This window comes from Hemiscyllium ocellatum, chromosome 18 (assembly GCF_020745735.1).
Source record: "Hemiscyllium ocellatum isolate sHemOce1 chromosome 18, sHemOce1.pat.X.cur, whole genome shotgun sequence".
In the NCBI taxonomy this organism is placed as follows: domain Eukaryota; kingdom Metazoa; phylum Chordata; class Chondrichthyes; order Orectolobiformes; family Hemiscylliidae; genus Hemiscyllium; species Hemiscyllium ocellatum.
In genome coordinates, this window is record NC_083418.1 from 25,029,608 (window position 1) to 25,173,786 (window position 144,179).

Consider the following 144,179-nt stretch of genomic DNA (forward strand, 5'->3'; position numbering starts at 1 on the left):
TAGGTTTATAGAAGTCGACACATGACTGTGATTGAGTATCTGTCAGGGATATTGTTGAGAAGCAGGTTGATTGTTAAAATCTTTCTAAACGGACATGTATTTTGTGTGTAATAAACGCGTTTTTTAAAAAAAGAAATTGATAGGCTTGTGAATATGTTAAGTAACTAACCACCATGATATCGAACTACTAAAATTAAACTCATGATCTATCAAGCTACGTTTCACTCTGGGATCTGACTTGTCCCATCAATTGTGATCAAAACAGTGCATATAGTAAAATGAATAATGAGGGTCAGAGTAAAAATATATAGCAGACAGCAAGAATTACGTAGGAGAATGTGAGGATTGCAGATGCTGGAGCTCAGAATCAAGGGTGTAGCATTGGAAAAGCACAGCAGCATCTGAGGAGCAGGAGAATCGACGTTTCGTGCATTAGCCCTTCATCCGGATTCCTGATGAAGGGTTTATGCCCGAAACGTCGATTCTCCTGCTCCTCGGATGCTGCCTGACCTGCTGTGCTTTTCCAGCACTACACTCTCAAGAAAGAATTGTGTGTAGTGTTATGGAAATGTTACATTAACAACCCATCTGATCTATCATGAATGTAGGATTAAAGGTAATTTACCTTCCCCTCAAGCAACAAGCGCTCTACCCAACATGGTGATATAAATGAGATAGGATTTATCGAAGAAACACTGGCAACGTGCACGAGGATTTTGCAGTACAGCCAATATGAACTCCTGCACAAAGTTATTTCACAAACCCAGCTTTGACATGCATACATTGTAGCCAATTCTAACCCACAAATACATAGGGCTGCAAATCAAACAACAGATTTGGAACACATCTGGAAGAAATAGTTTTTATAAAAACTATTCATTTCATTAGCTGGAATGGAAGCAATATCAAGCTTGTGTTTTCCAGTTTATTGAGAACATATTGCCACAATCAATTCCTCAGAAACATGCCTGGTCAAGATGAGCATCACTATGCAAAAATAAATCATAAAACTATCCACATTACAAAAGATTCTATTAGGTCATAATGATGTTACAGATTGTATAAACAATGAGAATAAAGCAAGGGCTAGGATTCTTTGTTTGCACCTCAAAATCCTTTAAAAGTTTTTTTTACTGATTTGTATTGAACTATGTATTATATTGTGAAGTTTAGTGAATGGGTGAGATGTAGTCATATTCCATTAGTAGAATTGAAAGTGTGTTTTAACTACCAATAAGAGGGGGCTAGCGGCTAACTTTAGGCACTTTGTCCAGCCCCTGGCAATGACTGAATCCCTTGGCATGCACATTATGTTCAGTATTGCTTCAGTCACTAATATGGGCTCGGTACAGCAGGTTGTTAAACCTTTTGATAATAGCACTGTACATAAATGTACATAATTGCATACATCTGTTGATTACTGGAGACAGAAATGTTCTCGAGGCTTGTAATAAAGCGTGCAAGCCTTACACGGGCATTTTATCCACGTCATACCCATAATTTCAGTAAACTGTGCTGAAGCAAGTATCTGATGACAACCAGTGATTTCAAGACACTGGCCCCTTATAACTCAAGAACTCATTCTAAATGCATTCCCAGTATTGTTTAACATAACAGGAAATCAAAGTGTTCTAACTGTGAACACTAATCTGAACATTTCTCTTCTGGAATGAATTTTTATCCTCAATAACAAGAACACTTCAAAACTACAGATGTTTAGTCCCAAATAATTAAGTTAAGCCTATTTCACGCTTTACAAACCCTCAATTTCAACCATCATTATATGTCTGAAAGAATGGTCCCAACTATTTCGAATCACACTCCACTCCCAATGAAAATGATTTCTCTAAATTCCCATGCTCCAGAAATACACCAGCTCTTTGAATAACACAAAGATCACTTTGTATTAGATGTATTTAGTGCAATGGAATTAAATTTGCAAATTTCTCAGACCTAGTTTCATAATGGACACTTATAATTCATCCAAATCCAACAGACTTTCCAATTAGAAATGTTCAGTGCTCAGAGTTAATGTAAACATAACTCAACTTAAACTACAATCTAAAGTTTCTTGCACATTATAAATCCAAGCACACTCAAAATTCAACCAATATGTAAATACAATCACCAAAAGTTTAGAAAAAAAAAGTGGATTTCCTGAGAATTGGGAACTGATGCTGGTTACATTCAGAGTCTACTAGCACATTCCAATTAATATAAAAGCAAAATAGCCTCACAGCAGAGTGAGGAGTGCAGTATCCCAGGAACAGGTTAACTTTACAGCAGTGAGGTGATCAGTACCTCAGATACAGGCTAAATATACAGCGGGCCAAGGTTATAAGACCTCAATGACAGGCTAATTTTACAGCAAGGCGAGATATGTAATACCTCACGGACAGGCTAACTTTACAGCAGGGTGAAATGTGCAACATATTAGGGGAAGGCTAACTTTACAGCGTAGTGAGGCGAATGGTACCTCGAAGACAAGCTAACTTAGATAGCATAGTGAGGTGAACAATACCTGAATGGTAGACTAACCTCACAGCAAGGTCGAGTGGGAAATATTTCACAGGCAAAGCCTACAGTAGTATTTCTATCCACAGCACAGTGCTGTTTATTAGGACTTCTAGTGGACAGTTCTAGCTGAGACTGAGGTGGAGGGAAGAATTGCATAACCAGACGGAGTTTACCTTACATCAAGGCAGAGTACAGCAATTAAGGAGCGAGTCTATTTTACATTATGAAGGTGTGGACTATACTTCAGGAAAAGAATACTTTTCAGCCATGGCACAGGCAAAGATGATTTCATACATTACCTCAAGCACAAGCTCATTTTGAAGAAGAGAGACTGAAGGAAGATAGATACTTTCCAAAAGGTAAGTATAGTGCTCTACCTTAGGATCATATTTATTTTGAGGAAAAAAAGCTCAAAATAAAATTTAGCAAACTAACACTCTGATATTACTTTTACACAAAGTACTCACATGTGGCAAAGTGATCTGGATGTTGTGGTTTAAACAGGATTCAGAATTTCATGAAAATACATGAATTCCTATTGCTCTTTGGAGTGATTATCCTTGGTATCTCTTCTGAAATTTGGGTACCTATTTGATTTTCAGATAAATCAACTGGACCATCATGGTTATAACATAGAACACCAGCAGCCTTTGAGTAATAGGGGGAGGGTCACAATCTTGTGCACAACAGCACAGCTCAAAAGTGAACATACCCCAGGCTTCTTCACGACAGTTTTCTACTCTTACAAGGCATCTTCGCTTATAATACCAAATATGATTTACATTGACAAAAAACGGCAATATTTTGAACACAGGATAGCATCCTAGCTATAATATTATTATTTAAATCTCAACATTTAGTACTGTACATTTTTTTTGCTTTGTTCAAAGAACTAAACTCACCCTATCTTGTACCCATTAGACAAAGTCAAAATTATGAGCTTAAAAACTGGCATAATTAAGCATACAAGAAAACAAATTCAAGTAATACTACCTGTTTTATAAATTAGCCCCAAGTATAAAAACAATGATTTCCTATTCCTGGGTGAAAAGTGACAGTTAGTTATGGCTTTAAGAGTTCAAAACCAAGATCACTATTGCTGAAGGATTCAAATATCGTAATTTCATGAAGCAAAAACTTTTCCAAATTTAAAAAAAAATTGCCAAAATTCTCAATGTATTTTTCATTATAATGAAGAACTTTTCTAACAAAACACTGGCCAGCAGTGCTAATACAGCCAGGTATCCAAATGACAATTATGGATCCAAGGCTGGATGCCTGTACCAAAAATAATTAAAGGTCGGTGTTTCAGTGTAATTCCACAACTAGATGTAACCAGCAACATTCAATACTACGCAAGTTGCTAAGCACAATAACGTAGTCTTGTTTAGAGTGGCAATTCACTAATTCTTTATGCGCTTTTACATTTCAATATTAGGCATGGAAGCCTGAATGTTCTCCTTGATTCAACATCGTTAGCCACTTCAAAATTTCCTTAAAGAAATAAGATAAATCCTTGGCAGGAGACTACCAAGTTAGTAATTAGTTCACAATCTATGTTAGCATGCTATTTCAGAGCTTATTTAAACCTTTGGGTGTTTAGAACCAATCCATACAATCACAAGTTGGCAAATGGGGTCAGAAACTTTGATCAAATTGCAAGATTACACTGCAAGATTTAATTCATGAAATTATGATAATTTTGTTAGTGCTGCAAAGTCTACATAAACTAACCACCCAATGACTGTTATTAAGATTCCTTTAAAATATATACTTCAGTCAAAACCTGAAGTAGCACCGGTAAGCCCAATGAAGAAACAGGGCTTCTGTAATGCAATTGCTGCTCAAAGCATTAACTGGTTTCTCGGTGCATAGTAGTCAGTCTTTTCACCTTTTAACATTCAACATTTCTTTTGCCTGATGTCATTACTATTATATTTGTTTTTTATAAAGGGACTTGTACTCCCATTGCTCATTTTTCTTTTTTCACTCAAGTTCTCCTGTTTTTGCAGTCTTGTTTCCTTCCATCGCAATGTGATATTCCTGTTAGGGTAAAAAAAACAATGTTAAAACTACAATATAGGCATTGACATTTAAAAACTGTTACATCTTACCAGAGAGTTTCGGCTCTTTCTAGTGAAGAACCTCTGCTACAATGGTCAAGCTCCAACTCATTAGGCCTCTCAAAATCATGTTACAAACCAACTCAGATACTTCAAATTTCTTAAGTTCACACGTCAAAATATTGCCAAAGTATGCAAATTAATTCTTTTCATCACCATGTTGGCCATCGCTCCTTGAATAAAGTTGTATATTTGGCTATTTTAGAGGATGATTAGGAGCAAACCCCATTGTTGTGAAGGACACTAGAAAACAGATTTTTAATGACAAGTATTGTCAATCGTCTCAAAGATAAGTTTATATTATAGATCTACTAATTGAGCTCTAGTTTACATCAGATGCCATGGTGGGATTCAAACTCATGCCCACACAAAGTTAGCCCAGCACTCTGGATTCGGTCACTGAACATTCCACTGACTGACTACATATTTGAATTGCATTGTATCCAGCTTCAGTGTTACAGTACAAATTTGATATTAGCAATAACAAGATAAAGTCAGCAATGTATACAGGGCATCAAAAGAAGGTATGCTACAACATATGTTAAATATTACAATGTCCCATGTTTGTTTCTGAACTAGACAAATTCTTATTTTAAACATAACTGGCTGAAATTTGTCTGTTTAGTCAGTCTGTTACCACATCCAACATAGAAAGAAAATTCTTGCTCTTAGTAAATTCAAAAATTGAGGAGTGACCTTTCTGTGGTTTATAATAGATAAGAAAAGGGCATAGACAAGGTGAATAACAAGGGTCTTTTCCCCAGCGTGGGGGGAGCTCAAAACTAGGGATTACATTTTTAAGGTGAGAGGAGAAAGATTTAAAAAGAACATGAGGAGCAACCTTTTTTTTTAAAAGACAGGCAGTGGTTCATGTGTGGAATGAACTGCCAGAAAAAGTGGTAGATGCAGGTGTAGTTACAATGTTTAAAAGACATTTGGACAAGTTGTTGAATAGGAAAGCTTTGGAGGGATATCAGCCAAGCGCAGGTGGGACTAGTTTAGGTTGAGAATATGATCAGCATAAACTGGTTAGACTGAAGATCTATTTCCATGCTGTATGATTCCTTGACTTTTAACCATTAATTACATTCACCTCGAACCAGAATAGATTGGCACAATTTTTTAAATATTCCCCAAACAGGAAAAGGCCGGGGGGGACGGTGGGGGGGGGAACGGGGGGTGAAATGAAGATAATTGCAAGGAACAGCAACCTCTTGAAGCTACAGTCATAACAAGCAATGCAAGCAGAGTAGTATTAATGGCACTATTTTCCTAAAATTAATTTTTTCATTCACTTTCAACTAGAGTAGTGAGTCTTGTGTGACATTGTGCAATATCATTCAGCCTGCCATAAGCAAAGGGAAGAAGGTCATGTCACATTATATGTAATGTGTTATGTTGCTGCTATAGTAGAACACTTGTCTTAAAGCCATCAAATCCAACTGTCAAATCCACATGGGCTCAGTTCAAGACTTTACCTGTTTGGTTAGGAAACTTTGCAGACTGGAAAGCACTTGTGCAGTTCTGATTCCAAGTAAACAACTAGCTTGTTTTTAAAAAAAATGCAATCATAACAAAGTTTGATTTATGAAGTGTGCCACTGTGAGATATTATTAACCTCAGTCAGCGAGGTACCTTATTTCAACAATGCAATGAATATCCTATTATTGGTAAGCCAAAGAAAAGCACTGAATGTAGATAATACATAAAACACAAGTGTTAGCGCCAGTGCAAAGTCAGTTACCCTTATCATGCACATTCTCCTGAAGATTTTTCTTTTTCAAAGGATCAGTAGGCAACTGGCCAGATAAACATTTGTATATCTGTTTAAAAGTGTCATTAGAATCAAACTGATTTGGCCACCAGAAGACAAAACTCCAAAAATTAATCCTGCATAAAGCAGATGCATAAAGTTCCCTCGAGTGCTATGTAGAGGATGAAAGGTTACACGCGATATAAAGCACATGCTTAGTGCTCTAAAACTGTTGTGGCATATAATTTCATGCAAATATTTTCTACAATACTACACACAAGAAATCTGAATATACTCTCAAGCAATTGCATACACAGAGTTTCTACCAGAATAAACACCACTTCAAACTGTTGAGTGGAATATCACTTCCAAGATGGTTGAGAATCTGTTAACTCTGGAAACAAAAAGTTTAACAACTTTCAGTTATATTTGTAATGCAAACAAGCAGTTTTCACTTAGGCCTCATGATGAAAAGTAAAATGTTCTTACTGCTGTATCAAATAAGTTATGTGAAACATCACTGATTCTGCCTAGGTTTAGATCAAGTTAAAGTAAAATGAAAAATAATTAACTTCGAATCTTAAACTAAACTGTACCGAAAACATACTGACAATATAACAGAAATAGTCCCTCATAGTGAGTTTCGTCTGATTTATTTTTGTTGACTTCTTCAACTCCTGATGCTGCCTGGCTTACTAAGTTTTTCAGCCTCCTATTTTGGATCCCAGCATCTGCTGTTATTTTTTTGTCTCTAGTGAAATCTTGAAAGCAAGAAAAACAAAGCACAACTTGGCATACCATCAGTCAGCTTTTGGTTTACTTTACAGCAGGTGCTATATTTCCAAACTATTACCCGTAAAAGGGCTGAGACATCTAAAGCTGTGGAAAGTTCTTCCTGAAATCCAAGTCTGTCCTTTTCTGATATTACTGAATGTCACATGCTGTTTATGGCGTGAAACTAATAAAGGAGTTGCAGACTGAATTGAATCTGGTGTCATCTATAAAACTGTCACATTGCAAAGTAATGAAAAGTCATGGGAAATATATGAGCAACTACCAACCTCAAATATACATGGAAATTGCACTGATGGATGAGACAAAACAGGGGAAAAAGAATCAATCAAATGGAGCTAAATCCAGATTGCATGCCAATTGAGGTAAAACACCATGGTTTTATGCAAGAGAGCAAACAATCAGCAGAATGGGTTCAGGACTTAAGCGTTCAAATTAGGTTGCAGGCTTCCACCCCTCAAAGAGACTGCAGCACAAGGTGGGACTCCACTTGCACTGCTCAACTCAGAAGATTAAGTTGTTTACAGCACCTTATTTGCTGGGTACAACATTAATCTGTTTGAGGCCCTTCACATATTTTTAGATAACACCAATGCTCAAACTTCAATCAGAAACATTTTGAAGATTGAAATAATACCATAGACTGATCATACCACATTGTCTTGCTGTCTGTGGTGCACTCAGTGACATAACAATGATGTGATGAACAGCAATTACAAAGCAACACTTTAACAGCATGAATAAAAACTGACTGCCTTAATTGGCATTAGCTATAGACTAAATTTGGTTATTAGCCAAAGATCACTGGTCTGCTATTTATTTAGTGACAAATTAACTTTGTGACAATTCTCCTACCATTCCTACCTTATATACTTCTTTCCCGTCAAACCACCCAAACTAATGAAGTTTCAAAAGTCACCTGCACATAGAAAGCTGAATTTTTTTTTAACATGACAAAATGACCATGCCATATTCTTCACTCAACATCATTTGAACATACTATCAATTGGTGACATCCCAAATGAACAAAATTTAGATTGCATCTCAGGCTGACTTAGATGCCAAAGACACCCTTTGACTGAAAATACCTATCTGCATGAATACACCTCAGTAAGGGTAAACCAGAATCTTTGCATTACTCTAACAAGAAAATCATTGTCAATTCAACATCTGACCCACTGACCCAAAGCGTTCACATACTTCTTAGATTACAAGATCAACTCCAAAACTGTTGAGCGCCTAAATGTTTATCATCCAAGAAATGTATACTTTTACAGTTGCTTTTACCCAATTGCAATCTCTAATCTGAATAACAGGCCTGCCCCAGCATTGGAACCAGTAAACAAATCTATTTCAATTTAACAGAGAGCCAGAAGTAAAAAGCAATTAAAAGTCTCTGTGGTCACAAGTCACACAAGAGTAAATTTATGCTACAAGAGATTTAACTCTGTCAGCAAGTGACTGAGTTACGGTTAGGGAGATACTAACAATTCCACTTGGGCCAAGAATGGAAACGGATTCTTCCGATGCCACAAGCTCTTTAAAGAACAATTATATTCATTTACTGTACCATAATCTAAGGACAAAGAACCAAACTCCATTATGTTGGTGTTTGTTTTTCCTTATTTACCTACTGTTTTCCATTCATTGTTTCCATTCATTTGATCAATTCCCTGTTGAAAATTACTGAATCTACTTCCAACATCCTTAGTGGGCATGTGTTCAAGATAATAAACAAATTGCTCTTTAAATGCTTTTTAAATCCCCGCACTAAGGGACCAACATGATTTTTTTCAATAAAAGGGTCATAGAGAGGTACAGCACAGAAACAGACCCTTCGGTTCAATTCATCCATGCCGACCAGATATCCCAACTCAATCTAGTCGCACCTGGCCCATATCCCTCCAAACCATTTGTATTCATATACTCATCCAGATGCCTTTTAAAATGTTGCAAATTGTACCAGCCTCCACCACTTCCTTTGGTAGCTCAATCCATACAGACATCACCCTCTGCATGAAAAATGCCCCATTGGTCTCTCTCATATAGAGTCATAGAGATGTACAATATGGAAACAGACCCTTCGGTTCAACCCATCCACACCAACCAGATATCCCAATCCAATCTAGTCGCACCTACCAGCATCCGCCCCATATCCCTCCAAACCCTTTCTACTTATATACCCATCCAAATGCATCTTAAGAAGGGTGTGGAGGGATATGGGGCAGGTGCTGGTGGGTGCGACTAGATTGGGTTGGGATATCTGGTCGGCATGGACGGGTTGGACCAAAGGGTCTGTTTCCATGCTGTACATCTCTATGACTCTATGTGAGAGAGACCAATGGGGCAGTTTTCACGCAGAGGGTGGTGTCTGTATGGATTGAGCTACCAGAGGAAGTGGTGGAGGCTGGTACAATTGCAACATTTAAGATGCATTTGGATGGGTATATGAAATGTTGCAATTGTACCAGCCTCCACCACATCCTCTGGCACCTCATGCCACACACGTACCACCCTCTGCGTGAAAAGGTTGCCCCTAAGGTCTCTTTTAAACCTTTCCCCTCTCACCCTAAACCTATCCCCTCTAGTTCTGGACTCCCCGACCCCAGGTAAAAGATTTTGTCTATTTACTCTACACATGCCCCTCAATTTTGTAAATCTCTATAAGGTCACCCCTCAGCCTCCGACGCTCCAGGGAAAATAGCCCCAGCCTGTTCATCCTCTCCCTGTAGCTCAGATCCTCCAACCCTGTCAACATCTTTGTAAATCTTTTCTGAACCCTTTCAAGTTTCACAACATCTTTCCGATAGGAAGGAGACCAGAACTGCATGCGATATTCCAATAGTGGCCTAACCAATGTCCTATACAGTCGCAACATGACCTCCCAACTCCTGTACTCAATACTCTGACCAATAAAGGAAAGCATACCAAACGCCTTCTTCACTATCCTATCTACCTGTGACTCCACTTTCAAGGAGCTGTGAATCTGCACTGCAAGGTCTCTTTGTTCAGCAACACTCCCTCAGACCTTACCATTAAGTGTATAAGTCCTGCTCAGATTTGCTTTCCCAAAATGCAGTACCTCACATTTATCTGAATTAAACTCCATCTACCACTTCTCAGCCCATTGGTCCATCTAGTCCAGATCCTGTTGTAATCTGAGGTAACCTTCTTCGTTGTCCACTACACCTGCAATTTTGGTGTCATCTGCAAACTTACTAAGTGTATCTCTTATGCTCGCATCCAAATCATTTATGTAAATGACAAAAAGTAGAGGGCCCAGCACTGATCCTTGTGCACTCCACTGGTCACAGGCCTCCAGTCTGAAAAACAACTCTCCACCACCACCCTCTGTCTTCTACCTTTGAGCCAGTTCTGTATCCAAATGGCTAGCTCTCCCTGTATTCCATGAGATCTAACCTTATTGATCAGTCTCCCATGGGGAATCCTGTTGAACGCCTTACTGAAGTCCATATAGATCACATCTACTGCTCTGCCCTCATCAGTCTTCTTTGTTACTTCTTCAAAGAACTCAGTCAAGTTTGTGAGACATGATTTCCCACGCACAAAGCCATGTTGACTATCCCGAATCAGTCCTTGCCTTTCCAAATACATGTACATCCTGTCCCTCAGAATTCCCTCCAACAACTTGCCCACCACCGAGGTCAGGCTCACCGGTCTATAATTCCCTGACTTGTCTTTACCACCCTTCTTAAACAGTGGCACCACGTTAGCTAACCTCCAGTCTTCCGGCACCTTACCTGACTATCGATGATACAAATATCTCAGCAGGAGGTCCAGCAATCACTTCTCTAGCTTCCCACAGAGTTATCTTTCCCCTCTCACCATAAACCTATGTCTAGTTCTGGAAACCACCCACCACACACATCCACCCCCACCCCTGGGAAAAGACCTTGTCAATTTACCTTATCTATGCCCCTCATGACTTCATAAATCTCTATAAGGTCACCCCCTCAGCCTCCGACTGTCCAGGGAAAACAGCCCTAGTAGGTTCTCTAGTAGGTTCAACCTCTCCTTACAGCTCAAATCTTTCACCCCTGGCAAGATCTTTGTAAATCATTTCCTGAACCCTTTCACATTTCACAACATCTTTCCGATAGGACGGAGACCAGAATTGCACGCAATATTCCAACAGTGGCCTAACCAATGTCCTGTACAGCCACAACATGATCTCCCAACCCCTGTACTCAATCCCTTCCCTTGCTTCCTACAGAGTTCAAGGATATACCTGATCGGGCCCTGGGGAATTTAAAAGCACTTTTATGCATTACGACATCCAGCACTTCCGCCTCTGTAACATCGACAATTTGCAATATGTCACCATCTATTTCCCTACATTCTATATCTTCCATGTCCTTTTCCACAGTAAACACTGATGCAAAATACTCGTTTCGTATCTGCCCCATCTCCAGCAGCTCCACACAAAGGCCAGCTTGCTGATCTTTGAGGGGCCCCATTCTCTCCCTAGTTACCCTTTTGTCCTTAATCTAATCGTAAACACCCTTTGGATTCTCCTTAAACTTTATTTGCCAAAGCTATCTCATGTTCCCTTTTTGCCCTCCTGATTTCTCTCTTAAGTAGACTACTACTGCCGTTATACTCTTCTCAGGATTAACTTGGTCTATCCTGCCTATACCTGACATATGCTTCCTTCTTTTTCTTAACCAAACCCTCAATTTCTTTAGTCATCCAGCATTCCCCATACCTATCAGCCTTTCCTTACACCTTAAAAGGTATATACTGTCTCTGCACTCTCGTTATCTCATTTCTGAAGGCTCCCTATTTTCCAGCCGTCCCTTTACCTGCAAACATCTATCCCCAATCAGCTTCTGGGGAGTTCTTGCCTAATACCGTCAAACTTGGCCTTCCTCCAATTTAGAACTTCAACTTTTAGATCTGATCTATCCTTTTCCATCACTATTTGAAAGCTAATAGAATTATGGTCCAAAGTGCTCCCCCACTGACACCTGCCCTGCCTTATTTCCCAAGAGTAGGTCAGGTTTTGCACCTTCTCTAGTAGGTTCATCCACATACTGAATCAGAAAGTTTTCTCGTACATGCTTAACAAATTCCTCTCCATCTAAACTCTTAACACTATAGCAGTCCCAGTCTAAATTAAAATCCCCTACCAGAATCACCCTATTATTCGTATAGATAACTGAGATCTCCTTACAAATTTGTTTCTCAATTTCCCTAGGAGGTCTATAATACAATCCCAATAAGGTGATCATCCCTTTCTTATTTCTCAGTTCCACCAAATAACTTACCTGGATGTATTTCTGGGAATATCCTCTCTCAGTACAGCTGTAATGCTATCCCTTATCAAAAATGCAACTCCTCCTCCTCCTCCTCTCTTGCCTTCATTTCTGTCCTTCCTGTAGCATTTGTATCCTGAAACATTAAGTTGCCAGTCCTGTCCATCCCTGAGCCATGTTTCTGTAATTGCTATGATATCCCAGTCCCATTTTCCTAACCAATGCCCTGAGCTCATCTGCCTTTCTTGTTATGCCCCTTGCATTGAAATAATGCAGTTTAATTTATCAGTCTTACCTTGTTCTCTGCTTTGTCCCTGCCTACCCTGACTGTTTGGCTTGCTTCTTTTCTCAGCTGCAGCAATCTCAAATTGATGTCTTTCCTCACTATCTCCCTGGGGTCCCCCCCCTCCCCCAAACTTACTAGTTTAAATTCTCCCGAGCAGCTCTAGCAAATCTCTCTGCCAGTATCTTAGTCCCCTTCCAATTTAGGTGCAATGCATCCTTCTTGTACAGGTCACTTCTATGACAGAAGAGATTCCAATGGTCCAAAATGTGAATCTTTCTCCCATACACTAGCTCCTCAGCCAAGAATTCATCTGCTCCATCCTCCATTTCCCACCCTCACTAGCTTGTAGCACCTGGAGTAATCTAGATATTAATACTCTTGAGGACCTCCTTTTTAAATTCCTGCCTAACTCTGTATTCTTCTTTCAGAATCTCAACCTTTTCCCTTTCTATGTCGTTGGTTCCAATGTCTACAGTGACATCCTACTGGGCCCTCTTCCCCTTGAGAACAGTCTGCAACCTCAGATATCATTGTTCCTGGCAGCATGAAAACAGCACACCAGTCTGAAGTTAAGAACTAAGCAAACAAAACAGATGCAGGAGTAGGTGATGTTGTACCTGCATGATGTGGGATCCATTGTGATTCACAGTGACCACAACAGTAGCAAGTGTTGGTTGTTTGAGGAACTCCGGTCCAAAGTTGATGAGCTAGAGTCCGAACTTCGAAAACACTGACATGTTAGATAGGGGGAAGAGTTACTTGGACACAGTGTTTCAGGAGGGAGTCCTACCCCTTTGATTAATTATCACAAATTCAGTCAGTTGTCAGGGACAGAAGGGTGTGTCTACAAGCGAGGCATGTAAAAGGATCCAGGGCGTATTGCTGAAGGAGCCTCAGCCCTTAAGCTTGTCTAACAGGTTTCAAATTCTTGCTCCCTGTACAGATGAGAATGGGGAGAGAGGGAGTACAAGCAAATTGACCACAGCACCGTGGAAAAGGAAGCCACTCAAGGGGATTTTGACTGAGGGAAGCCTAGCACTAAGCTCAGCACTACCTCAGAATGAGGTAATGATACATTTGAGCTAGGATCCATAGCCACTTTCTTGCCACAGTTACAGAGGCAACTTTCTAAAATATTTTGCCCTTCACGTTGAAAAATAATCCACAGCAGTTTACAGAAACAGATGTTCAGTCAAGACAGGAAATATTAGGAATACTGGCCAAAGTAATGAGAAGGGAGACAAGGGATTGGAGAGTTGAAAAAACAACTTAGGTTGGTGATGGCAGAGTATGGAGCGCAATGATTAAAGGCAATTCTGCCAGTAATAGAGAAAAAGTACTGGGAAGGATACGGGAGGATGGAGACTGAGGCACACATAGTTCTGGGAAAAGTGTGACAGAGATAGGGAGGGCTGAACCCATGAAAGATTTCTATATAGAGAAGATTCTTTCATAGTATGGGTGACTGGATGCAAATGTAGCTCACTATGGATTCACACACCATTACACTAGGAGTCCACTGTGACTTTTTTCATCTCTTTATAACATCATCTGGATATATAACGTCAAGTTTCACATGCATAATGATGGTATGTCACTGTCATACTTATTCATCTATTCTCTGATTTGTCATACTGCATGCCCAAAGTTCAGTCTTGGATGAACAGAGAATTCCTCCAACTAGTTATTGGGAAAATCATTGTTTTCATCATACACTTCATTCCTTAAGTCTTTGCTGGCCCAGACCATTCGCAATCTTAGTTTCCTATTTAACTCAGATGTGTTTCTGAACACCCACCTGCTTCAATATGAAAATCACTTCCTGAATAATATCACCATTTCCACCTCATTTGTGGCTGAAACTTTCATCTATACCTTGATTCTCTCTAGACACCGCTATTCGAATGCCCACCTGACAGTTCTCTCATTTTTCACTTTTCATAAATTCAAGCTCATCACAAGCTCTGTTGACAAAACCCTAGATCACGTTCTGATCACTAATCATTCCAGTGCTCAAATCCTGTAATGTCTGCATTTTAAAATACCATTTCTTGTTTTCAAATTTGTTTCGACCAGTTCCCCTCCTTATTTCTGTAATCCCCTCTTGCTTTACAACCCTCCAAGAGCTCAGTGACTCACCATTCTGGCCACTTGCACATCCCGACTTTTAATTGCTCCACTGTTGGAGTTTGGATATGAATTTCCTAAATTTGTCCAACATTCTCAATATGCTCCTTTAAAGGCTATCTGTTTACCCAGCTTTTTCGTCACCATCCTAATACCTCATGATTCAGGGCTACATTTTACATGCTAATGCACTTTGTGAAGCATTTTGAGGTTGAGAGATGGATAAGTTCATAGAGGGTGAATTATGAGTGGTTGGTCAGGAGATCAATACAGAAATTGGGTCTAAGAGTAGGAACTGCATGGATAAAAATTTAAGTGGCAGGCGCATTGATGCAAAGATACTAGAAAGCATTGTTACAATGAGAGATCAAAGGAAATACATTATTCTCAGTACTGGTTCACAAAATGTTTCTATTTTCATGCCTGCCTACAAAGTTATCCTATTTAATTTAATCCTATTTTTGCATTCTAGTATTTCAAAACTGGCACCTACATTTACGAACTCTAGCATTTTATTTAAACTATGTCATCTGCAGAGATCTTAAGAACACAATTTGGATACAATCTTAAGTCTATAGACTCTATTTGCGAGATTTTAAAATGGTTAAGTCAAAGTTTCTTTTAGAGGTGCTCCTTTAAATTTTATTCCAGCTACATATCTTATACAACCAAATAGGTGAAATATCCTTTGAAGAAATTAATGAAACTTTTAAGCACAAATTCAACACTTTGTGTCAAATAAGTTTATGAGCACTACACATTAACACAAATGTATTGGTTACATATCTGCAAGGTACTATGATTTTTGCTTATAATATGCATTAAAAAACACTAAAAGCTCCTCCAATAACTCAGTGTCATGTACTTCACCACAAGATGACAGAGATTCTGGGATAGATTGCTAGCTTGTTTTTATGATATCTTAACTCAGTCAACACCAGCAACTGGAATACTAAACTTTGCCTCACTTCTAGACTTAATAGAAAAATCACATAGGGTTTATTTTGTCTAATTGGCATTCAGACACACATCAGGAGAGAAGAGGACTGGGCTTCGCTACATGGTTTCCCAACTCAAGCAGCCTTCGACACTCATAATCTCGGCTTTCTGATGAATGAATGGTCACTTCATTTCACTGAGGATTCCTGATTAACAAATGGAACTGAGAATCATTCTCTTTCAGACAGAAAATCCTTTAAGAACCAAGTTATGTTAGTAAACAAGACAGGGTTTAATGGTGCACAAAGTTCCATTTAAGGTTTTTATCCTATTGAAGAATGAGGATATACAAGCACAAATTTAGTTATCATGATGGAAGTTTATGAATATGTAAAACTTTAAAATTCCTTTACATTTTCTGAGAAAAATATATTTAGCTAACATCCTAATTTATTTTAGAAATCAGAGCAAAAGACTCAGATTTCATCATTTTGACAGACCTAAATCTCAGCAGCACTGAATACAGAAAATACCACGACATTTTGCACAACTGAAAAACATACCTGGAACCTGAGACCATTGCAATGTAGAGAGTTATAACTAAATTGCAATGGATGCTTAAGTAATATTTGAAGTAAATTATTATTTAAAAACTTAACAGACAAGGAAATTATTGACCACACTATGTACACCATATCATTAAAAATCGAATTAATGAGATAAGACTTACCGTATAAAGAAACGCCATATTGTCCACGTCAGGACCAGTATAAATCCAAGGATCCAACACTGGATGACGTAAAAAGGAATTGGTAGTGTAAGTGTATAAGGGTCATACTTCAGCACAATTAGGAATTCTGTTACTGTGATTGCAGCTACCAACCAAGCCTGCTGGCCAAGTTTTTTATGGAATTTCCTGCAGAGAAAGATATGTCTTTATCAAAACATTCATAAAGATGCCAATCTGATTGAAGTTTACACTTTGGTCTGTTTAGAAACAACGACAATTCATTTCTTCACAAATCAATTACGTAACAGTTAAAAACACATTTACCCACAAAATAAAACCTGCACACACTATTTCACCAGAAACAGTTCAAAGATATGTAAAATAGCACTCCGTTCTCTCCTCAAGTGTACAAAGTATTTCAGTCTTGGTGATGAGACTACCTTGGCCTCCTCCTAATCCACTAACTTATTTTCTATTTGAAGAAATATTTGCTTCATCTATATTTTATCTGAAAAGGATACACTGAATTTCTTTGCTGTGATCCACATTTTGCAGAAAGTTAATAAAAAGCGGCACACTCAGAGCATGTTCACTCATTTTGCAAAATCATTGCGGCTACATTATGTCTAAGCATGCATGCTCAAGGAGAATGGACAGTAAAGTATCACTCGCCTATCCACAACCTGCCCTTGATCTCAACTCCCTCTACATCAAGATAATAAAATTTTGAATGGACAATTAAATATTGAACATCAAGCCCAAAAGTGACCAAGCTCAAAGAGTTCAGGCCTGCGCTCCAACTGTACATATTCCAATGAGTTTCCTTCACACCCTCTATTGTCTGCTCAGATAACTACTCTGTGATGCTGTTCCTCCTAGCCACTGCCTCAGATTTGGGGTGAGTGTTGTTGGTCCAAGCTCAGTCCTGCTGGTGCTCCACAATTTAAGTGAGAAGCCTGCCTTTCCAGTCCTGTGGACCAGGGATGGAGGGGTGCTACCATACTCCAAAGTGTCAGACGCCCTGTACACTGGGACAAGTAGCTCCATCACGTCCAAGGAGGTCTTAGGCCAGTGTCAACCTCGAGTAGAAATGCTACTGGGGGTGTGGACAGGTGGGGGTTCCAGCAGGAGAAGTCTCTGCTGCAGATCTCTATGAATGGTGCAGCACCAGAAGCTGTAAATCACAGAGATGCAATGCCAACATGGCACCAAATAGGTTAGATACTGTAATGTACTGCCAAATATTATTACAAATTTTGCAACACTCAACGTGCTTCTATATCCTGATAGCTTACTGACATTAATGCAAAATAATGCTAAACAGGACGATTTTAAACACAATTAAATCTACAGCGTTAACCAAGCTACAAGCAACTGTTCCATTCACTCATTGTAGTCAGTATACTCAGTTACACTCATTAACTCTCTCTGACTTTTAGGAATAAATATATTTAAAAGTTAATTCCCAAAAGACAATAAGTAACATTCTCTTCATTGGGATGAATCCCTTTTTGATGTATTAATTTGTGCTGAAGGAGTCAGCAAGCAGTGAACACTAATATTCAGAAGTACATAAGATTCCAAGGGTTTGCTACATTTGACTGTCCCAATTTATTGTAAGGTTTTCAAAAGATCACCCAAAACAATTTGGGGCAACCAAAGAACAGTTCTGGGGCATGAGGGGAGAGAGGAGAGGAGAAGACTCCATTTTGGGCAAGAATCCTGCTAGCTGTGCTGTCAAAGACAACTGAACTACTGTTATTTGGGGCCCAAGGAAGTCCTACAGTAATTGAATAGCTTTGTGTAATGACGGCTCATGGAAGACCTAGGAGCTATAACGGGCTTGGAAACAGCTAGTGCACAATCAGTAGTTCAGCAGAGCGGGATTGAAAGCTCACAAGTAGTAATTCTGTGACGCTTGTAAGCCAATTAAGAATTGAGGGAAGGAAAAAATGGGCCACCAGAATGTGAGCAATGATTAGGACAGTCCATGATCAAGTGGCATTTGTTATGGACCAGATCAGGCTCACTCAAAACAAAAGGCAGTCTAAACCCTAACTTTTTCTTATTTTAAAAGGTAAATGTGAGGTGCTATATTCCAGATGCAATTCAACTGGTCAAACTACTTGACGGTTAAACAAAACACAATTTATTCAAACAGCATAGTCAAAATACAACAAAGGAAAGAGGAACTTGGAATAAGTTAACTCCATTGAAAAACTTAACTGAATAGATTATTTTACTAATAAACAGTAACTTTTCCAATATAGTAACATCTCAGTGGTAAAAAAGCAAATGCAGAAAACAGATTGCCTCACATGTAATTCTCCAATCCAGGAGAAAAGATCAAAAGATAATTCTGAGACGAAACTCAGAGACAGAGAGTATAGCAGCTGGGAGAGATTCACTGCATTCCTACCCTGCCGAGACCTCAACAAAACTGCTGAAAGCTAACTAAATATTCTGGATCTGAGAGAGCTTGACCACACCCCTTCAGGCTGCTTCTACTGTTGCAACAATTTAAAAAAAAACCAAGGCCTCACAAGTTGTTTATCTTCTTATCAACTGCTCAGCACCTGTCTCCCATTCTCTCATTCTAAAATAAATCGGGACAAAACACCTCGCCACAGCATCGTCACAATTTGAGGGAGCTTCAAGCCCAGATTGTCAAAAATGAAGAATCAGAGTCATTTGAGAAGTGTTAAAGAAATTTGGTAATCCACAATATTACAAATGTGTATGGAATAACTGCTGAGAAATCTTTGGGATCTGTTTGATCCCACAGATATTTGCAATCAGACCTATTGTGGATTACTGACTGACATGAGCAACATCCTGTTCTCTCCTTAGATACGACAAATAAGGGGGGAAGCTGAGCCTTATATATCACATGAGAAATTGGTAAATCAATAGAGGTGAGAAAGAGATTTCTATCAAATAATTCAATTTACACAAGTTTTTAAAATAAAAAAAAAGCCTGAAAGCAACATCACTACAAGGACTGAACACCAGTGATTACATTTCTACAGAATAGTAAAAGTCTATGGTTTTAATTTGCTACTTGCCTGAATAAAACTAATGAGATTATTGCTCAATGGGCTTTCATTTGCAACAGGTACTTACAAGTCATCCATGAAGTCATAAATCTCACGCATTGCTACACCCCCTACATGCACAAAGAAAACTAGACGTAGTAAGACCAGGTAGTGTTCAGGAGGCATCCAGAGGACAAACTTCAAGTAAAAGGTATTCAATTCCGCAAGCAAAAACTGCAAAACACAGAAATGGCTGCTCAGCTGCTGGGACTGTAAGTGAAGAACTGAGCACGAATATATCTAAATAGTCAATGGTACTTCAAAAGCAGAACAACAAAATTTGAAAGTAAATTATTTCTTTCTTCCACTGCTAAGATGACAAATGCTGCATAATTTTGAATAATTATCCTATGGGGATAATACAATAGATTACAAAGTTTAAGAAAAATATACATCCAAAACACCAAGTTTGACGTTGACTAGCAAAAATTAATCAAAATGAGGCTTCAAACCAGCATTTCTGTATTTGTGAAGTATTTCACATCAGATTTAACAGTTGAAGCTGTTTTGTTGCTTGAGAAGACAATGTTGACCATAACCACATCACTGCAGCAAGGACCATACCTTTTATCTAGTCAATTATCAACCGATTAACTGCGAACTCAGTCAATTGTCCATTTCTCAGTTTCTCATAATCATAGATCATCCATTCTCCACAGGAGAGCGCAAAGAAAATAATGGGGAGGGAAAAAGAAGCATTGTTGTGACCCTTATTCTATAAATGGTGAAATTTGCCGCAGTGAATGCAAAATTAAACCACTCTTATTTTTAACTCCTCAAATAATGGGTTTTAAAATACAAATTGTGAAAGATTGCAAAATTGCATGTTAAATGAAGGGTCATAACTAATTACGACATAACAGGTCATTTTTCTTACCATGAAAATAATTCCACACACTGCCAGCCACCTGCGAAGATTTGAGGCTGGTTTCCATTCAAACTTCACCCAGCTGTATGGTGTGAATTGGAAAGCAATGCGCTTGATTTTTCCTCTGAAGGAGAAGAAGAATCATATCAAATTAAAATCAAGAATTCTGTCACTCTGCACATCTTGACTAAGTTAACAATCACACAACACCAGATTTAGTCCAACAGGTTTATTTGGAAGAAGCAGTGCTCCAAAAGCCAGTGCTTCCAAATAAACCTGGTTGACTATAATTTGGTGCGGCGTGATTTTTAACTTTGACCACCCCAGTCCAACACCGGCTCCTCCAAATCATCTTGACTAATTATCTGCTTATAAATAGGGGACAGTCGCAAAGTGCTAATGTTATTGAATTAGTAAAACAAACTAAAGCCCCAGATAAGAGTTCATATCCTGACATGGCAGCTGTGGAAAGTTAAACTCAATTATTACATTTGGAATAATAATAATAATCATTGAAATACCAGAATATCCAATCATGCTTCTGAAATCCACATTTATAACACAAAAAACATCCATCCAGTTCTCTAATGACCTTCAGACTAAGGAAATCTGGTACAGTACATGTGACTGAAGACCCGTAGCAATGACTGTGACTCTCAATTGCCCTCAGATAGGACTAGCAAAACATTTAGTTTTACCAATCCAAACAGAAAAGCTGAACAAGAATAAAATCCGATACACCATTTGGGACCTGTCACAATAAAGGCACAACTGAATAGTCAATCATTAGATTTGAGCCAAAATTTGGAGGAACATCCCAAAGACTAGACAACCATCAGCCTCACATTATCAAGCTCACCAATTCTTACTTTTAAGCCAATGCTCCAGACTTTTCATCGCCATTTCTGGGTATATCCTACCTACTTTTAACACATAGAATAAGCAGGGCAGCTCTGTAGTAGACAGTCAGGATGGACTGGACCCGCGAGTCTTCAACACCAATTTCAGACTCCAGAGTCACTCATGGCATCAGGTGAAACACAGATGAGGAAAATTTCCACTGACTACTATTTCAATTTTTCCCCTCAGGTAATGAATCAATGCTCCTCTAAGTTGAAAATCACAAAATGTCCATCTTGAAGAGTGGCTTGGTAGAAATGCTATTGTCTAAATCCCAAAAGAAATAACTGCTGAACTAGGCCTGTAGCACTTGGTAAGAGAACTGACTGGAGGAAAAAGGCTACTGACATTGTTCTTAATAATCAACCTGTTGCAATAGCATCTGTCCAAGACAGTATTGATGGCAATGAACAAGTTTTGTGGTCCTGCACCATGCTACATGGGTATATTCAGAAAAGATCTAGAAACTCAAAATTGGCTATGCATGAGCAACTACAGCAGAATTTTATATTATATTAAATTACATTAAAGCAATAATTCAATGCATCACACACCAACATTCAGTGCATGAAAAGGCTAAAATCAGTTAGAAATTATATGGTATTCAACCACAATCTATAACCTCATGACCAGTTTATCCCTCAGTCTACACTAGCCAGCAGACAAACCTATTGCAGCATGGAGTTTAGGAGAGAATGCCAGCAGACTAACAATAGACAATACTTTAATTGTCAGTGGCACTAAAACAAAACCTAAATACTCGGGTCTTCTGATTTGCCAACTGAAACGAAACACAAGACTCAACTTTGTCCCATAGACCAATGGGAATGTAAATTGGTTTGGAGTGGGGAAAAAAACAAAATAAAAAAGGGACACATATTTGTATTACTTCTGTGGTCATTCGTCTTTTTACAGTTGCAAATTGATTCTATCCATACTCTTTCTCCACAAATACCTGAAACTACTTGCATAAAGATGAAAACAATAGGGAAAAGGAGTAGGTAAAAGGTCCCTCAAGTCTGCTCCAGCATATAAGACTAGGGCTAGGTTTTATCTTCTATTTTACTTTTCTGTTCAATCCTAATATTCTTTTGAGTTCTTTACAGTTGAAAGATCTACCAATATCAATTTCTGAATATAGTAAAAGACAGAGCATCCATAGCCTCTGGGCCAACTAATTCCAAAGGTTCACAAATCTGTACAAATTGCTCATAAGTCTGAAATAATCTATTGATTATCCTGAGGCCGAGTCCTAGTTCTAGATTCTCCTGACACAGGAGTCAGCGTCTTAGCTTATAGGCTGTGTGTGTCCTTCAGAATCTCACGTGGTTCAATGAGATCACCCCTCATTCTTCTAAACTCAAGAGTAAAGACCAATTTCATTAAAACCTCTCCACAAAGAATAAATCTCTCTCCATATCTAGTGAATCTTTATTACTTTACTCCAAGCCATCTTAAATTACAGCCACACTGTCTTCCTTTTGTACTCCAATCCCTTTGCAGTAAAGAGCATAATGTAATTTGTTTATGTAATCACTTGCTGTATTTGCATTGACTCCAAACCAAATTTATTTGCAAACCAATACTTAAAATCATTCTTTTAAAAACACCTTTTTCGAAACATTCTTACCAACAACCTTGCATTTTACCATATTAATTTAATCTGTTTATACTCCTTTACAGTATGATGATGTTGTGACTTCAAGGAGGTTATTTTGTCTTTTTTTTGGAAAACTTTTAAGGCAGAGTTGCGAGCTGTCTACCTAAACCACCAAAGTGACCAGCTTGGAAGGCCTTCAGGTTTGTTTTTAAAACATTTCAACAACTGATACATTCTGAATGGTTGGGGTTGAGCTCTCACAGGACCAGGATTTTAGTTTCTTCGGCAGCAGTTATTGAGAGGGTTTCAGCAGGGCTGGAAGGCAGTGAATCTTTCCCAGCTGTTTCACTCAGTTTTCTGGTGGATTTGTTTTTCCTTCTGGGCTGCTGGAGTTGCATGCGAGATAATTCTGTTTTCTGAATTTGCCTTTTGCCAAAGGGATGTTTATGGGATGTTACTTTATGAGAACAGTGTCTATTTAGTTCCAAAATAATCTATTATTCTGTTAAGTTTTCCAATAGAATTAAGATATTCCAAGTTCCTCTACCTTTTGTTGTATTTTAACTATAGTGTTTGGAAATAAAAAACATTCAGCTTAATGTCAAGTAGTTTGTCCAATTGAATTGCATCTGGAACATACATTAAAAGTAAATGAGAGGTGCAATGTTCCAGATGCAATTCAATTGGACAAACTACTTGACATTAAGCAGAACACTTTTTATTTCCAAACACTATAGTTAAAATACAACAAAAGGTAGAGGAACTTGGAATAACTTAATTCTATTGGAAAGCTTAACAGAATAATAGATTATTTTGGAACTAAATAGACACTGTTCTCATAAAGTAACATCCCATAAACATCCCTTTGGCAAAAGGCAAATTCAGAAAACAGAATTATCTCGCATGCAACTCCAGCAGCCCAGAAGGAAAAAAAAATCCACCAGAAAACTGAGTGAAACAGCTGGGAAAGATTCACTGCCTTCCAGTCCTGCTGAAACCCTTTCAATAACTGCTGCCGAAGAAACTAAAACTAAGACTAAGATCTTCACCATATCCGCCTCCTTCATTGTAATTCATTTTCCCTCTACCTTTAAGGGGTCCAATTTCTACATTTGTTACTCTTTTCTCCAACATACTCTTAAACTTCTTCCAATTAGATTTTGTGTTTCTGCCTCAGACTTTTTAAGAATTTTGTTCATTCTTTGCTTGAGATCTTAAGTCCGAGTACTTTTGGCAATATAATCAGTGTTTTTGTTAAATCTAATACTCAGCTTAACTTCTTTTCGTCGCCATTATTGGATCACTTTTCCATTGACTTAATTTCTCTAAGCTCAAAACTCTAGTTTTGGACTTCTATATAACACATTCAAACTTATCATGATTTTCTATTATATCAAAACTATTCTTTCCTAGAGGGTCTATTACTGTAAGATTACTAATTAAAACTGTCTCAATACACAAAACAAGATCTAAAATAGGTTCTTCCCTGATTGATTCCATGATGTGTTGCTCTATGGATAGAATTTCTAACTGATTTTAGCCATTTCATGCGCAGAATATTGGTGCACATATCATTGAATTACTGCTAAATCTGGTACTTTATATTTCAAGTGTATTGTGACCCATCACATGCTAAACATGATCGGAAACTTGCACAATGAAGGCACCTCTGCAGCTATCCACTTTGGGACTAAAGATGAACATTGGACTGGAAACTGCTTTTGTACACATTCTGCTCAATACTCTTGTCAAAATTAAAGCAGGTCATCTGCGTTTTCTTGAATTTTTCTTTGCATTCAAAACTTAGGGAAATGGTTTGGAACTGAGAGATTCTTTTCAATTTCAGACCATGAGCACCAAAGTCAGACATTCTTTAGTCGTAATGGCATTGCCAGAAAAAGAGGCAAGTCCTAAACTTTGCCAACATTTTTCACACTCAATCTTATTGCACTCATAGAACCATGGAACGGTTACATCACAGCTGAAGCTATTCAGCCCAAAATGTCAGTCCTGCCTCTCAGAAACAGCTACTCACTTAAGGGACACCTTTCCTTTCTAGATAATTTACTTTTCTCTCAAACAGCACAGTTGAACCTGCTTCCATCACAATTTCAGAAAAAGGACTAAGGTGAGATTCAAAAAACATGAAGGGCAATTTTTTTTTACATGGAGGGTTCACGTGTGGAACTTACTTTCTGAGGAAGTGGTGGTTGTGGGCACAATTATAACATCTGAAAGACATTTGGATAAATACATGAATAGAAATTGTTCAGAGGGTTATGGGCCAATACTAATTTAGTTTGGGACTATGTTCAGCATGGACTGGTTGGACCAAAGCATCTGCTTCTGTGCTGTATGTCTCTATCAACAATCTATCAACTATTGTAACCATTTGCTGTACCATTGGTTATTGGCAAAGAAACAATCTGTTCTTTGATTCCTGGTCCTTTCACAATAATGTTCCTCCCTATTTCCCCTATCCGTCAATCATAACTCTTCTCAATTTTCTTTCCCCTCAAGAGGAACAATCCTAACTTCTCCAATCTATGTAATAGATTCCTCACTCCTGCAAACTTTTTTTTGAGTATATGTTGCACACTCTCTCCAATTCCTTCACATCATCGAGTATGGTGCCCAAAACTGGATATCCAGGTCCCTCTGCTCCTGCATCTCCTTATTAAATACTTATGTTATGCTGTCTCTCCACATTCTTTCTACAAAATGAATCACCTGCTTTTCTCCAGATTAAATTTCATCTGTCCATTTCATCAACTCCCTTCAATCCCCACCACTGAAGCATCATCTCACTCTCACATCACTCCCACACCCACTGACAATCTCTCCAGCTCCTACACCAGTCACCCTGTGGCTAATGCTAATGCAATAGTTTGCAGGGGGACTATGAACTGCATATGAATCCCAGCCACAAGGTAATCTACTCTTCTATATCATTGAATATTTATAATCAGGTCTTTTATCATGTGTACTGTGGGACCTTGTTGTGCATACATCAGCCCCTACTTTGCCTACATTATAGCAATGATTTAACTTCAACGGTCATGAATTGCCTATTTGACATTGAAGTAATTCCCAAAGTCTTGGAAGGCATTAGATAATTGCAAGTCAAACAAGTTAAAGCAATCTCAGACTCTGGAAAACCAAGCCCACAACACAAGGCCCAAATGTTCAGCAGCATCCATTCCCTGTTCTATGACTTAATCCTATTCAGCACCAAGCACTAGTGTGCGCGTACATTATTACACACTATTTCCAGGTAATACCATTCAAGTCGTCAATTTCCTCGTCAGATAGGCATTCATTTTCAGCATGATGGATGACCTGTACAGATGAGCATGAAATATTCCATCTATTTTCATAGAATCCCTACAGTGTGGAAACAGGTCATTTGGCCCAACAAGTCCACCCACAACCATTTCCCTACCCTATAACTCTACATTTACCCCTGACTAATGCACCTAACCTACATATCCCTGAACACTATGGGCAATTTAGCATGGCCAATTCACTAAACCTGCACATCTTTGGATTATGGGAAGAACATGGAGCACCCAGAGGAAACCCATGCAAACACGGGGAGAATGCACAACTCCACATCATCTGTCGCCTGAGGCAGATCTATTTTGATGCAAATACCAGTAACCTAAGCCACACGAAATGCTTAGTCATCATTCACTGTTTCGTCCAGGCATATCACGAGCAAACACTTGAGACTGACATGCCCTTCAAAATACTTGGTGTTAAGCTAGTGTGGGTCAGAGCACACCCTTCTTCCCATATTCAGTTTCCCTTCTTTGTTATCATAATTTGATCTTCTACAGACACAAGAGGAATAGGTAGCCCCTTTATTGCATCCCTGGGACTAATGAATAGGGAAGGACTGCTGGGACATTACCTGCCTCAAAACACTACTGAAAGCAAGAAACACCACCAGACTTTAACACATTGTAAAGATATACAGCCAGAATTAGGATTCACTCAGCAGTCACCATGACCTCTTGGTAGCAATATGGATCAAATGTCATGATAAATGATCCTTGCATCATCCAATTAATACCTTTTCCAATTTCCCTTAATCCATGAGAAGCCATAATAGGATAATTGGGATTTCCACCAACTCACCATTGCTTTAACACAGAATAGAGCTCAATGCACCTCCAAATGCAACACCACCATACCTGTGAAAACATTACTGCTATTCTTCTAAATTATGCACCCTAAGTGCTTCCCTTATGAAGCTGATATATTGGTGCCTAAGTCACAGAAGCAAATAATATTACTGAACAGTCATGTCGCACTATTTTCTTTTCTAAAGGATAGGCACAATAATCTGACATCACTCAATACATACACATCTTGGATAAAATCCAAGTTAGGGCCACTACTACTCATAGCTTCTGAGATCACAAGAAGCACTTGGTCAAAATTTTTACGAGAAAGGCAATGAAGAAATGGATCAATCTTAAAATATTCAATAACCTCATTTACAATCACAATATTATGGAATAGTGGCTTACGAGAGTGAAATTGAAACTATAGCTGTTGCTCTGCAGGTTTTCAAAGCACTTATTCCACTGTGAATACTGTACCAGGAACTATTATAAAAAACAATTCTAGCAAGGGTCCTAGGAAGATTTTGAGATAATTATGAACTTTCTTCTCATGGATAGGAAACTTCTGTGAAATTATGACATACTAGATGTGTACAACACAAAGACTTACATGGTCTGGATTTTAAGATGCCTAATGTTCCTCAGCAAAAATACAAAATGCAAAGTATAAATACACGATTAAAAATGAGTCTTTAAGTATAAGGAATATTGAACAAATCTGTTTCTAGATTAGTAAAGCTGCTCCATTCCTAAAAAAATTGAATGAGATGGAAAGTTGAATAGAAAGTATAACACTATACAATGGAACAATGTTATTTTACTGCATTGGATTTGTGTCTTTTTAAAAGGAAGGAAATCTTACTGTTAAGTACTTGTAAGCACAAGTCAATCAAACTGATCTTCCACAATTTATTCCAAACAGTTGGCATATCTTACCAATCTTCCCAATGAGGACATGGAATAAGAAGTTAGCAATCAGTATACCTAGATGCCAGAAAGGTCTTTGCAAAATTGTAGTGATCATCAGTTTCAGCTCAGAAGCACTCAGCATGAAATCCTTTATTTTTCCCTTGCCCAAACTGTGCTTTCCCATGACCCAATACTAGATTGTTTCATAAGATCACATTTTGTGCTATTAGCAAAAAGATGAAACACTCGACAATACCACTGTCAAAAGTTGTAGTTAGCAGATATAGTTCATCTTGGAAACAGGTTACTGGCAATATCTTCTAGCATTTGGTTCTAGGCTGCAACATTGCACATAGTCTTTATTAATAATATGGGAAATGGTGTTGTATGCAAGTAAATTAGCAAATGACACCAAAGTCTGAGCGAGGGTTAAAAAAATGTATTGTAATGAAATCAAAAAAGATATAGATGTGCGAGAGGAATGAACCAAGTATTGTCTATATTCAATGTAATTTGCCAATTTTTAGTGAAAATAAAACACAGAAAATACAGAGGTATAGGGTTACTGTGCATAAATCACTAACATCTCATGACCAAAATGGAGAAACTGCTGTGAAAGCGAACAAGGTATGTAATATTATAACTATTTAGAATAAATCTAAGGACACCATTTTGATAATATACAGAGCACACTGGTTATACTGCATCTAGAGTACTCTGTCTGGTTTTAAACCTGCACATTAGGTGATAGTTGCCTTGAAGAAGACCTACAGAAGAACAAAAAAATGCCAATCTTAAAGAACCTCACTTGACTCGGGTAGGGTAATGTTCCTTGGTCTATTTGCTTCAAAGCAGCGTAGATTTACAAGTAGCTAAATCAAGGTCTTTAAAATTTAAGGAATTTAGTAGGTTGCTTTAGTTCAACAGATTCTGGGGGACGAGAGGTCATAATCTCAGAATATGAGTCAGAGGTGAGAAGGAAATTCTTCTGTCAGAAGGTTGTTCATCTGCAGAATTCTTTAACACTGAGGCTGCAGAGCTGAGTCAAGTAAGCATATTCACGACTGAAACAGACCAATATTTTAATCAGTAAGGCAATCAAGGGTTCTGGGGAAAAAGGCAGGAAAGTGGAGTTAAGAATGATCAGATCAGCTATGAACTCATTGAATGATGGAGCAGACTTGATAGGCTGACTGGCATACTTCAGCTCCAAGTTTTATGGTCAATGGACATCACTTAAATTATTTAAGACCTGGAATAGACTGTTTTAGGCAGTTCTGTTCCAAGATCTCTCAGCCTCTGGACTGTACCGCATGCTGTGTGACACATGCTGACTCTTTGCATGTCTTCAAGAGGTGCTGGGGCAGAGATCACATCACATAAGTAACTAACTTTAAAAATATACTAATTGGGCCATGCGATCTCCTGAGGGGACAGGAGAGAAAATTTAAGTACTTGGCCTTTGTGGAGACCGAGATTTTTCTCCTCCTCTCCCATGAGATTAAATGGCTACAAACGTCAGTGAGGAAGGTTTGGGATAGGGGGTCCTGGCTGGAACAGGGGGGTAAGACACGATAAGGACCTATGGTGTGGTGTCAGCCTTTTCCTGCCCTCAGTTTGGTATATTAGTAAATAAAGATTAATTGCAAGTATGATGTCAAATTGTTTGAATTCTATCCCTGTTAAGTCTGGAAACAATCATACATCCTCAGTTCATTTCTAATTATCGGCAGATTTACTAATGCGGTGATACACTTATTTCAAAAACACTTGAATGGATCATTTTTCTCATTTCACTGACAACAAGGCCTGCCTACCTTGTTAAGAGCTACAGAAAACCACAGATAAGTTTGAATGAAGTAAAAATAATTCAACAGCTCAAACTTGGGTGCACATGTAGCAAAGCTCCAACTTTTCAAAAGAAATGGTTCTTACAATTAGGATAAGTTACACTCTCTACCTCCTGCATTGGCTCTTTTTCTCAGATGCAAAGCAATCTTAAAATGCTATGCATTTCAGCTCCTTCTCTTCAACAACATTCTGGTTCCAAATGGTCTCCAACTTGTTAATTGACTTGCCATTCAATCAACCCCAGCGCTCTCATCTGCAACCTGACCTGTAAGTGAATCCATCATTCATTTCAAAAAGGTTACCACATCTTAAAATGTAGCACAGACATGCATACAGCTTTACAACATGGTATTTAATGATCTCACTCCTATAAAACAACATCCTCTAACTCATAGTAAGCAGTAGAATGGGAGACTCAGATGCATGCATATAAGATATACATTGCAAAATATATGTACTTGCATATAAACTCTAAATACTAAAAATGTACTGGTGTTCCAACTAATCAGATTCTACAATAATGGGGTTTCAAACAATAAATCTTTAATGCAATTAATTGGAATAGGTTTTGAAATAAATTTATCTGTGCATACTTTTCATCTGCAAAGTTCTAAATTTTCTTGCGCAATCTTGCAATTCAACTATTAATAAGTCGCACAGTGAAATCAAGCCATAAATCTTCACTATTCAGTACTTCTGCCAATTCATTTTAATTAAATCTGCTGCACATTTTACCAGAAAACAGACGTGAGACTGACTGAAAAAAAAAATCAACAATTAACTGGTAAAATTTTATACTTCTTGTCCTTTCTGTTCCCATTTCAGATTCAAATGCAACTAAAGTATAATGCATCATTAATTCCTGTCCTTGCTCCAGGTGTACATGACACATTAGTTTTATGGACATAATCAACAGTTGATAGTAAAGGGATGAGAATGCAGAAGAAATGGTGATCATTGCATGATAGAATTCAGGATGACAGTGGAAAAGGACAATAGATAATCCAAAGTATGAATAATTAATAGGGGCAGCCAACTTTGCCAGGGCAAGAATTGAATTGGGCTATTTAGACTGAAACCAAAGGTTGACAGGAAAAACTGCAGCTGAACAACAGGCTACCTTTAAAGAAGTGATGGGTCTGACACAGTAAAAGGTATATTCCCTAAAAATTGAAAAGTAGGTCAAGGAAATTCAGAGCTTCATGGATGTGAAAGGAGATAAAGATTAATATAAACAAGAAAATGTTTGCTTAAGACATGTATCAGACAGAAAATACAATTGAGAACGAAGTTGAATACAAAAATGTTCAGAAGGGAGATGATAAAACAAATAAAGAAAACAAGGAAAAAAAGATTTTAAAAATTGCAGGTAAAAAACAGGGGAATCCTGAAGTCTTTTATAGACACATAAACAGTAATAGGGTGGGGGTAAGGAGGAGCAGGGCTGTTTAGGGGCCAAAAAGGAGGTTGACACATGGAGCCAGGCAGCATGGCTGAGGTCTGATATGAATACTTTGTATCTGTTTTCATCACAAATTACCATAGAGAAGGAAATCTAATCACTAGAAGGGTTCAAATTGATAAGGGGGTGACATTGGATAAGCTATTGGTACGTAGAGTTAATAAGGTTGATTAGGAACAGAGGAGAAGCATTTAAGGATTTTGAAAAAAGTGGGAATGAAAATTGCAGAGGTACTGGGATTAATCTTTCCGCCTTACCTGGACATGGGGTGATGCCAGAGGACTGGAAAACTGACAAAAATTATGCCCTTGTTCAAAAACAATTGTAAAGATAAGCCCAACAATTAGAGCCAATCAGTAATTTCAGTAGTGGGGAAACATTTAGAAGCAATAATTTGAGATAGAATTAATGGTCACATGAACAAATGAGGGTAAATTAATGAGGAATTTCTTAAGGGAAAATGCTGTTGAGCGAACTGTTGGAGTACTTTAAAGTGATTGATAAGGATAATGTTGTTGCATGGTGGACATGGATTTCCAAGACACGTGAAACAATGCCACATAAATTTGTAAGCAAGGTTTTAGCTTATGGAATAAAAAGGACAATAACAATGCTAGCTGAAGATAGGAAATAGAGTAATGCTTAGTGAATATTGTCCGGGCGGAAAAAAGGTTTGTAATGGAGCTCCTCAGGTGTTGGATTGGAACTCTTGTTTTTCCTGATTTATATTATGAAGTGAATGGGACAATTTCGAGTTTGGAGATGACACATAAACCTGAAAGCATTGGATACCGGGAGAGAGATAACACAGAACTTCAAAAAGGATATTGACAACTTTATGGAATGGATAGATAGGTGACAGATGATGTTTAATACAGAGAAGTGTTAAATCATACATTTTGACAAAGAATATAGAGAAACAGCATAAAATAAGTGTGTGCGTGTACAAACAGACCTGTATGCATAAGTACACAAGTTATTAAAAATGGCAGGACAGATAGAGAATAGTGGTTAACAAAGCAAACATTATTCTGGGATTCATAAATAGGGGCACAAAGTGGGGTTACACTCAACCTAAACAGGTGCAATTATGAAGATAGAGTGGAAAAGCTTAGGTAGAAGGTGACCAAGAGGACTCTTGATGGAAAGTTTCAAATTCATGGAAGGTCTGGACAGAGTAGACAGGGAGAAGCAGTTCTCACTTGTGAAAGAATCAAGAGTGAGAGGACAGATATTTGAAATTATTTGCATTAGATAAAAATGTGATACCAAACAAAACATTTCACTGAGTGGTTCGGTTCTGGAATGCACCTTCTAGAAGTGTGGAAGTAGCAGCTTTAGTTGAGACATTCAAGAGAGCATTAGATGATTACTTAAATAGAAATAACTTGCAGGGCTACTGGAAAAAAAAGTCCGATGATGCTCATTTGGAAAGCCAGTACAGAACAGCCAGAGGGCTTTCTTCCTCACCATAATTATTCTGTATAAGAACTTCCTTTGAGATGGGAATGAAACTCCTCTTGGAATATTGACTCAATGCCTGACTCTGTAAATTTTAGAGTCTACTGAATCTCTTTTCTACAAGATAAACAAAAAAATGTCACCATACCCACTCCTCAGTCCATTTTTATTATTACAATGTGACAATTCCACATTTACCAAAAATTGCAACCATTGTGTGAACTCAAAGAACAAACCCCTAATGTAAAGAAATACAATTGTAATTGTAATAATTACAGCATGGCTGGGGAAAAAAAAGCCCAAAGTATTCAATAACACATAGGTAAGGCCTAGAAACCTCCTCCTTAGTAAAAGGAAACTTAGATACTGCAATTTATATTGTAGATTTATTCCATTTTTTTTGTGGATAAACAGTAAATAAATATACCGATAACGAATAACCTGACTATATAATTAGTCTTTTTAACGGGCTTGTTGGTGGCTAAGGTCTGGAAAGTGTTTTCAAATGAGCCTTGGTGAACTGCTATGATGCATTTGTTGATGGTACACACTGTTGCTACTCTGTATCAGTGGCAATGAAAGTAAAAGTTGAAGATGGTGGACTGAGTGCTGTTTGTGCTCAAAATGCCTGTTTTCTCTTGAATATCACAGGAACTGTGCTCACCTAGGTAAAGGTACAGTATTTTGCCACACTCCTTACATGCATCTTCTAGGTGCATAATAAGCTTTTAGCAGTCAGGACACAGGTGAGTCTCTGCAGACTATCCAGGCCTCAAACAGCTCTTTGTAGGTAGCGCTTCTCATGGCTGGTTTAACTACATTTTTGCTATTAGTGAGTGGCAGGGGATTGATGCTGGGGATTAATTGATGGTAATGCCACTGAACAACAAGGGTTGTGATTAGACAACTCTGCATTGGTGAATATGTTTTTACTTGGCAGTTGTGTGGCACAGAGTATTACTTGCCACACATCAATCCAAGCCTAAATGATGCTCAGACAGTGATGGACTGCTTCATTCTGAGGTCTTGCAAACAGCATTGAACACCACACAATCATCAGGAAACATTCCTATTCGACAGTCATCGGCAAACATTCCTATTTTAAATTTCATGTTGGAAAGAAGGACTGTGATGAAGCAGATGAAAATGACTAGAGTTCCTCAGAGCAATGCTCTAGGTCCAGTGTCTTGGGACAGATGTGACTAGCCTTCAATAATCACATCTTCCTTTTACGTTAAAACTTCAGCAAGTGGAGGCTGTGATTTGGTCTGAAGTTGAGTGGTGGCCCTGGTGGAACCCAATCAAGCACTGGTGAACATCTTGGTTAGTTCTGGAGCACTATATATTTTTGGTATCCAGCATGCTTAGTCTTGTTCAAACATGTTGAAATTGAATTAGTTGAAGACTGGCATTGGTGATTGCAGAACTCTCAGGAGGAATGACATGCCAGGTTCCACTGTTATTGACTAAGGGGAAATTCATGGAGCTTCCTCCTTCTATTAATAGCTTAATTGTCCATTACCATTTAGCAGGACTGAAGAGCTTTGACCAGATTTGTTGATTATATGTTGACTTAATTCTGTTTGCTGACATATCGCTTTCTCTGTCTGGCATGCACGTAGTCCCATACTGTGGCATCACTAAGTTTACAACAATCAATAGTTTCATGGCCACCATTACTGAAAGCAATTCTTTTCCACATATTTAATTAATTAAACTTAACGTTTATAGCTGTCGTGGTTCTGAACTCCTGTCTCTAGAACATTCGTCCACACCCCTGTATTACTAACTTAGTAGCATAACCACCATGTTACCACTTCTTGTGTTTTCTTATTCTAATAGTCAATACACAAGCAAATACCATTTGATTAGTTACAGTCTCATCTTCCAAATGATTTGAATGCTTAATACAGATGCCTTCCAATTTAGTGGCATACTTTGTTTGTAAACCACTGAAACGGAGATGAATACCAATTACAAAGCTTAAATTGTTAACTGATCGTTTGCATGCACAAAGGATCAGTTTTTAGCATTTACTACCTTCAACATGCTAGAGAATTCTTCAACATACACTTGCCTGGTCCACAATGTTGTCAGTTCCTCAAACTAACTGTGCCTTCTATAATATGGACAGCAACCACAGTATGACACAATAGTCACACACCTGAGGATTAAAGGCATTCGCTGAAGTGTAGTTGATGTTCAAGTATCTGTGTAAGTGTTTTTACTCTGCACAAGTGATAGTTAAAAATTCCTAAAACAATCCTCAGCAAGAAATTTATTCCTTCTCTGATATATTTACAAAGAAATACAATGCATTTAATAATAATTGGATAATGAAAAGATAAATTTGCACAGAACTGACCCCACCTGTCATGCCCTAACAACTAGATTCACTTACTTGTAAGAGTGAATGTTCCAGAGTCCTTGCCAGTGATATGGTTTCATCGAAAGCCACTCTAGTGTCTTCATTGCACAATAGATTCCAAATCCATTACATAGAAAGACATCCATTATCCACTGCAAACATAAGTACAAATTTACAAACTTTCTACAATGGTAGGGAAAAGGAGGAAACATGGCTTATTCTATACAGTCAGCAAGCTTGAACACGAACAAACATTCTTGTCTTGGATTCTGAAGGTTGTAGACTCAAGTCCTAATCCAAACACTGTTTTTGGTCATTCATGGGATTTCGGCATCACTGGCATGGCCAGCATTTATTGACCATCCCTAATTGCCCAGAGGGTAGTTAAAAGTCAAGCATATCATTGAGAGCCTGGAGTTACATGTACCACCAAGCCAAGTAAGGATGACATCTTCCTTCCCTGAAGGACATTAGTGAACCAGATGGGTTTTTCCAACAATTGACTATGGTTTCATGATCAATATGAGGCTCTTAATTCCATTCTTTTAAATTCAAATTCCACTACTTGCTAAGGCAGAATTTGAACCCAGCAACAACACCCCCAGCCACAGGCTCTGGATTAATCATCTAGCAATAATATTACTAGGTCATATATTTCAGGTAACAACTCAGTGAAGTATCAAGGGGGGATTCCTTGGAAGTACCTCCTTCTAAATGACGCATTAAACCCTCCCAGATGGAAGTAAAAGATTCCATAGCACTGTATCAATAGTAGTGGGAATGAGTGACCAGTATTTTTTTTGTATGTGGATAGAAGTAATCTGAAGGTTTGAGTGGCCAGGAGATTTTAAGGATAATGAATATGGTAGCAGGATGTTAGTTATAATTAACCTGCCAACCAATTAGCACAGCTTAACTAGTCATTACTTCATTGCCATTTGGTGAAATTTGTGTGAAAATTGGCTGCCACAACTAGATTTCAAACGTACTTAGTAGATTGCAAATGCTTTGGTAAATCTTATAGTATGGCTTTCTTCCAAAACTCAAAATGAATTTGGTGATCAATTCGCCCATCTCTTTCCTATCAGATCTAACTGCATCATCACAAACAGAACTGTCATTTTCTCTGGACAGAACTGCATTCTACTGCAAGTTCACATGGCCAGCAGAATTTACCACACTTCAAACCATTTTTCACCATTACAAATATCTTCAACCTCCTCAAAGCTCATCCTCCATTTTGAATCTCAAAAGAAACTGAAGAAATGTTACTGTTTATTGACTTTGTTACTTTCCTCTGGCATGTTACTTAAGTACAGCTTCCGTCATCTCATCTCTGCTGTTGCTTCCTGAACTCTCCCTCAGCTCATATATGTATAGGTGGTAGCTTTTCAGGTGTATAAGTGACCAGCTCTTGTCCCCCACCACTTCTATTCCTCTTGCCATTCCTCTATTCCAAACTTTACTTTCTCAACCCCATACTCAATCTAGCCCACTTCAGTAGGATGACATTTATCCAAGTCAAAAAGGACAAAACAACATGGAGCTTGGGGTAGGAATAGGCCATTTGTCTCTTAATTGCTGATCTGGTTTGTAATCTCATCTTCACATTCCTGACTGCCTTGTTACAGCCCTCAACTTTCTGGTCTCTCGAAAATCTATCGAGTGCACCTTTGAATAAACGCAGTGACACAGCCTCCATGGTCTTTGGAGAAAAGAATTCCATAAACTAAGTATCTTGACAGAAAATATTTTTCTTCATTTTAAAAGGGAGGTACTTTTTTTTTTACACTGTATTCCCTAGTTCTGGTCTTTTCCACAAAGCATTATCTGCCTGGTATCCACCCTATCAAGTGCCCCCACGATCTTGTGTTCCAATATGTTCACTTCTCATTCTTCAAAACGCAAATGGGTATTGGCCCAAGCTATTCAACCTTTTTTTTAAAATAAGGTAATCCCTTCAATTTTAGAAATGAGTAAAGTGAACTTTAATTAAACTTCTTCAGATGCAAACATAACCTTTTCAAATAAGACAACTGAAACTGGACACAGTTGTTCAGATGTGATCTTATGGAGATCCTATACAGCTGCAAGAAAACTTCCCTTATTTTATAGTTCATCCCTTGCTATAAACAAAGAATTCTATTTGCCTTCTTAGTCACTTGCTGTGCCAGTTGTTTCTCTGTACTACGGAGTTGTGCAATCTCATTCTATTTAAACAATAACCTTTGTATTTAGATTAGATTCCCTACAGTGTGGAAATAGGTCCTTCGGCACAACAAGCCCACACCGACCCTCCGAAGAGTAATCCACCTAGACCCATTTCCCTCTGACAAATGCACCTAACACTATGGGCAATTTAGCACAGTCAATTCATCTGACCTGCACATCTTTGGACTATGGGAGGAAACTGGAGCACCCAGAGGAAATCCACACAGACACGGGGAGAATGTGCAAACCCCTGCCAAAGTATTCTTCCTGCCAAAGTGGACAAGTTCACATTTTCCCATATTTTACTTAAACTTTTGCTGAATCACCAAAACTATGATTAACCCTTTGTGAGTTGTTTACCTCTTCTTGCTACCTTACTGTTCTACCCATCTTGGGCTTATCAGCAAATTTATTTACAAACATTTGGCTCATTCCTCAAAATCATTGATATAGGTTGTAAATAGTTGAGATCCCAATACAGATTACAGAAGTTATACTCTAATTACAAATTGCCAATTCAAAGAAAAACCTGTTTACTTCTAATCTCTGCTTTCTATTACTTAACCAACCCTTTATTCTAATTCTTTTTCTGCAAGTATGACTAAATGTACTTGCCCTGCCACAACTTTGTCTACTCCCTTAAAGCTGCATTCATTCAACATCCAGTCTCAAAATTGTGATGCTGTCTTCCTGCCTTACCCCAATACTGTCCATTCTCCCCCTTCACCTTCCTACTCAGTGTTCACATTTTCTTTTCTATCTTACTTTTGAGAGACTCAAAGCCTTCCAGCACACAAGCTGCACTGTAGAAACAAAATTATAATGCATATGCAAGTCAAACATTGAGAGTTCTGAAGAAAAATCACTGGAGCCAGTGTTAACTCTGTCTCTCCATAGATGCTGCCAGACTTGCCGAGTTTCTCCAGCTATTTACTTTTTGCTAGCTTATTAAAAGCTTGCCTTCTTCCTAATGCAACAACCTTCCCTTGTTGCAAATGCTTTTTAATCTAATTGTTTATAATAAATGAAATTATTATTTAAGTGAGCACAATTAAAATATTGTTCAGTGCATTGGCACATAATAATCAGCACAGAACAGGTATTTGTACAAATACGTACATGGTCCCACCAACATTCACTGAAATTAGGTAACTGATGCTCCAAACTGTACTCCAGGAACTCAAACATCACACTAATTATCATACACATCCACCAGTCTCGAATCATTAGTGTCTAGACAGAAAGAAAAAAGGATATAATTATCTGGCATTTGATCCTAAAAAACTAATTATGAACATTTGATTTTTCCATTACATTTACATAGTTAAAAGAAGCATATTTCTTTCAGGCCTGAAGAACGAGGCTGCAAGAGATAGTTTGCACAGTCATTCACTAACAATGCAGTTATGACTTTAAGGACCTCAAATCTTCTTAACCAGTTGACAGCAAATACCATAAAGGGTACGTCATTTCAAAATCCAGGTATGTCATCAAAACAAAAATCAGATATTGGCCCAGAAAGAGTGCAGATTTAGCAGCACTACAAGCACTTGTAGAAGATTGAGTTCTGGGATTCTAAAATAAATTGATAAAGGTAGAGAGAGAAATGAAAACCTTTTACTGCAAATGCAGAATTTACGGCAAGGAACGTACTATTAAAGTCAGAGTCAGGCGATGCAGAAGAGAAATTAGGAAACAAATCATGCAAAGTCTGCCTGACAAGTAGAACTCACTTCCACAAACTGGAATATGAGAATAGATAAATTATTAGCTTTAACTCTGTATATGACAGAATCTTAACAAAACACATGCAGAAAAGGTTGGTTTATGAAGTTAGGTCAAAAATTAGCAGGGGTATAAAAGAAAAATCAGGGGCATGGGACTAATCAAATAGCACATTCAAAGAATCCCAGATTCTTTGAGCCAGATTCTCCTACACTTATTTCTTTTTGATTCTAAGATGTATATAGCATGCAATGTTACCCTGTTTAAGACTAAAGAAGAATGATGATATTTAATTAAATATTGGCAGTCAATAAAAAAAAATCAATGCTGCTTGATATTTTCTGATCAACCTGTTCAGGGATTTTATTACATACCTTGGGAACATTTGGGACCTTCTGGCTCAGATAATAACATCACCAATGTGCCACAAGATCCTCCAAACAAAGCTAATCTTCCAGGTTAAAATCAGGAACATCTATAACCTAAAATGGCAGGATTCAAAGCTACATGGGCGACCCCAATGGATTTAAATTCCATCGTCTAAACCAATTAGCCACGATTAAAGGCCAAACCTTTAAAGCAATGCTGTGAAATGATAGCGTAAATTGTCTGGATGACCCACTTGACTTTTTTTGGGAATGTATTTATACTTGCAATGAGTTGAGACATCCCTTTAGCAAGTGTAGTTCTAAAAGACTAAAATCAAGAAACATAATTGTTAGTCTGTCATCTGAATGCTTGTAGATAAGAATTTAATAGCATCTCTGCAATATAAGTGATGATGAGATCACCATGGGGCTTTAATAACTTGCAAGATAGTCATGAAGGAAAGCTGATCCAGTTCTTATCTCACCTTAAGATACCAGCCCAGGAAATGAGCTGGGACAAATCCATCCAATTTATCCTAAAATACAAGAAATAAAATTCAAGTATTGAAGGAAAGCTTTGAATTAAAAACTTCAGATTTCAAAGTTTTAGTTTACAAAATACTTGACCCTTCACCAATTAACTGACTAAAATTCATTTTACCATTGTTTGTAATAGTCTCAATGTGCTCTTTTAAAAAAGCTACTTTACCTCACTGATCGATCTCTGGGGAGAAAAACAAAATGAATAGATTTCATAAATCTCAATAGGTAACTATCTAACTTTACTGCTTATGTTTACAGAAGCAATAGAACACCAAGACTGGACCACAAACATTTAAAGCCAAGTAATGGTGGCTACACAGTACAAATGGACTGAATGAATAATGGTTTTAAACTCCATGCAGAGTGAATTCCTAATCATTGAAAAGTACTCAAAAAGGGCACTTGAATGAGGGCAAAGTGAAGAAATTACAAAGCTACACATGAAGTCCTCAAGATAGCCTATCTAGCTTCTTGTTTAGAAATGGTTAATCACTCTGTGGGAAGGATGAAAAAAAAATAGAAAATACACAAAAATCAAACTACAATCCATTCTGAACTAGACATAGTTTTGCTACCCGCTTGTTACATCTCAAAATATAAAGGGTAAATTATAAACAGCATTTGAATAATAAATGGACATTCAACCTTCACTAACAGATGTTTAAAATTAAACCACGATATTTCCTTCCTAGAGAAGCTTCAAAGCCATTGTTCCTGTTAAATAGAGTGTTGAGAGCTTTGATAATTTGAAACAGCATTAATCAAATAAACCAATGCCCTCCAGCCACACATGCTGAGTAAAAAGCTGGTAAAGGGAGAGGTTCCTGTGGGTGGTAACTTACACCCTTACTAAATATATCAACTGTTCATTGAGGTTTGCTCTGAAGCTTGCTGCTTCTTTACCAAAGTGATCGTACTAATGCTGCAACTCTGGCAATAATTACTGCCTTCAACAGGTTGTATTCTACACTGTAGGGTCTGGAGTAGATTTAGTCAGGGGCCAAATATGTCCTCACCTGAAGTTCCTTTATCCTATTCTCCTAATTAGATTTCTGAATACCAATTAGAAAAGCAACAATTCTGGTCAATTTTCCTTCCTTAACCCAAGGTGACTGGTTTATCTAGATCCTTACAAATGTTTTAACCCAAAGATCAACTTTTTAATTCCATATCCTCAGCAAAATGAAAGCCGCCGACTTACAGTTCTGTAGCAGTTCTCATCTCTGCATGTTTCTTGGTTCATTTGCTACTAAAATACTCTTCCAAGCTTTGAATCATAAAATAGAATCCTCAGTGTGGCAGCAAGCCATTCGGCCAATCGAATCCGCACTGAATCTCTGAAGTGCATCCCCACCAGACCCACTCCCCTGTAAATCTGCATTCCCTATGGCTAATCCACCTAACCTAACCATCCCTGAACACTATGAGCAACTTAGGATGGCCAATCCACCTAACCGCATATCTGTGTGATCATGGTAGGAAACTGGAGCACCCAGAAGAAACTCACGCAGGTATGGAGAGAACATGCAAACTCCACCCAGACAAACAGTTACCCAAAGATGAAATCAAACCTGGGTCCCTGCCACTGAGGCAGCAGTGGTAACTACTGAGCCATCCACTTTGATATTGCTATGCTCAGTCATTTCAATGCAGCTTTAGTTAGCCTCCTAGCTTGCACCCTTTGGAAACTTGAGCTCAGATACATTGTTTCTACCTTCAATCGAAGTAAGTCCCATTTGTCAACAGACCTGCATTTGCTGATCTACATTGTTCCATGACTCAAAACACTTGCTTTAAAATTTTCAACCTTGTTTTCGCATCCCAATATGGATTCTTCTCTCTCTTTGAGATCTCACTGCTTCTCCAAATGTGATATCTAAAACATCCCCAATTTTTTCTGCCTTATCACTGGCAGTTGTATCTTCAATTGGCCAGTTCATTTAGTAGCAATTCTAGGATTTCTTTCTTGAATCTCTCAGGCTCGCTTGCTACTTTTAAAGGTGTCTATTAGAACCTACCTCTTCGATCAAACATTTGACAAATTAACGTAGCTCATGGTATGAAAGCTTTTATAGGAATTGAGTCATGGTAAATTTTAAATATACTTAAGCTGCAGTTGTTACTTGCTGATTTATTTCAGGTGACTTTTCTAAGTCTAAAAGTTTGGAAAGGGTCCCACTGATGGATAAAACTTCAGCATTTGAACATTCAGATTTACATTCACCCTTTGGGCAACATCAGCATCCACGGTGCTTCCCACTATGGAACACCTGCCTGCTTCAGTTCACACAAGCAAAGGCAGTTCACTGAGGTCAACTATCAGAGCATTGCCAGCACTTTTGGAACCTAACTGCTAAACAGTTTAGTTAGTAACTTTCAAAGAATGAAAGATGGGGATTGAAAACTAAGTATTGAAAATATAAGATGGAGCACTCCAAGAGTTGAAGTGTGACTCAATTTCACCACTGTAAATCATTTCCACTAACTTGGAAGGAGAAAGCATACAGCAATTTAGGAATACAAATCAGTCTCACCCATATGTTGTGATATGGGTCAGTCTTATTTCCTGGATCAAAGATAAGGCAGTTCCCACCATAGTCCCTCTCTGGTAAGGGAACACCAAGTTTAGGATCTATAAACTTCATGAATTGGCGACCATCCTGAACAGTCTGGAGAAAGAAAAGTAAGACATCATGTAATGTTTTCAGAAACATGTCAATAAAGATTACCCTTCCTGATACATGATTAAGTGACATTAATACTGGTGTCATTTTATCTGATTGAATGTAGCCTGAAGTAAACTTTTTTTTTATATATATAGAGAGAGAGAGATAGAGAGAGAGAGAGAGTACAAGTATATCAAGCATCCAAACAAGGACTCAAATAAAAGTTTATTTTTATATATAATGCCATCTCCTTTTCTTCTCCCAAACTAACTCATGATTCAATGGCTACTTCAACGTTCCCTTTATCCACTTTGCTCCAAATACACTGGCAGTAAGCACAGGAAAATTAACATAGTACATTTATTGTTGGGGCAATAAAATCCTCCAGGATTTGAATTTTCAATCTCTAGTTCCAGCCTAAACTGCTAGTGGCTGAAAACTAAAATGTACCAACATTTCCCCGTTTTCCCCGAGTTGCGATATGACTGTTTGCAGGCTACATTCAGAAGCCAAAGCGGCATTTTAAGCACAACAAAATCTTAATGCCGATTTTGGTAAAGTTTCAGATGCAAATCTGCACCATCTGTGCATGGATGAAATAATGCACTTGCAATTCAGTGTGTCACTGAGACAATGCTATGGGTGCCATCTTCCAGATGATAGTTCAAATAGATTTTACACATTCCGTAAAGAGATCCTGCTGAAATCTTGTTAGTGCAATATAAATGGGAAAGCTTTAGCATAAACAGAAAATGACGCAATAACTAATCTACTGGTAACTAATGATTACTGCATTAGTAATTCTGAACTTCTTTTGACGAAGCCAGAATTTATTACATATTGTTAGTTGTCCTTGAGAAGCCAGTCATGAGCTGTCTTGTTGAATCAGAGCAGTCCATTGGTGTAGATTATACCAAAATACCATCAGGGAGTTTCAGGATTTTGACCCAGCACATGGAGGAAAAGGCAAATTTTACTATAAGTCAAGATGGTGAGTGACGTTGCATTGTATCTGCCGCCTTTCTCCTTCTACATGGAAGTGATTATGGTTTGGAAGGTGCTGTCGAAGGAGACTTGTTGAATTCCTGCAGTGCATCTTGTAGATGGCACACACCACTGTCGCAGAATGTTGATGCAAGAGGAAATGAATATTTGTGGATGTGGTGCCATTTCAGCAGGCTTTGCCCTGGATGGCATCAAGCTTCTTGAGTGTTACTACCCCTATTCAAGTAAGTGGGGATTATTACATCACATTTATGATCCGTGCTTTATGGACGATTGGCAAGGAGTCAGGAGGTGACTTACTTGATGCAAGACTCCTAGACTTAGTCTTACCCTCTTGCAGACACAATATTGATATGTGTAGTCCGGTTTACTTTCTGGTCAATGGTAATCCTTAGGATGATGATAGTGGGAATTCCCCTATGGTAATGACATTGAACATCAATGGCAATAGTTAAATTCTCTCTTCTTGGAGATAGTCATTGCCTGGCATTTGTGTGAATATGATGCAAATGTTACTTGCCACTTGTAGGTCCAAACCTGGATATTGTCCAGATCTTGCTACATTTGAAAATAGCCTGTTTCAGTATCTTAGGTGTTACAAATGTTGCCCAAAACAGTGCAACCATCAACAAACACCCCTACTTCTGGCCTTATAATGGAGAGAAGGTCATTGATGATGCAGCTAAAAACAGTTGGGCCTAGGACACTGTTCCTGCACAGATATCCTGGAGTTGAAATGACCGTTGTCCAACAACCACAACTAACATTTTTTGTACCAGGAATGAGAAACCAAGAGAGTTTACCCATCCCCCTGTCTATATTAGCTTGGCTAGGGACATGGTAGGTTCTGCAGGCATGTCCTTAGTACTACTGCCAGAATGCTGTCAGGGTTAAGCCTTTGCAGTATCCAGTGCTTCCAGCTGTTTCATATCATATGAAGTGAATCATATTGGCAAAAGACTGATATTTGTGATGCTGGGGACGTGTGGAGAAGTCCGAGACGGATCATAAATTTGGTATTTAGAGCTTTACTTTGTAGGGCGGTTAGGGCTAAATTTGCCATTATTGTTTCTACTGCCTTTAGTCAATGTCAGGTGGCACATCCAGTTTCTATTGAATTATGTGGCACTGCACTGAATTATTTAGAACAATTCAGCAGCTCCAAAACAGACATATAAGAGGTGCCTTAAGCCATTAGCAACAGAATTCTAAGTACCACAGTCTGTAAACTTCATAGTGCAGCACATCCCTCACTTAATCATAAGTATCAAGCCTGGTTTAATGAGGAATGTAGAAGAACATGTCAGGAATAGCAGGAGGCATACCAAAAATAAGCTAACTCCTATAACACAGGCATACATGCCTGTACGCTAAACAGAAGTACATCATAAATAGTTGAACATGTCCATAAAATTGCATGAGATCAAAGCTCTGAGCATTCCGGCAATGTTCCCACAAGTGTTAGGCCATTAAGTAGCCAATGGGTCTGCAGACCCATAAATATCCCCATCCCCATTATTAGGAGCTCAGAAATTGAGAGCAGAAGATTGAAACAGTTAGAATCATTTACTGCCAGTAGTGGCAAGTGAATCGTCCGCTCTGGCCTCCTGCTGAGAAGCATCACAGAAACAGTCCATAAGTTCTATTTGCTCCACGTAACAAGAAATAACTGAACATACATAATTAATGATGCATTATGATGCACTGACAGCTAAGTAGAAAATTGTCCAGGTACATACTGTTCAATTCAAGGAGGGCAAATCTAATTTACTCAATTATCTTAACATCAATCAAAATCAAAATAATAGAACAGCAGAGTCAAGTAGCAATTCCTCACCAATAATTTGCTCACAAATACTCCCTTTAAGTCTGGCTCCAGACCTGACAATACTCTTGGTCCAATACCGGGAAAGATGTTAAATCCCAGAGATAAAGTAAAGGTATTGCTTTCTGCAATGAAGCAGCATTGCACAAAATATGGCACTAAAGAACCTAAGTCAAAGTGAATAAGGGGTATTTGGGGAAAACTTTCATTGGCTGGTGTTATGCCAAACACAAAGAAGATTGTAGTAGTTGTCAGCGATTAATCATCTCAACCCGAGGAAACTGATACAGAAATTTCTCAACGTACTATCTTATGCTCGACTATCTTCAACTGCGTCATCAGTGATCTTTCCTCTATTGTTAAGATATTTTCTAACAATTACAAGTTCAGCTCTATTCACAACTCTAGATGAAGAAACAGTCTATGTCAACATACATCAAGACTTGGACAACATTCAGTTTGAAGTTGAAATGTGGCAAGCAAAATTTGCACACGTTCAGGGAAATAAATACCTTCAACAAGAGGAACTCAAACCATCTTCAAATGCACTATTGTTATCACCACTAGGGACCTGCTACTGACAAGAAACCAAACTAGAAAAGCTGTCTAAATACCATGGCTTCAAATGCAGGTCAGAATCTGGAAAACGTGTGGTGAGGAATTCACCTTCTGACACCCAAACACTTTTGTCTCATCTTCCAGAAACAAGTCAGGAACGTAATGCAAAATGCTCCATTTTTCTGGAACAAAGGAGCTCACTTCAATGTAAGTCTATCCACCAACTTTAAACAGTCACAGCCTACACAATTTGTGTTTGGTGTATCATCTAGAAGATGTACTGGAGCAAAAGTATAACCTTGCTGTAAATCTACAATAATGAGTAGAGCAGATGCTTTCTTAATTATATGTTTTATTGAGATCTGTCTCTTGATTACATTTTAAAAATATAAACCATAAGTATTAAGATTGCCTGGAACAGTATTTTTTAGAGCAATAAGACAGTGCCAGTTTCTGAGTCTGAAGATTGTGAATGAGCAACGATAGCCTTGAGTACAATGAAGTGCTCTTCCTGTCTGATTTGGGAGTTTAGGGACAGTTTAGATATTAGAGGAACCTTGATTATCTCTATGAGATAGGCTGGCACTATTTCATTAGGATAATTGATAATTCGGTTAATTGATTAAATACCTTTCCTCTAGGGCTTGGAGTTTTCTGTTAAGTCTACTCCCAGTTCAGGAGACTATGCAGCAGCAAGCCATGTGCGAGCCACAGCCCCACCCATCCCACAACCTCATCCAACACCAACCCCCAACCCCACACCCCCAGCCAAACCCATCCAACACTGTTCCCCCCCCCCCCCCCCCCCCCCCATTCCACCACTGCCCCCTCTCCGGGGCAGCGAAGACTGTTGCTGCTGCCACTTTTTTTTTTGAGGAGGTGTGGGGGTGAGTCTCTACATAACGCACGCGTGCGCGCGCACACAATTTTTTACTGCAACTTTTTGACAGGTTCCACCTTTGCCCTGTACAGGACAATGTGGGAGAAATTATCTGGCCATGGGGGGGTTTAGGGCCCATCCCTGTGGAGAACTCCAGGGAAAGTGTAGGGGAAAGAGAGGGAGGGCAGGTCATCAGTCATTTGAAGACAGTGCCTGGGCTCCCATTAGTCCAGAACTGTTCTCTAATTCAAATTCACTTTTAATCACTATAAACAAATGCTGGATGACTACAGAAATTGAGGTTTCTATTAAGAAAAAGGAAGAGGCTTATGTCAGGTATAGATAGAGATCAAGTGACTCCTTAGAAGAGTATAAAGGCAGTAGGAGTATACTTAAGAGGGAAATCAGGAGGGCAAAAAGGGAACATGAGATAGCTTTGGCAAATAGGGCTCAGAAGAATCCAAAAGGATTCTATAAATACATTAAGGACAAAAAGGTAACTGGGAGAGAATAGGGCCCTCCAGAGATCAGCAAGGCAGTCTATGTGTGGAACCGCAAGAAATGGCGGAAGACACCAAACAAGGATTTTGCATCAGTGTTTACTGTGGAGAAGGACATGGAAGATATAGAATGTGGTGAAAAAGATGGTGACATCTTGAAAAAAAATGTCCCTATTACAGGTGCTGGATATCTGAAAACGCATAAAGGTGGATAAATCCCCAGAACATGATCATACGTACCCTAGAGGTCTGTGGGAAGCTAGGGAAGTGATTGCTGGGGGCCTTGCCGAGGTATTTGTATATTCGATAGTCACAGGTGAGATGCTTGAAGACTGAAGGTTGGCTAGCATGGTGCTACTATTTAAGAAAGGTGGTAAAGAAAAGCCACAGCCCAGTGAGCCTGACATCGGTGGTGGGCAAGTTGTTGGAGGGAATCCTGAGGGCCAGGATTTACATGTTTTTGGAAAGGCAATATGGATAGTCAACATAGCTTTGAGAGTGGAAAATCATATCTGCATTTTTTTTTTACAAGTAGTAAGAGGATTGATGAGGGCAGAGAGGTGGACGTGATCTATATGGACTTCTGTAAGGCATTCAACAAGGTTCCTCATGGTAGACTGGTTAGCTAGTTTAGAGTTCATGGAATACAGGGAGATCTAGCTATTTGGATCCAGAACTGGCTCAAAAGGTAAAAGACAGAGGGTGGTGGTGGGAGGGTTGCCTTTCTGACTGGAGGCCTGTGACCAGTGGAGTGCCACAAGGATCGGTGCTGGGTCCACTGCTTTTCGTCATTTATATAAATCATTTGGATGTGAACATAGGGTTATAGTCAGTAAGTTTACAATGACAGCAAAATTGGAGGTGTAGTGGACAGCAAAGAAGAGTACAACAGGATCTTGATCAGATGGGCCAATGAGTCAAGGAGTGGCAGAAGTGTAATTTAGATAAATGTGAGGTGCTGCATTTTGGAAAGGCAAATCAGAGCAGGATTTATACATTGGGAGAAAGTGAGGACTGCAGACGCTGGAGACCAGAGTTGAAAACTGTGGTGCTGGAAAAACACAGCAGGGCAGGCAGCATCCAAGAATCAGGAGAATCGACATTTCGGGCATAAGTCCTTCTTCAGGATTTGGGCCACTTTTGGAATATTGTGCACTATTTTGGTCTCCCTCCTATAGGAAAGATGTTGTGAAACTTGAAACAAATCAGCAAAGATTTACAAGGATATTGCCAGGGTTGGAGGATTTGAGCTACAGAGAGAGGATGAATAGGTTGGGGTTGTTTTCTCTGAGCATCGGTGATTGGGGGATATACAGGTTTATAAAATTATGAGGTGCATGGATAGGGTAAATATAAAAGGTATTTGTCCTGGGATGGGTGAGTCCAGAACTACTGAGCATAGGTTTAGGGTGAGGGGAAAAACTTGAAGAGGGGCATATGGGGCAAGGTTTTCACGCAGAGGGTGGTGTGTGTATGGAATGAGCTACCAAAGGAAAGTGGTGGAGGCTGGTACAATAACAATATTTAAAAGGCATCTGGATGGGTATATGAATAGAAGGGTCGAGGGGGTTATGGGCCAAATTCTGGCAAATGGGACTAGATTAGGATGGGATATCTGGTCGGCATGGATGAGTTAAACTGAAGGATCTGTCTCCGTGCTGTACATCTCTAAGTTGACGAAGCTCTTTTCAACACATCATCCAAATCCGTAAACTCTTCCTTCCAGTCAGTATAACTGTGTGGGAACATTACCAGTTCACGTTCCCCTCCAAGTCACACATCTCGACTTGCAAACATGCAATTTTTCTTCATTGTCCTTGAAGCCCTTGCTGAAGTGGTCAAAGAAAACAGCTCACTACTAATTTCTCAATGACAATTAGGGATGAGTAATCAATGCTGCCCTTGCCAAAGATGTTCACATTCCATGAATGAAAAATTCTTTATGAGTAGCTCACTCAACTAAAATTTTAGAGACTCACTTGAAGTCAGTTGTGCCTATATTGTTCTCTTTCAGATGTTGTGGCATGAGCAGAAGTTTTGCTCGAGCTCTACTCTGTAGGCAGGGTTGCACCTGACTGTGGAACATGCTACCACTGCACTCATTCATTATTCAGGCAATGTGCAAATACTAGGACATCAAATAGTCCTGTCAAAATTTGATGTTTCACAGCACAAAGCTTCCAATTCAAATATCAAGATGAGTTACTGATTCAGACCCACCGCTCACTCTATAAACAGCATCTTGATCTTCAACCACAATAGCCAACTACTCCTGACCAAAGTCATATTTTTTTTGAGATAGCAGTTGGCCAGCTGGATAAAAAAGGACAAAATACAGCAACAAATATTGAATTGCCAAATTACTGTCAACTCAAGAGTCAGTTCCAGAAAAATTTCAATCAATGACCCTGGAGATGTTGGTGGCATTAGTTTAAACTCAAAACTGCAAGGCTATTATTTGCATGAGGTAAGGAAATCAAATTATTCCTGAAGAGAAATACTTCACAATTTAACTCACGTTGTTCAATGGATGAGGCAAGGGAGGTGGAAGAGAACTTTACCATTGTAGTATTGATCTAACCGTAATTTCTTTTCTTTTATCATTAATTGTTAATGCAATATCTTGTTTTGTATTCCTAGTTACTCTGCACATTTATTTGGAGATGCAGATTCTGTTCCCTTTAAAAGTTTCCAAAATTAATTTAAAGCTAACAGAGATGAGACTCACCAACCATCAAATTAAACTACGTGAAGTGATTCTTTGAATCCCTACGGTGTGCAAGCAGGCTATTCAGCCCACTGAGTCCACAGTGATTCTCTGAAGAGCATCCTACCCAGACCCACACTCTACCAGCCTATACCCGTAATCCCGCATTCCCAATGGTTAATCAACCTAGCCAGCAGTTCAGAGGACATTTTGGGCAATTTACCACAGCCAAACCACCTAATTTTCACATCTTTGGACTGTGGGAGGAAACTGGAGCACCCACACAGACATGGGGAGAACGGGCAAACTCCACACAGACAGCCATGGTTTCAGAGATGAAAGAAACATTGTAAACAAGTGAGCCCAAACTTACTTTTTCCCAGCAATATACAGACCTGTGGTAATAAAGAAATCAAAGAATCCCTGGTTATCAGTACAAAATGGAAATGACCGTTAGTAGTGATGCCCAGAATTTCATTTGTCCGCCAATTTCATCCAGCACAGATAACAATAAGCCTATTGCCTGCTTTCAACTAATTATTCACCATTTTAAAGCCAAAGACAAGTTTTTAAAAAATTGCAAGGTGCAATGTCAGGCAGTGGCGTTTGGCTCATCTGGAAATAGGTTGAAATTATTTACAATGTGCGTAAATTATTTAGCTTTGAACAGTATTATTCTTCCCCATATGAAAAAGCAACTGATTTTATCATTTGCTTGTAAATCCTCAACTCTAGCTACCCACAGGGGTCAGATATCAGTATACTCTTCATGGGATATATGTTTGCTCCATATGCCAATGCATTGTCTTTCCTCAAAACACCTGGAGTATTGTAGTTTAATCCTCAGCTTGTTGAAATCATATTTCATGCAAGTACACATTAGGAAGCCACAAGTAGCAGCATATGGGTGAATCTGTAAATCCTCATTGAAAATTTAGGTCACCGGGGAATAAGGCTTACGAGAGTACAGAACTGCACAACTAATCTTTTGTAGTCATAAAATAATACAACACAGGGGTGGACACTTCACACATTATGTCAGCACTGTGAAAGCGTTGTCCAATTAGGCTTACTCTTTTCTTTCCTCATAACCCAGAGTTTTCTTTTCACTTATGAAAACCACTACTGAATCTGCTCCCATCCCTTTTTCAAGCATCACAAGACAGATCATCACATAGAAACATAATTAGGGCATGCAAATCTTTGTGTCTGCCCCACCGTTCAACAACAGCCAGTAGGTTTCTGAACCCCATTCTCCTACCTTCTCTTCAAAACCTTTTGCTCTGTTCACTAATCTAGAACCTATCCATTTTAAATACACTCAATTTCTTGGCCTCCAGAACCTTCAAGTTCCACATATTCACCGCTCTCTAACTGAAGAAATTCCTCCTCATTTCATTTCTCAAGGATCAATCCTTCACTCGAAGACTCTGCTCTCCGATTCTAGTCTCTCCTACTAGTGTAAATATCTTCTCCACTCTATCGCAACCTCTCAGTATTCCAATAATAATATAACCCCTCATCCTTCTAAATTGCATGGAGTACAAACCCAGACTCAACCATCACTCCTCATATGACAAGCCCTTCATCCCTGGGATTATTCTTATAAACCTCGTCTGGACCCCTTCCAAGGCCAGCACATTCTTCCTCCAGGGCTCAAAACTGCTCTCAATATTCCAAATGCAATCTGACCAAAGCCTTATATACCCTGAGCAGTACATCCCTGTTCTTGTACACCATATCCTTGAAAGGAGTATTAACATTGCATTTGCCTTCCTAACTACCAAATAAACTCATCTATTAATCTTAAAAGAATGCCGAACTAAGATTCCCCAGGCCCTGTGTGCTTCAGATTTCTGAACCCTTTTCACTATTCACATTGTATTCCATCTACCCACTTCTTTGCCCACACTCTCAGCCTGTCCAAGTCCTTCTGCAGCCTTCCCGCCTCCTCAAAACTGCCTGTTGTTCCAGCTATTTTTGTGTCAACTGCAAACTTAGCAACAATGCCCTCAGTCCAGATCACTAATATCGAACGTGAATAATTGTGGTCCCAACACTGCTCTCTGCAGAACTCCACCAATCACCAGCTCCAGACCTCCCTGTCTGAGGATGAACGATCAGTCCTCAGCAGAGGCCTCACCTTCATCCCCCTATGCTCCCGGATCAATGAGTTCGACACGCGGCTAGATAACAAGCATTTCTTCCACCGCCTTCGCCTCCATACCTATTTCTTCAACAAGGACTCTCGCCCACCCTCTGATGACCCCTTCTCCACCTCCAACACACCCCATCCACCTGGACTTCCCACGCTGGCCTCTTACTCGACCTCGATCTCTTCATATCCAACTGCCGCCGCAACATTGACCACCTCAACCTGTCCACCCCTCTCACCTTCACAACATGCAGCCCTCCACTCCCTCTGCTCCAACCCCAACCTCACCATCAAACCGGCAGACAAGGCTGGTGCAGTGTTAGTTTGGCGCACCGATCTTTACACTGCTGAAGCTAGACACCAATTCGCGGACACCTCCTCCTACTGCCCCTTGACCGTGACCCCCACCTCACACCACCAAACCATCATCTCCTTGACCATCCATAACCTCATCACCTCAGGATATGTCCCATCCACTGCCTCCAACCTCATAGTCCCACAACCCCACACTGCCCGTTTCTACCTCCTACCCAAAATCCACAAACCCAAATGCCCCAGCCGACCCACTGTCTCAGCCTGCTGCTACCCCACCGAACTCATCTCTGCATACCTCGACACTGTCCTGACCCCCTTAGTCCAAGAACTCCCCACCTATGTTCGGGACACCACCCACGCCCCCCCAGTTCCTCCATGATTTTTGCTTCCCTGGCCCCCAACGCCTTATCTTCACGATTGACATCCAGTCCCTATACACTTCCATCCCCCATCACGAAGGCCTCCAAACCTTCAGGTCCTTCCTTTCCCGCCGACCCAACCAGTACCCTTTCACTGACGTCCTCCTTCGACTGATTGAACTGGTTCTCACTCTGAACAACTTGTCCTTCCAATCCTCCCACTTCCTCCAAACCAAAGGAGTAGCCATGGGCACCCGCATGGGCTCCAGCTATGCCTCCTTCTTCATCGGATATGTGGAACAGTCCATCTTCCGCAGCTACACTGGCACCACCCCCCACCTTTTCCTCTGCTACATCGATGATTATATTGGCGCTACCTCGTGCTCCCACGAGGAGGTTGAACAGTTCATTGACTTTACTAACATCTTCCACCCCTACCTCAAATTTACCTGGACCGTCTCAGACTCCTCTCTCCCCTTCCTAGACCTCTCCATTTCTATCTCAGGTGACTGACTCAACACAGATATTTACTACAAACCGACCGACTCCCACAGCTACCAAGATTACACCTCCTCCCACCCCGCCCCCTGTAAAAACGCCATCCCATATTGCCAATTCCTCCGCCTCATCTGCTCCCAGGAGGACCAATTCCACTACCGAACAACTCAAGTGGCCTCCTTCTTCAAAGACCGCAATTTCCCCTTCGACGTGGTCGACAACACTCTCCACTGCATCTCCTCTACTTCCTGCACCTCCACCCTTGAACCCCGCCCCTCCAATCGCCACCAAGACAGAACCCCACTGATCCTCAACTTCCACCCCACTGACATCCTCATCCTCCATCATTTCCGCCACCCCCAGACAGACCCCACCACCAGGGATATATTTCCCTCTCCACCCCTATCAGCATTCAGGAGAGACCATTCCCTCCGCGACTCCCTCGTCAGGTCCACACCCCCCACCAACCCAACCTCCACTCCCGGCAGCATCCCCTGCAACCGCAAGAAGTGCAAAACTTGCGCCCACACCTCCCCCCCACCAAGGCCCCAATGGCTTCTTCTATATCCGGTGCAAATTCACCTGCACCTCCACACACATCATTTACTGTATCCGCTGCACCCGATGTGGTCTCCTCTACATTGGGGAGACAGGCCACCTACTTGCGGAATGTTTCAGGGAACACCTCTAGGACACCCGCACCAACCAACCCAACCGCCCCGTGGCTGAACGCTTTAGCTCCCCCTCCCACTCCGCCAATCACATGCAGGTCCCATCGCCAGACCCTGGCCACACGACGCATGGAGGAAGAGTGCCTCATCTTCTGCCTAGGAACCGTACAACCGCATGGGATGTTTGTAGATGTTTGTAAATTATGAAGCAGAACCCCAAAGATTTGCATCATTCCCTGAGCCACATTCTAACTGGCATTGGGCAAATTAGATTAGAGAGATTAATGCATGGTTCACAGTGGTAGGTCTGGTTTGCGGAGCACTTGCATTTGTACTTGATAAAGTGGGATCTGTACCAATAGAATGGTTGACACATGAATCATGGCGGAGACAGTCTTCTTGCCAATCATAGAATTAAAGCGGCAGAAAGGATTTCAATTAAAGAGTGGGGCAAGGGATCAAATTTGGGAAGATGTGGTAAATCAAAGGTTAGAGTCAAGGACAAAGAGAAAGGTATTAGTACAGAAAGGGGGAAAGAGAATAAATGTAAGAGCCATGCAACACAAGACTAGAATTTTTAGAGCAGAGCAATAAAACTAAAGACTCTGTATGTGAATGCTCATCCAATTCAAAACAAAACTGATGAACTGAACATGAAAATAGAAATAAATAGATACAATCGGATAGCATTTACAGGGGTATGTTTGCAGGGTGACAAGTTGGATTCTGAATCTTGGAAGGGTACAGCAAATTTGACAGTAAACTAGGAGAAGGCAGAGGGGTGGTTCTGTTAGTCAATGGCATTAACACCATAGAATTTTGAATTGAATACCAAAATTATATTTGACTAATCTATTGATGTTCTTTGATGCAGTACCTGCTCTGGATAAACGGGAATCAGTGGATGTATTATACTTAAATTTGTAGAAGTTATTTGAAAAGATCCTGCAAAGGTTACTGCAAAAAATAAGTGCTCCTGACGTGAAGGATGGAAATTCCTCAATTTTGAAATTCTTATCCAAGTTTGCAAATCCTTTCATGGCCTTGACCTTCCCTACTTCTAATTTCTTCTAATTTACAATGCTCAGAGTTCTTGGTTTGTCTAATTCTAGCCTCTTGAACAGTTCTCATTTTCTTTGCTCTAACATGATTGACTTTGTCTTCATTTGCTAGGGCAAAAAGTACATAACATCTTCTCTAAACCTCACTGCCTTGCTCCTCCTTTAAGACACTTCAGAAAATCTATTCCTGGGAGCAAGCTTTTGGCCACCTAGCTAAAGTAGTCAAGCTAACAATGTTAAGTTACATCACCATATCAGTGTGCATATATCTGAGGTTGTAACACTGAGTTATAATATGCTTTGTCGGGAGAACTGCTTAACTTAGTCCTTCCAGACAATGCAGAGAACAGCCAAGAGGCTTCACAGGCTGGGAAAATTCAGGTTATCCAACCTTGGAAGAATTACTGGCCTTTTAAAAGGAAACAAAAACAGAAGTATATGAATTGCAACAGGGAACAGCAAAGATAAATCCAAAGCATTAATTAACTTAAAACATCAACAAACTTTTACAAGGCAACTTGCAAGAGAAATCAGGAAGCACTTCAAGGAGGTTGATTAAACACCTACAATGGCCTTCAGAAAAATGCAGAAAAAGCAACAGCTCTTCAACAAATTTGTATACTCTTAGATGCTAAGGAGATAGAAGAGAACACTAGTGTTTCTATGGATGAATGAACTTGACAGAGTGAATGGACTCATCTTCATTATCATAAGTACCCTATATTTTGAGTGCAGTACTCTCTCAACAGGTTAGTTACAAAAATATTGAGCATAAGCATCAGACGTCATAAAAATCGCAGAATTGGGTAATTTAGGAGATAGAGATGAAGAAAATAGTATTTATCCATTGGCTCATATTCATGCAGATTTCTCAGACACTATACATGCAGCTGTGAAGAACATACTTGTATTTGTGATGTCCCACAAACACAAGAGCTTACGAATGATGAAGTTTGCATACAACTCTAGGCTACTAAACTAGTTTTCTTCTATTCCCCACTGGAGGTACCAAGTAATGCCGATTGTGTTTCTAAGGTAAACCCAGGATTAACTTCACCTGCCTCTCTGAAGCGGATCTCCACAAGCTCAGTATCCACTTAGAAGTATCACTTAGAAGGTATTAGTAGCCAAAAAGATGTAGATTTTGCTTCCCTCTTCAAATCTCAATACTATCAATGAGGTCAAGATATTGTTACATGAATAATTATCATCTGGTCAAAGATCAGCTTTGAGATTGAGTACTATACTAATGGCTAGCTGCTTTCAAGAGCAATTTTTGACTCTATTGATTTACAGACTCTGGTTAATCAGGTTTTGTTAATGTGTTACTTCATAAATAATTAATTATTCAACTTACAATTGAAACAAGAAAATATTTATGGAATTTTATCGTTCTCGCTAGAAAGATTCAGACCATTAACTCCTGGTACAATGATCAATTCAATCACAGGTTTCGGTCTTGTAAATTTCATTGAGGTACTAGGAATCCTGAGGACCATGCTGTAATCAATTAGTCAAATCAACATGAATCATGAATTATGCCTCACTACAATGCACTAGTCATCTAGCTTTAACATTAACAGCTCAACCCTAGAGCCCATTGTGCTTGATAATAAGAAAGTTTTCATAAAAGTCTGCACAAGTTAGAGAGATCAGCAAATTAACAAAAATGCTGACATGAGAATGGTAAAGATGCACCAGCAAAATGGATAAAGCTACACGAAGCATTCTATTTGAATTATACTTACGGTAAAGAACGATGACAGAGGGAACACAACAATCGCCTTCTTTCCAGTGTCCAAAATCAACACTCGGGTCAGATGCAGCACAAATGACCAGATATAAAGTGACAGGGGACTATATTACATTTAAATGCAAATCCCTGTCTCACTAAACCAAGCTAACACAACAGAATCATCTTTAGTCTCTTAATACTGTCTACGTTAAATTATACATTAGTTTTAAATTGGTGGTTTTGTATGCAATTAGTTATAATGAAGTTTTAATTACAAAGAGAAATTTAAAATAATCCAAGTCACATATGAAAACATTGGTGCGTGAACCCACTACTTACAAACTAGTCAAATAACAATTTAGTAATAAATAGCTATGCAAAACATGAAAATGTTTTGGAACATTCCAGCCCTTGAATTCAACTTTGTAGGATCGTCAACCTATTACTTATATTAAGACTGAATCTAAAATGAGAAATATGCTCATCAATGTATAGGTGAAATTAACAATTGCCTTATTAAATCAGAACAGCTATCTTCGAGGTCGTCTCTAATATATGATTAGATTAGATTGTCTACAGTGCAGAAACAGGCCTTCGACCCAACATGTCCACACCGCCCCCTCCGAAGAGAAACCCACCCAAACTCATTCCCCTACCCAATATTTACCCCTGACTTAACACACCTAACACTGTGGGCAATTTTGTATGGCCAATTCACCTGACCTGCACATCTTTGGATTGTGGGAGGAAACCAGAGCACCCAGAGGAAACCCATGCAAACACAAGGAGAATGTGCAAACTTCACACAGACAGGCGGGAACCAAACCCAGGACCCTGGTGCTGTGAGGCAGAAGAAGTGCTAACCACTGAGCCACCATGCTGCCCATAAATGAACATAATGATGCATGTGTATGCAATTATATGCTTGTACAGATAAGGCAGATGGAAATTATGATTTGGATAGAGAAGCAAAAAGCACTCAATCATGTTTTTCACTGAACATATTTATAGCATGTGGAAAAAACTGCAAAGTCACTAACTTGCTTAGGCCCCAACAATTCACAATCTAATGCAATGATTTGGATGTCAGGATCAAATGTAATACTTCCAAGCTTGCTGATGACCATAAACTATGTGGAAATGTGAGTTTTAAGGAGGATACAAAGAGACTTCAAAGGGATTTACACAGGCTTGTAATTATGTTAGAACATGGTAGCTGGAAGCAAATATGTGCTGGCCTTTTCAGTACAGAAATAACGTACATCTAACTGCACCTGTATACAGCTATGCTGAGATAGCACCTGGAGTACTCCGTGCAGTTTTAGTCTCCTAATTTAAGGGAAACGGTCAACCTGTTCCAACATGTTTTGTCACACCTCCAGTACAGGTGGGTCTTGAGGTAGTACAATAAAGGTGCACCAGACTGACTTCCAGTATGGTGGGAGAGAGTAAGGAGACAACGCCAATGTTCGCTGAAGCTTTGAAGAATGAGATTTGATCTCATTGAAGTATGCACAATTCTTAAAGGGGTCAGAGTTTCCTTGGCTGGGAGTTTTGAGAACCAGAAACAGAGTCTCAAGATAAGGAGGAGACTATTTAGTAGGAGATGACGAGGGAATTCTTTTCTTTTGGGGGGAGGGGGTGGGAGGAGGAGGAGGAGGAGGAGGAGCAGGGAGGGAGGTGGATGAATTTTAATACATATGCATCCATCTTGACAACCCCATTATCTTTTCCTTCAATTCAGACTCTGTCCTAGAGCGCTATGGTAGCTCACTCGGAGTATATTCAATACTGAGATTGATAGATTGCCAAATATTAAACGTATCAAGGGATATGGGAAAATTGGCACTAAAGTAGAAATACAGCCATGATGTGCCAGAGCAGGCTCAATGGGGTTAGTAGTCTACATCTACTTCTATTTCCTATTTCTCTAACTTCAGTGCTAATATTTCACCCAAATATTACTGTATTTTTAAAATGTTTCATCAGACAGAGCTCTTACAGAAATCTCAACAGACTTTCAAGCCAGGAATAATTAAATTGAATTGGATGTTGAGACATGAAGGCAAGTGGATAACAAATATTCAAATTTCAGATTTAAATGCCTCAATTCCGTCATTAATTCAAGAGCCAGCCTGCCAGCCAAATTAAGAGACAGTGCCAAACCTTTGTAGAAAATCACTACAAAAGGTGCAATTCAAGAGAAGAACACACGAGATAAAGTTTTTAGCTAAATGTTACCATGCATATTCAACTATGGCCTTGACTATTATACCAGGCTTCTCAGAAGCATTTGGATATTAATAATGAATAAGTAGCGCAGTTGAAATCTTGCGAACAACAGATTTGTGTTTGCAATCATCAACAACCAGATTGGCAATGGTATTCATAAATGGAAGCACAGTTCAAAGCAGTGATTGTATTTCACAGCTCAGCACAAAACAATATGAACAATGAGTCCCTGCAAAAACATCCACTGCTGAGTTTGGAGATATCATCAACACCAGTGTTTATCATAATAGGAAGAACAAAACTTTGCTTAGATAGATCGTTCTATTCAGAAAACATATGGAAGCAGTTTTCTGCAAATAATTAAAGACATTTGAGTGAACAATGACTATTCCCTTACCTGAAAAAGTATGAAGATAAGGAACAGTTCGTACACAACACTGACACATAACCAGAACCTCCAATATGCTGCAAGAGAGAAATTTTCAATTATAGATTATGTTGATACAGACACAATGGGCCAAATGGCCTCCTCCTGCACCTCAACACTACTATGATATCATATTCAGAAATATATTGCCTGAGAACTCACTAGTACTATTTGACAACTGGTTGTCAGAGTAAATCAGATCAGCCACAGCCTTCTACCACATCAATACTTAAGCAAACACCACAACCTTCTCTATCGTTTTGAAGTAGTTTGTTGTAAAAATGATTTTGTAAGTAGTCTGATGATCAGTGCCTGATGTGAGTGAAAAGCTGCACTGTTATTCCAAACACTCAATACATTAATGGAAGTTGGTGAGGTATTGTCTCACAGGGAGGATAATGAATAGCCTTAAAAGAAAGTCAGTGTCTGGGTTATCCAACCAAAAGCCCTAGAATCACACCTACCACCCAGGTTCTGGTAATATGGTGCTTGTAGAATCAGAACTAAACCTACAGTTGGAATAAACATGGGGATGGACATCGTGGATTCATCTGTTAGTTTCTATTAACACCCAGAAATACAAGATCCCTGCATTTCATCCTGCCTCAGTGTCTGAATCGAGAGAAAAGATAATGGGGTTGTCAAGGTGGATGCATACATGTCAAGATAAACTCTTTCATGTTCATATGGAGGAGGACACTGTATAGAAGGAACTGATGACTCCATCTTACAGGTTGTGAAATATTACATAAATAAGGATTATGAGGCAGTTAATATATAAGACATTAAACAGCAAGGATTGGTCTTTTTAAAAATGTAACAAACCACAAAAATAGTCTAGCCATAAAGCTGCAATGGTTTCCTGCCTCACATCAAATTCAAACTCCTCATGTCACATCACTTAGTCCCTTCCCTCTGTCGCTCCACAGCCTCTGCATGCCTATGACACAGACTTCTACACTCCTCCAATTCTGGCCTCTTTAGCTTTCACAAGGCCCTGGGCCCCACCATTGATCACTATGCTTTGAGCTGCCAAGATCATAAATTTAGGAATTCCCTCCATAAGTCTCTTCACAACCCTCTAGAAAAGCTTTGAAAGCTAAGTCTTCAGCAATGGTCTTAGTAATCTGTCCTAATATCACTGCAGCTCAGTGTCACACGTTGTTTGGTATCCCTCCTAAGAGACACATTTATCATGTTTTAGGAGCAACTGGATTACAAATTGTCGTAAAAAGGGAACCCTTCCAAAACAAACAAGAACACATGGATCAACATGGCCAACATTTCTTTACCTTTCCTTACAGGCAGGAAGAACAAAACTAGTTGCCTATAGTCTCCAACTGTACAACACTAACCTGCTTTCTAATATTGCATATTTATCCAGTGGCAGCTGTGCAATATTCCAGAAAATAAACTTTTAAAAATTCCCCTCTCACTAAGTTTCAGAAGCCAGACTGTTGTCTTTGCAAAAGACAAATGGCATTTCAGAAATAAACTTCTCTGAAAAGTAAATTGCAGTATAGATGCATTTACTCAAATCCAGGTATCAAAAAAATTGACAATGATCAAAACCTGGATATTTTTCTCGCAGAACAGAGTAAGCTTGGGACTGAAAAGATCATCCTTCACTTCATTCCAGAACACAGAACCAGTCAGCATTATGAACACACAGTGTCTAAAATGTGTTTAAATAATTACAATGCTTTAAGATTTGCCTCGCCACTGGCGCTCCCTAATTTCTCCACACAAAGCTACCTGCTGTGCTGGTGGAAACATTCTGAATGCACTTTCGGGAAAGGATCAGAAATCAGATTTTCTCTGTTTCTGTTCTTGCAGGCCAAACAAATAAATATGGTTTTTTCCAACATGAATCATTCCACTGTAAGATTAACAGATATTTAAAAATCTGCACAATGTTTAAATCTTTAATGTTTCTGCCTATAATGGCTATGAGCAGTCACTATGCTGTGATCCATATCCTGATTATTTTTATGTCACTCATGATGACTACAGAGTTTGCAGTCAGTTCGAAGCTGATGAGCCAGAAAAATCGAAATCCAACAAGATCTAATCGTGAGGATGCTGGACTTGGGACACTGTACTTGTGGTATTTAAGAACTGTACAAATTATTTTTAAAAATGTAAAATCTATTAAAATAGTTTTAATCAAGAGGAAATTCCCATAGAACAGAAACTCCTATCCAGTCCAAATCCCACCACTAATTTATGTCTCCTACTTGACTTTTTTAAAAACCATGGCTACTTCAGCAAGATAAGATACTATATTGTAGGAATGTGCTTTGACATGAAGTATTTTTATTATATTCAAACTATAAATGCGAGTAGGGTGCTTGAAATTTAATTATATATGAAAATTTGGCAAAGTAATGATGACATTCATCATTGAACGTGGCCTTCTGGGCAACAGAATCAATTCTAGGACTTGGTCATTTGGTTAACTCTGCTTTTGGAGGAGGTATCATATAATAAGAATTATTATACTGTACAAAAGTAGAATGTTATATTAACTATAATATAGATCCATAATTAACAAAATGTTAATATGCACTATCAGGACAGGTCAACAAATAGATGTTCAGGAGTAGGGAAGAGTCAGCGAGGCCTCTTTTAGTGGTTAATGAATCGGTTTGTGTGTCCACACCAGTAATATTCACCTCTCTGTTCTCTCAACAGATGCTGGCTAACCTGCAGCATGTTTGATGCAGGATGTTAGATTTCCAGTGTATTTGTTATATATTTCAAGTATCAGCCAGAGTCTTTTGCAAAGGTCTTAGAGATGGTCAGCATTCTGATCAGGATATGGAGGAACTCTCAGAAATGTTACAAGTTATTTTTAAAAATTGACTAAACAGGAATATGCTTAATGATGGAGTGAGGTGCTCCCATTTATTATTAGTTTTGTATGTTTTTTCAATGTATAGATAAAATATATACATTTTAGGCCTCAACTTATATTGAAAGGAAAAGTGTCCATAGAACATCATGTCAACTCTAAAAAAATGATTACAGGCATGTTTTACCAAATTATTTGAAGTTTCTAGATTCCTCGTTCTGGTTTACAAATGATAGATTGTAGTATTTACCTCCCATCAATAAATGATCATTTGTAAATTATCACCCATGTTTGTACCTTCTAACGTGCCACTCACCAGTCTCAGAACAGAAAAAGTAGCATTAGTGCAATGTGCCAATCAACATACCTTTTAAATTTTTGTAGCATGCAACTTATTTGTCCAAATATACTAATCTCTTTTTGTGTAAGTGCATATATGTGCTAAGTTAAAGCAACTAATTTGTATGCAGTCCGTGCAAGCAATTCCAAACTGCAGCATTAATTGGAGGGAACATTGGTGCCATACCAATACATGTCATAAATAAAAGAGGACATGCATTTGGCAGAACCCTTGCAGGTAAAAACCCAACATAACAGTTTAGATGTATCTTCAACTGCATCTGAATTGCAAAGGCTGTTGTCTGTAATTGATGCATCCTATAGGATGGAAACTGGCTCGAAACGTATCTCAAATTGCTTTAAAAAACACAAAATGTGGCAATGTCAAACATTATCCAGTACTTTTGACACAAAAATTAATCTGAACCTCACTGTAGGACATCTTCATTTTAGCTTACTTTAGATGACTGACAATTATAATTTTAAAGTGAAAAGACTTCAAGGGAAGCATTGATTCCCATAGAATCTTGCTGGCTTCTCTCAACACCAGGTCTCACTGGCCATTACATAGTGGAACTGTGCTCCTTAGTTATTTGTGGCTTTCTGAACCCTCCTTCTGATCAGTGGGGTGTCAGCTGTCGCTAGACTTGCTTCATTTCCTCCCCTCTCTCTTTCTCTCGGTGTGGTGCTGGTCAGTACTGTTGGGTTGAATAATGGCTTGTAACTGCTGGGAAAGAATGGGAAATAGCTGGGTATTGCCTAGTCTTAGGTGTGAAACTGTCCAGATGGAGTTCAGCAACTCTCATGGATGGTTCAACTGACTGAGGGCCGCACTCTGCTGCCTTAGGGGAGAAAGGTGGTGCTATCAAGTTCAACATTGCAGGAAAGAGAGAAAAAAAAAGTGTGATGGAGCTGGGATTGAGGAAAAGGAGAATGGTAGAAAAGAAGAGGGAAGAAAAGGAGGAAAAGTAGGGGTGGGAAGAGAAGTGGTTGAGAGGGCAAGGAATGGTGGGATGGGAGAAGAGAAAAGAATTGGGATGAGAGGGAGAGAAGCAGCGGTGGATGGAGAGGAGGGATGGAACAGTAGAGTTGGAGAACAGTGGAGGATGAAGACAAAGTACAGTAGGCATGGGGAGAAAGAGTGGTGGAGGTGTAGGGAAAGGAAGGAGAGAGAAAAGTGAGGGAGGCAAAGAGAAGGAAAGGTAGTGGGCCTCAGAGGATGAGGAGAGCAAAGAGAGGGAGAGGAAAGGACAGAAGAGGGGGAGGGAAAAGCGAAGGGAGGCAGGTGACTGGGCCTGGCTGCTTACACTGCTGAGTTTATGGCAAAGAAATAGATTAAGGCCACTGGTTTAGGTTGACTTCACAGTAGCATTTCAGGGGAACCAGTTACCTGAATGGTTTTGGTCTGTGAACAACCCAGGGAGTGACAGCATATGGACGTTTTCAAGTTATCTGAACTGAAGAGAGATTTAGGCCATCAGAAGTCATTAAAATGTCTCAGTAATCCAAGGAAAAGAATTGGGATAGGTCAAGAAATTAAACAGTTGAGATGGGAGTGATATTTCTCTTGGATTGATTATCTGAAAAAGGTTAACGTTCAGAAACGCAATGAAACTTTCTTTGCTATTTATGTTAAGATCTTTCTAACTTGCCATTTATATAAAAGCTGAAAGAACTGCAGATACTTTACTAGTTCTGAGGAAGGGTCACTAGAACCAAAATGTTAACTCAGACTTCTCTTCACAGATGCTGCCAGCCCTGCTGAGCCTTTCCAAAACTGTTGTCCCTTTCCTTTGTTTAAAAAAAAATTTGCAGCTTTAGGTGTAGATGCTCAGTGACTAACTGCCACAGTAACCAACTGTAAAATTAAACATATTGTCTACCAAGCCACCAATATCAGCTGGAACCATAGAACATAAAAGAGAGTACAGCACAGTACAGGCCCTTTAGCCTTTGATGTTGTGCCAACTTTTTATCTAAAATCAAACTAACCTACATACCCTTCATTTTACTATCATCCATGTGCCTATTTAAGTCACTTAAATATTCTTAATAGATCGGACTCTACCACCACTGCTGGCAGTGCATTCCACGCACCCACCACCCTCTGTGTAAAGAGCCTACCTCTGACATTTCCCTAAACCTTCCTCCTTCCTAGGAAGAGTCTCTGGCTACCTATTCTATCTATACTTCTCACCATCTTGTACACCTGTATTGAGTCACCTCTCGTCCTTCTTCACTCTAGTGAGAAAAGCCTTAGCTCCCTCAACCTTTCTTCATAAGACATGCCCTCCAATCCAGGCAGCATCTTGGTAAATCTCCTCTCACCCTCTGTAAAACTTCCACATGCCAGTGTTTAATTGAAAGACATTTCTCTTCCAAAATTGCCTACCTTGAATAGGTTTTGTTACGCTCTCTGATGCCATCTTCAATTCAAAGAACAGTTATATTGCACTTGAAATATAAGTCTCTGTCACTTTCCACAGATGTTGTCACTCCTGCTGAGTTTCTCCTACACTGTTTTTATTTCCAACATCCGCAGTATTTTGCTTTTGTATAACAAGTTAGTGACAGTCATTAAATCCTCCAAACTTAGCCCTTCACTTTGCCTGATTTACCTATCACACTCACCGAACTTGATTGGTTAAGCCTGGTGTGGAGACAGAGAAAATCTTTGTAAAGGATAATTAAGAGGTTCAGTTTCTTCCTAACCAAGACCTGTAAAAGCCTGGAGCATGCTCGTACATCTTAGAGAACGAGTAGGACAAGAGATTTGACACAAGATATTCTGCAAATGTCTGCACCTAATCTACTCAATGGAACTTTAGATTGCAGCTGCACCATTGCAATTTTGTCTGAGGTAGTGAAAATACTGTTTTCAGAGTTCCTTGCTTGGTATCAAATCAACTTGATATGGAAGGACAGCGTAATATACTAAACTAGGTCATGATTGACAAAGTACTTTTATAGTCTTTCTACGGAGGCCCTTACAACTGATTTTATTTTGGATTGTAAGATAGAGTGTATTATGCAAGTAAAATACTTTGAAAGCTCATTATACTTGCAGGACTTAGTCAAAGAAAGACGGACAGAGCCATTATGAAATTGCAGTACCGTACCTGGATGAGGTCTGGAAAATGGCCCATCTTTTGCTTGAGTGACTCCAAAACAAAGGAATACAAGGATGCTGGCAACAATCCCTCTGTAAATCAAAAAGTAAACGGTAGAATCATTCAAGATTTCTGAATTAAAAGCATCTTCAAAGTTGCATCCTTTTCATAAAAAGTTTTTGTCAAATTCAAATTTTAGCTTTATAAAATGAATATCAACTTTCCTGTTACAAACTATGATACCTAAGCCAGTTTGGCAATAACTACTATGTTGAATGTCCCCATATATACCAAAACTGGTTCCAGTCAGCAACTGCAGCAAGATAATCAGGCCAGTGGACAACTGCAACCAGATTGAGAAATTTGTGTTCTCGTCTGCAGTGTGGTTTCCCAGGGTTGAAGAGGTTCCAGAATTTTCTACGAATACATTTGAGCCACCTCTACCCCAAGCCCCACCTCAAATATTCTTGGAATCTCCTTGTTAATTGGGGCAGCTCCTCAAATCAGAAACAGTCAATTCATTCATACACACCCAATATTCAATGATTCTTACTACTTCCTTCCCCCAGTTACATGCACTCCTATCATTTGTTTCTTTTGCTAACACAGGAAAAATTAAAAGGAAAGGAAAACTGGCAGAAAGTCTCTAAAGTTTTGCTTTTCTTTAAGTTGAGAGTGAAGCCTCTGCAATTATTTCTCTTTCTCATCAAGGTGAACCCTACAGACTCAGATGTCAATTGGCCACAGTAGTGGAACACATCCAGATATCAAGGAATACATTTTTCTTTCATTACTGTAAAGTTAAGGAGATAGTAAATAATATTAAATGAATGTTAACTTAAAGGCATTTTCGAAGTTGGACAAAAACCTCAAATAAAATTCAGAGTATTATCCACTAACATTCAATTATGTTCACTATTTGCATGTGGATATAAAGAAAGCTTTGAACCAATATGTACAAATGGCCTAAACTGGTTTTGTTCACATGTGGAGCAACAATCTTCAACCTCAAATGTTTGGTACTACTGTGTACATCCAAATATGTGGTAACAGGGTAATACTTCAACACTAGTTTTGGCTCATTAAAGAATGTAGTACACTACAGCACAAAATAAAACGTTAAAAGGATTATACAGATCAGAATCTAATACTTGTGGATAACGTATGAGAAGACAAGTGCATAAGATTTGCTCGCTTGCATGAACATAGGATTTTGACTAAAGATAATTTAACTTTGGTGGAACTAACTGACTGACTGACTCAGTGACTACCTACTACTTAATCAGCTGGATGAAGTACGTATTAGAACTGTCGTTAACTACAGAAACTTACCTTTGTGTGCCTTCTTCCCTTAATGTTAGACTATGTCTCAGGCTGTTTCACTGTAGTTAAAAACTGATGCAGAGCAAAATAAGGATATATTAAAACAGGCAACTAAAACCTTGGGCAAACAGGTAAGTTTTAAAAAGTGATTTAAAGGTGAGACAGGTGCAAGAGACTGAAAGATATAGATACCAATGAAAACTGCCCAGCTCCTAAGAGGAAAGGGTGTCCATTCTTACAGCCTTGGTTCAATTCACTGCAATAATATGATTAAAACTGCATTTGCTGAATAATCCTGCTTTATTGTCCTTACAGTGCTCAGTGAAAATAACCTTCTAGTGTCACCATATTGCTGATGCACATTTTAAAAGACAAGTTGTTTATGTTATTCGCAATCCTTTTTATGCTTAAAATGTCTGAGAGATAAGAGGTGGGGACACAGCTCTCGTCAATTCGGAAATTTTAATAGCATCTAGTTGCTGTACACTCGTGAAAAATGAAGAAATAAATTAATTTCCCTCCAGATTGAGGGGGATCATCATTCAACAAGCAATTGTGTGCCAAAGTGAATTTGTTTTTTTTACAGCAACAGAAGGAAAATTAAATACATTAGCTAATTCAAGGGCTTTGCACTTCCATCAATGCCTGTGCTTTACAAATGTTCTCTTTCTTCTACTGAAACAGTCACAAAAAAAGCGTTTCACCATGAAAATTCAACCACATTGCTATGAACCACAAATCATTCCTTCACACAGTTTAGAGACTCCACTGCTAACACATTAAAATGTTATCTGTGTGTTAAGAGTATCTCGACAATGATTGTACAGACCAAATCAGCAATTATTTATAATATCAGAGCACTGAATTTATTAGTTTATGGACAAATGCAAATCTATGTACTGGTCAAATAAATGCACACTGCAAATGATTTTATGTGGGCTTGCTCAGGTAGAATATTTACAAACACATCAAAAGGAGTAAAAATATAATTCAAGATTATGCAGCTGAATAGTTGCATATAAATAAATGCAAACCACTGCTCGAGTCTCCAATCAAAATGGGTACACGGCATGCAAAGGCAGGAAAGGTAAAAGAAAAGGATATCATGTTAATAAGGCTAAAATGTTTACAGTACAAACAATGAAATGGCAGAACTTTCAATATGACAGCTTTTTTGTTTGAACTAGCCAAAAATATATATGACGACAGATGTGGATGGCACAATTGATGCATGCCTCCTAGTAAAGCCAAAAATTTTCAAGTAATATCAGACTTAGGTTTCACATTCTTCAAACAGAACAGCATTTAAGATTACAAAGAACATAAACTTATTCAGATGAAAATCCAAGCGTGAATAATTGAGTTGCCACAAAGTTGCTTTCCAGATGCAGAAACAGGATTCAAAAGGAAACAAATATTTGTTTCCTCTTTTTTTTAAAACAAAGCACATTAGAGAGATAATTGTGTCAAGACTGGAAATGATTCTTATTTGTTATCCTACTAACTCTTGTTTAACTAAAACGTATATATGTACCATTTTGTTTCACTGTGATCAACTTTCTGACTTACATCCACAAAAGGAAACTACTTCTATGTTCCCTCAGGAAGAGAATGTTATGACCTAGTTAAACCTTCCACACTTAAGATGTAGCCTAATTAGGTTTCATTTAATGGTTCAGTAAAAATCTGAAAACAATTTCAGGAGCTGTGTAAGCTTGTTACTGGTACTACAAGTTAAATGCATTCAATGAAGCACAAAAAAAAATTAAACACTATTACTGCACTAATGTATGTAGCAAAATAAGTTGAGCGGCTGGTGATGGTGGTGGAAGCAGTGAGGCATGTGTGGGATGTGCAGACCAAGCGAAAATTAAAAATGTGAAACCCAGAAAAGAACATCAAGACAGCACTGTTTACTATATATTAAATGTTATCATTCACAAGTCAACTAAGCAGGATCACCTCAATTTGGCAATATTGGTAACCACTCATCCTTCAATATAAATAACATTATATACTATCAACATGAAGTGTATAACCAATTACTCATTATTACATGTATGGCAGTAAATCAAGACAGACAAATCTGACATAAAACTTGCCTCAAAATTTATTTTAAAACGATAGTTGGAAGTGGTCTGTAACCAATACTCTCATTCAGAGATGCACATGACAAATAGATTAGAGTTTGGTTTTGAATTAGATCAGCAATTATCTTGAAGCAAAATGCTTGCCTATGACACGCTCCTTACAGTAGCTTCAAAATATGTATTTACTGCAAATATTTAACTTTATGGGAAAACATAATTAATCATCTGATCAGCTCAAGATACAGTGAGAGACTTCTGTCGCCAAATGCATCTTACGTATGACCATGAGTAGAAGGAATGCAGGTTGTCAAAAGGTCAAGGAGTCAGGGTTATTTACTGAAAAGGAAAACTGCACCATTTCTTTAACAAGGCATAGAATTACCAAACTTCAACTGTTTAAATCCCTAACCTCATTTACTAAACATTGCTGAAAATTCTTCCAGTTCAAACTGCCACTGGACTACAAGAACAAAGATCAATAATGCAGCTGCCAACTGTGTTAATTGGTCAGCAGACCTTGTCAGCATAAAACAGAATTTGTTTGTCAAGCTCATCAGTTTAACTTCCAGAAGTTTGTCAGATAGAAATTAAACACTGATTTGGAAACATGCCACAAATTTACAAGCCTTTAACAAACAGCAATTATAGTCTACTGTCAGCCACATGCAATAATAGAGAATCCACAAGAAGCTTCAATATTAAAGAGAAAGTTAAACAATTCAGGAGTGAAACCAGGGAAGGACTTTTTACACGTAAGCCAGAGAAAGATTTGAATTCTCTCTCCAATAGCCTGTGGTTGGTGAGGGCAGATACGGTAAAGAAATCAAACACCCAGAAATGCTATCAACATTTATATGAAAATTTACATGGAAACATAGCTCCATTGAGACTGGCACTTAACAGCAACTCTGAAGACAGTGTTACAGTGTTACAAGAAATACTGAACTACGGTTCGCAAATATGTTCATCGTGATGGACAAAATTACTATGTAGCTTACAAGGGCTACTTAAATAGACAAATAGAAATAGAGAAAAACAAAACTAGGAGTCAGCCAATCAGCCTTTTGAGTCTGCTCCGCCATTCAATAAAATCATGGCTGACCATCTAATGCAGTTTCCACTACCTGCTTTCTCCCCATATCCGCTGATTCCTTTAGCTCAGGAGAACTACATCAAACTCCTCCTTGAAAATATTCAATGTTTTGGACGCAACCATTTTTTGTGGTAGAGAATTCCACAGGCTCACTACTCTTGTCAGTAAAGAAATTTCCCCATATCTTGTGGAATTGTGTGAAACAGCTAAATTGCCCGATGGGAAAGTTGGCCAAGTCTGGGTTATAACGCAATACAAGTTAAAGACTGTGCGAAAGTCAGTGGCGTTGCTAATCTCAGCAGACACGACAGGCTGAATTTACATAAATTTTCTAACCTTGGCAACCCTCTTCAGAATTTGATTAAAACGGCTCCACACATGTTTTGAAAAACTAATTAAAGCCCAAACAAAGACATTCATATACAAAAACAAGGTTATGGAATGACATATGTAACACAATGTTTTAGAAAATCAATAGGATAACTACAGATCAAAATTCAATGTACTGGCCTAACAAATGACGAATATCTTGTGATAAGACATATCAGTAGCTGTCAGAAATTAAGTATAAAAAATTCTGCCTTTCTCTCTGTAAGCGTGAAAAATTGAGAAGAGAAATTGGGAACAATTAGCATCTCTTTCTCTCTTAAATTTTAGCCAACGGCATGCAGTAATTGTAAATAAAGGCTGATTATTGTCAGTTCAAGCGGTGTTGAATTTTGATTTTCAGCTCTCAAGTCCCAGCTGTTGAAGCTAATTTTTAATCAAATTCTACATGAGGCACTGCGAGCAAAAACCAAACATATTGCAGTGAATTCTTTGAGGGTCTGGCACAAAGTAATCGAGCTGCAAGCCAGAGATTAGAGACCAACAGGTGTGACACGGCAAGCTTTTAAACTTTGGTTTGGCTCTCTCCCTTGGCTGGATGCTGCAACCAGAGAGCAGAGGGCATTAACATCTGATGGTTTCCGAATCTAAATTCTAAATTTTTACAGTGGACTATGATTTGAGCGTACTGGATCAGGGATCCAGTTGTTGGCTAGCCGAAAAACTCTCACACACTTCTTGGCTCGCCAACAACTGGATCCATCTGAACTATAGCAACACTCAGCAAATAACTTGTGTACACGCCATTGTAATACAAAGAACAAAACAGCATGGGAACAAGCACTTTGGCCGTCTAAACCTGCACATTTTGCCCTTCCATACTATAACTGTCTTCACTTACGGGATCCGTAGTTCTGTACTCCCTTCCTATTCATGTATTCATCCAGGTGTTTCTTCAATGCTGCTAGAGTATCTGTTTCCACCGACACCTCTGGTAGTGTGCTCTAGGCACTCACCACCCTGTGTGTGGAGAACCTACCTTGCATAAGTGTTTTAAACTCCATCCTGCCTCACTCTCAGAAACTTACATTTGTATGACACTTTTAGCATAGAAAAATGACACATGGAGACAAAAGAAAAACAGATTTCAAACCAAAGGAGTAGAGGTGAGGAGATGTGATCAATACACTTGATTAAAGAATATAACAAAGATTTGCAGATGCTGAAGGATCTGAAGCAAAATAGAAATTACAGGCAAACCTCAGCAGGTCTGGCAGCATCTGCGGGAAGAAAGCAGAGTTAACATTTCATGTCTGGTGACCTTTCATCAGAATTTTGATTAAAGAGGTGGCTTTTGAAAAGGATCATTAAAATGGATAAGAAGAGAGGAGAATTAGTAGGAATTATTGTATCCTTAGTCAACTAAGGATACAGCTGTTAATGGAGGAAGATCAAGAAATAAGAATGCGGAAGACAGGGTTAATGGTAGGGTTCTTAGTAAGGTGGAGGAGCAGAGGGATGTGGGAGTCTATGTTCATAGCTCTTTGAAAGTTGCCACTCAGGTGGATAGAGCTTGTAAGAAGGGCTATGGTATATTAGCGTTCATTAGCAGAGGGATTGAATGCAAGAGTTGTGAGGTGATGTTGCAGCTGCACAGGACCTTGGTAAGGCCACATTTGGAGTACTGTGTGGAGAATAGGTCATACGAGGATAAGTTGAGAACGCTAGGCCTTTTCTCATTGGAACGGCGAAGGATGAGGGGTGACTTGATAGAGGTTTATAAGATGATCGGGGAATAGATAGAATAGACAGTCAGAGACTTTTCCCCCCCGGTACAACAGAGTGTTACAAGGGGACATAAATTCAAGGTGAAGGGTGGAAGGTATAGGGGGGATGTCAGGGGTAGGCTCTTTACCCAGAGAGTGGTGGGGGCATGGAATGCGCTTCCTGTGGGAGTGGCAGAGTCAGAATCATTGGTGACCTTAAAGCGGCAATTGGATAGGTACATGGATAGGTGCTTAAGCTAGGACAAATGTTCGGCACAACATCGTGGGCCGAAGGGCCTGTTCTGTGCTGTACTGTTCTATGTTCTAAACACAGCAATGCATGGGGGTAAGGGAGGAAGTTCCAGGTTGCGACCTCATGACATAATTCCAAATCAGGATAGTTTGTGATTTGAATCAAAAGTTGTAGATGATAGGATTCTTGTGCATCTGCTATGCTTGTTCCTCTTGGTGGTAGAGGTCACACATTTGGAAATTGCTGCTGTGCTTGTTACAGATGGCATACACTGCTGCTACTATATCATACAGGTGGAGGGAGTGAATATTGAGGGTGATTATGAAGCTTGAGGAATTACACAGTTAAGAGAAAATCTCTTGCTGTATTAAGCAAGAAAGTGAGAACCAAACACAAGGCTGTAGGGCAAGTGAAACTTAATGCAGTAGAATACAGGTAGCGCTGCTTATCAATCCTAAACATGTGAGCGACCAGCAATTTTTCTCATTTCCCAAGCACTGCCCCTCACTGAATTGCAATGACTTTTGAAGATCTTGGGTACAGGTCTAGGCCTTGGTGTTGAAGCAACATCAAATGAGCCTCTATGCTGTGCCACCCTAAGCCTTCAACCTCCCACTGACTAGTACAGTCTAACTCAAAAGCAAAGGCGACAGGCTTTTCATTATCTAAACTGGACCCCAAAAGCCTGCAAGAAACCATGACCATGTTTCATTTGAAATTATTTGATTCAATTTTCCCATCTTCCTATTCTGTGAAGAGCAAAGTATAAAATTCTGCACAAGGTCTTTACCAGATACAATAATCTATGGACTGAATGTACCATCAGCAACTCAGCTTGTGGACTTTGCCATCTGTAACTTCTGTCATTAGACTTGCTGAAGCGGATTAGCATGGCAATGTTCAACATCAACAAGTGATTTGAAAGGCATGAGAAATGAAAAGTAAACTTTGTAACTTAATTGAATTCCAAAAATGGAAGAGGAATATTACACTGGCTGCTTGCAAGAAGCTTTCACTTACCTCTTAATATTATATGCTGTATCCTGTGGAGTTTCTTCCAACAGAGTAACATATACCAGTGCACAAGTGAGGATGAATAACACAGTCAAGGTGTGAGCTCTCCTGTAAATAGAAATAAAATGACTGGTTCTTAATAACTGTTACAAAGCTGGATTAACCCAACAGATGATACTTACACAGATGTATCACTACTGCAAATATTTTCAAACCAATTTTAAAACTTCCCTTTCAAAATGGTGGCTAGATTAATTGTATTTCATGCCCATTACTTTTGATACAAAACCCATTTACCACCAAATTAATTCAAAATGTAGAAAGGGTCATCTATCATATTAAAAAATCCAATCTTTTGTTGTCAACTGACAGTCCTTATAGCTCAGTGACTAGGATCTTGTCAAAGCACTACAGTATCATCGCTAAGATGTAATGCTAATACAAGTGTTTATAGATTGCCACTCCACTGTTAATGAACATGACCCTGGTTAACATTTCAAGAATGGCTCAAATTCACCTTTAGCTATTTCAGCAAATACTGCTTGGTTTTGTTCCATATGCTCATTTCAACTAAATTTCACCAGCACTGAATTTAATCTGTGATAGTTGTAGATGTGAAGAGTACATGTCTCCATGCTTAGCTGCTACACTGCAGTTTAGAATTTTATTACATATAAAAACAGTCAAGGTCCCCAATACTGAACCTTCAGCAATCTAGTCAGGACTATCATTTCTTCTTTGCTCTCACTATCCCCTCTCAATTTATCATGTGTTACCCCCAAACTGCCCAATTTTAAGCCTTCAAATGAACTGACAGCAAAAGATATGTTTGGGCTGTTAAAGAAGCAAACTGACAATATAAAGTTCATCTCCTGAAGATGAGAGTCAAAGTGCTATGCTCAATTTCATGCTGAAGTAGGTAAGGTTAACCAAAAAGAGATTCAAATCTTACAGTCATGCAGTCAAAATTGATCAATCCCTACTCACTACAAATCAAAAGGTTTTGATGAAGAGTCGCAAAAAAAAGTATCAAATTAAACCTTATTCTCAAAAACGTTTTCTAATTAACCAGTAAGATGACGCTGGCTTGACCCAGAGGTCAAAACCAAAGGAAATCGTTCCATTTTGGAAAGGTACAACTAATAAGATATTAAACTACAAAACAGATTAACTTTAAAAATTATTTCCCGGATCCACTGAACATTCCAGTCCCTATGTGGACCTGTGATCAAGAAGACTACAAGCATTACCAATGCACACTATGTGCCCTTATCTACAGCCAGCTGGGTTGATTGTCCTGCTGTGCATTGCCAGCATTTTTCATTTTTATTGCCATCATACAAACAAAGAATAAAAGCCTCAATCGATTTAAATGGAACAACTGAAACACACTGTCCTGACATTGTAAACAGGTACATACCCAGCCAGCTAGCACTTTTAAAGCACACTTCATTTATAACATTAACAAGGTGCTTTTGTCACAACTGAAGCAAACAGTCCTTGTCTTGTAGCAAAGTTGTTATATTCAGTAATACCATTCACTGAGCCAAGTGAAGGGTTACAACAGACTTATTGCATTTTCTTTACAAAAAAGCACTTCATTATAGCAACATAACACAAGAGCATGTGTTTGCTCCACAAGGCAAGACTACTATTACCCTTAATCAACCATTACCAGAGACAGCAAATCCAGGCTAGAATTGGGACGGATTTAACCACAGTATATTTTTGATTTGAAATAGACTGTTGATAAGAATATCACATCAATATGCAAAATGAACTTAAAATAATGGAGCCAGCGGCTCAGTAGTTAGCACTGCCACCTCATAGCACCAGGGTTCAATTACAGCCTCTGGCATGTGTGTGGAGTTTGCATGTTCTCCCCGTTTCTGCAAGGGTTTCCTCCAGGTGCTCTGGTTTCCTCCCACAGTCCGAAGACGTGCAGGTTAGGTGAATTGGCCATGCTAATTTGCCCCATAGTGTTCAGGGATGTGTAGGCTAGATGCATCAGTCAGGGAAAGTGTAGAGGAATAGGATAGGGGAATGTGCCTGGTTGGGATACTGTTTGGAGGGTTGGTGTGGACTTTTTGGGCCAAATGGCCTGTTTCCACACTGTAGAACTAAGGAACTCATTATTGACTTTCGGCAGGATATTACTCATGTCCCTCTACACATTAACAGCATGGAGGTGGAACAAGAATGTCAAGCTCCTGGGAGTGGTCATCCACAATAAGCTTTCTTGGACTCTTCATGTGGATGCATTGGTTACAAAGGCCCAACAACATTTCTTCTTTCTCAGGCAGCTGAGGAAATTTGGCATGATAGCGAATACTCTTGCCAACTTCAATAGGTGCGTCATCAAGAGCATTCTATCTGGATGTATCACAACCTGGTATGGCAACTGTACCATTCAAGATCGGTGACAGTTACAGAGAGTGGTGAACTTGGCCCAGACAATCACAAAGGCCAACCTCCCATCTACAGAATACACGAACCAGGCCCGCTGTCGAGGAAAGGCCGTCAACATTCTCAAAGACCCACCCACCCACCCTGGCAATATTTTTCTCTAACCTCTACCATCGAGGAGAAGGTACAGAAGCCTGAACACATGCACCAGTCAGTTTCAAAACAGTTTCTACCCTACTGTTGTTAGAAAACTGAATGGACTCTCAAACTCTTAACATTTGCCTGTACCTGTGTTTTTGTTTTTGCCACTGTTTACCTATTATTTACTTACCTATGCTACTTAACTCTGTGATCTGCTTGTATTGTTTGCAAGACAAAGCTTTTCACTGTGCCTCGGTACACATGACAATAAATTCAATTCAATTTTAGGCCTCAAACAGTCTAATAGTTCTACAAATACAAAAGCAAATCAGAAATATGAGCAAATCTTAACATAAATCTCTCTTTCCTTATTTCACACAAAACTGCTGACAAAGGTGTTTGAAGGCACCCATCAGAAAGTAGATCTGTCAACTATGAAGAGGGAGCAATAAAGTAAGGGAGCAGGATTAACAGTCAACTTACGTTTAACGACACACACTATTGATTTGCCCTTTATGCATAAGTACAGTGTTAAAAACAAAGCAGAAAAAGGTTTTTGTCTTAATGCCAGCAACATCCATACCAGTTTTATTTGAAAATGTGATTCTGCAGTAACGTTTAATACTTATTGTAGAACATCTCTCGCAATTAATCAGATCCTAAGTGGAAATTCAACTGTAGTCATTTGAATACTAATTTAAACAGATACAGAAAACTACAGCCACAAGCTACAAAATATGTACAAGAGTTATTCTTAGATATGAACCTTCAGATTGTAATTCAAACAGTTTACACATCAGGCCAACTTTTCCATGCTTAGTGAATGTTAACTCAGATCATGTATACATTTAATATACACTGAGATTCATGTACATTATTTAACAAATTAAAATTTAATCAAATTGTCATTGAGATAAAAATTTAGACATGCCTGGTGAGCTTTGATGGACTTCACCAATTCCATTTGAATAGGTTCATAGTACAAAGGCTACCAGAAACTGATATAGTTAGTCAAAGAAATACAAATTCTGGTCACATTCACATATTCAAAAAATATCTCGGATTTTCTTACTGATAAAACAACATAAAAGACAGATTCTGTTATAATTTGCCTCTAAATGTGGCTGAAAGCTTAGTTATGGAGAGGTTGCATAAAACACAACTGTGTTCTCCTAAACATAGGTGATTAAAGGATGATCTAATTAAGTGGTTTTAAAACGTTTAATGGAATTTATAAACTCTCTCATTCACCCTATTTCCTCCAGGTGGCAAAAGCTTAAGTTCAAGTTGGACTAATCGTGACAATAGGAGACATTTCTCCACACAAAGAACTTTAACTGTGATGTGCCAATGGTAGAACAGGAATTGAGCGCCATTTCTGCTCTCTTGTATTTTGTTGGTTCCCACACACGATTACAACACAAAAAATGTGAGAACACATGGCAGGGAAAGCTCACTGGTGAAACCTGTCATCAACTGAACAATGCAGCAGGTTCAGGCAAGCCACAAACTGGGAAGGCTCTGGATCATGGCCACAATTTTCCTGCCCAATTCCATTGCCATTCACTCAAGATTTGTTGGGAGCTCAAAAGTGGCAAGGGTGGTTTTGAAACTGAAATTTCATGAGAATATTTCTCATTGCAATGGTTTCACTCCAGTTGTGCCTATCAACACCCTATTGAGATTAGCTTGTCAGCAACCTTAGAATAAAAGTTCAAGGCAATGTGTGCTGGAATTCTGAAATGCAAAAAAAAACTGGAAAAACTACTTTGATAAAAAGTCACTTTCAACATGAAACTTGAATTCTGTTTCTGTTTTCACATAATGCTGTCAGACATGCTGAGTTTACGCAGCACTTATTATTTACATGCACATAAAAGGTACAATGTAGGCTGACACGGATTGATGGTTCAGGGCATTAGAGAATTTCTTTATGTGAAAAAGAAACAACAATGTGCTTTTGAGTTCACTTTTTATTTTTGAAATATTATTTTAAGTTTCTTATGTTGAACTCAGCACTCTGTGGGACATGGCTAAACCTGTAGGCTCAGGTGGCCCTCCCTTCTATGCATTATAAAGAACATTGTCAGAGATCACTCGCAGCAAACATAATGTAAATGTTGTAGATGAATTCAAATGTGCTGTGAGGACACTGCCAGCGAACACTCTTTCACCCTGACCGACATGGGTCAGTAATGAAGCATCCTTTAAGGCCACCATTTTCTCTCTTCCACTTCTCCATGCTTCCAACCCCTTCTACATGTACACTCCAACCACTGACATGCCCTTACTGGTCCCAAGCTTCTATGCGAGCTGCTGGTCTCCCTCTCCCTTCTCTTGCCCTGTACAATGCAACAAGGAAAACTGATTTCCATCCCAGCTGCAGAAAGATGACTTGGGCGGGCCAACTTTAAACAAATATGAAACAGGTGCCGTGAGAATCACTCTGCTGATTTTATTTTGATGGTGGACATAATTTTTCAAACTGAGTCTGACAGCTTTACTTTTTGACATGTAGGGGTATTAAAGAATTACTGAACTGAAAAATTAAATGAAAGTAAGATGCAAATAATTCACAATCTTATTAAATGATGTTCCAGACTAGAATACCAAATGGCCTACTCTCATTCCAAAACACAAATCATAATTCTGACCAAATTATAAGAATATCTTTACACAGAATACACTCTCTTCCACCTTTGCCTCCATGTTTCACATTTGGACACATCACAATCTACTGGCAAGCTACACAAGATAATGTAAAACAGGACAGTGATGACCATCTGCCCACTCAAATTTAGAAGTTGATCTCCATAAAATGCCAGTGAAACTAAAAGAATAACAGAAAATGCTGAAAACAAATTATCAGCAGAGCAGATGGCCTCTAGGAAGAGACAAGGAAGAGAATTTACCAAAAATGCAATTACCCACATACAGCTCAACCAAAAAGTGGCAGAGAGACTCATTGGTATATCAGCCATGCAACTTAATAACCACTGATTTGTGTAAATCTCAATGTAACCTTCATAAAATGGAATAGAAACTCTACAATGTGGAAGCAGGCCATTCAGCCCATCGAATACACACTGACCCTCCAAAACACATCAAACCCATCCTCCCTACACTACCTTACCTATGTAACTCTGCATTTCCCATGGCTAATTCACTTAGCCTGCACATCCCTGGATGGTATAGACAATTTAGCATGGCCAATTCACCTAACCTGCATATCTTTGGACTGTGAGAGGAAAACAGATCACCCGGAGGAAATTTACACAGACACAGGAAGAACATGCAAACTCCACACAGACAGTCACCCAAGGGTGGAATGGAACCCGGGTCCCTGCTGCTGCGAGACAGAAGCCCTAACCACTGAGCCATCATGCCGTGCTTCACATAACTGTGCCTAAAATTTCTCTGCACTTTTTTTGTTGTATTACCTTTGGAGTACATGGCTTGAGAGGGAGCTGACCTTTCCCCACCGACTGACCCTATACATTGTGCCCCTATTGAAGTCTTAAACATCTCTTTTCTTCAAACCCTTCTTTCTATTAGTTCTTCTCTATACCCTTCCAAACTTGATTTAAAATTTCAGCAACTACACTTCCAAATTCATCCATTCAGGTTCTCAGAATAGTACGATAGACAAAACTGGCTCCAACCTGAGGCACCATGTGCAAATATACGAGCTCTGCTCATGTGATGTGCACAAACGCTGAAGGGCAAAATGCTAAAGTGCGTCTTCATTAAAATTTGGCAATTAGAATTTACATTTGCTAGTTGGCTTATGACCAATATCAAATGCAAAACAAATTAGCAATCTGGCTTCTAAATCCTAGATTCCAATAATGCAGCTGAGGATCTTGAAATCATTGCTGTCCCACATGATTTCAAGATACTCGATAATCAATCAATCACCCTCATAGAAAATATATTTTTTTTAAGATATGCTGTCTATCCTTTTTGAGACGTAGTGTTAGGTAAGGGGTAAATGTAGAGGTATGGGTGGGTTGCGCTTCAGCGGGTCGGTGTGGACTTGTTGGACCGAAGGGCCCGTTTCCACACTATAAGTAATCTAATCTAATCTAAAAGTGGAGAAAATGTACAAATGGGAAAAAAAGATCTCCTCCTTACAGACAATCGCCCATGCAGCCTTACATCACTGGTCATGCTTGCATTCAGCATCAAGCTCACATTCTTGCCTCCCAATGCCATGTCTAAGTTCCAGCCACTGGATCAAGAGATGGTTAGGAATTTAAGAAGAAACCAGTGCAGTTAATCTATCACATTATCAAGGGCATCAATAAAAAGCAGGAGTGCAACCAAACTGTCCTATCAGTGACAAAACAGAAATTTCTTTCTGCTGGAGAAATTCAGCAGGGATGGTATTCATTTCAGTTTCTTGGACATTACAGACCTCTGTTGGCAAAACTGGATGGCACAGAGGTCTACTCAGTTATCTCAAATTACAGGAACCCTGCAATTCATCTTATTACAATTTTACCATATGCATTGAAACTTTTAATATTCTTTATATCACCAGCCAGCCTTCTCGTTATAGCCCACTTTCTCCTTTCTTTTTAAATATCATTTTTTGCTTGCTCTTAAAATCTTTCCATTCTTCTAATCAATCACTAATAATAGAGTCATGGTGATGTACAGCACGGAAACAAATCATTTGGTCCAACTCGCCCATGCTGACCACATATACCAACCTAATTTAGTCCCATTTGCCAGCACTTGGCCCGTATGCCTCTAAAACCTTCCTATTCATTTACCCATCCAGATGCCTTTCAAATGTTGTAATTGTACCAGCCTACAACACTTCCTCTGGCAACACATTCCATACATACCCTACCCTCTGCATAAAAACGTTGCCCCGTAGATCCCTTTTAAATTTTACCCCTCTTACCCTGAACCTATGCCCTCTAGTTCTGGACTCTCCCACCCCAGGGAAAAGACCTCGTCTATTTATCCTATTCATGCCCCTCATGACTTTATAACCTTTATAAGGTCACCTCTCAGCCTCCGATGTACCAGGGAAAACAACCTCCGTGTATTCAGGCTGTCCCTGTAGTTCAAACCCCACAAAGTTGGCAACATCCTTGTAAACCATTGCTGAACTCTTTCAAGTTTCACAACATCCTTCCTATGGGAGGGAGACCACAATTGCACACTGGGTGGCTCAGTGGTTAGCACTGCTGCCTCACAGCACCAGAGTCCCAGGTTCGGTTTTAGCCTCAGGCGACTGTCTGTGGAGTTTGCACATTCTCCCTGTGTCTGCGTGGGTTTTCTCCGGGTGCTCCGGTTTCCTCCCACAGTCCAAATATGTGCAGGTCAGGTGAATTGGCTATGCTTAATTGTCCTAGGTGCATTAGTCAGAGGGAAATGGGTGTGGGTGGGTTACTCTTCGGAGGGTGGGTGTGGACTGGTTGGGCCGAAGGGCCTGTTGTTTCCGCACTATAGGGGGATCTAATCAATATCCCAAAAGTGGCCTAACCAACGACCTGTACAGCCACAACATGACCACCTAATTCTCCTATGCTCAATGATCTGTCCAATAAAGGAAGTTAGTTAAAAAAAAAACATACAACACCAGGTTAGAGTCCAACAGATTTACAGCACATCAAACGTTTTCTTCATCATCTTATCTAGCTGGAAAACTACTTTCAAGGAATCAATGCAATCTCTGCAAATTTATACAGTTTTCTTAATTTTGATACTATCCTTAACTTCTTCATTCATCAATGATAATGCAACCTTCTCAAAGCATCCTTCTTTCTGACTGTGATAAACCAGCTTATAGTTAACAACTATCCCGTTAAAAAAGTGTGTCATTGCATCTCAATTGTCCCACCTTTCAACCTGGTTTCCCAATTCATTTTAGCTAGCAATAACTTCATACCATTACAATTACCTTCTTTCAAATTTAAAATACTAATCTTAGATCCACACTTTTCCACTTCAAAATAAAAGTGAAATTCAAAATGCATGATCTCCATCAGCTAGATGCTTCTTTTAATATGAGGTTATTTGATTAATCCTGTCATATGGCTCATTACTCAGTCTAGAATAGCCTGCTTTCATGATTGAATGAATTCCAACACATTTAATATTATATTGAGGATCACTCAGATAATATATTTCTGCTCATTTAGCAGTGTCATGGTTGGGCAAATATCCTATATTGTCACATGGTACTGGAAAGTTTCATAAGTGCTGTCATACTTAAAGTAATCAAAACTTATTTCTGTAATTTCATATAATCATGGCTTCTTACAAGTCCTAATCACTCAATTAGAAATGTGGAGCTGCTAAACTTTAAGCTGATAAAGTGCATTTAGAAATTGCTGTAAGTATCATCCGTTCAGGTTGACATATTGCATTACAGTTTGGATAAAAATAATGATGTACCCATCAATACTCGTTGTTACTTACATGAAAACAGAAAATAACTTTCAGAAACTACACAAGGTGTATGTAAGATTCCTACCAAATATTCCTTGAACAAAGCATCTGATTAACAGATTCAATGATAAAATTACTGTTCGTGCAGATTATATGCAAGGCATTATCCAATTAAGACTTAGCAAACTGTAGTTGGTCTGAAGTTCTGCCAAACAACTTCAGTGGTGTTGAAAATTAAAAAATGTGGAGTCCATTCCTTCAGAATTTAACTTTTAAAAATCTTCAATGATAGTTAAATGTAATTTTAATTTTTGCTTTTTCCTTATAACACGTAAACTAACTTTCTATCCCTCTCTCTATTTTGTTTTGTGTGTCTGATTTGGCATGGAAGTCAATATCCAAACTAACACTTCATAAATCAGTTTCTGCAATAATTATCAACAATCTTTCAATCTGATTGGTCAAAGATGACTTGGACAGATTCAAAATGCCTTGAATTAGGCACACATGGTTTGACGGTTGGTGAGAAAATACTTCCTTAAGTATACTTCTACAAGTAAAAGCAATTGACAATTTCGTCCAAGTCTAACAAATGGCCTCCACTCAGAGCAAAATACAGACCATTATAATGTCACTAGATTTATCTTACTGGAAAAACTAACACTGACGCCCCCCAGAACATTAACAATGAAAGTACATTATTTTAAACAGCAAATGAACAATATAAATTATCTTCAAATAAATTACTCCAAATTGAAATGTGTGTTTTGTGATTCAAAGTATTGACATGGTCAATTTTTTTTTAAAAAAGGAACATTTCTGGTATACTTTACATATAAGATAAATTACTGAATAATGAATATCTGACGTGGATCTTGAATGTATAATTTAATCAAAGGTTTCAAATGACAACTATGAGAGCTAGTTCAATTGATACCAAAATCAGCAGAGTCCATCAACTAGATTATTACAGACTTATAATCACAGCATGATATTTAAAAAAACAAAAAATTATTATGAGAAGTGCAGTGGTGGGAAAGGGAAATTAAGATGAAAAGGAATCAAGATTAGATTTTGCGATGTGTAAATTCAACCATCTTTGCTGACTCCAGTAGGTAATTTACTTCATGATGTTGATACAGAATGTTCACAAATTAAAGAGTAGTTCCCATACATTTAAGTAAGAATGCAGGTTATTAAAACCTTCTTGTTCAAGAATAGATTATAACCTTATATTGAGACTATAGCTGTTTAGTATTCATTTCCAGGATAATAACTGATTCCAGAAAATATCCAGCAGTGACACCCTTAAATGTCAAGTGACAAAATCACCAATGTGTAGTGAGTAGCTGATTGAAAGAAACATTCTATTAATATTACGAATCTTACTGCCTTTGTATAATTTTAAAATCTTTACATTAAAACACTCCATTAGCCCTATGCCAAGTGCAAGTGAGACACAGACCAAGAGAGTTCTGAAAGTGTTCAGTATTTGAGTTAGCAGACTTTTGTCACAGCACCAACTATTTACAATTTCAGCAGTCCTTATCAACAGGAAAATGAGAGCGAGTAACATTTCCACTTCTGATGGGAATTCTGGCAGTCTTGTTGGAATATAGACATCAAGGAAGGGTCCGCCTGGCTTACTTGTGATGTGACCACAATAAAACAGACTTCCAGCATGCACAATGTCAGCTCAGAAATGAATAATTCCCCACTTGAGCAACATACTAAAGGTATGCCTGTGGAACACAACATAAAACATCTTCAGGACAGGGAGGTATTAATTTCATTCCTTTTTTCATTCGCAGGATATGGGTGCTGATGGCAAATTGCAGAAAAAGTTACAGCATAAACAGAGAAGGTGCAAAACAGATATACAAAAGATCAGAACTAAGAGGTTTTGACCATCTGGAAAGACTGCAGACTGGTCCTTTTCTCTAGAAAATAGAAACAGCAAGATTAACCTACAAAATTCTTCAAAATTATGAATAGAATTTGATAGAATAGACATAGAAAAGATCTGCCCATTTGGGGAGAACCTAAAACTAGAGGGCACCTTAGAAAATTACTGATCAATCTAATAAATTCAGGAGAAACTCTGAAGAGACTTGTTCGAGTGTGGGACATGTCACCATCTAAGAAGGTAGCATGGGCACATCTAAAGAGTAGCTACAGTAATGCAAGAAAAGTATTATGGTGCAGTGGTAATGTCCCCATTTTAATTCCAGAAACTGGGAAGGGTGATGGGGGAGCGGGAGGGGGGCAGGGGGGGGCGGGGAGGGGGGGGGGAGGAGAGGGTGGTTCTGCACCACTCCAGTGCTTGATGGGCAATGAGACTGCATTCACATCACGGTCATTTTGATGTAAAGAATGTTGGAGCCTCTATCGTCACTATCCACTGTTCCAAGCTAAAGAATGCATGTTACCATAGGAACTTGGACTCCCTCAATGAACTGTAATACTCACATGAGGAAGAAAGGAAGAGATGAATATGACACTGTGTAGGAGATTCGTCTAGAGTATAGACATTGGTATAGAACTGTCAAGGCAAACGGCATGTTTCTAATCTGCAACTGCTCCAACCATACTGTTTGAGCAAATCATGACAATGGAGCCAAACTTTTTTTTAAGACTGGTTCTTCTTTTACTTTTATAAAACGGTTTAGTTGGAATGGTCATTTCTACAACTTTAATAGCATCAGAGGGAATATTCTACAAATTTAAGAAAAATCTCATATGAACAGCACTTCATGCAATTTTAAGTTAGCCTGACTAAGAAGCAGCGCTCTGCTTGTACTTCCAAATAAACCTGTTGTCGTTTGATTTTTAACTTTGTCCATCCCAGTTCAACACTGGCACCTCCACATCATAACAATATTAACAGTCCTGCTGATCACGACTGTGGCACAGTAAAGCCACAGCTGCAGAGAACTATTCAGAAGGAATTCAGTAGCACAAAGATATCGAACCTAGATGATAAAAAACACACAACTAAAATAAAACATGTCCAAATTTGCTGAAGAACGATACATTAGATAAATGGAACTCCAAGTTCTTATTTTTATATTAACACTGTCCTTTGAATTGTTCACAAACTCTTCTTATCAAATCTCATTCTTTGCACTCATTCTCCAAGACCATCAATTCTATTTTTCACTCTGCAATAGTCTGTGCATATTTCCACATCTATCTCTTTCCCTCCCACGTCTGCAGGGCAACAATCTGCATGCCTATCCTGTAATTTCTTAGTACTGCTCAGTACATTTTTAATGCCTATTTAAATTCACTTTGCTGTCCTTCCCTTACAATTACCATCCATGATTAATTTTCAAATTGCCAAAATGCATTTTGCAAGGAAGTGACCGGCAAGCGAGCCAAGGGCCGTGCGCAACCACGCAGGAGAAATTTAGATCAGGAGAGCAAAAAGACTGAACAGTTTGTAACCCAGTCATACAGGAGAAAAGCGGAGAATGCTAATAAATAGAAAATAAAGTAGAAATGAAAAATGAGTGAAGAATTTTTATTTATTTTTAAATTGTTGCCTTATGTTATTGAGAATTGGTGGGTTTCACCTTTCCACAATTCATTTTTGAAATTTGAGCACAACTATGGTCCAACCATGACTGCCTTAGAGACAGCAAGCTACTTTTACGAAATTCTGCAGTCTGTACAATGCAAATATTCCCACAGTGCTGTTAAGTGGGGAGTTTCAGGCACTTGACAATTTGTGATATGACTTCAAAGCGATGATACGCCCAGCTATCTGCTGCCTATGCCGATCTTGGTGGGTTATGGGCTTGGGAGGTATTGTCCATCAGCCCATTCACACAGTGCCCACTTGTCAATAAACAACACTGAAGGGACGTTACAACATCACACGTGGACATTAATGAAAATCTTAGCACAAATATAAACAAAACAATAAACTTGCAAATTCTGAATTAAAACGAAAGATTCTGGAAACACAGGTTGCTTCAAACTTGAGAGAAACAGATCAAATTTTATAATAAAGATTGGGCAATTTAGATATTAAGCTTTCTTTTCCAAATTCAGATGCTGAAGGAGTGATATACTGCCAGTAAACTTAATGCAGATGGTTAGATTTTAATGAAGAAATGTTGCTTCACAGACTGACAACAAGAAACCACGATTTTGTTTAACTAATCAATTCTGTTATAATGTTGACACTTCAATAAATTATTCGAGGAGAAAGTGAGGTCTGCAGATGCTGGAGATCAGAGCTGAAAATGTGTTGCTGGAAAAGCACAGCAGGTCAGGCAGTATCCAAGGAACAGGAAATTCGACGTTTTGGGCATAAGCCCTTCATCAGGAATTCATTATGATGAAGGGCTTATGCCCGAAACGTCGCATTTCCTGTTCCTTGGATGCTGCCTGACCTGCTGCGCTTTTCCAGCAACACATTTTCAACTTCAATAAATTACACAAGGCATTTCTTCCTGTTTCCAATCCAGATTCCTCAGCAAACATTATGCCATTTCATTTTTAAGACCTTGATAACTCTTTACTTTCCATTCTATTTCACAATTACTAATCCACCACTACCAATGGAATCAGAAATCTGGGAAACCAGTCTAGAGAATAAATCTGCTTTATCTTTTGATGTTCCGTATGAAGGTCAAACAATGCCTCAACGGCCCCCACATAACAAATCTCACTGCCATTCCAACACCTGGTGACAGTGACTGAACCGTATTCCAATTAACCACTCAAAAAATTGGCACAAGTGCAGGTATTACAAGCTCAGTAAGAGAAATGCTTTGATTTCAGGGGAATGGACAAAGTCCATTCAGCTAATGTGTTCTAAAGATTAAACTACTAGTTCAAATTCATACCATACAAGGATAACAAGGAGCATTTACATATACCCAATGCCCTGCTCTCCACCTGGAATTTGCTGATCTCACAGCAGTGAGCAGTCAATTCAAGTGACGACTACAACATCAAAACTAGTTACGGAACAAATCACAATATATTTTCCCTTGTAGATAAGCGATCCTAATTCAGAAAATTATAACTATCTGCCATTAATGAAATTTCAACATCTAATAACTTAGACATCAAAACCACTTTCAAATAATTCAAGGTGACTTTTATATTGCACTTCCAAGTAGTACAGGAATAATCCACTTCCAACTCATCCAAGATCTAATATTGAATTTATAGGTGTTCGTTCAGTTAATAATATCTCAACCTGCAGCCAATGACTCAAAAAGATATGTATTAACCAGCTGAATAATAATAATCATGCAATGAGGCCACAAATGTACTCTACTACTGGAATCTGATATAGGTTTTAGCACATTGAAAGAGAGAAAAATACAGTATTTCTCAGATGCTGAGAGAATCCTATAGCTCCTTATTTATGTCAAAAACAGAAAGCTGCAATTAATTTGTTGCAGTATTGCTAAATCCCATCTTACTGCAACCTCACCACATCCTTAGCCTCTCAGTATGATTCTTTCCAGCTGTTCACAATCTGCTCAAGGTGCAAAGACCACCAAATCTCAACCAACACAGGGAGGCAGTTAAGCGGATTCAGAAAGTAATCGAACGGGTAAACATAGCTACACACTCCCCGTGGCAAAGCAACAGATTCCCAAAGACAAAAGCAGCCTGAGGGTTAATTCAACTCCACCAAGGTTTGGTTGCCATTCTTCTTAGGGTCATCAGCAGTCCTACATCCTTGCATTTCCATTATCACTGGGTATTTCCTTCCCATGTTACCAGACATTCACAGACACCCAGTGTCACACGCAAACCTCTGAAAAGCCCCACATGCGCGCGCACACACACATTCAATGTAAAATTCAATTTCGACCCAGAGTCACTGCATAATCATTTAAAACCTGATGCCCACAGTGACCCTGTTTCCCTCATTGGTGTTGGGTATTCACTCCTATTCTCCCTTCCACTGGCACAAGGAATTAAGGGTTACGGGGAGAATGCTGGTAAGTTGAGCTGAAATGCTCATCAGCCATGATTGAATAGCGGAGTGGACTCATGGGCCGAGTGGCCTTACTTCCACTCCCATGTCTTATGGTCTTAGGGCACTAGATGATCCTCTCCCCCACAGCCCCGGTGCTGGGCCATCTCTCTTCCAGACATCCCCACCACCTGTCGCTGGGTGATATCGCCCCCCCCTCCCCCAGTGACAGGGTAATTCTCCCCCCTCTTTCCCCAGTGACGGGGTAATCCCCCTTTCCCTCCCCCCTCAGAGACGAGGTGATTCCCCTTCCCCCTCACCCCCCCCCCGCCAGTTGACAGGGTGATCCACCTCCCCCTTCCTCCAGTGACGGGGTGATTCTGCCCCCTCCCCCAAGTGACAGGGTGATTCCCCTTCTCTGCTCCCCCAAGTGACAGGGTGATTCATCACTCCTCCCACTGCCCCACCGACGGGGTGATTTCCTCCCCGCCCCCAGTGATGGGGTGATTCCTCTCCTCTCCTCTCCTCTCCTCCCCCCTCCCCGCCAAGTGAAAGGGTAATTTCCCCCCCACCACCAAGTGACAGGGTGATTCCCCTTCTCTGCCCTCTCCCCCACTGATGGGGTGATTCTCCCCACCCAGTGACGGGGTGATTCCCCTCCGCCCACCAAGCGACGGGGCGATTTCTCTTCTCCCACCCCCCTCCCCAAGTGACAGAATGATTCCCCTCTCCTCCCCCTCTTTCCCATCACTCCAGTGACAGGGTGATTCCCCCTCGCTCGTCCCCCCCCCCCCCCCCCCCCCCCCCCCCAAGCGATGGGGTGATTCCCCTCCTTCCCCCCCCTCCAGCGATGGGGTGATTCCCCTCCTCTCCCCCCCCCCCTCCAGCGATGGGGTGATTCCCCTCCTCTCCCCCCCCCTCCAGCGATGGGGTGATTCCCCTCCTCTCCCCCCCCCCTCCAGCGATGGGGTGATTCCCCTCCTCTTCCCCCCCCCCCCCAGTAATGGGGCGATTCTCCCTCCTCACCCCCCCCCCCCCAGTAATGGGGCGATTCTCCCTCCTCACCCCCCCCCCCCCCCAGTAATGGGGCGATTCTCCCTCCTCACCCCCCCCCCCCAGTAATGGGGCGATTCTCCCTCCTCACCCCCCCCCCCCCCCAGTAATGGGGCGATTCTCCCTCCTCACCCCCCTCCTCCCCTCACAGTGATGGGGCGATCCCCCCTCCTCCCCTCACAGTGATGGGGCGATCCCCCTCCTCCCCTCACAGTGATGGGGCGATCCCCCTCCTCCCCTCACAGTGATGGGGCGATCCCCCTCCTCCCCTCACAGTGATGGGGCGATTCTCCCTCCTCACCCCCCCCCCCCCCCCCCCGTGATGGGGTGATCTCCTCCCCCCCCCCCCCACCCAGTGATGGGGTGATTCCCCTCCTTTCCCCCCCTCCCCCCCACACACAGTGACGGGGCGACTCCCTCCTCTTCCCCCAGACTCACCAGAAGAAGGTGACGGTCCCATCATCAAACACCTCGGACTCGGTGCTCCTCCGCTCGCGCTCCTGCTCCTCCCGCCGCCCGCTGACGCCGCTCTTCCTCGCTGGCTCTCCCCGGAGCTGCTGCTGCTGCCGACCGCCGCCAGGCTCCGGGCCCCCCGGCAGACCGTTGGGCTCTCCCGCGGACCCCTTCCTGACTGCATTGCGGATCATGCTGCACCGAGTCCCTGCAGCTCCTGCTCTCCCGTGTCACCAACCGCCGTTTCACAGCCGGGCTCACAAACCCATCACCACGCATGTGCGGCCATTCGTACGCACCAGCCCCTTCCGGTACTCAACACGAGGCTAAGGGGGCACGGCTGAAAACAACAGCGAGGCTAAGGGGGCACGGATGATCAACAGGGGCAGCTTAAGGGGGAAACAGCACATAACCACAGCGAGGCTAAGGGGGCATTTGTTGTGAGTGTTTTTGTGCCACAAGTCAGACATGCTATCTCCTTCTGATGTCAAAACACTTTCACGCTGTAGTCACAAATGTTTTTAAGTGGAAATAAAAAGCATTGAACATTTTAAAAAATACAAATTAGCTGCATGATATGTGGACCCTTTTCCCAAAATTGAATTACAGTTTTAATACTGTTGGAAATGAAAATCAAGTGATTGTGGTCCAATCATCAAGCAACAAATGAGCCAAAGGCAGAACCCCTCCAGACTGATTACTAAACCTAGTGATCTCCGACTAAGCCCCACTCTCTGTAACTGGATCCTCAGTTTCCTGACCCACAGGCCACAATCAGTGAAGAGTGGGGTACAATATTTCATCATCACTAACACTCAACACTGGAGCCCCCCAAGGGTGTGTACTCAGATCCCTACTGTACTCATTTAAAGTTCGCTGATGACACCACCGTAGCTAGTTGAATCTCAGATGGCGACGAAACAGACTACAGACGGGAGGTGGAAGACCTGGAAAAATGGTGCACTGAGAATATCCTGGCTCTCAATGCCAGGAAAACCAAGGCACACATTATTGACTTTCAGCAGGATGTTACTCATGCTCCCCTACACATTAACAGCACAGAGGTGGAACGAATGGAGACTGTCAAGCTCCACAACAATCTTCCTTGGACTCTTCATGTGGATGCACAGGTTCCAAAGGCCCAACAACATCTCTTCTTGAGGCAGCTGACGAAATTTGGCACGTGGCGAAAATCCTTGCCAATTTTTATAGGTGCGCCATCGACAGCATTCTGTCTGGATGTATCACTGTACCATTCAAGATCGGAGACAGTTACAGAGAGTGGTGAACTCAGCCCAGCCAATCACAAAGGCCAAACTCCCATCTATAGAATCCAGCTACCAAGGCCCGCTATATTAAAGATCCATCCCACCCTGGCAATGTTTTTCTATAATCTCTACCATCAGAAAGAAGGTACAGAAGCCTGAACACATGCACCAGTCAGTTATGTAACAGTTTCTACTATACTATTGTTAGAATACTGAATGGACTCACAAACTCTTAACATTCGCCTGTACCTATGTTTTTGTTTTTGCCGCTGTTTACCCATTATTTACTTATCTACACTACTTAACTATGTGATCTGCCTGTAATGCTCGCAAGACAAAGCTTTCCACTGTGCCTTGGTAGATGTGACAATAAATTCAATTCAATTCAGAACATTGAGGATAATATTGCTCAAGGCATGTTCAAATTGGCATGAAGAACTCAGAAAAGTTAATGTGTTAAAAGGATTGATATGGAAAAAAGGAAGTTATTTTGATTGACACAACTGAAACAGGACAGGATTCTGCTACTAAGTCGGGATTCACCAAAACTGGGTTGGGATTGATGTTGTAGCTAAAAGAATTATTATTATATCTATACCAACCCACTTCAAAACAATTGACTCATCCCAGTTGCCCGGCTTTTCCTCACAGCCTCGCAATCATTTTCTTTTCTTAAGGTGCTTGTCTAATTTTCTTTTGAAAATCATGATTCTACTTCTCTAACACTTTCAAGGCAGTGCATCCCAAATCCTAACAACTTTCTTGTAAAATGTATTTTCGTCATGTGCCTATTGTTTCCTTTGCCAATCATCTCTAGTTCTCGATCTTTCTGCCAAATCTCTCTGCCAAAGCAATCTCTCACCATTATTCTGTTCTGTTTTTCCTCCAAATTTTCACCTCTCCAAGCGGAATAACCCTTGTATCTCCAATTTATCTATGGAACTGATGTTCCTCATCCCTGCACCGTCTCTCGTGCCATTGCATTCTTCCAAAAGCATGGCAGCCAACAGTAGACACAATACTCCAATTGATATGACTTGGAAGCATTGCAAATGATGAAGCAATTAGTGATAAGCTTCATGAATACAGAGACAGGGTGGTGAAGTGGGAAGACAAATCTTGGGTGAAATGTAATGCAGAGAAGTCCAAACTTATTCATTTTGGTAGGAAAAACTTAGAGAAGCAGTACAAGATAAATGACACAATTCTTTGCTGGACGCAGAACTTCAGGGTATCTGTGTAAAATCATTGAGGTGACAGGACATTTTCAGATAATGTTTAATAAAGTCTACTAGATGAATTTTATAAATAGCAGCAGAAGCTACAATAATAAAATATATGAGAAATGTTACATGATGTCTATGATGTAGGAAGATATATCAAGGAGCTTCACAGGAGTGTTATCAAACAAAATGTGGTAAACAGTATGGAGATACAAGGGCAGATGATGAAAAGCTTGGTAGCAGACTTGAGTTTTCAGGGAATTTTTAAAGAGTAATAAGAGGTAAGGAAGGAATTTCAGAGCTTAAGGCTTTGATAGCTGAAGGCATGGCCTCTAATGGTAGCAGTAAAATAGTAGGCACCTGTCTATCTTGGGTGTGGTCATTTGTAGATTGAATATTAATTGTTATGTCTGTAGAGATGGATGTATGAGAATAAATAGGTTTGACCTAGTCTTTTTAATTCTACCAGGCTTTCTTTTCTACTATATGGTTGTTTCTTTTGTCCTCTGCTTTTTCCACACGCTTCTTGACTGCTTATTTTTAAGCACTCTGGTCTACTTTCCAATGCATTAACACTGATATCAGTCAACCTGAATGCTACCATTATCTATTTGGCTCACATGACTCAGCCATCAGAGTTACAGCTGACTTGGGAGGGCAAACAAATTGGGGATAACTGCATGCTAATCTATTAGGGTGTTCAACACTGTCCTGACAGGCAATGCCCAATAATCTGAGGCAACAATGGTGAAGCTGTTCTGCTGCTTTGTTTAGCTTCCATCAGTTATCCGTGCATGGGTACCCTAGAGACAAGTACTGAGAATAAAGCCTGGTTATGTGCAGAGTTTAACATTTTTGAATAGTTTGTTGTTGGTCCACACTCACCTTCTGAACATGAGGCACAGTTGTACAAACAGAAGGAAAGAGTCATGGAAGAAACATTAATATAAGGTCTCAGACCCAAGGAAATTGCAAAGTCAGTAATTAAAGTGATCATTATGTGCAGATTAAAAGCCTGAGCAGACTTGATGTGCAGGTCAGGTGGCTAAGCAGCCAAAGATGTGCAGGTCAGCTGAATTGGCCATGCTAAATTGCCTGTAGTGTTAGGTGTAGAGATATGGGTGGGCTGCGCTTCGGCAGGTCGGTGTGGACTTGTTGGGCCGAAAGGCCTGTTTCCACACTGTAAGTAATCTAAAAAAAAACTTAGTCTAACAGGGACAGAAAGTTTGGGAGACTATTTTCAGGTGACAGAAAATATGGGATATCTTTAATATGAGACATGATAGTGGTGGGAATCAATTACTTAGACCGCAAGCAGTGAGAACTAACAATAACACTATAATTAAAGTGGGAATAATTTATTAAAACTATGAATTCATACTGTGATGTTGAAGAAAAGGGTAGATTATCCACTTTACTCATGCAGACAGGAATCTTCCAGTTTATCCACAAGAAGGTGGGAATTGACCACATTCACTTTAAAACTGGCCATCTTGAAGAAAACAATTTCTGAGGTGCAGAATAGCTTCAAAATTTGTCACTAAATCAGAGGTTAAATAAATAAATACCCTTCTAAGCACAGTTGGGAGTATAACTAAATACATTGGCTCATGAAGAGGTAAATTAAGTAACGGATTCTTTGGAAGAGGTACTGCAAGCCTTTGACAATTATCTCATCCTCAGAACTAATAAAATTCTTGACAGACCAAGATTTAATAAAATAGTTCAGCATCTAGGGAAATCCATAGATTATTTTGAGAATGATCTCTACAGGTTAGTGGCTTATATAATTAGGATAGTGTCAAGTCAGAATTCATAAGAGACAGAACTGTTGTAGGAAGTTCTGATAAGTCTTTGACAGATTTATTACAGGCCAAAGAAGACCTGGCTCTCAAGAAAGCCATTCAGTTGATTAATAAAGCAGAAATCTAGAATAACTCAGACCATTCCTAAGAGTAGAAGATCAGTCATACCACGGGAGATCCCCGATTCCATTCAAGTGTTAAGATACAAGACCACAAACAATACACATGTAAAATCGTACGGTGATCAGAACATGGACAAGATATCATAAATCTTTGTCAGCGTTGTGATGCAAAGAAACAGGCATAGACAGTGCCCAGGTATTAAAAGTGTGCACTTTGACACAAAAGGTCATTTAATTTTGAAAAACATGAAACCAAATAGCGAACAACAAAAAATGAACTTTCTATGAGAGAAGGAAAAACTAAATTGTTCTTTAGGAATATAGATAGCATATGTGGCAGCATGCATACACAGCCACTCCAAGATTCCGAGCATGCTGATCTCTGCATTGATTTTGATTCCAGAAATTACTGCCACAGACAGACCTCAGAGACCCACACAACTGGAAAGAAAATCAAAGGGAATGCTGGATATAAGTGATCTGTCAAATGAATATTTATGTCAATGATTCTTCTCACAGATTTCCTGTTAGACATCAGACAGATTGGTATGACATAACAACCATGGTTAACAAAGCACTATTTTATTCTAAGGTGGCTTGACAGGACAGGTGTTGAGAAGATGAGCGGAAGGGCCTGTTTCCACATTGTAGGGATTCTAATTCCAATTCTAATTCTTAAGATGTTTCCACCAGTTGGGGAATCTTGAACTGGGGCCATAGTTACAGAATAAGGGGATAGTCACTTAAAAGTGAGATGTAAAGTAATTTCTTCTCTCAGAGGGTATCGGATATTCTTTACCCCAGAGAGTGTGACACTTAGATTGCTGGAAGGATCTATAGAGGAGATACAGAAATTCTTGACATTTCAAGGACTTGAGGGCTATGAGGAGCTAGCACAAAAGAGGAGTTGATGCCTGGTGCAAATTAACCATGATCTTACATGATGGCAGGGCAGAGCTGAGGGGTCGACTCTCTTTTCTGTTTCTTGTGTTCATTATCAACAACAATGCAACTTAATCATCCATGAGGCAAAGCACTTGAAATGAAAGGTATGCCATAAGCAACTCTCCAACTTAGGGGATATCAAATAGTAGAAAATCTATGCATATTTGACAATCAAGAGTTCAATCAAGAGTGACAATCAAGCATGTCTTGATCACAATAATATTCAGAGAGTGGAAGAGGTTAAACAGTAGAGGAGTTGTGGAGCTCCTTTGAATTGGAATGTTCTAAATTATTGGACAATCCTGTTCCCTGGCCAATATCTCTGTCTCAGGCTTGCTCCAATGCTCAGTGTGAGCTGGAAGAACAACATGTCATTTTCCGCTTGGGGACCTACAGCCTTCTGGACTTAATACTGATTTCAATAACTTTAGGGCTTGAATTCTCCTAAGACCTAGCCCCATTCCCAGCCTTGTAATCACATAGTCTGCTATTACACACAACCCATTCTAAGCCATTAACAGTCCCCATTAAACAGCATTCAACCTCCCAGTCAGATTGTTATTCACTCCTTTGTTTGTCCAACTGTGTTTTTCTCTCTCTTTGGGCTCTATCCCTATCTATTGTGTACTCCTTACACCCTCCCCTTTCCCTATCCTCTGCATTAAAAACCCCACATTTTCCTAGCTACCATCAGGTCTGAGGAAGGGTCACCAGACCCAAAACGTTAACTCTGATTTCTCTTCACAGATGCTGCCACCTTTTCCAGCAATTTCTGTTTTTGTTCCTAAATTATTTAAATTGATTGCTGAACACTGAATACACAGTTGCATTAAGAAAGATACTAAAACCTTACATCTCTGTGCACACAGGAAGGTCCTGAATCCCTTAATGAAACAAGTTGAGAAGCACCTTGCAGAATTGACGAGAATGGGAAAATTTTCTTGGTCCTGAAACCAACTGAGTGCTTTTATGTTTGGCCACTGTACTCAACTAGAACTATGTTGCTCAAATTTGTGTTGGCCTCACTCATCTCAACAAGGGAGTGGCAAGAGAAATGCACCATATTTCCACAGCTGACGAGAATCCAGCTAAACTATCCAAAGAAGGACTTTATGAAACTCGATACAAATAGTGTATTTATTAGGTGGTCATTGGACAAGCAATCAAGACTACTTACTGCATTCATAACTTCAGTTTGGGGATTTTGTTTCCTTGTCTCAACCTCACAGATTTTTGATAGATTGTGTCCAATATTTGACAAGGCCTTCCCAGAGTCATATGGCACATGGATGATGTATTGACATATCAGGAAACAGTAAGGAGCATGATCAGAGAATGTATGCAGTCTTAAAGCACTTATAAGCAGAAAGGTTCACCCTTAATGGCAACTGTGATTTCTCCAAGGCATCTATTCCGTTCTTGCAATACAATGTCAACAGTGCAGGCTCAATGGTGGATCCTCAGACTAAGGCTATTTCAGGGTTGCCCATTTGAAGGTTAATCCAGGATCTCAAAAGATTCTTAAGGATGGTAAACCAATAGAAAAAAATGTGCCTCACTTGATAACTACTACAGAATCCATGGGACAATACTTCAGCAAGACACAAGGATGGTGTTGAAACCTGCATCATTTGATTTGATTTGATTTATTATTGTCACATGTAGCTATGTACACTGAAAAGTTTTGATTTGTGTGCAGCACAGGCAGATCATACCATACAAAGTGCATATGGTAAAAGAACAGAGCGAGGAATACAATGTTATGGCTGCAAAGAAGGTGCACAGAGAACAAGATCAACATTAAATGTAAAATTTGAGAAATCCATTCAGAAGTCTAATAACAGTGGTGAGGAAGCTGTCATTGAATCTAATCATATGTGTGCACAAACTGTTGTGTCTTCTGCCCAACAGAAAAGGGTGAAGAAGAGAATAATTATGGTGGGAGAGGTCTTTGGTGATGGTAGTTGTTTTCCAGAGGCAGCAGGAACCATAGATGGAGTCATAGAGATGAACAACGCAGAAACAGACCCTTCAGTCCAATTTGCCCAAGCAGACCAGATATCATAACCTCATCTAGTCCAATTTGCCAGCACTTGACCCATAACCCAATGGATGGAGGATTGGTTTGCGTAATGGACTGGGCTGCGTCTACGACTCTCTGTAGTTTCCTGCTTTCTTGCAAAGAACACTTGCCAAAACACACGGTGATGCATCCTGATAGAATGCATTCTATAGTTCCTCTATAAAAATGAGTGTTCTTCAGGGGCTCAAGCAGATGTTAATATCCATGGATATCTTAGCACACTACAATCTATTTTATTCAACCATCAGAGCACCCAATAGTTTAACTTCAGTCTTAGCAGCAGCACTTTTCCAGCAGCATCCAAATGCATGTTGCAAACCAGTCAATTAGACACCGCAAGCACTCTCATACACAGTGACAAAATATACTGGCACTGAGAGGTAGGATTGCACAGTTGCATGAGCTTCTAGGAGATTTTCAAAGGACATCCTTGCGCTGAAAATAGTCATAGAAATGGATCACAAATCTGAATCATACAAAATTAAGCTAAGACTTAGAATTGTATATTCCAAATGGACATCTTAAAGAGGACATCACTGAGACCAGGTTACAAACACATCATGACTGGGATGTAAATGTTCCAGATTGTAAGGAAACTTAGAGAAATCTGAAATAGCAAAAGTACACTATTACAGTATTAGGGCATCAGTGTAGATACTAAAAAGACAATGAATAGAACTGAGGAATAAAAAGGGTGCACAACTTTGCTGAGATATAACAGTGCTCGAATAGCATGATAAAAACACACAGAAATGAAACCAGTTTTTCATAAAAGCACAATAGTTATTAGAAGAAACGTTCACTTTCATGTAAACAGAACACAGCCAAACAGCTGGACTCTCATAGGTAGAGAATTTCTTGAGCATATTCAGAACGGGTTTCTGGAACAAAATGTTCTTGTTCGAGACCAGGTCACCTGACATTTAGTAATAATTCAAAACCTGGCAATAATTCAAATGGTAAGAGAACACTGCCACCATAATATGGTAGAATTTGAAATCAAACTTGAGCCTGACAAGAGTGAATCATTAGCTAAGTTTTTAAGTTTAAACTTTATGAGGTAGAAATTTCTCATAACAGACCTAGCAGAACGGTTAACAAATAGCATTATGGATGAACTGTGGGAGAAGTTCAAAATGGTAGTTGGTAGAATGTAGGATCTTTATATTTTTAGAGAGCTCTACACAAGTAATTAAACAATTTCGGTCAACAAGGAAGCAGGAGACATAATATTCTTGAAAGAAAAGGCAACATATGGAGGCAGGGAATAATGAAGATCCCATGGGATGTGTAAAGATATATATAGCAACAAAAGAATATTTTAAAAGTTGTGACAGCCACAAAAAGGGAATATGAGCAACAACTTTCAGGGAATATTCTAGACAATATTAAAATTTTAAAACGTTTGGAGAAAATGGCTACCTAAGAATAAAGTGTACACTTAATGACAGATGCAGGTGATATTGTAATTGGAAATAGTAAGGATACCAAGTAGTCATTTTTTTCGAGAACGAGGATAAAATTTAAGAGGTATAAGAAAAATAAAACAAAAACTCATGGAAAGAATGTAATTAGTTTCAATGTATGATACTGAAAAACAAACAAAGATTAATCCCCAAGACTTGATGATTTCCACTCTAAGATAGTAAAATAAGTCAATGTGGAAATTGTTACTACATCATTATGCTCTTGCAGAACTTCCTGGAGTTACAAATTATCCCCATGGATTTGAAAATTTCCCATCTCACTCCACTATTTGAAAGAGGTGAAGCCATATACAGGCAAATTAAAGCGACATACTATGGATGCTGCAAATCTGAAACAAACACAGAAAATGCTGGAGAAACTCAGCAAGCCTGCTTGTATCTGTGGAGCGAGGAACAGGGTTAACATTTTGAGTCCAGAATAGAAATGGGTTTGGCAAATATTTTTTATTTCGATTTCTGATAGAGGCAGAAGGAGGCACAGGGAGAACAGATGGTATCAACGCCAAGTGCAAAAGGGGTTGCTAAATAAGTTAAAGAGAGTTAGAGAGATAAAATGGAAAACAGAATTTATTTGCAAGATTACTGAATGAAACACAAACAAAAGAGAGCAGAATATAAAATAACATTACCTATCTGAAAACCCAACAGATTATCCCAACTTAATGATACTGTTCCAAATACACACAACAATTCCCATAAATATCCCATGACACAAAAGGTAAAATCAAACTCAGGGTCTTACAGGAGAGCGTGAGATGGCCGAGGGACTCGGCATGGGACACCTTCTTCCATGTAGCTGTTTCTTGGACCAGCAGCTTCTTTACTGACTGCCTGCTTTCAGTGAATAGCCAGACTGCTAAAACCAGAGAAAGGCTGAGCTGGGAGAACTGACCATTCCCCTTTCATTGTGCAAGTGCTTTTTTTAAACTTTTAAAGCGTCCTCAAGTAATTATACCAGACTTTTCGGAATCGCTACTTTTACAACCTCTCTGACAAAAACGCCAAGCACAGCATAACCTTTTTAAAGGAGCAGCATCATCACAATGAAAAGAGGCTCTGGAGGAGTGTGGAAGAGTGAGGGGTGGTGGGAGGGGTGTGACAGAGGGAATGATCCCTGTGGAATGCTGACAGTGAATGGGAGGGGGAGATGTGTTTGGTGGTGACATTCTGCTGGAGATGGTGGAAATGGTGGAGGATGATTCTTTGAATGTAGAGACTAGTGAGGGGAAAGTGTGGCTGGGGAACTCTATTGTTGTTCTGGAAAGAAGGAGAAAGGGGGTGAGAGCAGAAGTACAGGAGACGGCTCAGACTTGGCTGAGGGACAAGTTAACCATGGTGTTGCGGGGTGAAGGATGGTGATGGTGGAATGTGGGGAATTCTGAATTGAGGAAAAAGGAAGTAATGTCAGAGGCACCTGGGTGGAAGGTGGCATCATTGGAATGGTGTTGGAGATCCTGGGAAATGGAATGGAACCTTGCAGGAAATTCGCAGGAGATTTAAGTCTTCCACATTCAGCTCCTTCTTCCTCACTGCCCCAAGCATATCCACCAGGTGAAGCAGTGTTTTACTTATATTTCTTTCAATATAGTCTACTGCATTCACTGTTCACAATGCAGTCTCCCTAACATTTGTGAGACCAAACACAGACAGGATGACTGTTTTGCAGAACATCTCCACTCAGTCTGCAGGAATGATGTACACCTTCCAGTTGCTTCCCATTTCAATAAACCATCTTTTTGTCATGTTAACATCTCAGTTTTGGGCCTTCTGCAACATTTCAATGTGGCACAATACAAGCTTCAGGAGCAACACTTCAGTTTACGCGAAGGACATCCTCCATGACTCAATATGGAATTCCACAACTTTAAAACCTTGACTGCGAGACGTCGGTTCTCCATTTTTCTTACATTCCACAAAAGAAGCTGAATAAGTGGCAAGGAGGTCTGAGAGTGGGAGAGAATGGGTAGGCTGGGAAAGCAATCCATGTCACATGATAATAAGGCTAAGAGTGGGTGAGAATGTGAAGGTCATGCTTAAAGCAACCCAAAGTCATGACAGAACCAGAATGTGGGGGTGGATAAAACACACAAAAGGATGGATTCAGGCCTAATGTTTCTGAACCCGATGTGGAGTCGGAGAGTCTGCAGGGTACCCAAGCAGAAAATGAGGTGTTTGCGTTGAGGTTCACTGGAACACTGTAGAAATGTTGGCATGGGAACACGGCAGTGTATTGAATTTGGGGTCATTTTTATGAATGTTCTGTAAAGCAGTCACTCAGTCTGTGTTTTTCTCCCCAGTATAGAGGAGACCACATTGTAAGCAAGGAATACAGTAAACTGTGTTGAATATAGAAATGGTAAATCGCTGCTTCACCTGGATGGCGTGTCTGGATAGCAAGGCTGGAGGAGGTGAATGAGTAGATATTGCATCTTCTGCGATTGCAGGGGAAGGTGCCGTAGATGTGTGGGGAGGTGTTCGGAATGAAGGAGGATTGGATCGGGTAGGTCTCTGTGGAAGAGTGGGAAGGGGGAGTACCATCCCCAGCCATCATTTGACCTGGCCACTCCTTCACCTGGCGAGCTCATTCTCATTTTGAACAACTTCTCCTTTCACTCCTTTCACTTCCTTCAGATCAATGATATGACCATGGGCATCCGCATGTAGTTATGTTACGGTAGTATAATGCTCTGATTTGACACCATCTGGAAACCACACTACAAGACTGACATTTTGTGCTGAATACCACACCACAAGACTGATATTTTGGCCTTGTTTCAAAAAGGCTAAAAAATAAGGTCACATTCCCCCATGACATAAGGTTTGTACTCCGTAGAATATAAAAGAATAAGCATGGTCTAATTGAGATTTTTAAAAATAGTTCAATAAATTATATGGACAGAAATCATTTCTTCTATTGTGCGAATCTGGAAGAAGGGGAAAGCATTAAAGTTAAAGTTCGATTGTTGCTGGTGATATCAGAAAGCGCTAAATGATCTTAAATTTAGAGTTGTCCAAAACAAAAAGCTGATGCGGGTAGATCAATGGAAAATGGATAGAGTTTAGAGTCATGGTTCGAGCACCAAAGGAAACCATTTAGCCTGGTGTGTCTCTGTTGGCTGTTTGCAGGAGCACTTGAGCCAGTTCCACTCCCCACTCCATAGCACAGCATTGTTTCTTTTTCCATTAAATTCTTATCTAATTCCCTCTTGAAAGACACACTTGCATCTGTTTCCATCATATTCTCAGATAGTGTATTTCAGATCAAAAACTACTCACCACATGACAAAAGACTTTTCACACGCTGTCTTTGGTCCTTTTGCCATTCACCTTAAATCAGCGTTCCCTCGCTTGTGACCCTTACCCCTATTGGAACAGCTTCTCTGCATCCAAAGCTGACATGATTTTATTCGTCCTTTATCAAGTCTCCTCCTAACCTTCTCTGCTCAAAGGAATAGAGCAGGCAAGGATATTATGAGGTACGGAACCAAGAACAGAAAATGGAGTTAAAGCACAGATCAATGAGATTTAATTGAATGGCAGAATACTTGAGGGGCTGAACCTCCTGCATCTTTCCCTTTCATTCCTCTCTGTAGTAATAGTTGTGAAGTCATACTGCTCCCTGATGCACAATGCCCAGTTATTACATAAAGTGAGCTCTTTAAATCTATGCCAGGAAAATATGTACCTTTCACTGAAGATTCAATTCAGAAGGACTTCAAGGCATGAAAGCACAGTAAAAAATCATGATTTTATAGTAAAATTGCCAAATCACACTTCAAAACTGACACATTTGTTCTACTGCCTTGACAATTTGTATAAAGATTTTTAAAGTCTCAAATAAAACATTATATTAGCACCTTTCACACCCCCAACCTATCCCTAAGCATTTCATAGGCAATTAATTGCTTTTAGAAGTTCAATCTCTGTAATGTTGGTCAGCACAGAAGCCAATCTGTCATCCTTGCTTTTCTTGCACATCACTTTAAATATATGCCTTCTATTCCTTTTATGAGAGAGAACAGCCTCTCTCTATCTATTCTATTCAACATGCTCTTGATTTTGAAAATGTCAATCGAATCATCTCAGAACTTCCTTCTCTCCAAGAAGAACAACCTCAATTTCTTCATTGTATCCTCTTTACCAAAGTTTCTCATTCCTGCAGCCTTTCTTGTAAATTACTAACACACTTTCTCCAATGCATTCACATCTTCCCTTTAAATTGATGCCCTCAACTGTACATAATACTGCAGCTGAAGTGAAGTGTCCGACAAGCCTCTTTTAGAAATTCAACATCACCTCCTTGCTCTTGTACTTTGTGCCCCTATTAGTAAAGCTGAGGACACTGTATCTCTCTGTACATAGCCTGCACATTCAATTATTTGTGCACATATATACCCAGATCCCTCTGCTCCTGCACCCCCTTTGGAATTGTACCACTATTCATATTATCTTTCAATGTTCTTACCAGCAAAGTGCATCACCTCACACAGCTCTGCATTGAACCTCATCTGCCACTTATCCTCCCACTCCATCAACTTGCCAATGTCCTTTTGGAGTTTCACACATCCGGCTCACAGTTTATTATTCTTCCAAATTTAGTGTTATCTGCAATCTTTGAACTCAACCCTGCGCACCACGATTCAGATCATTGATATGTATTAGGAGAAACAAAGGTACCAATATCGAGCTCTGAAAATCTCTACGACAAAGCTTCCTCCAGCCTTCTATTGACTCTCTGTATTGTTCAGGCAAGTTCATGCCCAGATTGCTACTCACTCTTTTACTCCATAATCTGTAACTCCTCACAGGCCTGTTGTGTGGTACTGTGTCAAATGCCTTGTGACACAACATCAACTTCAAAAAACTCCATAAAGTTAGTTAAACATGATATTCCTTTTAGAAATTTTTGCTGACTCTTCCTAATCAACCCATATTTTTCCAAATTAAAAATCACACAACACCAGGTCATAGTCCAACATGTTTATTTGGAAGCACTAGCTTTCTGAGCGCTAATCCTTCATCAGGTGGTTGTGGAATATAACCATCTGATGAAGGAGCAGCGCTCCGAAAGTTAGTGCTTCCAAATAAACCTGTTGGATTTTGACCTGGTGTTGTGTGCTTTTTAACTTTGTCCACCCCAGTCCACACCAGCACCTCCAAATCATACTTTTCCAAGTGACTGCCGATCCGACACACGATAATTGCTTCCAAATGTTTCTCCACTGTCAAAGTTTAACTAACTCATCTGTAATAGGCTGTAAAAAAAATCTTTCTTGAACAACTCTGTAATATTTGCAGTTCTCCAGGCTTCTGACACCTCCTTGGAGTCCAGGGAAGACTGAAATATTCGAGCAAACACCTCCACAATTTCTACCCTCATTGTCTTCAAAATCCTTTTCGCATTTTATCTGATTCGAGTACTTTTGTGCTTTAGTTGCTAACTGTCTATGCAAAACTTTTCATGAAAACTTTTTGACAGAGAAGCTAAGACCCATTGGCATGAAACCTCTCTGCAGAACATGTTTTGGCTGCTCTAAGCAGACAGAAAGGTCTGGAAGGTCAACCTGGACTATTGGTGCTCTCGGTCTGTTCTGGATACCTCCAGATGTTAAACCATCCCACTTCATTGAAGAGGGTGGAAAATTCAAGTTGGCTTCTTTTTTAATTCCATTTACAAGGTTTTTAATTAGTTTAATTGACTGCCCACCTAATGGGGTGTGGATATTAACCCGGGCACTAACCCCATCTCCCCCAAGATGCTCAGTACCAGGAACAAAGAGTCAGAGAGTCATAAAGTTGTACAGCATGGAAACAGTCCAACTCATCAGTGCTGACCAGATATCCTAAATTAATCTGGTCTCACTTGCCAGCTTTTGGCCCATATCCCTCTAAACCCTTCCTATTCATGTACCCTTCCATTGCCTCTTAAATGTTGTAATTGTACCTGCCTTCACCACATTGTCTGGCAGCTCATTCTATATATGCATCACCTTCTGCCTGAAAATGTTGCCCCTTAGATCCCGTTTAGATCTTTCCCCTCTCATCTTAAACTTATGCCCCTTGGTTTTGGACTCCTCCATCCTGGGAAGAAGACCTTGGCTATTTACCCTATCCATGCCCCTCACGAATTTATAAACCACTAGATACAAAATTGATTTGAAGGTAGGAGACAGAAGTTGGTGAAGGGTTGTTTTTCAGATTGGAGGCTTGTGACCAACAGTGTGCCATGAAGAATCGGTGCTGGTTCCAGTTTTTTGTCATTTATATAAATGATTTAGAACACTGTTCGGGATACGGCATAGTGGCTGGAGCTCGTCTTTTCCAACTCCTTTAGCTCCACTCCCAATAGAGAAAAAGGCCAAAAAATGTACTGCCATCAGCGTTAATCTATCATCATCTTGTCTTTCATAGCCAATCCTTCCACTTTATTGCAGGTTTTTCAAAGTCAATATAGTTTACCAATGTAAGGTGTGGGGTTCCTGAACTATGAGGTTGGAAGCTGTGGGTGGGAGATCCCCTGGACCTCTGCCCTGAAGCTCTTCAGCCACATTCTGAAACAGACTCACTACCTCAGCCATATCTCCTTCCTCAATACAAATTATCATCCCTCAGACTATACACAATCACATCACCTCAGGGGATCTCCCACCCACAGTTTCCAATCTCATAGTTTAGGAACCCTGTACCACCTGGCTCTACCTCCTACCTAAGATCCCCTGACTACCTCAGCTGACCTATCATCTCAGCCTGCTCCTGTCCCACCCTGTCCTATCCCCTGGTCCAAGAACTCCATACATACATTCGGGACACCACCCACACTGTCCACCTCCTCCAAGATGTCCTGGCCCCAACTCTTCATTTTCAACATGGACAACCAGTCCCTATACACCTCCATTCACCATGACCAGGGCCTCCTTGCGCTCCATTCCTTCCTCTCCCCCCGACATCCCCACCAGTACCCTTCCATTGACACTCATATTCATTTGGCTGAACTGGTCCTCACCGTCAACAATTTCTCCTTCAAATCCTCCCACTACTCCCAGGCAAAGGGGGTAGCCATGGACACCCGCAGGGGCCCCAGCCATGCCTGTCTCTTTGTCAGCTACGTGGAACAGTCTATCTTCTGCAGTTACACCAGCACCACTCCCCAACTTTTCCTCCGCTTCATTGATGACTGAATCAGAGCCACCTCGTGCTCCCAAGAGGAGGTTGAACAGTTTATCAACTTCACCAATATGTTCCACCCTGACCTTAAATTCACCTAGACCATCTCTGACACCATTCTCCCCTTCCTGGACCTCTCCATCTCCATCAGCAGTGACCAACTCAACACTGATATTTTCTACAAACTCACTGACTCCCACAACTACCTGGATTATGCCTCCTCCCACCCTGTCTCCTGCAAAAATGTTTTCCCTTATTCCCAATTCTCCCTCCTTCATTGCATCTGCGCCACATCTGCCCTGCACTCTCAGCTACATTCCCCCAGTCCCATCCCCCCTCCCATTTATCTCTCCACCCCCGAGGCTCCCAGCCTCATTCACAATGAAGGGCTTTTGCCCAAAATATCAATCTTCCTTTTCCTTGGATGCTGACTGACCTGCTGTGCTTTTCCAGCACCACAATCTTGACTCTAATCTCCAGCATCCGCAGTGCTCACTTTCACCTGCAAGAAATTTGGAGCCTATTGTGAACTGTGTTTTTATGCCTATGGATTCCTACAAAGTGCAGATGATCAGGAGTCGAGGAATTAAGTTGCTGATTGGTTCTCAGCTAAGTAGGCAGGTTAGAACTGGATACAAATTACAGAAACATAGAACACAGATCCAAAGGGAGAGAAAAACACAGGAGTATGTGTCATCGTGCTCCCCAACAGAAGCTGCCTGTTCTCTGCAGTAAAAGAAAATCAGTTGATCTTGGAGAAAACCAGTTATCCTTTCTAAAGCAATTATTGTGAGCTGTGACTTTTGAATTAATAAATCAAAAATGTTTTACAAGTGAGTCACCCACACTGTACTTCTTATAACCAGTAGACGCTGCTAGAGAATTACAACTCAATACCAAGGCCCAATAAAATATTTTCTCTTTTTTTTGACTGTGTGTGTGTGTGTGTGTGTGTGAGAAAGAGAGAGAGAGAGGGAGAGGACTTTATATGAGATTTAGAGTTTTAATTAGTAGTGTTATATGCTAATAGTTTATATCTGTTTACCTGTAGCTATCGCCTAATTACTTACAATAAATAATAATTCTTGTTTAGCACAGATACCTGGTGTGTGCTTTCTATAATCTTGATTTGAAAATCAGGGAGATTGGAGTACTATGTGTACTTCACACTTAGTATGACGCTAGAAATAGCAGGGCTTGGTTTATGGCATACTAACTTAGTTAGTCATAACTCCCCAACCTTCTAACTTCTGGAAACAAGCTGAGTTTTTCCAGCCACCCTCAAATGTCACTTGTTCCAGGTATCAATCCAGTAAGTCACCTTTGAATTGCCACCAATATCCTTCCTTAAACAAAGAGACCAAAACTGCACACAATATACAAAATTTTGATCTCACTAACATACTGTATAATAAAAGCATAGCTCCTCACTTTTCTGTTAATTTCACCATGTATTAAAGGATAATATGCAATCTATTGCCAAATACTGTTAAATAGGTATTAAATACTGTGGGCTTTAATGCTAATTCAACTTTGTCTTAATTTAATAGCAGCATTTTCTGCTTTTGATTGTAATGTATTGATCCTGATTGCTCTTCATAGTTAAGTGCCATATCATGCCCCTATTTACATTAGGAGTTAATTATTTCCTCAGTGAGTTGATTGCCAATACAGAATGCGTGGCAGTTCAACAGTAGGAGACTACGTGTGCAACACAATTGTTTTGCTTCGTGAAACAAAAAGGGACAGTCTGCTGCTCTTATCAATAAGCAAACTGTTAATATATTGAAAGAAGAATGCCTCTTTTTCCCTCTTAATTTGGTGTGCAAGAATTGGGTGCTTGGCTGGGTTGACAGGAGACTGTATTTCTGTGTCCTTGATTAAGATGGTATGTAATTTGTCATGGTGAGAAGGTGGGAGGATAAGTAGGTAGCTTCAATATGTAATTTAAATGTTTTCTCCTGACTCCAGGTTCCTTTCAGTCATGCTCAGAGGTTTGCTCTCTAAGTTTTGCCAGGCCATCACTTATTGTCTATTCCTTCCTGACCATAAGAAGTTAGCAATGAGCCATCTTCTTGGCCACTGAATGGCTTTTAAGGACATTTCATAGGGTATTTAAGAATCAACATGTTATTATGGGTCTGGAGTCTAGACAGGGCAAAGATAGCAGATTTTCCTCTCTGCATTAGGGGACCAGATTGTATCTTTACGTGGTTGCTACTACAGGTCCAACCTTATTTTATTCTTCATGGATTTAAATCACTGAATTGAAATTCCCTCACTTTGCTGGTAAGATTTGAATGCTTTTCTAGAAATATAGAAATATATATGGCACAGAAGGAAGCCATTAGGCCCATCAAGCATAGCCTAATCCCACTTCCGGTTCTTGGTTTTGAGCCTTGTACGTTATGACACCACTAATGCATATCCAAATGTTATTAAATGTGATGAGGATTTCTACTTCTGCAACACTTTCAAATAGTGCGTACTTGAGCCTCACTCCCCTCTGGGTTGAAAAATTACTGCTCAGCTCCCCCATAATCCTTCTCCCAATTACTTTAAATACAAGCTCATTTATTATTGAATTCTCTGTTCGTAGACATAGGTCCTTCCTATCCATTTTATGTAGGCCCATCATCATATTTATCTCAATTAAATCTTTATCAACCTTCTCTGTTCAAGGAAAATATTCCCAGTCAATTCGGTCATTCATCAAAGCTAACATTTTCCAGTCCTGACAATGGCCTCAAAAATCTGCTATGTGGATTTCTAATGCAATCACATCCTTCCTGTAATGCTGTACCAGAACTGCACACAGTATTGCAGCTGTCATCTGAATAGTGTTTTATTCAGTTCTTGCATAGCCTAAATTCCCTGCTGGTATATTCTGGATCTTGGATAATAAAAGAAAGTAACCCACATGCATTCTTGGTCACTACATCTCTCTGCTTCATGAATCTGTGGTCATGGTTGATCTGGTCATTCATATTTTTGAGAGTCCAACCATTTGTTATGCTTTCCTTGACATCCCCAAATGCATTAACTTAAACTAAATGTAGTTTGCCATTTGTCTGCCCATCTGATCTACCCCATTGAGTAGATCGACAATTTTTTGTCCTCATTATTAGCAAGACCCAATTTCAATATAATCTGCAAACCTTTTAGGTATTTCGGCTACTCTTAAATCAAAATGATTGGCATATAGGGCACTGACAAGGGACCCAGTACTGAGCCTTGTGGAAGCCACACTGGCAAAAGCCTTACAATCATCCATTTCACTTTCTGTAAAGGGTTAATTTTGGATCCCAATTGTCAGCTTTCCAGGGATCCCATGCACATTTAATTTTATGTCCAGTAGCATTGCTAAAATCCATTGCATCAAGCATGCTACTCTTGTTGACATTATACATCACCTTGTTAAAAAATGCAATCAAGTTTGTCAGACATGACCACTCTTTAAAAAATGTATGCTGGCTGTCTTTGATTAATATCTGCCTTTCCAAAGCAATCAATTGTACTTCTCTCAGAAGCTTTTGCCAACTATTTCCACCAATATTAAGCTTACTAGTCATTAATTGTTCAGGCTACCCTTTCTATGTCTTTTGTCCTGAACTACAATGCCTGATTTGTGAAAGCATGAAATAAGAAAAATGTTCATTCCCCATGCATACCTTTCATTTTAATAGGTCCTACCTTTTCTCTTGTGTCCAAATCATTAGTACAGCCTTTGACATGCTAGTTCAGTAATATAACCCATCTGATACAATGTTCTGAAAGCTGGAGTAATCTGCTTGGATTGGAATGGGAAGGATTGTTTAAATCTCCTATGTTCCAACCAGGTAAGGATGGATGGGATTGGCTTCCTTTCTAACCTCCATCAGTTGGTCACAAAAGGATTTTATTTCTTTTTGGCATATAGCAATAACACACTTTAACTTAGTTCACTTGTTCAAAATTAATGAGCCAATTGTAAGGTTTTCTTAAGCGAAAGAAAGATGAACTTTATTATACACGAATGCTGAGAAAAAGGATTCACAATATTAAAATCAAACACATGTCGTTATAAAGTATTTGAAAAGTGGAGGATGTCTAGTACAAAAAGGAAGATAAAATAATATGTAATTAAAAAGTTGTTAGATTATTTGAAGGGTTGGGATTTAACCTGAGGCCATGGTTGTACTCTCAGCGTTAGGAAAACATGTAGGTATCCTTGAGTTCTCAGTAAATGGACATTTTGACAATTTGTTTTATCACTGGATGTTGTCTTTTGAGAGTTAAAGCAGAAAGCAAGATGATCTCCAATGGTCTTTTGCTGTTGCAAATCTATTTTTCTTTCTCGGCTGCTCTTTATAAGCATCAGCTGTGTGAAATATAGTTCATTTTAGAAATCCCATGTCTGGATTCACTAATTTCCCATTGCAGACAAATCTTTGATTCCTACCATGTTTGAAGCTTATCCATAAATCAAACATGAGACACATTAAGTTTCAATGCTTCAGATAAAGATATTAATTTCAGCCCAGACTGGTTCATACTTAGTGATAATTTCATGAGCTGGTTCAACCTGAGATCAACTAGGAGCATCCGAGGAGCAGGAGAATCGACATTTCGGGTATAAGCCCTTCTTCAGGAATGAGGCTGGTGTGCCAAGTGGGCTGAGATAAAAGGTGTGTGTGGGTGGGGGGGGGGGGGTGGAATTTAGGGGAGGGGCGCTGGGAATACAATAGGTGGAAGGAGGTGAGGGTGAGGGTGATAGGCCGGAGAGGGGTTGGGGGCGGAGAGGTCGGGAAGAAGATTGCAGGTCAAGAGGGCGGTGCTAAATCCGGGGGTTGGGACTGAGATAAGGTGGGGGGAGAGGAAATGAGGAAGCTGGAAAAATCTACATTCGTCCCATGTGGTTGGAGGGTTCCTAGGTGGAAGATGAGGTGCTCTTCCTCCAGGTGTTGTGTGGCCGGGGTCTGGCAATGGAGGAGGCCAAGGACCTGCACATTCTTGGCGGAGTGGGAGGGGGAATTAAAGTGTTCAGCCATGGGGGCGGTTGGGTTGGTTGGTGTGGGTGTCCCAGAGGTGTTCCCTGAAACAGAGGTGTCTCCCTACATTGAGGAGACAGGCTGCCGACTTGTGGAATCGCCCCCGTGGCTGAACACTTTAACTTCCCCTCCCACTCTGGCAAGGATATGCAGGTCCTTGGCCTTCTCCATTGCCAGACCCTGGCCACACGACGCCTGGAGGAAGAGTGCCTCATCTTCCACCTGGGAACCCTCCAACCACATGGGACGAATGTAGATTTTTCCAGCTTCCTCATTTCCCCTCCCCCCCACCTTATCTCAGTCCCAACATCCGGATTTAGCACCACCCTCTTGACCTGCGAATCTTCTTCCCGACCTCTCCGCCCCCATCCCCTCTCCAGCCTATCACCCTCACCTCCTTCCACCTATGGTATTCCCAGCGCCCCTCCCCCAAATTCCTCCCCCTCCCCACCCCCCACCTTTTATCTCAGCCCGCTTGACACACCAGCCTCATTCCTGAAGAAGGGCTTAGGCCCAAAACGTCGATTCTCCTGCTCCTCGGATGCTACCTGGCCTGCTGCGCTTTTCCAGCACCACACTTTTCAACTCAACCTGAGATCAGCTGATGAATATGTTGACTTTTAATGTGATGAATGTGATGAACTTTAAGTCAGTGTTTCTTCTTTTACAAAAAACATTTTAAACTTTGAAGATTCCAAATATTGAATTCAGATAATGTAAGTTGAAAATTGATCATAAATATTTCTGACAGAGTCAGAAACACAAAACCCACCTGTGATTGAACTTCAGATAGGTAAACAAATGAGCCCAAAACTGATATACTTTCCTGACTTTTCTGTCCATTTAAAGCTAGAGGGGTAGAAACAGGGGAAGTTCAGATGAAGTGTGGGACTCCTTTCGACAACCCATGGCAGTGAGCGATAAGGCTGGTTGTTGTGAGAGTTTTGATTTATGTCAAAACCTTCCACTGCATCAGAGAGGCATGAGATTTTTAGATTCCCTCCAGTGTGGAAACAGGCCCTTCAGCCCAACAAGTCCACACCAACCCTCCGAAGACTAACCTTTGGGACTCAAACCCCTTTCCTTCTGACTAATGCATCTAACACTATGGGCAATTTAGCATGGCCAATTCACCTGACCTGCACATCTTTGGACTGTGGGAGGAAACCGGAGCAAACCCATGCAGACACGGGGAGGATGTGCAAATACGCAGACAGTCGCCCAAGGCTGGAATTGAACCTGGGACCCCAGTGCTCTGAGGCAACAGTGCTAAGTACTGCACCACTGTGCTGCCCCAACCTGTCACAGGAGAGCCAGGGTCTCACATTCTCAAGATCCACATCTCTCTGGGGACGAAAGACGAATGGTTCAGAAGATAGGAACAATGACTGAATCCTACGTAGGAATGTATTGGAGAGCACTACTCAATGTCTAGCCAACAAATGTGCATTTTCAGAAGCTTGATGGTCTGTTTAATGGTTATCCACTGAGTAGATGGACATTGCCCCCTGTTTCTGCCATAGAGAGGTGAATAATTGTGTCTTCGTTGTGGTTCTGCTCGCCGAGCTGGAAGTTTTTGCTGCAAACGTTTCGTTCCCTGGCTAGGGAACATCATCAGTGCTGTTGGAGCCTCGTGTGAAGCGCTGCTTTGATGTTTCTTCCGGTATTTATAGTGGTTTGTTCTTGCCGCTTCCGGGTGTCAGTTTCAGCTGCAGTGATTTGTATGTGGGGTCCAGGTCGATGTGTCTGTTGATGGATGTTCTTGCCGTTTCCGTGTGTCAGTTTCAGCTGTAGTGGTTTGTATACAAATCTTCAATCAGAAGGACTAGCCACTCTACCCAGAACTGACAGCCAGACTACTGCGACCCTTAGGACTCATAACAGCACACAAGCCAACATCCACGCTCAGACAACAACTCACTAGAACAAAGGACCCAATACCCAGCATGAGCCAAACTAACGTAGTTTACAAAATACCATGCAAGGACTGCACAAAACACTATATAGGACAAACAGGAAGACAGCTAACAATCTGCATCCATGAACATCAGCTAGCCACAAAACGACACGACCAGCTATCTCTAGTAGCCATACACTCAGACAACCAGCAACATGAATTTGACTGGGAAAACACCACTATCATAGGACAAGCCAGACAGAGAACAGCCAGAGAATTCCTAGAAGCATGGCATTCATCCCCAAACTCCATCAACAGACACATTGACCTGGACACCATATACAAACCACTACAGCTGAAACTGACACACGGAAACGGCAAGAACATCCATCAACAGACACATCGACCTGGACCCCACATACAAATCACTGCAGCTGAAACTGACACCCGGAAGCGGCAAGAACAAACCACTATAAATACCGGAAGAAACATCAAAGCAGCGCTTCACACGAGGCTCCAACAGCACTGATGATGTTCCCTAGCCAGGGAACGAAACGTTTGCAGCAAAAACTTCCAGCTCGGCGAGCAGAACCACAACAACGGATACCCGAGCTACAAATCTGCAATCAGATTTTAAACTGTGTCTTCACGGGATATCTCTTGTCTTCTCAGATCTGCCCACACATTTTGATGATTGGAGTGAAGAGTTAAGGCAGCCTGCACTGATGGAGGATAAAGGGGTTCACCGTTTTTGTTAGGAAAGTGACACAGCTCTTGTTGTGCTGCCAGATCAGTTAGTTACTGAGGAAATAATGCCTTTCCTGTTGATGGAAATTACTGACTGGACTCTGGATGCCTTGATGGCCTAATTGATACAATTGACGATGTTCTACAACTGGGTGAATCCAGCAAAGCAAATGGGCCCCAGTGCCCACTAGCCCTGGGATAACTATCTGTCAATAAACTAGTATCATGTCTAGGTCTGGCAAATTCAACATTGGTAAACTGCATGAATCTGTCCATCAGCACCTACAATGCGAGAGGAGTACTGACCCTGTTCAAAGTCTGGGTCCGGTGTTGCCACTCTTCATGCCGATTAAGGGCACTTCTTAATCTAGTCCTTCTTTGCTCTACCACACCTATTGGGGCAGTACGTTGTCCGAGGGAAGCCTTGTCTGGCTCTCAAGTCTTTACCCATCTACATTTAACAGATCAGCTTTTGAAGGATTGTCAAAGCAGTCTACACTCCTTTGATAAACTCAAAGGTCACCGATGACAAACTTTTAAAAAGGATTTCAACTGGATTAATTAGCCTCTATTGGGAGAACTGTCGGTCTCCTTTCCACCTCCCCTCGCCTTACTGATTATTGCTGACACTGCGATGTTCCTTTTGAAATGAACACAGCCTGTTACCAACATTTTAGACCTTCTTGCCTCCATCATTGCCTTTGGGGCAGTCTTAAAAATTCAGCCCCATATTTCCAGTGCTGGGGTGCACTGAATTAATTTGAAGCCAGAAACTGTAACCAAAGTGTCAGTAATTTGTAATAACAACTCTTTTCGAAATTACACTGAATTATTCAGGCAGAACACGAATCCAACCGTCTTTTAAGCAATTCCTACCTCTTCCTTCACTATGAACTTAGGATTGAATGGCTTTGCAGGAACAAAAATCACCCCATACATTAAAAAAAACATAGTCAATTTTCTGCAGTGACTTTCGTTCATATTTATGATGCAAATACCACAGCTCTCTGATATTTATGGTACATTAACAGTGAGTTCCTGGATTTGCTAGTCTAGATATTGGGCAGTGCTAATCATTCAATAATTTGTCATGATTATTGACTCATGGCTCATCTTCTGCTAGCCTCAAATTGCTGAACCTATTTGCATTGGTAACTTTTTCCACTAACTCTGGGTTAATATTCACCCTGGGCATGTGATCTGGAGAAATGACAGTCCCAAGGCTCATCATGCGTGCTCAGGCTCTCACATAAGTAATGAAAGATATTTAAATTTGAACAACATTCCAATATCCATAGACATAAATTTAAGTCTATAATGAAGAGCACTAAACAAGACCAATGGAAACCACAACACAGAAGGACTTTATTTTTATATTTGATATGTTAACAGCTACACACCCAGGCCGGATTCCAGAGAGAGAAAAAAAATGAGAAAAATGATCGCAATGTTGAAGTGTGGATTCCTGCTGAGAAGAGCTTAGAGTTTATTCACAACCCGTTACAATGATTTAGTTGTGTGTATTTTTTCCCTTGTCTTCCCCACTCGCTGAACTCTCCTCTTCCCTGTCTGCCTTTTCGGATTTGTATCTGTTTTAAGAGATTACATCCAGACTGAACAGCAAAATGGCACACTCAGGCCTCATGTGAAAAGATGAAAAGGCTTCAAACATATTTTCAAGGGAAATTCAACTTGCATTGCAAAGCATGTCATGACACTTTAACAGCCTGGAATTATGCATTCATACAGAACAAATCCAGATCATCATGTCTGTGCTGTCATGTGAAAGAACTGCCCAATTAGTCCCACTGCCCTGCTGTTTTCCTGTAGCCAAGTAACAACTTCCTTCACGAGTATATTTCCAACTATTGAATTTGCATTAATTGCACTGTCCATTGGCATGTGTTCCAAATGTCAACAACTTATTGTATGGAAAATATTTGCATCACTCAACTGGTTATGTCGCCAATCAGTCCAAAATTGGCAACTATTAATATGACTGTGATGTGAGTTCAGAAACTGATTATTACATAAGTTCCTGTTGCTGGAATTCTGCAAGCTCTGTGACATCACAAAACATGGCTTTATAACTGAATGTGTCTGTATTCCAGCAGCATAACTTTGAAACAACATTGTTTGAATACAATCCAACTATGTTCCACAATCTTATTAACTGAAAACTGGATGTGGGAGATGACACAGGCGCCACTCTAGTACAACCTAATATTTGTTGTCCTTACTGTGCACATCTTGTTTTGGTTACATGTCTGATCAAAAGTGATTTATTGAAAGCCTTTGGCTTTGAGTTACTGTCTGTATTGAAATGGAACTTACCTTCAAAACCATTTGGCAGTCCTCAGAGTTTGAGCAGGGTGAGATCGAGGAAGAATTGATTCATCCCGAGACCCACAATACATCCGAGGGAGAGTCCAAAGAAATGGTGGCTATTTTAAACTGGTACTGGACATTTTGGGGGAATGGATTTTCTTATGCAAACCATGAGTAATAATTAACAGCAGTTTCTATGTCCCTCACTTATTTCAAGCGTAATGTATTTGTACTCAAAGAGGGAGGAAAAAAAATTGTGGATTTTTACTTGCATCGGTGGCATCTCAAATTTCATCCTTAAGAGAAGGTTTTAGCTCACTGAAATTTCGAAAGGTCATTCCAACAGTAGAGCTGAATCTCTTGAAGTTAGTTTACAGGGCAATTGAAACAAATGGTTATGGTGTTGCCCAAGAGTACATCTAACGTTAATATCTTCTTCTTTTACAGGCTAAACAACTATACTGTTGGTTCTCATGCTGACCCCCTAGATGTCATGTGGGTTGGGTTAAAGCGAACCTATGGGTGCTCAGATATTTCCATTAAAAATATTATAAATAATACCAGGAAAAATAATCAAGAAGTAAGTACAAAGTTCCCCGGTACAGTGTTACAGTAATGTAGTAAAGAAGATGTCAATTATTTTGACATTCTGGATCTTAATTTACCAACTGTCACATTTGGTCCCGTTTTTTCCATCTGTTCCAATTCTCTTCACTTTTTTTGTGTCTTGCTCTTTCTTTTGTGGACCATCCCCCACCTTCCCCCTCAAAATATTCTTCTATATGTAAAGTTATATAACAATGGAAGTAATTATTGTGCAATAAGATCTCTTTAAATTGAAAGTGTAGTTTATTCACAGCAATAGTGTCATGGAGTCTTGGGGATGTACAGCATAGAAACAGACCCTTCAATCCAACCTGTCCGGGCCAACTAGATATCCTAAATTAATCTACTCCCATTTGCTAGTATTTGGTCTATATCCCTCTAAAGTCTTTCCATTCATATACCCATCCAGATGACTCTTAAATGGTGTCATTGTATCAGCCTCCACCACTTCCTCTGGCAGTTCAATCCATACACGCACCACCCTCTGGTTGGGAAATTGCCCTTCAAGAGATTCAGCTCTACTGTTGGAATGACCTTTCGAAATTTCAGTGAGCTAAAACCTTCTCTTAAGGATGAAATTTGAGATGCCACCCTTTTATGTCTTTCCCATCTCACATTAAACCTATGCCCTCTAGTTTTGGACTCCTCCACCCCGGGCAAAAGACCTTGACTATTCACTCTATCTATGCCCCTCATGATTTATAAACTTCTAGAAGGTCATGCCTCAGTCTCCAGGGAAAATAGCCCCAGCTTATTCGGCCTCTCCCTATAGCTCAAACACTCCAACAGTGGCATCAGCCTTGTAAATCTTTCCTGAACCCTTTCAAGTTTCTCAACATCTTTCCTATAGCAGGGAGACCAGAACTGAACACAGCATTCCAAACATGGCCTAATCAGTGTCCTGAACAGCTACAACATGACCTCCCAGGTCTGATACTCAATGCACTCAACAATAAAGGCAAGCACACTGAATGCCTTCTTCATACCCTGTCTACCTGCCATTCAACTTTGAAGGAACAATGAACCTGCACTCCAAGGTGTCTTTGTTCAGCAACACTCCCCAGGACATTGCCATTTAGTGCATAAGTTCTTTCTGCCCTGATTTGTCTTCCCAAAAATCAGCACCACACATTTATCTAAATTAAACTACAATATTTAAAATCAACTTGTGTACGGGATACTTTAAGATGTGCAAAACCCATGCTCTCAGAAGCTGACTATACTATCTCAAAATGCAACATAAAAACAGATAGATTTTGCAAACTCAGAATAAGTTCGAAACAAAGCCTGGATATTTCAGCATATCTGATGGTGTACTTCACAGTCTTAAATTTTTTTGCAACTTGCTTTGGGGTTACTTGGCCATACTTTAATCCTGTTGGCCATTTTCTCTCAGTATGACTCTGAAGATGTGGAAGCATCAGTAGATAGCATACGAAGAAAAGCTGCTGCTGTAAGGGAAAACTCCTCTCTGCTTGAGGTAGGAACATTACATGCTCTTTTTGTAATACAGCCAATGTACACAAAATAAGCTTGAACAAACAGCACTGAGCTAATAACCAGATAATAAGCAACTTTTATTTGTTCACGAGATACGAGCACTTCTGATAAGGTTAATATTTATTATTCATGCTGAAGTGCCCTTGAAAGTGGAGAGTCAGTCTCCTGTAGGTACGCCCACCCATTCTACTGATGTCAAACACAATCTGTTGGTGGAGACAGTGAGTTCTTCTCTAACTTTTTGAGATCCATAAGCCTAAGACAGAGTACGATTGGTGACAGCAAGCTAACTCAAACAACAAATACCCAGTAGCTGGGAAACGGTGATACCACAAGATGCCAAGAGCAGTCATCTGAGAAAATGCCACATGGTTGTAGTGGTGTGGCTCTGACCCCCACCACAAGAAAAAGAAATCCAGGGGATCCAGAAGAACTATTAAATCAAGAAAGTGACCTTACTATTGCTTTAGGACCATTACCGCTATTAAAAGACCCAGTCAATCATTGAGTCATATAGATGTACATTGAGTCTTTCTCAATGACTCAATTCATTGAATTCAGGTGAATTGTCCGTGCTAAATTGCCCGTAGTGTTAGGTAAAGGGGTAAATGTAGGGGTATGGGTGGGTTGCGCTACGGCGGGTTGGTGTGGACTTGTTGAGCCGAAGGGCCTGTTTCCACACTGTAAGTAATCTAATCTAATCTTTTAAATGTTGCACTTGTACTAACAGCCACTATTTCCTCTGGCAGCTCATTCCGTACACACACCACCCTCTGTGTGAAAAAGTTGCACCATTGGTTTCTTTTATATCTTTCCCCTCTCACCATAAACCTATGTCCTCTAGTTCTGGACTCCCCCACCCCAGGGAAAAGGCTTTGTCTATTTATCCTATTCATGCCCCTCATAATTTTGTAAACCTCTATAAGGTCACCCCTCAGCCTCTGACGCTCCAGGGAAAACAGCCAAGCCTATTCAACCTCACCCTATAGCTCAAATCCTCCAACTCTGGCAACATCCTTGTAAATCTTTTCTGAACCCTGTCAAGTTTCACGAAAGAGACCAGAATTGCATGCAATATTCCAAAAGTGGCCTAACCAATGTCCTGTAGAGCCTCCCAACTCCTGTACTCAATGCTCTGATAAATAAAGGAAAGCATACCAAACGTCCTCTTCCCTATCCTATCTACCTGTGACTCTACTCAAGAAGCTGTGAACCTGCACTCCAAGGTCTCTTTGTTCAGCAACACTCCCTAGGATCTTACCATTAAATGCATAAGTCCTGCTCTGATTTGCTTTTCCAAAATGCAGCATCTCACATTTATCTAAATTAAACTCCATCTGCCATTCCTCAGCCCAATGGATGAGAGATGATTATTGACAAGAGCCACAGCAGCAGGTATGGAAGCTGTGAAAAGGGAAGTTCAGCACTCCAAAGACAAAATAAGCTGCTATGAAACACTGGAGCAGGAGTGTGGGCTGGGAAAAGAGATAAAAGCCAGCTACACTTACAAACTCCAGAGGCATTTCTGCAAGGAGCAATTGATAGCACCAGGCGATAAAATTAAAAATCTTCAAGAAAAAGGGAAATAACTTTATCTTTTTTTAAATGCCCAAAGATAGGCAAGGGAAGGGAAGGTGGTGCAAAAGAAATTTTTCACCTCTCACAACAAGCATCATCACCACTGAAATTCTGTTCCAAAGCTGGAAGGAACAGTGAAAGAGCTAGAGAAGAAATGTAGACCAGGGTTACAGAATTGAGAAGGCCTCAGAATTTATTTAAGTTGAAAATTAGCAAATTTAAAGCTGTCTTAATGGAATGGTCCTGTAGAAGAATAAAGGCTGGCAAACATTAAAGATATAAAGGGATCAGGACTCAGTAATTGAGCCACAATTTTGTAGTGATGATTTATAAAGGCCGCAGCCAGCAAACTTTATTTTAAAATTTGGTGGACAAGAGTGGTTATTGTTTTAAACTGTGAAAGGCAAGAAACATCCATTGCACTAGGTAGCAAGTGGAAAGACTCCAAGTATTTTACAGAAGACAGGAAATCACAAGAAGAAACAATTAGCCATCATTTTGATTGTTGGAGTGGTAGGAAACTCAGAAAAAGATGGACAAAGCCAATAAACAATTTAGAAACACAGTAGTCAGAGAAGCAGATTTAACAGGCTTGAGAGCAGGAATTATAATAGAACCACCATTCACACCTTCTTGTTATCTAAGAACAGCGCATCTTCTGTACATACATCTTGATGGTGTATCCTCTCTCAGTAATCACTAAATTGGCTGCAAGACAAAGCAAAGACAAAGGTGGATTAGTGGCAGCAAACTACCCTTGCCCAGTACCACAGCAATAAGTAAATATTACAGGTACTAGTAATGGTTATGGGGAAGGTAGACCAGGAGGGAATTCCAGGATTTTGCTAAAGTAACAGTGAAAGAACAGCAATATACTTGCATTTTCCAGGTGGTAATGTTCTCATGCATCTGTTGTTCTTTTCCTTCTAAATGGCTTGGAAGGTGTTTTTCAAGAAAGCCTGGTGAGTTGCTGTGGTAGAACTTATAGATGTGTAAACTGCTGCCACAATGCACTGGTGGAGGGAGGAGTAAATGTTTAAGTGGTGTAAATAGTCCCAGTCAAGTGAGCTACTTTGTTCTGGGTCTCGCTAACTTCTTGAGGGTTTTTGGAGCTAAATTCGTTCAAGGTTAGTAAGTGCATCTGGGACACAGATGTCAGTAAACACCGCTCACCTTCTGTTCAATTTTTCATCAATTTTAATATATGAAAAATTGTGGGTTGACACAATGGATGAAGGTCTGTACATGGAGTGCTAAATAGTTAAGCTGGCACAAAAACTTTGACACAGTAACTGAAGGAGCAGCTTATATTAAAGACCTGAACTTTGTGTTGCCCTTGAAGGGTTACTGTCTTCAACAGATCAACTAAATTGTAATCACATTTTCCTCCTCTTGCCCAGCAAGTCTTGAGCATTTTTTTTTAACATTTGTTAAGATATAGAAGGCAGCATTGTTAAACTTGAAAGGGTTCAGAAAAGATTTACAAAAATGTTACCAGGGTTGGAGGATTTGAGCTAAAGGGAGAGACTGAGCAGGCTGGGGCTGTTTTCTCTGGAGTGTTGGAGGCTGAGGGGTGACCTTATAGACATTTCCAAATTATGAGGGGCATGGATAGAGTAAATAGGTTTATGGTGAGAGGGAAAAGATATAAAAGAGACCGAAGGGGCAACATTTTCACACAGAGGGTGGTACGGGTCTGGAATGAGCTGCCAGAGGATGTGGTGGAGGCTGATACAATTGCAATATTTAAGAAGCATTTGGAGGGTATATGAATAGGAAGGGGTTGGAGGGATGTGGGCCAAGTGCTGACAGGTGGGACTAGATTGGGTTGAGATATCTGGTCAGCACGGATGAGTTGGGCCGAAGGGTCTGTTTCCATGCTGTACATCTCTATGACTCTATGACTCTAAGGTTGTGGTGAATATTTTCATGACTTGGAGATGGTGAATAGCTTTGAGGAGTAAGGGGTTGAGTTACTTGAATAACAAGCTCTGACCTATACTTGATGTTATTTATATGGCTTGTCCAGTTAATTTTGTTGTCAAAATGTTGATAGTGGAGGTTCAGGATTGGCAATGATATTGAACCTCAAGGTGGATGGTTAGATTCTTGGCATGGCGTTTTGTGTGGCATGAATGTTATTTGTCAATTATTGGCCACGTTTGAATGCTTTCTGAGTCTTGTTGATTGCAGATATATTTGAGGAGTCACAAGTGAGACTGAGATCATCAACAAATGTTACAATTCTGACCTTATGATTGAAAGTAGATCTCTGAGAAAGGAACTGAAAATGGGTTGAGCCTAGAACAACATGTAGAGGAACTCTAGCAGTAATGTTCTAGGACTGGGATAACTGGTCTCTATGTTAACTATGACCCTAACCAGAGGAGACTTTTTCCTGATACTCATTAATTTCGGTTCTACTGGAATTTTTGATGCCACATTTAGTCAAATTTAACTTTGCTGCCATGGGCAGTCACTTTCATCTCACCTGTCTTTGTTTGGATCTACACTTTATTGAGATCTGGAGAAGAGTTGCCCTTGTGGGACCAGTATACAGTTCAATGCTGATTGAGAACAATTTGACAGTATGATATCTTCCATCATTTAATCCTTGAGAAAAGACAAATGGAATGGTAACTGGCCAGATAGTAATTGACCTGATTTTTTGTGGACCTGAACAATTTTTCATGTGTGCCAATTTTGTAGTTATAGTGGAATAACTTGACTATAGAACTGTGTCTCATTGTGGAGAATCAATCTTCAGCTGAGATGTTATTAGCAGCCTTAGCCTTTGCTAATCCAAGGCCTTCAGCTGTTTCTTGATACCACATGGCTTGAATCTTATTGGCTGAACACTGACATCCATTGTACATGGGATATCAGGAGGAAGTTGCTTTGGATCATTCACTTGACATTACTGACAAGGGTTGCAAATGCTTCCACAGTCCCTTGTTTTGGTGTTCCAGGCTGTCCATTAATGAGGACTGTTATATTTGTGGATCCTCCTCTCGTTGGTTGTTTAATTGTCCACTGATATGAACCACTGCAGAGCTTTAATTTGATCTATTGCTTATGAGATTGCTTTGTTCTGTTTAACAGTGCAGCTTCTGCTGTTAACCTTGCACAGAGACCTGTGTTTTAACTCCTTCTGGGTAAGCCTGGTGCTCCGCCTGGTTTTGCTGTCTTATGCTTCTCATTGAAAATAGGGTTGATGCAAAGCATGAAATGGGATACATCTTTGGAGAAAAGTTACAGATTATGGTTACATGCAACTTACTGCCAATAATAGCTCATGATGTCTTATGTTAGGCCAGGTCAGAACTGTTAGATCTAGTCTGAATCTATCCCCTTTAGCACAGCAACTGTACTGCACTCACAATGGAGGATATTCTTTGTGTGAATAAGGAACTTTGTCTCCAAAGGGTTGGGGTTGGCTCTAGCAATACAAACATGGTTAAATACATACTTGACACATGGTTAAATACACATATGACAGATAGATTGATGAGCATGAAGCCACATGAGCTTATACGTCTTATCAGTTGCTTTCCCACCTCACAGAGATGCAGCCTCAGAGATTATGGTTTAGCTAGCTTGGTCTGTGCGTTGTTTTATGGACTGTTTCATTTTAGCAAGGTTTGAGAGGATTTGTAGCTCAGGTTGATATATAGCTTTGCTTGCTGAGCTGGAAGATTCATTTCCAGACATTTCGTCAGCCTACTCGGTCACGTCTTCAGTAGGCCTCCAGGCGAAGCACTGTTGATAATTTCTGCAGGAATTATCAACAGTGCTTCGCCTGGAGGTGCACTGAAAATGTTACCTAGTAGGCTTACAAAATGTCTGGAAATGAACTTTCCAACTCAGCAAACAAACCTATATCCACTGCTTCATTTTATTAACACTTCACTTTTGCTTTGAGCTTTGGTCTAATAGATTTCTTGACCACCCTTGTGGCTAGGGTGCTCTTGGCCTTTGTATCAGCCATTGTTGGGTGAGGGACATTGAAGTGTCCATCACAATACACCCAGAGTGCACATTCTGTGTCCTGGACACCCCCATTGCACTTCACAAGTAGTCAACATGGAGGACTACTGATTCACTTGCTGAGGGGGGAAGTTTGTGATGAACAGCAAGAGGTTTAGTTGTCCCAGTTTGTCCAGATACTATGAGACTTCTTGAAGGCTGAATTGTTGTTGAGGGCTCCCAAGGTCTTTTCTGACTGTGAACCACTATATCACTATCCCTGGGAGGCCTGTTGACCTAATGGGACAGGACATACCCAGGGATGATAATGAAAGATAAAGGCAAAATCTGGAAATCTGAAATAAAAGCTGCAAATGATGGAATGATTCAGCAGGTCCAGCAGGATCGGTGGAGAGAAAAAGGGAGTTAATATTTCAAGTCAAGTATGACCTTTCTTTGGAATTTAATTATCATAAAGGAGCCTGGGAGACAGTCTTGCTCAGCAAATCCTTGCAGATAATGGCAGGCTGTTCCCTCAATTATTTTGCACAGATTCACAAATATTAACAAGGAATGCTTTACAGAGCCAATGGGTGCAGCATTGCCTTTATCATTTCGCCTGGCTCACAGCCAGCTGATATGATCTCTTTTGTTTTTATTTGATTTTGTGGCAGCAATTTGATACAACTGTGGGGCTAGCTAAGCCATTTCAAGGGACAATTAAGAATATACCATATTACTTTTGGTCTGGAGTTGTATATACATCGGACTAAGTTAGGGCAGCAGATTTCACCTCTTCAGGACATTAGTGAACCAGTAATCTTATGGTTACGATTACAAAGGGTGGCTTTTTGTACAAATTTAGTAAATGAATTTAAGTTATTATACCTCACTAGCGTAACATATTGGAAAATTAAACACTTCTATTCTCCAAATCATCACAAAGGTTGAAGATGTTTAAAATTAAACAGAATTCCCCAATTTACATTATTTTCAGACCCAGAAAGTGCAGACCAGGTTTCTATCCCTAACAAGTATTACTATTTATTTAAGGTAAATAAACTTTAGCTATAGGTAAACAGTTATGTACAGTCAGCATATAATTCTACACATTAAAAAACTTAACCCTTTATAAACTTCCCCTTACACAAGCACACACACACAATGATACTTCCAGATAGAAATTCACACACGCACATGAACATACACATGAACACATGCATACATACCTCCACACATACGAACACATGAACATACACATAAGCACATACATGAACAGACACACAAACACATGAGCACACATGAACATGCACACACAAACATGCACAATCATACACAAGAACACATATGAGTACAAATGCACACACAAATGAGCACAAACACACAAATACACACAGACCAAGCACATACATATGTGAACACTCATGCACAAATACAGGTGAACATACACACAAGAACACTCACACATGCAAAAACACACATGTACATTTACACATGCACATGAACACACGCATGCACATGACCACATAGACAAACAGACAAAACTAAAACATGGGTGTTATGGTCAGAGGGAAAACTGGGACAACAGTTCAGTCATGTCTGTTCACAAAATCTGCCGAACAGCTTCTTGATCACCTTTCATTAGTTTGCAGGTCACAGTTTCCAGAAGTGCTGAAGAGAAAATTTATCGGTTTTCCTCGGGCTTAAATTGTTTTTTATATCAGATTTAGCTCCTAGACTGATGGCGATCTGATGGTTTCTCAGTGTTCTGTTCATATCCCCAAGCTGTTCAGCTACCTGAGAACTAATCATTATAGTTGTTGGGAGGCAGAAGGCCTTTATTATCAAGAACTATTCATAGTCTATAAAGCAGTCAGTTATTTGTTGCCAGTTGTCTCTCCGTATGTACACACCCCTCAATTCCAGCACATCTACAACTACAGTTCAACTACCGAATGCACAAGAAGCTGTTTAAATGATAGTTACAATGACTATCAGGTTGCTTGCTTTTTAAAAGTGCAGTATCCTTTGTTTTTAAAACAATTATTTTCCCATTCTAGTCTATGCTTATAAGTACAGAGAAATACTACATAGTGTTTACAAAATTCTAATAGTAGCTTCTAAAATATTGGTCAGAAGAATACCTCTGCTCTTTATAAGCTAAGGGGTCTTTTAAGTCAACTTGAGAGAATAGACAGAAGGTCAGTTCAAGGTCTCATCAGAGAGACGCCTCCTCTCTGTGGCTGTCATCCCCTCAGTACTACACTAGATTAGGTGCTCAAGAATCTGGAGTGAGACTTGATCCCTTAACTTTCTAAATATTCGTAGAATCATATAATCCCTAGAGTGTGGAAACAGGCCGTTTGGCCCAACAAGTCCACAGAATTAAGTGTGACCAAGAGAGGCATGGTTAACATCTGATTTACTTAAATGAATATAAAAGAAATTTTAATGATTCGCTTTACTTAGACAATCTGGGAGGAGTAAAGAAAACAGCTTGCCATTTATATAATGTCGACAAGATGTCCCAAAGTGCTTCATAGCCAGTACATATTTGAAGCAGAGTTATTATTTCGGTGATTAAGTAATGAATCCAGCAATATATCCAGTGGTCGTATATTTTTCTAAGAATCCTGACCACAATGCAGCAACTCTAGATCCAACAGATATTCGATTAGAATTAATAAATCAGGTTTACTTTGATACTGATTTACCATCAAAAGTTCATACTCATTAATAACTGGGTGCTGTGTTATCGTCAATGTATTTATGTTATAGCACATAACTGAAATAGTTGAGAGTTAAGATCTGTCACGCATTGTACTTTTTCTCCTATGTCAGCTCAAATTGCGGCAGCTTTGCAAAAGAATTAAAGAAGATACCATAAGAAAGCATAAACAAATTAAAGTCGACTTGAGCAAGAAGCTCAGGAAGAAGAGTTTGACCAATGAGATTGGCTCGCCAACGTATTGTAACCCTAATGAAAGTTTATGCCAGACACTTGAATATGTTGTTGCCACTATGTCTGACCTGGAGGTAATGATGACTGACATGATAAACAGCATCGAGGAGCACCCTAATACAGACAGAATACTAGAGAAGGACCCTACAACATCCAGGAAAGAATCTGAAACTAGAAATATGCCACACAAGCCCAAATCTTTATCATCCGTATTGGAGGAAGTCAGGTAATCTTAAAGCAAGAACATATTTCTGGTGGTAGAACTTTTAAAAGATATTGATTTTGCAAGGCAGAAACAAATTATTTGGCCAAACTGGTAAATGCAGATAATCATGGTTCGTAAAAGCTACTTCTGAATCCACTTCACCTTTTTCAATATTTTAAAATTATTTTCCAATGTACCTATGTCACTTCCCCTTTAATGCTTTAATGCTATTCACCTCAACTACTTCTGTGGTACTCAGTTTTGAGCCCTAATTCTTTGCTGGGTGACTGGGTTTCTCCTAAATTCTTATTGGATTAATTAGTGACTATCTTATATTTATTGCCCCAGGAGCAGGAGTACTTTCTCGACTTCTACCCCCTTATAATTTAAGCGGTCATTGGTATCATTCCCTTTGGGAGAATGAAGAGCTCCAGTTCCTTCAGCCTTTCCTGTCAGTTATGGCTTCTCAATTCTGTACCATCCTTGTGAAACTTTTGTGCAACCTCTCTCCATTTTATTACTAGCTACATGTTATTAGTAATATGGAGAATGGAACTACTACTACTGGTGCAGACTAACCAACATAATTTATAACTTTAACATAATTCCTTTTGCTTCACTGTTTATTCCTCGATTTACAGTAGATTGGAAAACTGGATCACGGAGTTATCAGAGAAATTAGAAATTACATGTTTTTCTATTTTTAATATAAAAAATCACCACATCTTACACTATTAACGCTTAACAGGTGGTTGCCTTCACCCTTAAATAACACAAACAATTTTTAACCTCAATATGAGCTGATTATAAGAAGTCTATTTGTAATCCTTTAGGTATTCTGGCTTTTTTTGAGTTCAGCTTGCGAACTGCAAGCAACCCTTTCATTTCTCTTGAGCTGACTGACTTTGTGATGAAGGAGGGCAATGTGCAGGGAAATGCTCCAGTATGTTGTAACAGTAAATCAGTTTCACACAAAAACTCCGAGAAATAGGGAGGACCACAATAGTCCAGAAACAACCTAACAAATGGGGAGAGGTTTATTATCATAAACAAACTCAAAGTGATTTGCAGGAGCATAGTCTGTCAAAGCTTGACATTATTACATAGGGGATCTGCAATGAGATGACCAAAATCTTGGAAAGGCATTTCTTAAAGAAGAGAGGTGGAGAAACTAAGAGGTTTGTGGAAAGAATTTCAGAGCTCACAGAGATGGAGACCTGGAATTAATTCATAATACCACTTGTTTACAGTAGTTGAACACCTCCCTCATTACGCAGGCAAAATATTTCCAGAGCAAGGCATCGTCTGTAAGTGACAGAGAATGGACTTAGCCTTTTGTACAGTTTTTGCTGGAAGATAACAGTGAGTGAAGAGAACATCTTTCGATTACTTGGTTTTGGCAACCTCCATAGCTCAATGGCAGGACAAGATATATGCAGCTCTCTCCCAAATGGACCCATCTGTGCATTGGTGTTAAAACTGGCCCCTTTCCCACAACAGTTCTACCTATCTGCCAACAGAAATGAGGTTGGAGCAGGCTGAACCAATGGATTCAAATCCAAAATAATTTAGCACTAAGTTGACTGGTCAAATGTTGGTAAGGAGAAACATTAGACAGGTTGCACTGCGATGGGGGTGGGGTGTTTTTTTTCAGTGCTTAGGGCAAAAGCATATTGTTGCGATTAGAGGACACTGTTCTCTACATCTGGGCTATCCTGTCCCCTGAGCGTGATCATTACTCATATCCAAGCTGTGTAATTTTCCGTTGTGAGTTAATTAGACACTGAAGATGTTCCTTGTGCCAATAAAAACATATGCATGGTTAAATTACATGCATCAGGTGTTTTTTTTTAATATGCACTTCTCATCCTGTTGCCACTGATGTCGCTTCTATTCAGTTATTAATAGAATGATTGAATCATATTCCCTGGCAAACTGATACTTGTCTCAGCTGGTAAATTGTTAATGCGTCATGTAGCTGCTTAGTAAACACTTCCCCTATTGAGAGGGTTTACTCTGGGAGATTTTTGGAAGGTCAAAGTAAATGGAGGATGTTTTTCCGGGTGGTGGCATCTGAAGCTGGTCCCTCTTAAAATCCATTTCTACATGTTCTTTCAACACATTACTGGGGTGATACTTGATAGTTATCACCACTCTAGACCCGAAAGCAGAGAACCTTAATGAAATGTTAGAAGTCGCCTGAGATCATCAAGCAGCATTGGTATGTTGTAGTCACCACTCTTGACCAGGTCAGCCTCCCATTAAACTGTACAAAGATTTATTTCTTAATGTAATTCTTCACATTATCATTAGTACTCCTTTCTTCCATGCCATGCCCTCCAACCAACTCAATAACGTTGAATGCAACTTGTATCACCTGGACCTAACTTGCAGACTAGCATTTTGAGGCATGTCATGAATATTCAGACTGGGGCTACGCCTGTGATAAAGAAGTCATACACATGTGCATGGACCCTATCTTAATACTTCAACTGATACAGATTGAATGTTTTCCCCAGATTTTGTGGCCCATTTGGAAAGACCAGGCTTGCTTAATTACTGTGCAGTCTTCCCCTTTGAAACTTGACTTCTCATCTGACAGAAGGGTAGCCTTTTAAGGCTGATCCTATTTTGCAGCTTCTTTCACTCAGCTCCGCTGAAGAGATAGAAGAGTCTATTCTTTGGTTTGCACATTGCTTGCTCAATCATTTGTTCCTTTCAGTTCAATAATGTAACCACGTCCCCTTCCCAACTGTATGGGTGAGCAGCAGCTCTTCAGGAGCTGTTGATTTAACAAATTGCACAAATTAGATTTGTGGGTCTGACTTCCTGTCCATATGTTTCTTGGATCTTCTTCTGTTGAAGGGGCTAGTATCTTCTGACTCACCAATTTTGGTACACACATCTTGTCCCAAACACATTGCTGCTATTACTTATGTTGCAGCTTCCCATGTGTGTCCTTATACAATAGTACAGTATTCAATTGCACCGTCAGTGGATGTGGCCGCAAAGATCAGTGCTGAGGCCTCACCTATTTACAAATCATATTAACCAGTTTGACGAAGAAAGCAAATTGTGTTTGTCAAATTTACCGATGAGACAAAGATAAATTGGAAAGTAAGTTGAGAAGAGGGCGTGAGGTGTCTGCAGAGGGATACAGATGGTGTAAGTGAGTGAATCGAAATTTAACAGATGGAACATAATGCCTTAAAACGTGAACATCTCCACTTTGGCAGAAAGAATAAAAAGGCATTATTTCTTAATGTAATGCTTCACATTATCATTAGTACTCATTTCTTCCATGCCATGCCCTCCAACCAACTCAATAACATTGAATGCAACTTGTATCACCTGGACCTTACTTGCAGACTAGCATCTTTGAGGCATGTCATGAATATTCAGACTGGGGCTATGCCTGTGATAAAGAAGTCATACACATGTGCATGGACCCTATCTTAATACTTCAACTGATACAGATTGAATGTTTTCCCCAGATTTTGTGGCCCATTTGGAAAGACTATTTAAATGGAGAGAGATTGCAGAACGCTGAGGTACAAAGATCCTGGTACAAGGATCACATAAAGCTACTTTGTAGCTGCATGAATAATGAGGAAGTCAAATGGAATATTGATGTTTATTACAAGGGGAATGGGAATATAAAAATAGTGATGTTTTATCACAGTTGTGCAGTACCTTGGCCAGACTGTCTAGAATACTGTATTTAGTCACCTTGTTTACAAACGGATATAAATTTGTTAGAAGTATTTCATAGGAGGTTCACACAACTGATATCTGGGGGTTGTGTGTGTGTGTGTGTGTGTGTGTGTGTGTGTGTGTGTGTGTTGGGGGGGGGGAGGAGATGGGAATTGCCTTAAAAAGAAAGACTGAAGAGGTTGGGCCTAAGTTTGGAGTCTAGAAGAATGAGAGATGATCTTATTGAGACATTTGACGTCCTGAAAAGACTTGAGTGAATGCTGAAAGGACTGTGCGGGAGACGAACCAGAAGTAGGGAACATTTGAAAGTAAGGGGTCTTCCATTTAAGATATTGTGTGTCTTTGCAACTCAATTCTCCAGAGAGTGGTGCAGATGGATCATTGAATATTTTTAAGGCATAAGTGGACAGATCCTTGACAAACAAGGAAGTCAAAGGCCACAATCAGATCAGTTATGATTTTATTGAAAGGGAGAGCTTGGGTTGGCTACTGAATGCTCTACTCCTGCTGGTAGTTTGCATATTCATATGTAATTTAATGTTGGTGAAGAAGGGCTCTTTCGTTCACTTAACTGGCCAGCATTAGGTCTTCCCAGGAATGTAAGATCCCTCCCTCCCCAGGTAGAAATTCCACCCCAACCTTACTCCCTGGGAGCTGCCAGCCAATCAAAAGCCAGAAACTCTCCATTGTCTGTTGGCATCACTGGGGGACAATGGTGGTTGCTGATACTGCACCCATCAGAGGCCTAGAATCATTAAAGGACCAGTCTATAGGTGAGTGAGAGATTCTGTGTGAGGGGAAGTTTGTAGAAAGAAAGGGTATGGGGTGTCCTTCACTGGGCCGAACACCTCCACACCCAAGTCCCCATTCCCAATGCTGGATCCCTCAATCAGGCACTGAATGCCTTTGAATGAGGAACCCTTTCCCATTCCCATAGTGCCCTGAAGAAAATCTGTTGGGATTGGGTTTCCAATAATCCTGCATCACGCCCCATTGGCTGAAGAGCCACAGCAGCTAGATGAGGCCCTGAGGCAGGCAGTAATTTCACACCTCAAGACCTCAAGATGTACTTAGGCAGAAAGATAATCCACAAGTCTTTCCAGGCTAGAATTAATTGAGGCAGCAGGGTCCCCACTCCATACTCTCCTGCCCACTTAAATGCCTCCACCAATGCAAAATTCACTCCAAAATTTTCAACTACAAGATGCCACAGGTTCAAGGTGAGAGTAGGAAAGTTTAGGGGAGATGTGCAGGAAAAGGTTTCATCCAGAGGGAAGTGGGTGCCTGGAATGCACTACCAGTGGAGGTGGTGGATGCTGGCTTGTTAGTAACATCTTGATAGACACATGAACGAGAGGCGAACAGAGGGATCGAAACCAGCATGGGCAATAAGTAGCAGGTCTAAATAAGGATTGGAATCAGCACTGGCCTGCTGGGCCCAAGGGTCTAATTTCTGTGTTGTATTGAATTGCATAGTATTGTAAAATTCATCAGCAGGAGGCATTAAATTCCACTCGATGTTTTAATCATCATGGCTGCCCTACTTGTATTCTGATGGAGCAATCCAGCATTGGGAGTGGGGTTAGGATGTGGGAAAGTTTAGCTCAGCGAGAGACACCCCATGCTCTTTCTTTGTACCCGTATTGCTCTGTATAAAGAAAATCTCTCACAAAGTTTGCAATGCCCTACCATTTGCTAAACAAATATGTGATGAGTGTGTGTGCAGTGATCTCAAATGCTAGCCTGGAGTTCACTGTGACTGTTAGGATTGACTCAGAAAGGCTGGCTGTGTGTGCAATATTGGAGTGCAAATCTGTTCAGCAGATCTGTCTTCAAAGAAGCTGAAGGCAAATTTGCCTTCCCACTGTTCTTAGAACCTTCCTTACTGCCAAAATAAATGTTTTTTTTCTCACATAGTTGGTCTGTCATCTAAAGGTACTGTCCTACATCAAGTTCCAACATCATAATTTCATTTGGGCGGCACGGTGGCACAGTGGTTAGCACTGCTGCCTCACAGCACCAGGGACCTGGGTTCAATTCCCGCCTCAGGCGACTGACTGTGTGGAGTTTGCACGTTCTCCCCGTGTCTGCGTGGGTTTCCTCCGGGTGCTCCGGTTTCCTCCCACAGTCCAAAAGATGTGCGGGTCAGGTGAATTGGCCATGCTAAATTGCCTGTAGTGTTAGGTAAGGGGTATATGTAGGGGTATGGGTGGGTTGCGGGTCGGTGTGGACTTGTTGGGCCGAAGGGCCTGTTTCCACACTGTAAGTAATCTAATCAATAATTTTTTCCCCAAATTTCCCAATATTTCTTTTTCTTCAGAATTGCAATCTCCAACATTTAAAGCCAAAGGACACTTCCTGAAATGTCAAGCATTTTGATATAGATCATTTTTTAAAATTTCAAACATAAACCAATATGGAAAAAAATGGGTACAGCATGGTCAATAAGGCAACATTTTCCTTCAAATGGCGTAGTAAATATGAATACAATAAGAACAAAGGAAGTCCTTGTATGTTGGGGGCAAAAAACACATTGAAGTATAGTATGAGGCAATTTTCAATGAAATCACATGTTTTACCAAGAAATATTAACAGATTCCTGAGATCATTGATCCAGTGGAGATTGCACTGAACTGGAAAAACTGAAATCAATGCATATGAAGTTCCCACTGAATGCAAAATAGAGATTTGCACAAACTGCCTCCTTTATTAGGTCTGGTTCCAACAAATATTAGGTATCTTCACTTGACCAAATAAACTTCCAAATGTGCACACCATGAGGCTTATCAATCTTTCATTAGTTCCTTGTTGTGTGATATAAACAATTTGGGGAACATGAATAGAAGCTATCTGAAGTTTAACAACATTTTAAACCAATACTGATCTGATCACTAGTATTTATAATCTGTCTCATCTTCTGTAGATGCTTGGTATGTGTGATACTATAGCCCCAGGCACATAAAACATTTCTGAACAGGTTGTTTAGGAAAATATCCACTTTATCTTACAGTGTTAAGATTTGATCTGAAGAACTGAAGTGGATTTTTAGCCATATTCTAAATGTTCCACTGGAGTTCTGAACAAAGAGCTGATTGATGTTCCAGTCATAGTCATACCATTATGCCAAGAGCTAATGCTCAGTTCTGCTGTGCTATCCAGTTCTATGATCTTTCCTAATGCAGTCTCATCTATCAACAATACTATGTAGGAATGTTGTGAAACCTGAAAGGGTTCAGAAATGATTTACAAGAATGTTGCCAGGGTTGGAAGGTTTGAGCTATAGGGAGAGGCTGAGTAGGCTGAGGCTGTTTTGCCTGGAGTGACGGAGGCTGAAGGGTGACCTTAAAGAAGTTTATAAAATCACAAGGGGGCATGAATAGGGAAAATTGGCCCTGGGATGGGGGAGCCAAGAACTAGATGGCATAGGTTAGGGTGAGAGGGGAAAAATTTAAAAGGGACCTAAGGAGTAACCTTTTCATGTAAAGGGTGGTATGTGTATGGAATGAGCTGCCAAAGGAAGTGGTGGAGGATAGTACAATTACAGCATTTAAAAAGTATCTGGATGGCTGTATAAATGGGAAGGGTTTTGAGATTTCATGGGCCAAATGCTGGGAAATGGGACTAGATTCGGTTAGGATATCTGATCGGTATGGATGAGTTGGATCAAAGGTATGTTTGTGTGCTGTGCATCTCTATGACTCTATGATTCTATTCATTTTACGTGGTAACTATATTTATCACTTTGTAGAAGCTATAGTTGATGCTGTGAATCTCAGTCTGGACTTGACCCAATGTATTTCTTCCAGGAGGAAGCTCCCTTCATTGTTGATGCTTTCGTAAATGAAATGAAGGCCTGAAGTTTCCTCTGAATTTACCTGCAGATGTGCCATAATGTGGGTGTAAGCCAAATACTTAGTTTAAAAGATTATGGAATTTTGGAAGTGAGGAACTTACCAATGCAACTTCAATATGGTTACGTTTCCTCATGTCATGAGGTCAAACTCCTGGATCATCGTTCCAAGCATCATTGTAGGTCTATCTATAGCAAAATCCAAGATAATAGCAAATTACCACCTTCTCAAGGACACCTAGGACTGGACAATAAATGTTAGCTCAGCCAGGGTAACCATGAAATAATTCTTTAAAAAAATCTCTTCATATTTATTCATGAAATATTCAGGCCAAGCTGTACCTGCATCTCTTGCGCAGGTGTCTTCTTGCTTGTTCAGATGGCTCTCAATGTTGAGACGTCATTAGGCACGACAGCAGACAAAGGCACTTTGCTGCTTTCTACTCAGTTCTTTAAACATGTCTCAGAAGAATTATTCTTGCTGATTCTGTCTCTGTATATCTGTTCTTCTTGAGTGTATTGTTTGATACAAATGTAAGAGACAAAAAAGAATGAAGTTACATATTTCCCAGACTGTGGACCTAATTGGCCAGACCGGATTTAATGCCCCTCTCTAATTGTCAATGGGAGTGCAGCAGTGATACATGTTCCCTGAACTTTTTTGGTACTGCACAGATCCCCAAGGTTCATGTATAGCAGTACCTTCCAGAAGCAGAAGCTAATCATCAGCATTCCAAGCAACATGCATGTGGGCGGCACGGTGGCTTCGTGGTTAGCACTGCTGCCTCACAGCGCCTGAGACCTGGGTTCGGACTCAGGCAACTGACTGTGTGGAGTTTGCACGTTCTCCCCGTGTCTGCGTGGGTTTCCTCTGGGTGCTCTGGTTTCCTCCCACAGTCCAAAGATGTGCGGGTCAGGTGAATTGGCCATGCTAAATTGCCCGTAGTGTTAGGTAACGGGTAAATGTAGGGGTATGGGTGGGTTGCGCTTCGGCAGGTTGGTGTGGACTTGTTGGGCCGAAGGGCCTGTTTCCAACTCTAAGTAATCTAATCTTTCCAGTGCTGGAATGTTGATGTTGAGCAACCTTTTTGATCAGCTGCAGTCTTGTTCACCTACACTGTTGTTAGGAATGGATTTCCAGGATTTTCACCCAGTGCAAGTGTACGAATGGCGATTTATTCCCCCCAGTCAGGATGGTGAGGGATTGAAGGGGAAGTTGCAAGGGAAGACACTGGGTCATCAGAGTTACTTAGCAAGATTGGAACCAACAAGTTGGGAAGAATAATGGAAAGGCTATTGAGGTAGGTGATTTAATAATTGGAGACATTTCTATGACCAAAGCTGTGACTCCAAGATGATATGTGGTCTCCCTAATGCCGGGGTCAAAGATGTCACAGAACAGCTACAGGACTTTCTTCTGGAGGAAGGTGAAAAATCAAAGATTGTTGTCCACACTGGTACCAAAGACTTCAGTATGAAGACTTTAGGGTTCTGAAAGTAGAAAAGAGGGAGCTAGGCACGAGACTGAAAAAATGGGACGTTTAAGGCAGTAATCTCAAGATTGTTCTCAGTGCTATGTATCAGTAAGGATAGAATTAGGGAAAATGAGTAAATTAACATGTGGCTAGAAAAATAGTGCAGGTCGGAAGACTTCAGGTATCTGGGTTTTGCAACGGGTTCTGGGTCAGCTAGAATCTGTTTGTGAAGGATGCATTACATTTTAGCAGGACCAGGACTAATGACCTTGTGGAATATTTGCTCCTACATCTTTGGGAGGGTTTAAAATAGCTTGTCAAGGAATAGGACTCTGAGGAGCAATTCATGTAGAATAAAAACAAAGCTGGTTATGGGAAATAGAAGAACTGTCATCGAGAGTAAAAAACAGCAGAAATAAATCCTGGAATCCTCAAATTGCAGAATAGTGTTGAAAAAGCAGAATGGAAAATTCTACCTGAATGCACACAGCTTTCACAACAAGGTAGGTGAATCAACAGCACTAGTAGAACTAAAAGGATATGATTGAGTTGTCACTGCAGAGACATGTTTACAAAGTGACTAAGTCTAGGAACTGAATATTAAAGAATGTCAAACATTTGGGAAGATTTGGGACAAAGGAAAACTAGGTGGGTGTTGCCAATAATAAGGGAGGGAAATTGTGTATTAATGAGAGAGTTAGTCTCCTTCTGATTACAGCAAGCACCCTTACCTTGAAGGTTTTGTGGATGGACCTGATGGACTGATTGTGGCCAAGCCGCTTGAGTGGCCTGACAAGCCAATCCTGGCCCAGATCCCTGACAGGTCCACTGTGGAGCCATAGTACTGACTGTGACCCATTCCTCTCAGCTGGTGCCAGTCCCTGCATGCTAAGTGTCTTTGCTACAGCCTTATCAGTATGCCTTACAATGCAAGTCTGAGCTTCTAGAATGCCTTGCCACTGTATCAGGGATGGTCATGCACAATTGGCAAATGCCAGATGCCAATGTTGATGGACTAGAGGTGTGTGCAGTTTGTGTCCATGGCTCATATCCTCTAATGCTGTTTGGTTGTGTCCAACATAGAAGTCATTCAGAGGAAATGGCAATCTACATCTGCCAGGTACCTGTTCTGATTTCCACGTCAAGTTCCCTTAATGCCGAGCTTGTTTTGTAAGATAGAATGCTGTATGTTAATGTGGCATATTGGTCCATTAACAAGGCATTTAATGAGCAATAATCCCTCTTAACTGACAAATGGCCATTACCAAGAGAATCTCATTGTGTCACCTGTCGAAAGCATAAAAGACCCAATCAGATACTCCTGACATCGGGACGGGCCTCATTGGATTTCTTGTCCATTTATGCCAAAAATTTTGCCATAGTGAAGTTGTTCAGAGCTTTATACAATTCTACCCTGCATTCTTACAAAGCAAAAATACCCAACAGGTAAAACAAGAGAGCCATAGCTAACAAGGAAATTTAAAGATAGTATTAGATCTAAGGAGTGGTTTATGAAGATACCAAAAATGTTGTCAAGCTGAGAGTAGAAATCATCAAAGGAGCACCAAGAAATTGACAAGGAAAGATGGAATGGAATATAGACATAGAATAGAAAAAAAAATAAAAGAACAGATTATAAACGTGTCTGGAGGTATGCAAGGAAGAATAGATTTGGAAAGACAAAAGTGGATCAGGCAGCGATAGAAGAGTTTATAAGATGAGATAGAGAAATGGTGGAGCAATTAAATAAATACGTTGTGTCCATCTTCACAGAGGAAGATGCAAGAAGACCAGCCGAAATAGGTTGTAATGACAATGTGGAACTGAAAGATATGAATTAGACTAGAAGAAATTAATGGGAGTCAAAGTTGACAAATTCCTTGGACCTAATAACCTTCATCCTGTAGTATTGAAAGAGATAATGGCTACATTAGTGATCATCTATCAGAATTCTATTAATTCTGCAATGATGCCTGCAGTCCAGAATGTAACTCAGAAACAAAAACAGATATTGCTGTGGAAACTTAGGGGTTCTGGCAGCATATGTGGAGGAAAGCTATAGTTAGCATTTCAGATCCAGTGACCATTCTTTAGAACTTCCTTTTTTTGCATGCATAACTTTATTGTTGAAGAAATGAGGGAGAGAGAAAATGAAGTACTACAGACTTGCTGTCCTGACACTGGTAATAGGGAAAATAAATCATAATGGATGTGATTACTGCATATTTAGAAAAAAAGAGTTTGTTTGGACAGAATCAGTATCAGATTATGAAGGAGAGATTGGTTTTGACAAACCTGGTCAAGTGTTTTTGAGAATACCAGCAGAATCAATTAAACAATCAATTCAGAAGACTTTTGATGAAGACCCACATGGGAAGTTAGTAAACAAAAGTACAGCTTTTGTATTATGGTTAATATATCTGAATAACATGTTGGTTAATGGGCAGAAAGCAGAGAATAGGGATAAATGGGTCATTTTTGGGTTGGCAGTGTGTGACCAGTGGGATCCCCAAAAGATCAATGCTGCTCTACTTGTTTGCATTGATCTCTGCCCATTGTAAATTTGGATGGATAACAATTTATTCAGGAAAATGCTTGGTATAACTTGGCTTAGGTAAATTGGGCGAGGATTTGGCCTAACCTCCATATTTCACCCATGACAAGCTAAAAGCCAAAGTAGTCTCAAGGGTTACAGGTTACGTTGCACAGGAGACTTTACAAATTCATGGTGACAACATGCAGACCTTATTTGCCAGCTAGGCTATTCAGAAAACTTCAAATGTGTCCCCAGTATACCTTTTAGGAATTTAAAGGTGCATAATTTTCTGATTTTTATTTTTCATTCACAGGATGTGGATGTCGCTGGCTAGGCCATCATTTATTGCCCATCCCCAAAATCCTAGAGGATAGTTAGAAATTTACCACTGTGCTGGGGGTCTGGCGTGACATGTAGGCCAGACCAGGTAAAGATAGTAGTTTTCTTAAATAGTTTTCTTCCCTAAAGGACATTCGTGAACCACATGAGTTTTCCCTGACAATCAATAATAATTTCATCATCATTATTAAATTCTTAGTTCTAGAGATTTCTTATGGAATTCAAATTCCACTGCATCAGATTCAAACGCAGGTCCCCAGAACATTACTTGGGTTTCTGGATTAACAGGGAGGAAGTGAGCACTGCAGATGCTGGAGATCAGAGTCGAGAGCACAGTTGATCAGGCAGCATCTGATGAGCAGGAGAATCGAGACGTTTTGAGCATTAGCTCTTGCTCCTGTTCCTCAGATGCTGCCTGACCGGCTGTGCTTTGCCAGCACCACACTGTCTCCTCTCTAGCAATAAAAACACGAGGCTGCCAACTCCCCTAAACTAAAGGTAAAACTAGGCAAAGGTAAAAACCTCAGAGCTTCTAGTGCTTTTACTGAGTTCCTGGTTGCTCTCAACTCTGTATCTCAATTCTGAATACCTCCTTAGATCTAAGACCCTTACATGACAAAAATCTATTAATTCAACCTCGAATTCATCAATTAACATCAGCATATTTTGTGGGAGAAAGCTCCACATTTACATTGTACTTTGTCGAAACTATGTTGTAATAACACCCCTGAACCATATGTTCTAATTTAAAAGTTATACTATCTGTTGTGACTTGCCCATGAGCATAAATATTTTCTCTCAAATCATAATTAAACTTCTCAGTTAGATTAGTCTTTATTTAAAAACAAGGGAACACCCTGCCCTGATAATAACCCATTAGCCCCGGAATTATTCTACTTCACCTCTTTCTAATTTGAATCTTACTTTATTTTGTTAATTTGTGGGTTCCCACCTTCATCTCAATGTTTTGTTATTTCTTTGTTTGGACAATCTACATAGATCACAGAGCAGTTTTTGTCATCTCTGTCAGTCTGTTTTACTGTATCTCATGAGCTATCAAATCTATTGTTCTTCTCTATGAGAGTTGTCAACATTCCTGATCTTTGATTCACTCCCATATTGTTCCGTGCCTTAATCCTACAAAAGTTTTTTACTGATAGTCTCTGACACATGGCCCAAATGTCTAAATTTCACCTGTATTTTGACTTAACAGGTGTTGATCAACCTCCATTTCTAATCTATTCTTAGTTAGAATGACTGAGTTTGTGCTATTCTCTGACAGTTTTTGATAATTTCTCTCCATTAGAAAGCACACTAACATCACTATCTGCTGGTGAGAAGACCATTCTCAATAAACAATAGAAACTTACCTCATCCTGCAGTTTATTTTTAATTTGGAGAAAGAGGCTTCAGGCTGACCACTGAACAAATTACTGGGGCATTTCATAACGTAATTCCTTTAAATTCCCATTTGCAGCAGTTGGGTTCATGTCCTAATAAATGTGTTTCACATTGGTGTTAAGTATTGGTGCCAGTTTTAAAGCAGTCTCCCTACTGAGGACTTGACTTGAGAAGACAAATTGGACACAAGTGATGACTTGTCCAATTCACAACCCTCTTGAGGAGCTCAGTTTGTAACCTCAAGAACTGTAAAACTGGGAAAAGCATAAATTGGGTGGGCAGGCTGCAATGTGTCAAGTCAGGTCTGAGGGGTTCTCAGACAGCATAACTCATAAGATCTAACTGAGCTTATTTCCACCTTAGCAGGACCGAGGGACGACAAATTGAAGTTGCAGCCTTAGCTTGTACACATACCATTTAACATGATGACTTTTAACAGCCCCAATGTTGAAAATTGACCATTGGACCAATTAACATCCCTCTTGTAACCCATCTCTGAGTGTGGAATATCACATTGCTGTTTCAGTGTTTCTTGTGTTTTCACTTTGCTGCAAAATATTATTCCCACATTTACCACATTGCAATAGAAATTCCTGCAACATTTACAAAAGATAGATTTATTATTAACTTTAATATAGACCCCAGCTCTTAATTCTGAGATGGACCAGCTAGGCATCTGTGTTTGCAAGCAATAAGGCATTCTATTCATTTCAACTAAATTTAATACCAATTCACAATTCTCTTGGACTTTTCTAGGAAGACGCTGGTAGATTTTAATTCGGAGTACCATCAGGACACTGTCCTTACGGAAGAGATGTTTAAGCAGACAGACAAAGTCAGAGAGAAGATGAGCAATCTGCTGTATCAGTGGGAAGTTAGTCAAGAACAGGAGTCCAGTTTGCACAAGATGCTTGGGGACTTCCGAACTGAAACAAATGATGTTTCCATCAGGTAAAGCAGGGAGACTTGTTGCTTCATTCCTTACCGAATGTGGAACAGAAGGCTTGTTCCCATACCTTAGAACTGATATACATACTCCAATGCCTGGAGTCAGAGGAGGTGGGGAGGTCCTGAATGAATACTTTGCTTCAGTATTCACTACTAAGAGGGGCCTTGTCATTTGTGAGGACAGCGTGAAATAAGCTAAAATGTTTGAACAGATTGATGTTAAGAAGGAGGATGTGCTGAAAATTTTCAAAGACATAACAATTGATCAGCCTCCTGGGCCAGATGGGCTATACCCAAGGTTACTACAAGAAGTGAGGGAAGAGATAGCTGCACCTTTGGCAGTAATCTTTGCATTCTCACTGTCCACTGGAGTAGTGCCAAATGATTGGTGGGTGGCAAATGTTATTCCCTTGTTCTATAAAGGGAATAGGGATAATCCTGGGAATTACAGAGCAGTAGTCTTTATTTCTGTGATGGGTAAATTATTGTAAAGGATTCCAAAAGACAGGATTTATGATTACATGGAAAACCATAGTTTGATTAGAGATAGTCAGCATGGCTTTGGGAGGGGCAGATCATGCCTCCCAAACCTTAATAGATTCTTTAAGAACATGACAAAACACATTGATGAAGGTAGAACAGAGGATGTGGTGTACATGGATTTTAGCAAGGCGTTTGATAAGGTTCCCCATGGTATCTCATTCAGGAAGTAAGGAGGCATGGGATACAGAGAAATTTAACTGTCTGGATACAGAATTGGCTGGCCCAAAGAAGACAAAGGATGGTAATTGTTGGAAAGTATTTATCCTAGAGCTCAGTGACCAGTGGAGTTCCAGAGGGATCTGTTCTGGAACCTCTGCTCTTTGTGATTTTTATAAATGACTTGGATGAGGAAGTGGAAGGATGGATTAGTAAGTTTGCCAATGACATGAAGGTTGGTGGAGTGGTGGACAGTATTCAGGGCTGTTGTAGATTGTAACCTGACATTAACAGGATGTAGAACTGGGCTGATAAGTGGCAGATAGATTTCAAATTGAGAAGTGTAAAGTGATTCATTTTGGAAGATTGAATTTGAATGCAGAATACAGGGTTAAAGGCAGGATTCTTGGCAGTGTGGAGGAACAGAGGGAACTTGGGGTGCATTTCCATAGATCCCTCAAAATTGCCACCCATGTTGATAGAGTTGTTAAGAAAGCATACGGTGCGTTGGCTTTCATTAGCAGGGGGATTGAGTTTAAGAGCCATGAGGTTATTCTGCAGCTCTACAGAGCCCTAACTAGACCACACTTAGAATATTGTGTTCAGTTCTGGCCACCTCATTATAGGAAGGATGTGGAAGCTTTAGAGAGGGTGCAGAGGAAATTTATTAGGATGCTGCCTAGACTGGAGGGCATGTCTTATTAAGAAAGTTTGAGGGAGCTAAGGCTTTTCTCATTGGAGCGAAAAAGGGTGAGAGGCGACTTGATAGAGGTGTACAGGATGATGAGAGGCATAGATAGAGTGAATAGTCAGAGACTTTTTCCTGGAGCAGACGTGGCTATTACAAGCGGACATAAGTTTAAGCTGATTGGAGGAACTTTTAGGGGAGATGTCTGAGGTCAGTTCTTTTCACAGAGAGTGGTGGGTGCATGGAATGTACTGCCAGCAGAGTCAGATACATCAGGGACATTTATGCGACTCTTGGATAAGCACATGGGTGATATTGAAAGTAAGGGTATGTAGGTTAGTTTGATCTCTGAGTAGGATAAAAGGTCAGCAGAACATCAAGGGCTGAAGGTCTTGTACTGTGCTATGTTCTAAGTTTTCTATGTAGAAACATGAACTCCTAATGATGTTTCTAAACTGCCTCCAGCTCACCTGGTGTCAAAGGGTACAGGAGACCATGGTTCACATCATTTCCTGCTCCACCATTAAAACTTGCCTGAACTCATACTGAGGACCAGAACCAAATTTGAACAAGGATGCCACCTAGTGGTGACATTATTGGGAGGTAAACGCTACTTTAACTGTAGGCCCAATAACCTCCAAACCACTGGCTAACTGGATTTTTAAAAAATAAAATCAATGAATCAAGCAGTCAAGTGGGGTACAGAACAAGTGTCCAACCTGAAACCTATCTTTTCCTGCTAGGTAGATGAGGTTAAACCTGGGAATTAAACACTAAATCTCACACAGTGGTCTTTTCAGGCAAATTATATCTCACACCCCACAATGTAAATCAGGAACGGTGTATGGCTCACCCTTCTCACTGCAATACTGTGGGTGGAGTTTAAATCCTCTCTTGAGAACAATCTAGGAGGCAGGGGAGAATGGCCAGGAGAATGTGAAGTAAGATAGGGCTGGAGCTCCCTCAATTATGTTGGGTGGAGAAGGTCAAGATCAAGCTATCTAACTGCCTGGAAGCTAATTAACCCCCTAACTGGCTAATCTGTTTGCTGAGACCAAATTGTTATATGCCAAGAGTACACCTCTCTAACAATGGCAACATCAAGTTACACTTAGGGCCTTTAACTTTCACCTCCTCAGAGAAATCTCTCCTCTGAAAAAAAATCACACACACCTTACTACAATATCCAGAACGCACATCTCTCATATCTCACTGTAATAATCTAACAATATATAGCTCTCACTCTTCATTGTAATACTCTAAGAATACTTACCTCACACTCCTCACTGTAAGATTCCAAGTGTACACCCCTCTGTTTTAACCTAACCTTGCACCCGAAATGGATCATTAACATTTGGAATTCCCTTCCATTGACAGCATAGAGGCTGGGTTATTGAATATACATCAA

General features: G+C 40.0%; 1 protein-coding gene across 2 annotated transcripts; it reads right to left on the reverse strand.

Moving 5' to 3' along the window:
- Positions 1-475: 475 nt before the first annotated feature.
- On the reverse strand, positions 476-90,467 carry ptdss2 (phosphatidylserine synthase 2). 2 transcript variants are annotated; one of them, XM_060838765.1, is made up of 13 exons: positions 90,191-90,467; positions 73,804-73,905; positions 65,941-66,023; positions 59,599-59,666; positions 42,569-42,703; positions 40,201-40,215; positions 39,977-40,027; positions 38,518-38,631; positions 35,221-35,339; positions 20,516-20,630; positions 19,667-19,812; positions 16,544-16,729; positions 476-4,560 (listed from the first exon to the last, which is right to left on the reverse strand). In XM_060838765.1, the coding sequence occupies exons 1-13, from the start codon at positions 90,397-90,399 to the stop codon at positions 4,419-4,421; spliced, it is 1,485 nt and encodes a 494-aa protein (XP_060694748.1). In that variant the 5' UTR covers positions 90,400-90,467; the 3' UTR covers positions 476-4,418. The 2 variants fall into 2 exon arrangements, with proteins under 2 accessions (XP_060694748.1, XP_060694749.1); XM_060838766.1 differs by lacking the exon at positions 40,201-40,215.
- Positions 90,468-144,179: the final 53,712 nt, after the last annotated feature.

Excerpts from the sequence above, each read along its gene's own strand:
- ptdss2 (XM_060838765.1), bottom strand. The coding sequence starts at position 90,399 with ATGATCCGCAATGCAGTCAGGAAGGGGTCCGCGGGAGAGCCCAACGGT. Across the intron at positions 59,667-65,940 it reads ATTTTCCAGACCTCATCCAG|CATATTGGAGGTTCTGGTTA; the intron begins GTACGGTACTGC and ends TCTCTCTTGCAG. Across the intron at positions 35,340-38,517 it reads GTGAATGTTGGTGGGACCAT|TGGATAATGGATGTCTTTCT; the intron begins GTACGTATTTGT and ends TTATGTTTGCAG.